Source organism: Trichosurus vulpecula, chromosome 8 (genome assembly GCF_011100635.1).
Source record: "Trichosurus vulpecula isolate mTriVul1 chromosome 8, mTriVul1.pri, whole genome shotgun sequence".
In the NCBI taxonomy this organism is placed as follows: Eukaryota; Metazoa; Chordata; class Mammalia; order Diprotodontia; family Phalangeridae; genus Trichosurus; species Trichosurus vulpecula.
Genome location: NC_050580.1, coordinates 90,501,160 through 90,645,338, shown reverse-complemented (window position 1 = coordinate 90,645,338; position 144,179 = coordinate 90,501,160). Strand labels below are relative to the sequence as shown.

At 38.7% G+C, this 144,179-nt stretch overlaps 1 protein-coding gene across 9 annotated transcripts; it reads right to left on the bottom strand.

Annotated features, from left to right (window-relative positions):
- Positions 1–26,003: 26,003 nt before the first annotated feature.
- FGFR2 (fibroblast growth factor receptor 2) lies at positions 26,004–143,096 on the bottom strand. Of its 9 annotated transcripts, none has more exons than XM_036735151.1 (18): positions 142,571–143,096; positions 136,898–137,170; positions 109,852–110,118; positions 108,146–108,220; positions 97,361–97,530; positions 87,444–87,567; positions 70,772–70,962; positions 69,403–69,550; positions 65,218–65,420; positions 49,884–50,035; positions 46,606–46,727; positions 43,337–43,447; positions 42,491–42,681; positions 34,798–34,920; positions 32,690–32,760; positions 30,860–30,997; positions 29,088–29,193; positions 26,004–26,613 (listed from the first exon to the last, which is right to left on the bottom strand). In XM_036735151.1, exons 2-18 carry the CDS (start codon positions 137,061–137,063, stop codon positions 26,449–26,451), a joined length of 2,523 nt encoding a protein of 840 aa, XP_036591046.1. In that variant the 5' UTR covers positions 137,064–137,170; positions 142,571–143,096; the 3' UTR covers positions 26,004–26,448. The 9 variants fall into 9 exon arrangements, with proteins under 9 accessions (XP_036591046.1, XP_036591048.1, XP_036591047.1 ...); XM_036735153.1 differs by having other exon boundaries at positions 65,224–65,420; XM_036735152.1 differs by lacking the exon at positions 69,403–69,550 and adding an exon at positions 67,796–67,940.
- Positions 143,097–144,179: the final 1,083 nt, after the last annotated feature.

The window sequence follows — 144,179 nt, the reverse complement described above, 5'->3', positions numbered from 1 at the left end:
ATCAAGTGACTTGCCTGTGGTTACCCGGCCAAGATGTGTCAGAGGCCAACTAGCCTTGAATTTAGCTCTTCCTCACTTCCAGAGTAGCTATCATCCCTGAGGCCATGCTACTCTTCAGTCCAGACCTAAAGGAGATTTAAAATCCTATCATGTCTTTCCCTAGGAGATATGAGACTCAGAAAATCACCCTTTCATCCAATATTTTTTTAAGGAGATGAAGTCAAGTAAGAGTGGCAAAGGGGTGGGTTACCAAAGACCTCCCTGAGGAGCTTGTGGAAAGAAGTGGAGAAAGTATCTTTCCTTCTTTGCTTTGGTGATATGAGTGGGGAATGCACAGTGTAGATTATGGACTGACCTAACTCCCTTCTCCTCTGGGCTGCCTCTGTGAGCCACTGCCTGGTGGGTGCCAGGGCTTCCCCAAAGTCCATTTCCCCTATCAGTCTGTTTCTAGCCTCCTATCACAGGCAGCTTCCCCAGGCTGAAAATTCAGGTATCCCAGATCCATGCAGAGGTAGGTAGCTGAAAGGACTGGCTTTGAGTCCCAATCACTATGTAACAATGGGTAAATCATTGAACATTTCCCAGTTCCCACATCTGTAGAGGAGGGCATGGTAATAATTCCTGAATAATTCCTACCCCTTGTTGCTTGTGCTTCATTCTTGAAGAGGACCAATGACATCAGGAAGGCGATGTCTTGACTTGCAAGAGAATTGGATTTAAGTAAGGCAGGGCTATCCAAAGCCTCACTCTCTCCTCCCGAGTCATCTGGGTTCAGTGGCAAGATATAGATCCGGATGAGCGGAGAAGGCCCCTGATGCAGTGAGAAACCTTGACATCACCTACCTCTTAGGCAGTTGTAAAGTAAAGAAAGTATTTTGCAAAAGCCCATGGTGCCATATAAACGCGAGCTGTTGCAATCATCTACCCTTCCTCTTGCCTCAAGGATCCAGGTTTGCCTCATTTTCCCTGCAGAGCTTCAAGATTTGATGGGGGATCAGGTAAAGGGAGATAAGTGGTGTGGATAACAAAACCAAGACACTACCCCTGGTATGAGCAGCTGCCCTGGCCTACCATGCAGCAAGAACAGACACCTTTGAAAACAGAGTGGAGCTGTTGTACTCTATCAGGCTCATTATCCCAACAGGCTCCTTCTTCCTAAGCTACCTTTCAGAATAAATGATCAACCAGGAAAAGACTGTTTTCAGGTCTGATGCTCTCTAAAATTCTCCCCTGGCCTGAAAGCTTAGGAGGAGGAAGGCTCTCAAATGAGAATCATCTCCAAGTTCAAATTTCCACCCAATCACCTCCACCCCCAAGTCTAAATGTTAATGTGCTGGGCGGGGGGCGGGTCTTATTGGAGCCAGATAATATACCCAGTAACCTTTCTGGGTCAACAGAACCAGACATTCCAGCCTCCACTGGGGAGCCAACTCCACCATCCCCTTTAAGGGAGCTCATTCATTGGTTTCTGATTCAGCTTCACAGAAATCATCACCTTTCTTTTCAGTTGTAAAAAGCCAGTGAAAATCTTCCAAGCCTTTGTGAGAAGGGGTTTCTTTTTCTTTTCTGATGTGAACCAGGATACTATACTCTGCCAACCTCAAACAGCACGACCTTAGAACCCACAAATTTGAATGAATTCTAAACTTGACCAAAACTGGCAGAAGTTGGGGATGTGGGGAGGAGGGGAGTGGAAAGGGAGAGATGAGTCAGAGATTCCACTCTCCAAAAGGGGGCCAGCCTAATATGGCATTGTATGGCCACAAGAGAAGGCTAAGGTATGCTTGGCTTCTGACAGCAGTGAGAAGCAGTATCTCTGTCCAAGCAGAAAATGTGCCCCCCCATGTCCAGGGGAGCCTTGGGCTGATCAGCCAAAGCTGGGGGTCATGGTAGAACACAAGAAAAATTTGACTGAAAGGTGATCAAATTGCAGTCATATGGCAGACCCACATGGGGTCAACCCAAGCTAACTTCTATCTCAGTAGGTCAGGCAGGACTCCACCCTTGTTCCCCAAGCTCTAGATGGTTCTTGGTTTCTCCAAAGTTTTTTATAAGCAGTGGACCTTAAGCTTGTGAAATGGCACCCAAACATGAAAATAAACATGTGAGTCAGATGGAAGCTTCACCCTGTATAACCTCCTAGAATATTAAATTTGTTTTCAACCCAAGAGTAGAGTGGGGGTGGAGAAGGAAGAACTTCAAAAGGTGGGAAACCTACTGTTGCTAATATGGTCCTGTAATTTAATGAAAACAAATAAAATTTCTCTTAAACTGTGAGTTTCTGTGAGTCAAAATAAGAAATCATAAGATCATAAACCAAAAGGACCTCAGACACCAATTAGTCTAGGAAACCGAGGCCCAAGAAGTTAAATGACTTACCCAAAGTCACACAGGTAGTAAGCATCCGAGGCAGGATTTGAACTCAGGTCCTTTCATTCTAGAGCCAGTGTTCTTGCTACTGCATCCTGCCTTCCCTAAATCTTTATAGTATGAGTTAGGACACCCAGACTTTGAAAAACACAAACACATATCCTTAGTATTCCTCATAGAGGGTACCCCATCTCCTTCCTCTTTACCAATGATGCCCTCTCTCCTCAACTCTGCCTCTTAGAGAATCCCTAGTTCTTAGCTCAGACCACCTTCTACATTAAGGCTATGCTGGTTTCCACCAAACCCCACCCCTAACTACTAGGGCCTCCCCATCACACCCAGGTTATTGGTGTCTATTCTGGACGTATCTCTGTATATGCACATGTTGTCTCTCCTAGCTAGACTGTAAACTCCTAGAAGGGCAGGGATTCTTTCTGCTGTGTTTCTGTGTCCCTAGTACCTATCACAGTGCTTGGTAATCAGTAGGTGCTTAACACATGCTAACCGATTGACTGATTGGTTAAAGTTGAAGAAACAGAGCAGATGTTAAGTGACTGGGCCTCAAATCTAGGTCTCTGTCTAATCCAACCCTATCTGACACAAATTTACTAAGCGCTTACTGTGTTACAAGACACTGAGGTTATAAAAGACAGAAAGACAAAACAAGACAAAGTCTGTGTTTGAGGATTGTATAGTCAATCTGAAGGTGCTACATACAAAGGGATAAGCATATGATGATCAGAGGGGAAAACTAAGGCGATCACAAGAGTCTTCCTGTAGCATTTGAGCTGAGCCTTGAGTCTCTATCCACTAATTCATGTTAGCCCCATGCCTACATTAAGAAGGGCTTATTATCCCAATATCATAAGCTAAGGAGACTTGGAAGCAAAGATTCTATTTCTTGCCTGTGTCAAAGTTCCACCTTGTCCAATAGGAAACAGAGGTTCTCTAGGCTTCTTTCTGTATCTTGCGGCCCCCAATTGATGCTAGGTCCGGTAAGAATTGTCCTATTTGTAGTGAAAGCAAGTGGCACTCTAAAAACAGAATGTGAATAAGTCATCCAAGGTGATTTTTGAAAATCTTTCACTTGTCACCCTCTATCATCTCTGCTTCCTGATAACTAAGCCCATTAGAAAAAAACAACTGGAATAAAGCCAGGGAAAGGGTCAAGCCAAGATGACAAATGAAACACCATCCAAATGTTCAACCATAAAGTAAAAGAACCACTCAATTCAGAAATCAAAATAGTTTTCTACTCTGTCACTTTAATACCTATTCAGAGAGTTGAGAGAAATTCCATTTAGTGAAGTGTCAGATGACATGCTATTCTGCAATATGGCCATTAATGGACTTTGTAAATTCCCGCTTAAGTGAAGGATAAGAATGAACCTATTTTAATTTCACTTCAGTATCTCAAGACCCTATGACTTTCACAGTGTGGGCATTCCCTCTAAGAGGACAGACCTTCACTATCCTGTGTCTTCATAGACTATCTTCATTAGTTTCTGTAGCTGAAAAAAATTTATTACCTGGTGGTCAGCCAATGAACAACAAACTGTACTGGTCCTTGGCTAAGAGCCATGGTTTGTCAGCAGGCCTCCCTTTGAAGCCTCTGAAGCTTGGATTGGATCCACTAGACCTCATGCTCCATGGTTGTAGCCTTTAAGAATCCATGGTCATCAACTCACCACCCCCAGAATGAAACACTAGAGCAGGACTTTAATAGAGAAACTATTTTGAATTTTTAAAAAAAATAGATGTAGTTGATGGTGACTTTGAAGCTAAAGGCTGGAAAAAGGTTAGTAAGAAAACTCCCAAACTTCAAACAAATGCCAGCCCTCCACAAACCACACATATTTTGCACTTCAAGAATGAAATGGTGGTTTAGAAGGGCCACTTGGGAGAAAAAAAAGTTCCCAGGATTAGCGTTTGGAAGACCAAGTTTTCATTGAGATCAAATCGTTCTGGCTGGGTTATAAACCCAAGGAAAGTGTTCCTAATGGAACTGCTGACTGCCCTCTAGCATACCACACAGTTTCAATAATAAAGTGACTCCTTAAGAAAATAAGGTTGTCTTTGGAGTCAGGGTCTATGTGGGAAAGACAGAGAGAGAGAGAGAGAGAGAGAGAGAGAGAGAGGAAGGAAGGAAAGAAGGAAGAAAGAAAGAAAGAAAGAAAGAAAGAAAGAAAGAAAGAAAGAAAGAAAGAAAGAAAGAAAGAAAGAAAGAAAGAAAGAAAGAGAAAGGAAAAAGAAAGATAGGAAGAAAGGAAGAGAAAGGGAGGGAGGAAAGAAGGAAGAAAGAGAAAGAAAGAGTCTCCTCCTGAAGGCTTTGCACACAAAAGAATATAACTTAATTATGGAACATGGATTCTCACTGTGTGTGGGAATCCAAGGGAAACACTAATAATTAACCATACAGTTCCATGTTATTAGATATTTAATGTAAACTCTGACTAACTGGTGAGAAAGCAGAATACTATACGATCAAACATCACCCTTTAAATAATACTTTGCTTTTATGGAATCATATGATGCCAAAAGGGAAAGAAGACAAAATGATGGTAGGAAAGTTGGGGCTGAGGGGAGGAATATTAGACATTGAAAGACCCCTGCCCACAGAGTCAGAAAACCTGTGTTCAAATCCCAGTTCTGACACTAACTCGCTAGATGGCCCTGAGCATAGCATTTGATTGGGCCTCAGTTTCCTTGTCTGTACAATCAGTGAGCACAATGTGATATAGACAGAACACTAACACTAGAATCAGAGAGTCTAGGTCTAAATCCCAACTCTGATGCTTACTTACCACCTGGGCAATCTCAGGCAAACCATTCACCTCTCCGGGCCTCACTTTCCTCATCTGTAAAATGAATAGGTTGGGTGAGGTGGTTTCTGAAGTCCTTTGCATCTGTTAATCTATGACCCTATGAAAGGGTTGAAGTAGACGTTCTCTATGCTACCACCAGTTCTAAGTCCTTCAGTGTCATAAGGAGTTTAGACCAGTGCTTTGAATACCCAAGAGACAGGACACAGTCTCATTTCTCCTGTTAGTTTACTGTGTGATTTTGGGCCAGTAATTTTGCTTCTCTAGTCTTCAGTTTCCTTGTCTCTAAAATGATGAAGTTGGACTAGGCGATTTCAAAGGCCCCTTTTCAGCAGTCAGAGCCCGAATGGTCGCGTTCCTATAACTAAGTAAAAAGGACATTGCTAAGGCATTAACCATTGGATTTGAAGCCCCAGATACTAGCCTGAATGAAGAACATTTGTTTCATTTGCTGCTCAGTCTTTGTGCAGTTTCCCATGGGGGAGTACAAAGAGGACAGGTGAACAACATATTTAGCCTCGGTGCACTGTCAGTGGAAGTGAGAAATGGGTACCACTGATGGGCCTGAAGCCTGAATAACTCACTGAACCTCCCTAAACTTCAGTTTGCCCAACTATACAATAGATTTTTTCACTACCTACTTCCTAGTATAGCCGTGAATTTTAAATAAGCTTATAGGACAGCTTTACAATATGACATAAGTGTGAATTATGATGTTGATGATGGCTCCCAAATCTATAACCTAGAATTCCCCCCTTGCACTACAGTCCTAATTTTCTAATTGTCTGCTCGAAATTTCTACCTGGAAGTCCTATGGGCACCTCAAACTTAAAATTTCCAGGACTTCATTCATCATCTTCCCCTAAGGGCCTGCTATTCTAATATTCCCAGTTCCATTGATAGCACCACGATTAAGTCATCCTTGATTTTTTCCCCCGTCTCTCACCTTTCAATTCCAGTAAGTTGGCAAGAGCTATAGATTCTAACCTGGGACTCTCTCTTTTATCCATCCCTCTTGTATCTACTCACAGCCAACCCTCTGGCTCAAGCCTTCACTTCCTACTCTCTAGTCTCTCCAACTTCTCCATTCCAGGCGTCATAGTTGCTAAAACCTCAGGACCTCCCTATGGTCCCTATGTCACAAAGACATAGTCAATACTGCTCTTAAGAGTCAGAAGACCTGGGTGTGAGCTGGGTACTCAGGGCAAATTACTTCACTTCTCATACTCTAAGTTTCTTCATCTGTAAAATGGGAATTACAACTACCTATCTCCTAGGGCTGTTTGTGAGGAAAGTGCTTTGCAGACCTTAAAATGCTACAAATATAAATTGTGTTATTATTAAATAGAAACTCCTTAATCTGGCATTTAAGGTCCTCTGCAATCTGCTCGAACCTACTTTTCCAGCCTTTTTTTACCCTCTTCTTTTTCCTTTTCTTTTCTTACTTTGCCTTCAACTAAGCCCTCCCACTATCATCCCCCCACTATTGAACCAAAAAGCCAAGCAAACAAAATGTTTGAGGGGCTGAGGATGGAGGGAAATGGTAACCTTTCAATTATCTGAAGGACTGTCATCCTGAAGGTGCTTCAGTCACATCTACTTCAGATTCAGAAAAGAAAGTTCCTACCACCAATATCCTTGGCACTGTGAAATGGTTCACCATCAGAAACTGATAAGATTTTATCAGTGGAAATGACATGAAAGAACAAGTGTCACCATCTCCTTTGCCACTGTACCCGAAGGACCATGGACCCTTTCCATCTGACTTGCAGTTGAAACCTTCCATATGAGTTGTCTTCTACATTAGAAAGTAAGCTCCATGAAGGCAGGGCCTCTCTACAAAGAACAGTGTTTAGCCATAACCCTGTGGACCATAGCACACCGATAATGTCCATGGAATTTTCTTGGCAAAGATACTGGAGTGGTTTGCCATTTACTTCTATAGGTGATTAGGGCTGGAGGAAGCATATAATTTTGCACATAGTAAGCACTTAATAAATGCTTTATTTGTGCAACCATATTAAAGAGGTATTAGATTGGTTCTATCAAGGCAATGGTGGATGCTATACACAAAGTTAGGCTCTTCATAAGGAAAGAGGCTCTTTTGTAAGGAAAAATCTTACTAACAGAGCTATCCAAAATTGAAATGGGCCACCTCAGGAGAGAGGGAGGTTTTCTTCATTAGATATCTTTAAGCAGAGACTGGATGATAATCTGTCACATATGTTTTCTAGGGATTTTTTTTTTCCAGATTTGGTTTGGCCTTTTCTGAATAGCCACTAAGTTCTCTTCCCTGAAGTTTTGTGGGTTTTTATGATTAGTTGAATGTTAGGGCAACATATTTTTTATCTTACTATCCACATAATAGCTATATGTTCATACCCTTTGACCCAGCAATACCACTTCTAGGGTGTATCCCAAAGAGATCACACAAGTGGGAAAAGGACCCATATGTACAAAAATATTTATAGTAGCTCTTTTTGTAGTAGCAAAGAATTGGAAATCAAGGGGATGCCCCTCAACTGGGGAATGGCTGAACAAGTTGTGGTATATGAATGTAATGGAATACTATTGTGCTATAAGAAATGGGGAAGATACAGATTTCATAATAACCTGGAAAAACCAACATGATATAATGCTGAGTGAGAGGAGCAGAACCAGGAGAACATTATACACAACCACAGATATATGGATTCTGTGATGACTAACCCTAATAGACTTTGCTCTTCTCAGCAACGTGCAAAGACAACTCCCAAGGACTCATGATGTAGAATGTTATCTACATTCAGAGAAAGAACCACGGAGTCTAAATGCAGATTGAGGCACATTGTATGCTCTCCTTTTTTTCCCCTTTGTTTTTTTTTTCTCCTTTGTTTTTGTTTTTTGGGTTTTTGTTTTTTTGGTTTTGTTTCTTCTTTCTCATGATTCATTCCATTGGACATAATTCTTCTTTACAACTTGACTATTGTGTAAATAAGTTCAATGCGAAGTTATATGTAGAAGATATATCGGATTCCATGCTGTCTTGAGGGGGGGTAGGGGGAAGAAAATCTGGAACTCAAAATTATGTGGAACTGAGTGTTGTAAACTAAAAACAAAAAAATCTTAATTATTAAAAAAATGAAAAAAATTTGATGCCTACTAATTATTTTTTAAATTGAATTGACTTTCTAGATGCTCTTCTTTGCTTTTTCTTAGTTTCTGCCTCTTTTCAATCCATTCTTCCTACTATTATCACATGAGTTTCCACAGATTCCACTTTCATTTATCACTCCCTAGCAGTCAGTAAGTCAGTCAATGAGCATTTACTAAGAGCCTTCCAAATGCCAGGTACTAAGATAAGTGATGAGGATGCAAAAAGAAGCAAGGAGCTCACAATCTAACCCTTTCCTCATAACCTACAGTGAAGCCCCTCATTGCATCCCATACTACATCAAGTCCAAATTCCAAAGCCTAGCTTTCAAGCGCCTCCACAATTTGGCCCCTTCTATTTTTTTTTTCCAATCTGCTTTTTTGGCTCCAAGCAGGTGGATCCCCGTCCCCCCCCCCCCATGCCTCCTGCAGGAGACATACTTATTCTTGCATCTGGGTCTTTGTTCACGTTCTCATCCCAGCCTGAAATGCCTCTCAGACTATAGTTATAATAATAACAAAATAGCTTATATTTATGTAGGTTTACTACGTGCCAAGTGTTATGTGAAGCATTTTACAATTATCTTATTTGATTCTCACCAACAGCCTAGGAGGGAGGTGTTATCATTATCTCATTACAACCCTGGGAAGTAGGTGCTATCGTTCAGTTGTGCCTGCTTCTTCTTGACCCTATTTGGGGTTTTCTTGGCAAAGATAGAGTGATTTATTATTCCCATTTTATAGATGCTAAAAGCAAGGCAAACAAAAGTTAATTGACTTGCCCAGGGTCATGCAGCTAGTAAGTGTCTGAGGCTGGATTGAACTCAAGTCTTCCTGACTCCAGGCCCAGCAATCTATGCACTGTACCACCTATAGCTATGTCTGCCCCTTCCTACCTAAGTCTTACCCATCCTCCAAGGCTCAGTGTTGCCACCAACTTCACCCTACACGGATTGCTTTCTTTTCCAAACTTCTAAAGCAATTATTATTAGTAATAATAGCTCATATTTCTGTAGTTCTTAAAGGTCTATGACGTGCCTTCTTCAGAACAACCTTGTGAGGCAGACAGTGAAAGTCTTATCGCTACTTTGTAGCTGATGAAACTACAGTTAAAGGTTTGGTCCTGGTTATACAGCTCACAATTATGGGAGTTTGAATTTGAACTTGGTTCTCTCCTGACACAAAGTTTACTGCTTTTTCCATTGTACTTTGCGTTTCATTGTTTTCTGGTATGGTTTTGCACATTAATCTTATCTTCCCAACTAGACTGTAACTTTCTTAAGAATAGAAGATGTCTTGAACTTTTGTCTGGGATAGGTGCGGGAGTGGGGAGACAATGGTTATTAACTTTTACAGCACCTGTTATAAGGTTGAGCTTGTATGTAGTAAGAGGTCAGTAAATGCATGTGACAGCTGATTATTTGGGTGATATATTGGAGGGAGGTCTATGTTATCATTTCCTTCAGATGCCTTCCCCTGACAGACATTTCTCAAATTCACTACCTTGCAAAGGACAGGCTAAAAAGTCCTGAGTGGGTACAACTTCTTTCTTTCAGCCTCTCCTAATGTTGAACGTGATTCCAAGCTCCCTTCTAGCTAAATTCAGGATTGGGTAAATTAAGCGGTCAACGTCCACTTCCAGAAAAAAGGTGTGTCCTCTCCGAATTCCCAGAATGGGATATGCCCCTTGGTTTGCCAAAGCTCTGGCCCATCTGTCTCCTTGTATTAAAGCCACATATCTCAAATGAGTTTTCTAGGAATATAGCCTCTTAAGTAAACTGTTAAATAATTATAGACCATGCAAAACAGATGGTGTTCACTGTTTATTATCAGAAGCTATATCAAACAATCTAATAAATAAGGAATGCTGACTTAAAAGGAAGGGAGAAGAAGCATCTTGATGAATCATTTGACTTTCTGCCTTTAAAAAGAAAAATCCAGGACTCTCAGAAGATGGTAGATTGAATGCAAAGGGTGCTTTGAGTGAAACCACACTATTTTACCACACAAACTCTTTTGTTTCTCCTTTCCCAACTCTTGTCAGGAAACTCTGAAACTTCTCCCTGGACAATCTGGTAGATGCAAGCAGGCTGTGTCACCAGTGTCCTAAATTTCCTTCTGCTCCCAAAACCCACTGCAGTTGGGCTAAAGATCTTAATCGGCTAGGACTCACAAGACAGGGACCATTTGGCAGCTTTTCTAGAGAATGTCTTCATTGTCCTTAAAGGTTGTGAAAGCCTTGTCTCAGATAGCACATGCACACCCCCCACACAAACCCAGCACACGTGTGTTAGAATAGGAATTAGGAATATATTTTCATGTTCCTTTTAAGGCTGCAGGTGTCATGTAAATCAGATCCGTCTTATAAGGTGTAGTTTTCAATGGGGCACCACCTACATCAGGACCTTCCTCATCTCAAGTAGCCTAGTGTAAAAGAAAATCTAGATCCTCAATCCTCACTCCCAACCACCTTACCGTTCCGTTCTCCACCCCCACCACGCTGGGTAGCAGCCAACTTCTCAACTTCCCATAAGTAGTGAGGCTCTAGTCAGTGGCTGTTTTGTCGGTTTCCTCCATTATCTCATTCCTCCTCCCCTTACCTAAACTCATTTGCTTTCATCCCTGAGAAATAAGGGATTGGTTGGAAATATAAGGCTGAAATCATACTCAGCCGTGTTTTACATCCTGCTTCCAACCATCTCCTACTGATGCTACTAATTCATGTAAAGTCTGTCATATCCCTTAGTTTGAAGGGCTGTCGATTCCTGTATTAGAGGTTTTTTTCTGCAATTTCAAATCAATGGTGCTACTTGATTGGCTCTAGCATGGACTTTAGGGCTATTTTGATTTTAGATCTTGCTTTTAAAAAGAAGAATAAATTATAATTAAGGAGCACTGTGAAATAAATTCAAAGTTCACTAGACCTAGAACAGATTTCACCACCAGGTTCTGAAAAAATGTGCAGGCACGAACATAGAGCCAATGTCAGTCATCTTTGGGGAACTGCAGAGAATGGGAAAAAGCAGATCTTGTCCCAGATTCCAAAAGGTAAATGATGTTTTTCATGATGTTTTTGTGAGTAAGATGGAAAAATATGGATATTAATACAGTCAGGTATATTTATAGGTGTTTGAATGAACAAAGTCATAGACTGTTGATTAATATATTATAGACATGATATATAACACATTAAAATAGTATATATTCTATTATGTACATATAATATAATCTATATTAAATAAAAGGGCAGATATGTGGCACATTGGATAGAGTGACGGGTCTGGAGTTAGTACGACCTGAGTTCAAATCTACCTCAGACACTAGGTGTGTGACCCTGAGCAAGTCACTTAACCCTCTTTGCCTCTATTTCCTCATCTGTAAAATAAGTTGAAGAAGGAAATGGCAAACCACTCTATTATCTCTGCTAAGAAAACTCCAAATGCGGTCATGAAGAGTTGGATACAATTGAATAACTAAACAACGATAAAATATTATATAATGGATATTTATTAATGATCAATGTTCAAGCATGCCATGGAATCCCATCCTTGGCTCTGCCCTATTTAACACTTATGACAATGGTTTGGTTGATTGGTTGTTGTCCTTCATTCTCTAAGAGGACCACAATGACATCATTGTGTCGATGTCAAGGTACAATGTAGCTGACTGTGGGTGATCAGACCAATACTAGCTCAGAATGCTCTGCCACAGGTCAGTCACAAATAGTCCATATGAACATTCGGGGGGGAGATGTCTCTAAATTTGCACATCTCCCATTTCTTTTGAGCTACGGCAATTCTGCTTCACTCAGAAGACAGTACCTTCCTTGATGCAGGCACACCAAGCTGGACAGTCCTGCGCCAGTGTCTCCCATGTCATGCAATTGATTCCAAAGTTTTTCAAGGAGACCATGAGAGTATCCTTATAACACTTCCAACTACCATGTGAGTGCCTTCTTTGAGTGACTTCTCCATAAAATAGTCTTTTAGGTAAATATTCGTTTGGCAAAAATTCAAACAATGCAGACAGCTCATCAGAGTTGTATCCTCTGTAGTGGTTTAAATGCTTGGCAGTTCAACTTGAGAAAGTACCTCAGTGTCTGGTATCTTATCTTGTCAGATGACCTTCAGAATCTTCCTATTCTTCACTTTTCTATATTCTAAATATTGCTTTAAAAACTGTTCCTCGTATTACGTGAAGACAAAACCACAGAACATTTTGCCTAGAGGAAACTTGATATGTGTGTGTGTGTGTGTATACATACATATGTATATATACATACATATATTTATTCTAACTTCCTTATGAGGAAACAGAGACCCTGAAAGAGGTCATGATTTAGGCTCTAGTTTATGGCAGAGCCAGGAGCAGAATCCAAATTCTCATCCACACGACCTCCTATCAACATATTAGTCACCCTGATGTGGACATACTCCCATTTTTCAATATCTCTCTTAATATGTGCTTTAATTAATAATTAAGAAATAGCTCTGAAAACAATTCTCAAGATATGATCTAACCAGCGCAAAGCACAGTAGGACTATCACTTCCATAGTTCTATACACTATACTTCTGTTAATTTAGCCCAGGATCTCATTAGATTTTTGGGATACCACATCACACTACTGACTCATCTCATGCTTACAGACTTCTTTTCCAAGTCTCTTTTTCCAATGAACTACTGTTGACAGGTCTCCTCTCTCCCCTGTTCCTCCCTTCCATCTTTTTTTGTGCAACAGATTTTTTAAAATCTACTTTAAGCCCTTATATTTATCCCTATTATGCTTCTGTTGGTTTGAAAATAATATTTTGAATGTCATATTTTTCTATCACCTTTATTTCCAAATATAATCTTTTCCTCCTCCCTTATTTAGTTAGCTATCCTTTGTAACAAAGAAAAAAAAGGGGGAAATAAAGCAGTTTGGCAAAACAAAAACAACAAAGCAGTTGGGTCTGGAAGTAAAAGTAATATTCTACACTCATAGTCCCCAACCTATGCTAAAAAAAGGAGTGAGGTGCATTTTCCCATGTAATGACAAGCCAAGTCAACACAATCATACAGCATTCAATTTCAGGTTTTTTTGTTCTTTTCATTTTTATTGTGGTATACATTGTTTGCCTGGTCCTGCTTACTTCATTCTTCATCAGTTCACATAGGTTTTCCCATGTTTCTCTGAATTCTTCATTTTCATCATTTGTTTAAAATTTATGTTAAAATTAGGCTCTGCTCACCTGGGGTTGGGGAGACACTGTGCCAAACTTCAGGCTTTTTTGTGCTGCTGTTTTTAGAGCTAGTTCTGGGGGTCTGCAAGTTTTCAGTGCTTCCAAGGTGTTTTATCTTGGGGGAGGTATACTCACTGCTCCCCTGGTCTGCTATCTGGCCTTTACCCTGCAGTCATAAGTATTAGTGTTCCCCTTGATGGTGGAACTATGTGAGCAGGTCTCCTCCTCTCCTGCCTCCACAAGTGTTGGTTATCCCTTCCAGATTGTCTTACACATAAATTTGATAGCTATTCCTTCTAGATCCACATTCTTTCAAGCACCATCTACCTTTTGAAAATCCAGTTACCTTTCAGATAGAGAACAAAGCTCTAGAGAATTCGAAAATAAACATTGCAAATGCAAGAACTGAACAGAGGGTCATCCCATTTCCTCTATCTTAGTGAAGATCAGAATTTGTATCTCCAATCATCTAGGACCCCAGGCCATGTTAAGAACATCAACCACCACTCTCACTTCCTATAGTAATTGTTTTTTAAAGCAGCAACATTTAATTCTCCAAGTATTACATAGGTTGGAATCAACTGAATTTTCACACTATTAAACAATAAGTATTGAAAAATTAGCTTCTCACTTGGCCTTGTTCTGAAGAAAGAATATTATGTAGCTTTGAGTTTATGGATCTTTGTGGCAAGAGGTTGTTTTGGAAGAGAGCTTCCATCATGTGACAGCAAAGAGCTCCAAAGAGGGCAGTCATGCCAAGGAAGACACATGTCTAGACAGATTACCTTGCCTACCTTCCCCAGAAGCCTGCAAACACAACCCTCGGCTTTTACCCAATCCCTCCACCCAACCACCCCCATCCCGTCTTTCAGGTCAACTATATCACTGGAAAATCACAAAATGTCAGGACCTCTCAGAGAAAGCCAAATGTATCACCCTGACAACTTCAGGGCACCCCATCATCTCAATGGCATATCAAGCTGAGCTACCTTACTCAATCCCACACCCACCCATCCCAAGGCTAACAATCTCCCTCTGCCAGTTGCACAGCCTAACATCTGTTAACTTCTCCTTTACCTTTACACCTCTGGCTGCCACTGGGTAATAGCCAGTGACTAATGAGGACCGTGCATAGCTTTGCTCTATCCAAAGCCTAATCTGAAACAACTGTAACACAACCTCCACAAGAAACAATGCAAAGATGAATTCCAGAAAGGAAACTAGCTTTTTCGAATTTTTCCTCCTGCTGTGATAATTAGATGGAAGTAAATGAATAGCCACTCTGCAGGGGGGAAGAAAAAACAAAACAAAAATATAGTGTATCAAGGCAGTGAATAATTTAAAGGGGCCTTCCAAAATCTGTACAAATCCTCCCAGTGTCCTTTTATATGGAAAACTTTATGTTGCTTGCATTAGTCATGTCAACAGGTGTCCAAGGATCTGTAAAGCATAATGTTTGGCACATAGGAGATGTGTAACAAGAAGCCTGTTAAGTTGAGTTGGCATCCTGGAGTGATAGAGCATTGGACTGGGACTTAAAGGATGGGAGTGTAAACTCTGCCTCTGCGGTTTTTTATATCCTTTCACATATGATATGATGCGGTATGATATGATACATGATATATGATATTATGTGGCATGATATGATAATGATATGATGTATATGTGGCATGATGTGGTGTTATATAGTGTGGCATGATATGTGATATATAAATATGATACATATGATATGGTATGGTACGATATGATATATATATTTATATACATACACAAATACATACTGTGATAGGCATTTTAGACTGGCTAGTGGTTACAAGATATGTCTAGATAGACATGCATATGTATACATATAGGCACATATACAGGTGTATATGCAGATATGTGTATATACATGTGTGTATATAATGTGTGTGATGCATACACATACACACATATATCATGACAGGCAGCATAGATAAACAATGAGCTGAGCCCAAAACTGTGGAGGCAGAGGAGGAGGAGCAGGAAGAGGAAGAGAATGAGGAGGAGGAGGAGGAGGGAGAGGAGGAGGAGATTGGCTTCATTCACATTAGGAGGCAGTCTCCATGCCAGAAATGCTCTCCTCCTTATCTCTGCCTCTTGGCTTCTCTGGTCTTCTCCAAATTCCACTCAAATCCCATCTTCTATAGGAAGTCTTTCCCAATCCCTCTTAATACTATTGCCGTCCCTCTGTTGCCTACTTTTCCATCCAGTTTATCTTTAGTTTATCCTGCCTTTGTCTTTGTACATAGTTGTTTGTATGTTTTCTCCTTTTAAACAGAGATCTCCTTGGGGCAAGGACTGTCTTTTGCCTTTATTTGGGTCCCTAGTTCTTAGCATAATGCCTGGTGATTTAAAAGTGTTTGTTGACTGCCTGTCTAAGCATAATGCATTGGAAAGAGGAGTGCATCTGCAGTCAAAAGACCTGGATTTAAGTCCCTGATCTGCCACTTAATGAATCAACTGGCATTTGTTAGGTGCCTAAAAGGAGAAAAGCACATTTTTAGCCATGGGGGGCACAAAGACAAAATGAAAGAGTCCCTTGTTCTTGAGGAATTTATGTTCTCTTTGGGGAGACAACATGTACACATATAAATATACCAAATCTGTGATCTCTTTGATGTAAATTTTTTTCTCTAGTAATACTGATCACACAAATAAATTGGGGGGGGGGGTGGAGCCTAGATGGCAGAGTACAGGGCAGGACCCAGATGAACTCTAACAACATTCCCCTCCAAACAACTTTAAAATAACACCTCAAATCAAATTTTGGAGTTGCGGAGCCAACAAAAGATCAGATGGAGGCCTTTTCCAGCCTAAGACCATTTAGGAGGGCTACAGGATAGTTCTCTAACACCAGGGTAAGTGTAGGCCTGGGGACATGGCAGCAGTACCACGAGGCTTCAGCTCAGAGACAGCAAGAAGGTCAGACAACTAGGAGAAGCTGGTGCTGATGGCAACTCTATTGCCCATAAGCAATTCTGGGTCACAGTTCCAGAGGGGAGAGGAGAGGGTCAGTCACAAGGGAGCAGCCTGGGTCATAGCTCTAGGGCCAAGAAAAGCTCTAGCACTTGTGGAGGCAGGAGAGGAGGAGACCTGCTCACACAGTTCCACCATCAAGGGGAACACTAATACATATGACTGCAGGGGAGTAAGGGTCCTACCTTGGTAAAGACCAGATAGCAGACCGGGGGAGCAGTGAGCATACCTCCCCCAGGACAAAACACCTTGGAAGCACTGAAAACTTGCAGACCCCCAGAACTAGCTCTAAAAACAGCAGCACAAAAAAGCCTGAAGTTTGGCACAGTGCCTCCCCAACCCCAGGTGAGCAGAACCTAATTTTAACATAAATTTCAAAGTCAAGAACTAGGCTGGAAAATGAACAAATAATAATAACAACAAAGAACTTGACCATAAAAACTACTATGATGGCAGGGAAAAGCAAGACATAAAATTAGAAGATGATAATAGTATGAAAACAGCTATGAGCAAAGACTCAAAGAAAAATGCTGATTGTACCAAAGACCAAAAAGAATTTCTGGGAGCATTAAAGAAAGAGATCAAAAAGCATGGTAGAGGAAAAACTGGGGGGGAGGGATAAGAGTGATATAATAAAATTGTGAAAAGAGAATTAATTAGTAAAAGATGCACACAAAATACTGAAAAAAATGTCACTTTAAAAAACAGAATTGGCCTAATGGTAAAAAAGAAAAAAAAACACAAAAAGTCACCAAAGAAAAAGAACTTTTTCAAAAGCAGAATAAGCCAAATGGAAAAGGAGGCACAAAAAGTCACTGAAGAAAAGAACTCCTTAAAAAGTAGAATTTGCTAAATGAAAAGAAAGGTACCAAATCTCACTGAAGAAAATAATTCCTTATAAATTAGAATTGGGCAAGTGAAAGCTAATGATTCCAAAGACATCAAGAAACAATAAAACAAAGTCAAAAGAATGAAAAAAATAGAAGAAAATGTGAAATATCTCATTGGAAAAACAACTGATCTGGTATATACAACAAGGAGAGATAATTTAAGAATTATTGGGCTACCTGAAAGCCAGGGTTAAAAAAAGGCGCCTAGACATCATATTTCAAGAAATGATAAAGGAAAACTTTCCCAATATCTTATCTTCAGAGAGTAAAATAGACATTGAAAAAATATCCACCAATCACCTCCTGAAAGGGATCCCAAAGTGAAAACTTCAAGGAAATATAGCCAAATTCCACAGCTCCCAAGTCAAGGAGAAAATATTGCAAGCAGCCGGAAAGAAATAATTCAAATGTCATGGAGCCACAGTCAGGATCACACAAGATTTAGCAGCTTCCACATTAAAGGAGTGGAGGGCTTAGAATATGATATTGCAGAGGGCAGAGGACCTAGGATTACAACCAAGAATAATCTATCCAGAAAAACTGATTATAATCCTTCGAGGAGGAAAATGTGTACTTAATGAAATAAAGGACTTCCAAGCATTCCTGATCAAAAGACCAGAGCCAAATAGAAAATGTGACATTCAAAAACAAGACTCAAGAGAAGCATAAAAAGGTAAATATGACAGAGAAATCATAAAGGACTTAATAAGGTTAAACTGCTTATATTCCCAAGAATTTTAGCATTATTAGGGCAGTTAAAAGGAGTCTGCATAGACAGTCTGCATGGGTGCAAGTTAATTATATTTGGATGATCTCCCAAAAAATAACATAGGGGTGAGAAAGAGGGATGTACCTACCGGGAGAAGGGGGAAGGGAGAAGTAGAATGGGACAAATTTTCTCACATAAAGGAAATATACAAGGAAGAGCTTTTACAGCAGAGGGGAAAATGGAAGGGAGTGGGCAATGTCTGGACTTCACTCTCATTGGGATTGGTTCAAAGAGGAAAGAATGTATATACACAATCATTTGGGCATAGAAATCTATCTTACCCAGTAAAGACAAAGCAGGAAAAGGGAATAAGTAGGGGGAGAAGGGAAAGGTGATAATAAGGGAGATAGCAGATTGAGGACATAGTGATCAGAAGCAAGAAAGACTTTTGAGGAGTAACAGGATACAAAAGAAGAGAAGAATGAATGTGAATGGGATGAGTTAACCCATAGAAAAGAAGTAGGTAACAGAGTGGATTAGAAATCAGAATCCAACAATATGTTGTGTATAAGAGATGCACTTGGGACAGAAAGGAACACACAGAGTAGATATGAAGGGCTGGAGCAGAGTCTATTATACTTCAGCTGAAGTGAAGAGTATAGGAGTGGTAATCATGATCTCAGGCTGCTTTGTGACCCTGGGCTAACCACTTTTCATTGCTATCTGCCTTAGTTTCCTCATGTGTAAAATGAAAATAATAATAGCTACCTCCCAGGATTGTTTTGAGGACAAAATTAGCCAATATTTGCAATGTGCTTTGCCAACCTTAAAGCGCTATATAATGCTAGGTATCATTATTACTGTAGTCCATGTCTAACTGCCATACAGAAGCACCGGTAAAATGTTATTATTTAAAAGATGGCTTTTGTTTCTATTGGAAGAATGTTGTCTTTAAATGAGCTTTTCGATTTCTTGAAGGCAATACTACTTGCTCTCATATACATAGAAATAAATACAAGATTAACATAGAATAATTTGGGAGGGAGGGAGAATTCATTAGTAGTTGGCAGGGTTAGGAAAGATTTCATGTAGGAGGTAGTATTTGAACTGAGTTTTGAAGAAAACTAGGGATGCTAAGACTTGGGCATGAGAAGTGAGTGCATTCCAAACATGGTCAACAGTTGATACAGAATCACAGAAATGGAGCGTCACACACGAGGACCAGTAAGGACAGCTTAAGTGTTCCAAAGAGTGAAGAGGATTCATGTGTAACAAGACTGGGAAGAAAGGTTGGAATTATGTTGGGAAGGGTTTTAAATTTGAAACTGAGGAGTTTGTGATGGATCCTAGAGGCCACTGGAAACCCTTGTAGTATATTACACTGGAAAGTGACTTTTAGGAATGTCATGTTGAACACTCTATAGATGGTTTGGAGAGAGAAAAGGCTTGAGAAGATACCAATTAGAAGGTTGTTACAGTAGTCTAGATGGGTGTTTATAAGGTTCTAAACTACTGTGGTGGCCATTTAAATGAAGAGAAGGAAATTGATGCAAAAAAATATTCTTTCAAGAATCCTAAGCTGTTAGATGACATAAAAGTCCATTTTATTAACATCAATATTCCTCCAGTCTTGCTAAAAGTCTTTGAATTATGATAAAACATGATTTTGAAAGACTTAAAATTGCAAGTAACCCAAGAAGCAAAAGAAAAATGCATGGAGAGAAAATATGCTGCAACATATTACCATCAATGAACTGTCCTCACAAATTTGGGAAAAATACATTATCCAAGACATATATGACCAAAAAGAGCAAGCCATTTGTGTATCGAGAATGAGAGACTGGACTATCTTTGTAAATGCAATAGGGAATCTTGCTATTTAAAGAAATCCTATGGTGAATCCACAGCAAATAGTTGGGACCAAATAAATGTCAACTGTGAAAAAAAAATGTTTTAAAAGGATGAGATGACAGAAGAACAGACTTAGTGCTACACTTATGCCCAGAGGATGTGAAAAGAGTCAGATGAAAGGCTCCAGCATGTTGGAAAATTTGTGGAAAGATTCAAATATGAATTGCCAAGGATGAGAAAGCATGGAGAAAGTGATTGGTGAAATATCAACTTTAAACCATCAATCTCAATCTAAAAAAATCTATTAACCACTATGTACCAGGTGTGCTACTAGACAATGCAGATGCAAATACATCTTTGCAATTCAGAAGAAATCCATTTTCTGTAATGTTTCCAGGACCTGTTTATTTTTTGTTTTGTTATTTAAATCTCAAAAATTCTGAAATTCTAACTGAGACATCATAAAGGAAGGATGGGCTTTCTGTTAACACTGAGTTGTTCTATTGGAACGAAACTGGACAGTTGGAATTGAACTAAGAAGTGACTTTGAAGAAGCTCAGCAGTACTAACCAGAAAACCCAGAAGGGTAAAGCGTAATAAGGGCTCCCTCCCGAAAGGCCTCGGGTGGACGGTCAAGTCATTTCAAGGCTTCTAGGGAATGAAATGTGAGAGATGATAAACTTCTCTTTCATCTCTACTAACATCAAAAAACAAATAGCATCAAAATGCAGTCTGTATAATGAGGATTCCAATATACATACAGAAATGATAATACATCCAAGAGTTGGAAAGAATTGCTTACATATTCTGATTTTATTGAGTTAAAACTGGGAAGAGAGACAGAGATTTACTCAAGGATTATAACCAGAAAATCTCTCTTCTTGTGCTCTGTTTACATTAAGTACAATTTAGCTCACATACATCAGGATAGGTGGAACTTGATTTATCAGTTTCTGAAATCTTCCCAGGAGGCAGCTGTGAGTAAAAATAGGGTGTATCAAGAGACCTTTAGGCTCTGACACTCACTAGCTGTGTGACCTTGTGCAAGTAATTACTTTTCTGGCCCTCAGTTGTGGTCACTGGTAAAATAAGAAGATTAGCCTAAAGAAGCTCTACAATCTTTTACAAATTTTTATTTGGCAGGTATTCCACTGAGGTCCCTTCAGTGTTTTATCCACTTTGTGAGTAAGAAACCTAAAGTTAACTCTCGAACCTTTGTTCCTACCTGTTTTCTAACTCTTGCTTCCTCTCTTTCTTTTTTTAAATTTTATTTTAGACTCAAGGGCCGGAACAAAATTCAGAATAGAGAAAAGAAACAAAACATATCATGAACTTAAATATTGAAACTTAAATACAAAGTAAGAAAAAAGCATGTCATGTGCATAGCAGAATATAAGAGAGGATTCAAAATATATAACAATAAATTTTCATTTCAAGAAAGTTATTGTCCATCTTTTCTTTGCTTCCTTGTGAGTTTTCTTTTGCTCTCTGCTGTGCACTTTTTTACTTTATTCTTTTTTTCCCTTCCCCTACCTCCCAGAAGGCTACAATAAAGTTTAGATATGTTTCTCTATAGCTATAGATATGTACATACACATATACATATATACATACATATATAGACATATACTTTCCCAAATATACTCTACTCCTGATCTTTGTTTTTATTTTCATGCACATCTCTTGTTTTCTATCCCTCCTGCCTCCTCTACTTTACTTCTACCCACTACCTTGCCCTCCTATTACTTGCCTACTCCCCTCCAAGGATCCCTCCCTTATCCTCCATTCCCATAAATCTAAACACCCTTCTATACTCCCCTTTTACCTCTTCCCTCATTCTCCCCTCTAAAAATCACTCCCTTGTCCATGCCCTCAATGCCTCTACCATTTTCTTTTAAATTTAGAGGACTTTTATGCTCTTCTAAATATGTACGTATTGTTCCCTCTTAAACCCATTCCTGATGAAAGTAGGTTACCAGAACTACCAGTCCTCCTCACCCATCTAATTCCTCTCTATCCATTCTTCCTCTTGCACCTCATTTGTATAAAATGATTACTCTTTTTAGATGCTCCTAAATGGTTTTACTTTTTAAATTCATATCATAGTCAGGTTTACCCCAATCTTTCTTATGTTAGCCAATTATTAATAAGAATCTTAGACATACATTTTATATTTTACATATATAAAAGGTAAACAGTCTGTCCTTATGAATCCTTTATAATCAGTCTTTGGTATGTATTTTATATTTCTCTTGGTTCTTGTATGTCAAATCTTCTATTAAGTTCAGGATTTTTTTTAACAAAGTCTTGAAAGAAGAGTTTATCAAATATCTATTTTTTTCATTCAAGATAATACTTAGCTTTGCAGGGTATGATATTTTCGGCCAGAGCCCCAGTTCTTTTGCTCTTCAATATGTTGTGTTCCAAGACTTTAATGTCTCTGCTGCTAGGTCTTGCATAATTCTAATAGTGGCACCATCATATTTAAATTGTTTTAATCTTAATGCTTTTAATGTTTAATCCTTAAGCTGGGGGCTTTGAAATTTGACTATGATATTCCTAGGAGTTGTCCTCATAGGATCTCTTTTAAGTGGTGTTCAATGGATTTTCTCTATTTCTACTTCCCTGCCTTGTTCTAACATTTCAGGATAATTTTCTTTAATTGTTTCTTGGATTGTTGTATCAAGATTTTTTTTATCATAACTTTCAGTTACTCTGATTATTTTCATATTTTCTCTTCTTGATCTATTCTCCAAATCTGTTGTTTTTCTTGTAAGATGTTTCACTTTCTCTTCTACTTTTTCACTATTCATATTTTGTTTAATTATTTCTTGATCTCTTATAACTTCATTGGCTTCACTTTGCCCGGTTCTAATTTTCAAGGTGTCATTTTCCTCCTTAAGATTCTGGATCTCCTTTTCTAATTGGTTGATTTTCCTTTCGTAACCTTCTTGTTTTTCTTGGATTATTCTTAATTTTTTTTTTTAGTTTTTCCTCCATCTCTGTCATTTGGTTTTTTAAAGTCTTTTTTAAGATCTATAAATTCTTTTGGGGCAGGTGACCATTTGATGTTACTCTTTAGGGGTTTCTTTAGTTTAATATCCTCCTCAGAAGATGAACCCTGGTCATCTTTATTCCTGTAAGGCCATCTCTATTCCTATAATAGCTTTCTATGCTTGAATTCTTTCTCATTTGCCTGTGCATTTTTTTGTGGTAATAGCTTGATTTTTGTAATCCCCTCTAGCCCTGGGGTATGGGGATGGTGCCTCTTGCCCCAGATCTTCAGTTCTGCCCTCTAGCCTGGAACCAAAGCCAAACCTCCAACCTCCTGTAGGTGTCCACAGCCAGGGGCTTTCTGCCCCACCGTTTCTGCACTCCCTGGGCCTGCGCTGGTTCCTTCTCACCCCCGCCACTCTTCGCAGCACAGTTGGGTCTGGCGTTCCTAGTCAGCAGAGGTTCCCTCAATCTTCCTGGGCTCAAACACCCGACTCCCCTCACTATCCTGGGGTGAAAAGTTCCAGTGGCTGGGGCAGAGGCAGCCTCTCAAACCAACTAACCCCAGGATTTGTCACCTGTAGGTAAAACGGAACCTAGCCTAGATGTGTTTACTCTTTCTCAGGGACCAAACCTCAGTCCTGGGATTTTTCTTCCCATCTTCTCAAATTGTCCCAGGAAGACACCAGTTGTGCCCCTATTCTTCTTTGTCTCCACCCACACTTTGTTCGCCCTAAGATGCTTACAGCTAGTAAGGGGAAACCATCTCCTAACTCTAAATCTAGTCTTCTTCTAACTATACTGCAATTCAGCATTTCTAAAGGAAAGACTGTTCAGAAATAGTTTCATAACCTACATTTTGCATATCCTCCTGCTCCCTCCTTTCGTATGCTCATAAGTCTTTTTCAAGTAATTGAGACAAAGCAAGTTATAAATTCTTGCTTTCTTTGTTCCCTCTTCCCTCCTTCAAATAGAAAGTATCTAGTTCCTTCATAAATTCTTGATCTGGGGGCAGTTAGATGGTGCAGTGGATAGAGTGTAAGATCTGGAGTCAGGAAGACCTGAGTTCAAATTTGACCTCAGACACACTTAAAAGCTGTGTGATCTTGGGTAAGTCACTTAAGGCTGCCTTAATTTCCATATCTGTGAAAGAGGGATAATAATATCACCTTCCTCCTATGGTTATTGTAAGGATAAAGTGAGATATTCATAAAGTGCTTTGCAATCCTTAAAGTGCTAAATAAATGCTATCTATTATCGTTATCATTATTATTATACAAGCTCATTGTGAGAGCAGGGGTCATCTTATTCTTTAAACTTTTATTTTCAGGACCCAGCATAGTACCTGGAACTTAGTAGGCACTTAATGAATATTTGATTGATTGCCAGGTTCCAGTGTATAACAAAATCAGAGAAAAAAGGTTAAGAAAAACCAAAAGATAATTTTGTTTCTTACTCTCTGGTTCTGGGAAGACTCAAAAGAGAATATGAGAAAGGTTTTAAGAATCTGACTATATTGATGGATGGACACAAAAAAAGCCCCCGCATCTTTTTTATTTTATGAAGTAGCTTTTGAAGGAAATTGTACTATCCTCTGGGCATCTTTTAAATTTTTTACCTGTGAATTACAAGTTAAAATCCAACCTAGAGGATATTCATCCGGCTTTTCTCTAAGTAGCCTGGCAGCTCACAGACTGTTCAGTGGACATCTTCATCTCCTATGACCTCTGGTTCCCCAGGAGGGTTACTCTTATAGTACTTTTCTTATAGTAACAGATCACCTCCTAGTAGCTGCCTCTACCCTTCTACCTCTCCTAGGACAGCTGCCATCCTCAACATTGGGGCCAATACCGCCAAAGAGAGCAAACCATTTGGTAAGACACAAGAATTAAAAAAATATGCTGTGTGACATTTATTTTGTCATGTTAACATTAATATCTGTAGAAACATTTTATTGTCAGTACAAAAGTTAACAATTTTTTAATACTTTCTCCAATTTCTTAATACGTAAAATCAGTGTAATCTGCATTCATACCGCATGGCTATAACAAAGTGAGTGGGTGTTTTGAAAGCAAAACACAATACTTTAATACAAAATGATTAATACAGTGATCTTTCCTCTGATATCAGTACTAGGCCTGATCTTTGGGTGAGGTCCTGTTGGAGATAAGCTAAAGCAATCCCTTAAAAAGATGGTAGTATTCTTCAATCATCAGCAGAATAACTTTGCATTTTAATTTTCATTTGTAATATTTGAAGATCCTAAAAGGTTTCTTTTAAGGCCAAAGAATCTGGAACCTATTATCAGAACTCACTGAAGAGAATACTAGCTAATCTGATTAATGTGCAACTTGGGGGCAGAAGCCCAGCTGCCGAGAAAGAAGTACATTCTGCTATCGTTACAAGTCTGCTCCATCCTCTAGGAATGGATTAAGGCATCTTCTTAAGAGAATGATGGTACTCTTTGTCCTGGCAAGGACAATGAAATGTTACATAGGTTCCAATGATAGATACCAAGGATACAAAAAATATAATACCTTCTTATTAAAGGATTCTTTTTATATGGACATTTTGGGTTGGATAAGAATAATCGTCTGACACTATAGTTTAAACACAAATAAATCAAAGCTTAATTCCCCCAAATTAGTTATATAATGTAAATATTTCTTTTTTTTTCCAAAGGATCTGATAGCTAGTAAAGTCTGAGCAATATGTCAACTAGTTCTCTGTGCTGCCTGCATAGAAATGCCATTTAAATTACAAAAAAAATAAAAGATTAATTGTTTTGTACATTACCAATTAGTTAATAAATTAATGTTATACCATTTTCCCTGAAAGCAAAGTCTTTTTCCACCTCCATTGGGTGAAAATTAAGAAATTCTGTGTAGAACAGCATTTATCAAATTGCTGTTAAAAAAAAGAGACTAATTTTCTAGGTGCATTGGGACATCCATTTTTAAATCAATACAAAAAATAATTCATTGTAAATATATAATATATATATATTTATACATACTTTGAATATATTTACATACATCCAGCACTATATACTGCATTTGTGCTCTGTAAGTATGTGCTGACATATATTTTCTCCAAATATTACAAAATAAACAAGGAAGGCAGAACTTGTGTTCGCCTTAAGTCCAAAAGTCCATTGCCAGTAAATTTCCAGTTGCTGCTTCCAGCAGGCCAGAAAGTTGATGTGGTGTGCTAGTTGGTGCTGTCCACTCCCATAAACATTCATCTTTTCCTGGTGAAGGTTAAGAGCTTCAAAATGTATAAATCCTTACACGTGTCCCGACCATTTTTTCTCCAAGTATTATTTATTCCTTATTATTCATATATACAAGCCGAAACAACACATTCCTGGAGAAAACATCTCCCTGCTCATTGTAGGTAGGTTGGTGTTCAAAGTTCCCAAGTCTCCTTCTCTTTGAAGAAGTGAGAACTCACTTTTTTTTCATGTTTTAACAGTGCCATTTATGTGCTGATACTTGGGAAGGCATGGTTCATAAGGCATTGGATCTGGAGAAAACACAGAGTCATCTCCGGAAGAACAAGAGCTCCTCGTATCAGGATAACTGGGGGAATACTGTTCCAGAGGTCCACTCAGGTCCAAGTATTCCTAAAAAAGAGCAAGGAAGGCACTTAATGTTGGACTAGTGATTTCAAGTTGTGATGGAGAATAATGTCTGGGCCAGAATCAGGGGGCACAACCATGAAACGTGGAGATATTTTTAGTATATATTATTATATTACATAATAAGCAACAAATTATATTTACATTAAAATATTATAGTAATATTTTGTATACATTTGTACAGTTAATGTATATTAAAGAATTTATTCTATAGCATACTTAATATGAAATTAATTACCTTCTGGCCTGGTACATGAAGAAAATATAAATAAATCTCAAAATAAATTCATAAATGATGGACCCATAATGAATCATTAAAGAGAATATGGTATTGTGTAGGTTATATTCCTAAACTTTGATCAATGTTCTCTCACAAAATATTCTTTTGTGTAAACTATCAGACAGACTAGTGGAGTGAGAAGGGAAAAGAGACCATTGGTTTGGGCCTGCATGGCAATTCTTTTGTTAAAACAGAGCAAGTAGCTTCTCTGGTTCACTGAAAAACAACCACCAGTGTAGCCAATGAGCCAAAATCTGAGTTGCTATACCCACAAATATGCTTTGGTGGCATTACCCACATCGGGTAAGTCGTGGGGCTATCTCATGCAAATTAATGTACCACTTGACTCTGCTGGGGACGAAGCAGCTTTGGGGAACAATAACGTGGGTACAAAAGACCTCGACTTCAGCTTTATTAGGAAACTAGGCACAGAAGGTTGGCGACCATGCATTAAAAAAAAAAAAACCAACAATAATTCATCAGAATGGTTGGCAGGAAGAAAAATCCCCATCTGAAATGGTGGATGTGTCAGTTCCAACAACATCAGCATTGACCGCACAACTGGAAACAAACACACCCACCACATCAAAAGGGAACTTTTCGCTTACAATGATAAAAATGAAATTTCGTTCTAAATGGAACCATTTTTCTCTAGCATATGGTAATGATTTCCAGAAGGAAAGATACTTCAATTTTTTTAATATTCCTTTGGTCAATATGACTATCTGCTTTTTATTTTAGAATATTAAATTTTACTTTTAAAATGAATGGAACTACTTATAATGCAAATAAATAAATAAACTAAGAGTAAGGACAGTGGTTGGTTCATTCAAGTATCTCTTTAGCACTTCTCTTATTTTCCTAAAGGAACCATAACTTTTTACATCTGATGTTAAAGGGAAGTTTATCTGTAGATTCCAAGTCTAAGGATAAGAAACTTATACTAGACTCAACAATCTTGGCAGCAGAATAAAGTTCATTATTTTTTTCTTAAGACGTTCCTTCCCTTTCAACTTGCAATGGTCAGCTGTACTTATTTAAATGTAGTTGCTCCCTTTATCCCACCACAAGGCATGATCCGACCCATAAGATAAACCGGCTGCTTTGAGATTTAATACTGCCACATTTAATTATTTTTTCAAACCACTCTCAAGCTATTTTCTAAATCAGACATTAGAAAGGCTCCTTTTCCTTCTTAAAAGATCAGGTATCCAACTTTAAAAGTGATTTTTTAAAAGCTGAGGTTGAGTCCCTCCTTTTAGGAATTTTATGACTATATCCTTAATTAAATTAAGCACTTTAGATCTGGAATAGTTTATGGAGGATTCTCCTATGAAACATTTCAAACTCAACTCACAGTTTTCTCTACAGAGCAAAGATAAAGTTGAGAGGTTTATAAACTTTTTGATCAGGCCATGGTTTTTCTTTGTCCATGAGGTTTCACACTTTAGATAACTACCACCACCACCACCACCACAGTCATCTTTCTCATCCTCCATCTTATTTTCATATCTACCATGGTATGTCTACAACTGTTGGGATTTGCTGGGAGTAAATTTAGGCAGTGAGGAATGTTAAAATGCTTCTTTTGTTGGTCTAAAAAATTTTTTTAGCAAATGACATGGTTTATGGTTGGGTTTTTTTTCTTTTACAGAAGCTACTCATTCCTACCCCCAAAAGGAATTATGTGTCTTTTATTCTAATGGTGATGATCGGCAGAAAACAATTATTTCGCCAAAATCATTCAAGTTAGCTTGAAATTTGCTGTATGCTCTTCCTTTATAAAGCAGAATCCAATTTGTACATTAACTCCAGCTCCTTCCACACTTGAAATAAGTGCAAAAACTGTACATTGGTTCCCCCTCCCCCTCTCCCACCCAGAAGAGCACAAAAACATAGACAAACAAACAAATTTTGTCAATGCTGTGATGCTAAAACCAAGATGAATTCCACCCCTCAGTGTGTGACTTTGTTTTAGGTTTAATAAATCAAAACCTAAGTAAGGCAGCTCCAAGAAAAATCATGATTTGATTAAGACACATAGTTTAACTCTGTCTGACCCCAGCAGGAAAAATGATAAAACTCTACTACAAAACCAGACTGTAGAGTTTTGTAATGTAAGGAATTATATTCATTCCTCAATTCATAAATGATGAGCCACTCTTTAGAGGCAACTTACCTCATTAGTTGTAAGAGTGAGAATTCGGTCCAAGTCTTCCACCAACTGCTTAAATGTTGGTCTTTGAGAGGGTACTGCATGCCAACAATCCCGCATCATCATATACCTGAAAAACATTCAATTTCCTCAGTAAATTAACTTTTTGCTAGTATGTATGACACCAGAGCATCCTATTTTAAGAAAACTCAATCAGTATTTTCCAAACAGCTAAATTAGCAGTCGTTTATTTAATAAAATAATTCACTCGGGTTATTCTGAATAGTGATCTGAATAAAAAAATATTCTATAAAAAATCTTTAAGAACAACATTCATCACATCAAAGAAGGTACATCTATCTTTTTAAAAATTATTTATTTGAATGAATGAATGAAAAAGCATTTATGTGCCAGCACTTAATGCAGTGCTTGATACATTAGTAAGCACTTAAAAACATGTTTGTTGTCTGACTGCAGCCCCTGTGCAAAGCACTAAAGATACAAGGAGAAATTATTAACCAATTCCTTCATAGTCAAATCTTAGGGGAAGTAAAGTCATAAGGAGTAGATGATTCCACAGGAGCACTGCTATTAAGAATAATTGGTTTAACTTCATCATCTTGAGAAGACAACCCTGTATTCCACACTGATATCTAAGAAGCCACCTTCTGTAAAGATCTTGTGAATTAAGAGTCATTCCTATTAGTCTGATCATTCACCGATTCATTAATTCTTTGAGGCCTAGATTCATGGGCCTTATCATGATTATGGCTTTGGTCCTATCTATTATACTGAAAAGAATAGTAAAAGTGACATGAATATGATAAATGTCTTTATATAATATAGCTATTCATTAAAAGTCTGCCATACTCTGAAAAGGACTCAGATTAATTGTACGAAATCCTGATGAAACAGCACACAATAGAGACTATAGTCTCCTGTGCAATCACTTGGGTATTATAACATCATGTTTATTCTTAGTTAATCCTATGCCTTGGTTATTTTATGCCTCTATGTTTAGGAGACTCATTCTTTCCAAAGAGAGATCACATTGCACAGAAGGCATGCATATCACTAATGATTCACTTAGTTTGTATTTAAGCAAAGTATACATTTGAACCAGTCTAATGGCCTTGTAATTATGTTTGGTCCTCTAAAGATGGAATCCATAACTTATTTTTATCTTTGGGCTGAGCTATTGTCAATCAGATATTGATCCATTCAGCTTTTAAGAAAGCTTGTATGTATTAACCAGTGATATCAAAATCTATGAGTCTTCAATGGACTTGTGAAGGATCTGTTCTCCATCAGTGGGGTGAGCCCCTACACAACCCTGGAGCAAGGAGGTTTACCTTTGGAACCTAAGGGGACAGGAGCCTTGACTTTCTGTCTAGCACACAAGGACATCTTGGAAATATTATTCTCACTCTATTTCTGATGAAAGATGAACATGACAGAAAAATGTATTGGTGGCAACAGATAGAATACTAGAAAAAGGGAGTCCTTTGAAAGGAAACAAAGCTTGTAGCATGACTTAAAGACAACAGGTCCAACTCTGATTCCATACACCTAAGGATGATGTCTCTTTCTTTTGTATGCAAGTAATGGTTGTCAGTATAACCATCAATCTTGGGTCTGGGACTGAGCCCAGAAAGCTTCAGCAATTATTCTTTCTTATAGCATGTTTAGATAATCAAGTGGCTTATGGAACTTAAATAAATCAGGACATTCAGTTTGAATGTGATGAAATCGGTGTGCACCCCACCCCGCCCGCCAGAGTATACAATGGTCCTTACAGCTCATTGGTGCAGTTGGCTGGTTTGTCCATCCTATGGCCTTCCTTAAGCAGCTTAAAAAGTTCCTCCACTGGGATTCCTGGGTAGGGTGATCCCCCTAAAGTGAAGATCTCCCACATTAACACCCCAAATGACCAGCTGCAGAAAAAGGAGAAAGTAAAGCATGAACAGATTGGTGTAATATTTCTAAAGAAACTTAAACATGGCCCATTTTTAAAAATACATGAACACCCAGCCTTTTCTTACTTTTGAAAATCAAGTGAATAGAATTTCCTGGCAATTAATCTTCACACACTCTTTTACTTCTACAATGAGCATGGCCCAATATTTATACAGACACTGAATGATGACACACGGGTGCTCTAATGGAATTTTCCTGAGTATTCAAACCAACTTAAACAAATGAAACACTCACCAATTTGTGTGTGTGTGTGTGTGTGTGTGTGTGTGTGTGTGCGTGTGTGTGTGTGTGTGTGTGTGTGTGTGTGTGGATAGGGTTACCAGTTTGAGGGGCTAAACCCTCTTTATCTTCAAAGCCCTTTTTCGATGTTCAGCCTAATTCTTCAATCTCCCCACATGACTGACCACAAGCGTAGTTCTGTACCAGTATAGGCAGATGACAGAATGGGGACAGCTAACTAATTCTTGCAGAGAGCCCTGTGAGTTAACATTATCCCCATTTGACAGGTGGAGAATCCGAGGCACAGGGGTTACGTGACTCGCAAAGGTCACAGAGGGAGTTAGCATAGAGCCTGGATTAGAGGTTAAGAATTCAGCGCCTCCAGTCCGCTTACTCAGAGGACGACCCATCATGTCAGGAGAGTTTCACAAAAGAAAAATAAGGTATTATAAGGGAAAATGCCCTTGTTCATATTGGGAGTCTCTAAGGTTATCATTTGGCCTTTCTAGGCCTAGATCAGCACAGCTACCACTGCCTGGGGTAAATAAAGCAGAAAAACCTGAATTTCCAAGATGATTCAGAAAAAAAAAGAAGGATTTGTGATTGGAATGACCCAGCTAATTACAGCTGTGAAATCCTGGTCATTTATGCTGTCATTTTAGTATGGAGAAGTAAAGCTGGCTGATTACATTTCAGAAAAAGAAATGGTAGAGTTGATTTTAACAGAAAGCCAGGAATATTTTCCAAATTTCCAAATCTGAATTCTGTAAATCATGTGAGTGCTGACTCTATAAACACACACACACACACACACACACACACACACACACACACACACAGGCACACACTCCTCTTAGTAGAATGCTGACTTTGCCACAGAATCTTCGTTGCCATCCTCTATGGCATTTTATCAGAGATGCTAAGATTAAATACCAGGAAACCTTTCACAGAATAAATATAGGAGGTAGGGCTTTTGGAAGCCGTATAAGCTAACTCCATCTCACATAAATCTGCCTTGTTTTTAACAAGGCAGAAAAAGATTAATTAAAGAAAACTGAAGTGGAATGGGAAAAGTTTCAGGATTATTTTTTTTTTAAGGATGTTAAGCATATGCCAAGAGTCTGGCAAATTAGATAGGTGCTTTGTCGCCGCACATCCGTAAATAAGTTCAGGGGGGGAAAGCTTCCGTACTGACAGAAGGAGGTTAGCATTTTCCACCTTTCATGTGCTTTGAAGCCAGGCAGATTAGTAACAGAGCATTGGTTACCAGTCTACCATAAAATCCTTACTTTCTAAGGCTGGTTCCTCCTGTACCTTCTATTAATGTGTGAAATGCAGCAAACTCTTAAAGATGAGGAATGCTGAAGAATGTTCAATATTCTCAAACCTGAACTGAAAGAAGAAATAGAAGGGAAGGTAGCCTCACTTACACGTCACTTTGATGTGTATACACCCTATCAAAAAGAGCCTCAGGAGCCATCCATTTGACAGGGAGTCGTCCCTACAGATATTGGAGGAGAAAAAATGAGAAGTCACATTAAAAAACAGGGGTTTACCTTAATGTGCATCAACCTAGACATATCCTATTCAGTTTCTAAGAAATACATTTTGATGTTGCCCATCTGTTACGCAAAGGAGTAGAAATCACCACCGGTAAGGATTACGATGCAGATCTGGGCTTGTTAAATGTCTCAGTGCTTTTTTAGAGTCCTAGACAGATAACCTCTTAAAAAGACTCATTTCTCAATTCAAACAAGGAGAGTCATTGTGTTCATATCTTACTTTCCCTTATTATTATAACTAAGAAGCAAAAATGAACACAGAAAATTTTATGTCCTTAATCCTTCTTCTGAGGAGCCTCCCTCTTAAGGGAGGAGCAATCAAGATGGTAGCTCCAGAGCTAGAAAGGCCTCAGAGGCCATCTAGGACAACCCTCTTATTTTAAAAGGGGGGTTTAGTTACTTGCCCAACATCACACAAGTTGTAAGTATCAGAGGCAGGATTTTAACCCAGCTTCTTCTTTCTGATATATCCTTTTTGTTATTGCATGTCTGAGTCTTTCTGACCTCATTTGGAGTTTTCTTGACAAAGATACTAGTTTGCCATTTCCTTCTCCAGCTTTTTTCCAGATAAGGAAACTGAGGCAAACAGGGTTAAGTGACTTGTCCAGGGTCACACAGCTAGTAAGTGTCTGAGGCCAGATTTGAACTCAGGTTTTCCTGACTTCAGGCCTGACACTGTCTATGTGCTACCTAGCTGCCCCCAATATACCATACTGCCTCTCTAAAAGAGCTCATGTGGAAAGATCAACTATAATGAAATGCTTGTCCTTTATTTAGGTAATGGGACTAGTTCTGAGATTTCATTGAGATAGTAGAATTTTGGATGAGGAAGTTCCTTCAACCAATGCAAGGCAGCAATGTCTATGCAACCAGTATTAGCAAGTTGCTAAGTGACTTGCCCAAGGTCACATAGCCACTATGGGTCAGAAGTAGGATTTGAAACCAGATCTTTCAGGCTCCAAGGCCAGTATCCTTTTCATTATGTCACTGGTATCAAATATAAATAGAAACAGATCACTGTGACTTTGAAAACCACAAATTAGCATTACTTATGTTGAATTGCACTTTTATTTATTTTGTTAAACATTTACCAATTATATTTTAATATGCTTGAGCAGCACTGGGGAGTTTGGGGAGGCCATGGTTTGATACCTCTGCTCTAGGTCATGGCTACCTCATTAGAAGGGGGGAAGTAGGTAAAGATAAAAGGAAGAGCCGGAGAGTCCCCACCAGAGAGTCCCTTTGAAAAGCGCTGGTGCCATGGGAAATCCCTGACCTAAGTAGCAGCTGAGTGTACTGCCCTTTGCCCTGGGGAATTGAAGGCCACCAGGTAAGGGGAATGAAGAATAGTTTTGACCAAACAGGCTTATACTTGGTGATGAAAAGGTATGTGGTGAGAAATTAGTGGAATGAGTGCTCAGGAGATTGGTCAAGGATAAGAAAGGTGGTATAGTTCTTAGACTCCAAATCTCTTCCTTTGCATTGGCATCATGTTGTGTGGTATTCAAGGGGCTCTGTGTTGGTCTGGTATCATGACATACTACTCCAGTATCCACCCACAGTGGGCTCCAGAATGGAGGAAGTAAGCGACAATATGGTGCTGAATTTATCCTCAGAACATATCTGACAGCTGAATTTATTCTCGATTTCCTGTCCCTAGTGAAGGGTATTCAGCAGTGGGCATGGTCAAATGCAACAAATCTGAAGAAAGAGGGACTGTGATACAAAAATTAAGTCAAGCTAGAATTGGAAGAGATGTCACAGACCAATTGGTCCAATTTTGTTGTTTTGTACAACAAAAGGCCTAGGAAAGTTGTGACTTGCTTAAGATAGGAAGGTATTAGAACCAAGGTCCTCTGACTGCACACAGCCAATGTACCACCCTTGAAGAAAGACTTCACTAATAAGGTTCATTCCAGTTTTTAAATTCTGTAATCTATTATCTAAAAATATACTGTCCCTTGCCATCTACTTACATTTGTGGTCTTTTTATAGTAATCGATGTTGTTGATATCTCTGGCCAGGCCAAAATCTGCTATTTTCATCACATTGTTTTCAGTCACCAAAACATTTCTGGCTGCTAAGTCTCGGTGAATGCACTGAAAAGATATAACGAGAAATCATTTAAAGCAACCTACTTCACACTGGTGAGAAAGCAAGTCATGTTTTACATTACAGAAAATGGGAAGTTATTTTCTTTCCAATCAAAGATAAGTTATCACTACCTGATTTATTTTTTCAATGTTTTATTGATGTTTTCTAACATTACATCACAATCATGGGGTGGGAGGAAGAATTCAGAGAAACTCTCTCACCAAAGAAGAAATATAATTAAGCACATATACCTGATACAGTGAACATTCTGTCCTGGTTGGTCCAACTTCTCTTTTTTTTAATCAATTTTGTCTTTTATGATATCCTTTATCCTTTATTTGATTAATTAGCTATAACTGTAAAAAGTACCTCCCTTTAGTATCAATTAAAAAAAATGTGACCTATATAAAAGCCAAGTATCTATTTTGATCTTATTGCAGTACAGGGTATAAGATGATTGTCTAAATAGGAAGCTAGGTAGTGCAGTGGTTAGAGCATTGGGCTTGAAATCAGGATAACCTGAGTTCAAATTCCTCCTCAGACACTTACTAGTTGTATGATCTTGATCAAGTTTACTTAACCTTTCTTGGCTTCCATTTTCTCATCTGTAAAACAGGGATAATAATAGCACCTATCTCATGGAGTTGTTGTAAGGATCAAATGAGATAACATTTAAAATTATTTGCAAACCTTAAAGTGCTGTGTAAATGCTAGCTTCTATTAAAATCATTATTATCTAATTTATATCAACCTACTGTCCAGTTCCTTCAGCAATTCTTGTCAAAAATAAGTTTTTTCTATAATAATTTATATTCTTACATTCATTAAGTGCTGGACTACTATTTTCTTTTTTGATTGTTCTTTAATTATTATTTATTTATTTAATATTGTAGTTTTCAGCATTGATTTCCACAAGAGTTTGAACTACAAATTTTCTTCCCATTTCTACCCTCCCCCCAACTCCAAGATGGCATATATTCTGATTGACCCATTCCCCAGTCAGCCCAGTCATGCCACTCCCCCCATCCCCTTTTCCCTTATTTTCTTGTAGGGCAAGACAGATTTCTATGCCCCATTGCCTGTATATCTTATTTCCTAGTTGCATGTAAAAACTTTTTTTTGACCATCTACTTTTAAAACTTTGAGTTCCAAATTCTCTCCCCTCTTCCCTCCCCACCCACCCTTCCTAAGAAGGCAAGCAATTCCACATAGGCCACATGTGTATCATTATGCAAAACCATTCCACAATACTCATGTTGTGAAAGACTAACTATATTTTGCTCCTTCCTATTCTATCCCCCTTTATTCAATTTTCTCCCTTGACCCTGTCCCTTTTCAAAAGTGTTTGCTTTTGATTACCTCCTCCCCCTATCTGCCCTCCCTTCTATTGTCCCCCTTTTTTAAATCTCCTTCCTCATTCTTTCCTGTGGGGTAATATACCCAATTGAGTGTGTATGTTATTCCCTCCTCAGGTCAAATCCGATGAGAGCAAGATTCACTCGTTCCCTCTCACTTGCCCCCTCTTCCCTTCCAACAAACTGCTTTTTCTTGCCACTTTTATGTGAGATAATTTACCGCACTCTATCTCTCCCTTTCTCCCTCTCTCAATATATTCCTCTCTCATCCCTTAATTTGATTTTATTTTTTTAGATATCATCCCTTTGTATTCGACTCACCCTGTGCCCTCTGTCTATATATACATATATATATATATATATATATACACACATATATATATGTATATATACACACACATACATATATGTATGTATGTATGTATGTATATTCCCTTCCGCTACCCTAATACTGAGGTCTCATGAATTATACACATCATCTTTCCATGTAGGAATGTAAACAAAACAGTTCAACTGTAGTAAGTCCCTTATGACTTCTCTTTCTTGTTTACCTTTTCATGCTTCTCTTGATTTTTGTGTTTGAAAGTCAAATTTTCTATTCAGCTCTGGTCTTTTCACTGAGAAAGCTTGAAAGTCCTCTATTTTATTCAAAATCCATATTTTGCCTTGGAACATGATACTCAGTTTTGCTAGATAGGTGATTCTTGGTTTTAATCCTAGCTCCATTGACCTCCAGAATATCATATTCCAAGCCCTTCGATCCTTTAAGGTAGAAGCTGCTAGATCTTGTATTATCCTGATTATGTTTCCACAATACTCAAATTGTTTCTTTCTGGCTGCTTGCAGTATTTTCTCCTTGATCTGGGAGCTCTGGAATTTGGCAACAATATTCCTAGGAGTTTTCTTTTGGGGATCTTTTTCAGAAGGTGATTAGTGGATTCTTTCAATTCCTATTTTGCCCTGTGGCTCTAGAATATCAGCACAGTTCTCCTTGATAATTTCTTGAAAGATGATATCTAGGCTCTTTTTTTGATCGTGGCTTTCAGGTAGTCCAATAATTTTTAAATTATCTCTCCTGGATCTATTTTCCAGGTCAGTGGTTTTTCCAATGAGATATTTCACATTGTCTTCCGTTTTTTCATTCCTTTGGTTCTGTTTTAGAATATCTTGATTTCTCATAAAGTCACTAGCTTCCACTTGCTCCAATCTAATTTTTAAGGTAGTGTTTTCTTCAGTGGTCTTTTGGATCTCCTTTTCCATTTGGCTAATTCTGCCTTTCAAGGCATTCTTCTCCTCACTGGCTTTTTGGAGCTCTTTTGCCATTTGAGTTAGTCTATTTTTCAGGTGTTATTTTCGTCAGTATTTTTTGGGTCTTCTTTAGCAAGTCATTGACTTTTTTTTCATGGTTTTCACATCACTCTCATTTCTCTTCCCAATTTTTCCTCTACTTCTCTAACTTGCTTTTCCAAATCCTTTTTGAGTTCTCCCATGGCCTGAAACCAGTTCATATTTTTCTTGGCGGCTTTTGATGTAGGCTCTTTGACTTTGTTGACTTCTTCTGGCTGATGTTTTGGTCTTCTTTGTCACCAAAGAAAGATTCCAAAGTCTGAGTCTGAATCTGGATCTGCTTTTGCTGCCTGTTCATGTTCCCAGCAAACTACTTGACCCTTGGGCTTTTCATCGGGGTATGACTGCTTGTAGAGTAGAGAGTACTTTGTCCCAAGCTTGAGGGGCTGCGTTGTTGTTTTCAGAGCTATTTCTACACAGCAAGCTCTGCCATACCAGTGCTCTTCCTCCCCCAAGAACTGCCAACCTGGACCATGACTCAGATCTAAGCAGGCTCTGCACTCCCACTCTGATCTGTCACTTAATTCCTCCCACCAGGTGGGCCTGGGGCTGGAAGCAACTGCAGCTGTAGTTCTGTAAGCTTGCCTCAGAGCTGCACCACCTCCGCCACCCCCTGGGGTGGTGGCCAACGGCGAACTCCTTTCACTCCGTCCCTGTTTTTTCCCACTAACCTTCTCTGTTGTCTTTGGTATTTGTGGGTTGAGAAGTCTGATAATTGCCATGGCTCACTGATTCAGGGCACTAGGGCCTGTTCCGCTGGGCTCCTGGTCTGGTTGGTCCTAGCGTGGCCCATGCTGGGCTCTGCTCCACTCCACTCCCAGCATGGTGCAATAGACCTTACCCAGCAACCATCCAGGCTGTCCTGGGCTGGAACCCTGCTTCCCTCAGCTATTCCGTGGATTCTGCAGCTCTAGAATTTGTTCAGAGTCATTTTTATAGGTGTTTGGAGGGTCCTGGGGGAAAGCTTTAGGCAAGTCCCTGCTTTCCAGCCTCCATCTTGGCTCCACCCCCAGGACTACCATTTTCAATTGCTTCTGTTACTTGTTGAATGTGTTTCCCTGGTCTACTAAACTGTTTTGCAACCAGTACAAAATACTTTTGATTACTATCATTTTGTATGATAGAAGTCTGGTAATTCAATCCTCCTTCATTCATGTTTTTTCTCATTACTTCCCTTGAGATTCCAAAATGTTCTTCCAAATCAATAGCCATCATTTTGTCTAATTCTAGAAATTATTGACTTAAAAAGTTGATCTAATAATACTAAACCTCCAAATTCATTCACATTTTATTATCATTTTCATTACTTTGGCACAGCCTAACCACGAGCAATAAATATCTTTGCAATTACTTAAGTCTTCCTCTATTTCTATGAAGAGTAGTTTGCAGTTTTATATAAACCTTTTGTATGTCTTAGCAGATCAACTCTCAGATATTTCATGCATTCTGTTGTTATTTTGAATGAAGTTTCTCTTTTCTTCTTAATTTTCTAAAACTGACTTAATGGTTTTTTCCTTTAAAACAAAATGATTGGTATCTTTAGTTTTTACACCATCTTCATTTTCCAATAAATCCCTTTCCCCTCTGCCACTCAGAGGGCTGATTCTATAGCTTTATCAAAGTCACTTTTTTAATGTTATTTTTCCTGCTTCAAAGTGGACAGAATAGCTATTTTATGATTTTATAAATGATTTGGCACATTATTGACACCCAAAGCTAAAACACTGTCTTAGTAATGGCTGGAAATAAAAATTACTATCTAAAGTTTTATCCTAATAGTGTTAAATATTATTACAAATGGGTACCACCTTCTATATGAAGCCTTTCCTGGTTGCCACAACTGCCAGTGACCTCCTCAAACTACCTTTTATTTAACTGCTTTAAATTTATATGTACATATTCTTATTTATTTATTCTGTGTATGCTTACATATACATACACATATATAATATATATCTACACATACATACACACATGTACCTATTTTCCCTTATACAATGATAGAAGTAATTGGTTCCTTCATGGTATTTGTATTCTAAGCACCTAGCAGAGTGCCTGGCACACAGTAGGTACTTAATAAAAGCTTGTTTGTTGGTTGGTTGATTAACTAATTAAATAAAACTATTACATGCCATAGGTTATAGAACAGCCATCTCAAAGAATCCCTAATTCACTCCATGCAAGTTAAGTAAGGCTATTTTTCCATGGGCCATTCCACTAAAGAGTCTAATTTTATTATTTTTACTTTCCTAATTATTCTTCATTCTCACATACTTCTATCAGTCTTGATGTAGGCTTAGATCAGAAAGTAGGAAAACAGAAAAAAATAACTAATGACACCCATTTCTGGCTAGACAGGGAGCTAGAAGTCTGAGACATTCTTGAGAACGCTATTAGTATGTTGTCAGGTTGGGTTAAAATTGGTTAATCATTACTGGGTTGCGATGCTTATGTAAACTGAATCTCCATGCCTTGGGCCAAACTTTCACAGTTGTGTATCTTCCTACAGACGGGACATTTGTTTGCATCTGGAAAGAAGGCCATGCAGAGGAACCTGGTGCCTTACTTAACACTAACTAACCATCAGACAGGGGTTCTGTGGGCTTCTTTGCAGGCTCTGCCCGTTTGATATACCCGTTCTCTCAAACACACAAGTGAAGTGATAACTCCTTAAGCTAACAGAACATAAGTTTGATACCAAGAATCTGAAACAAAACCCCTTCCCTTCCCAGAGATTTCTATTACTCCCCTGAGAAAATCAAAGCTGTCAGCCACAAATAGTTAACAGGGGGACTTTCTTCTGTACTGAGTGAAAGCCAATAGGGTGCAAAGGGCAAAGAGCATGCTATAAACCTTCAAGGGTCAACTGGGAAGTTATACATGAAGGATGCTTAGGGTTTCATCAAAAAGAAACCCAACCACTTTGTGAAACCGGCCTAAAAACAGCATGCCTTTGGCAAATAGATCTAAGGCTGGGATATTTATTTTTTTGTTCAAAACCGGCCAACAATCATACTGCACAACTACTTTGTATACTTTTATTTCCTTTCTAGAACCTTAAAATGATCCATACTGTTGCTGACAGGAATCCCAGTTCATTCTCAGTTTAATCTTTGGGCCCCATTTGCACCAAAACAGTCCCCTGAAGTCATCATACCCTTGAACTACCTGCAGTCCCCTCTTTCCAAGGGATCCAGAATTCTTCCTTTCCATTCCAGCACAATAGTTATTGCCTAAAGTAATCATTACAATCTCTCTTTGCCACTCATTTCCACTCCTGTCCCTGGAGAGCTGATCTTTAGAGCCATAGTCCCTAAACAGTCTCAAGCTAGTATATGAGCTAGTATAACATTAATTTGTACCTTCTTTTTCATTCTCTTCTTTTATAAAACTGGTATGACTTCACAAGATGAAGAGGGAAATAGGGGAACACTTGGGAGACAGAGGGGATATGGATAGCTCAAACTCAGCAGAAGCCAGGGATCTCATGCTTTGAAGCATAATTAGCAGCAATGTCAACGCAAAAGTTTCTCTTCTCTTATTTTGAGGCAGGAGAGATGCTGGTGACAACTCACCCCAAAGCTTTCTGCATGGCCCCACCTCTCCCATTTCTTCCCTCTACTGAGCACCAAGGAAAGATGTCATCCAGTCATGATTCAAGCAGTATATTAATTCATTTAAACAAATATCTCATAAGCACTTGCTAAATGCAAACCTAGATTACTAAACAGAGTGAATAGAGATATCCACCTATAATCTTACAACTCAACCTTTGAATGAGCCAGTCAAGGAAAAGAGAGAAATACTGAAAGCTCTCTCAAGACTAAGCCATGTCCCACACAGCCCCAACACTGCTAGAGAATGTTGCTGACAATGCACAGGCAGCTAATTCACCCCTTTCTCTCCTCCTGCATTGGGGAAACTAAGGTGACCCAAAAGGGTACATGTGTTTCTATAGACAATCTGCCAAGCCTGATAGAATATATTAGAACCTGCTTCTCTGACTGGATTGGGAATGACTTAAAATGTTCATAATTTCATGGCAGCAAGTATGACTGTAATTTATTTAAGTAAGACTCTGGCAACATCTAACTTTATAGGGTCATGCAATTTCAGTTCACTTTCATAAATGGTAATGCAAATAATGATACTTAATGTTTTTTTCTTGAATTTGAATTATACTCAGAGATAGAAGTGAGTTTCCTAGAATATTTAGTACCACTAAAATCTCAGTTGTCCTCCAAGGTCCCTAAAAGCCTAAATCCAACACTTAAAGTCTGTGTTGAAAAAATTCTCTAACAAAATAATTCTCAAATACTCAAAAGAGAAACTTCCTCCACCAAAGATCAGATTGCAGACTTTGGAGATAAGTCTTAGGGAGTTGTCTGAAACTCAGAGAGGTTAAATGAATTGGCCAGGGCCACACAGCTAGTAGTGTCAAAAGCAGTATCTGAACCTTCATCTTTCTGTGTGTGAACCTGGAACTCTATCCAATATGCCAGGTTACCTCGAACAGAAGAAAAATAATCATCAGGAAGGAAATGCATTTAAGCAACATCGATCCCCCCAAGTTTTATAAAACAGCACAGTGAAGGATTCGATCAGAATTCTGTCTCTTTAAGCTAATTTTATTTCCAACAAGCTTTAGTTACTCCTAGCTATGATACTCTGGTGGTACTTTACCTTTGCAAGACAGATTTTGTTCTTAACAGTTCATTAGTATAGGCTAATATGAGTAATGCATTGAAAAATCTTCCAAGTAGTAAAAGACAAGAAAGAATCTGATACAGATAATATGGTCTTTCAATTAGCCTATATTCTTCGAAGACATTTTAGCTTGGTTTCACCAAGTACTTTAAGGCAAATAACCTACTTTTTGTGATGCTAAGTATTCCATGCCTCTTGCTAGTTGGTACGTGCAGGATACCAAGTCTTTGAAAGTCATCTGTTCTTCTGGTACCCGGTTAATGTCAAATGAATATTCCATCCCAGGTGGTCTCCGAGCTCGGAGGTATTCTCGTAGGTTTCCTTTAGAAGCATACTCAACTATCACATACAGTGGACCTGCAATATAAGAGAAAGCCATGGCTAATGTTAAAGAAAATAGTTTCTAGTCATGGTGCCCCAAAGGACTTTTCCATGGGTAAAAGATTTCCAAATTTTACTCATGTAAGGACATTATGTGCTCTTTTATTCTTCTTTTCCCTCCCTGATCTAATTCAGGGGACTATATGATTAGCAAAGACATCCATTCCAATTTCTCTATGGTCTCCAAAAATTTTCTTAACCAAAATACAGTACCATACCTTGAAGTCTATCCCTTGTTATTTGGAAATTGCACATTCAAATATGGAAACTGTCTTTTAAAATGTAGACTTCTGCAAACTGGCAGCATCATATAATCTTACTGCCTAAAATAAAACTATACCACAACCCACTCTTTTTATAGGGTGTCAAAGAATTTCAAATGTTCCAGAATTCCCTTTTGTGTCAAGGCTGTGAGACAATTTTCTTAAGATATTGAATCAATTTTAAGAACCATATTACAAATATTGAGTACATTTTAAATCATAATACAGCATAACCATTTGTTTTAAAAAAGAAATCTGATGATAAGCACAATAGTGTCAAGACCAAAATATGGCTTAGTCAAGGATTTCATATAGATATAGATACAGATAAAAATATAAATATAGATATACACAGAGCTCTCACTAACCATCCTGGGTACAGGCTCCAAGAAGATTTATGATATTTTTGTGTTTTCCAATCATCTTCATCATCTCCATCTCTGATACTAGGTCAGAAAGATCTTTCTCCGTAGCATCATCTAGGAGGGGTAGGGGAAGAAGTACAAAGAAAAACAGTGATTTAAAAGCAAAAAGTATTCATAAAAATCAATTTTAAAAAACACTGTACATCCAGCAGAGAAAGAATGTAAGTAGGAACAGAACATTTTTCAAAACATAATAAAGCTTCTTAGAACTTTAAATTGGAAAGGTTTGTCTTAAATAACAAGCTTCATAGTCAGGTCCCAGCAAGTGTAAGACATTATTAGTGATGAAAGCATTACACGCATACATTGTTTTAAGCCAATCCAGCATATAAAACCTGGGTTTTACAAAGAAAATAATTGATTTCATGAAAGGGCTTCATGTAAAGGATTCCTTTAAATAGTGAGATTCCCTAATATGCTTGAAATATAATGTGATTTACATAAAACATATGAAGTGAGGCATGTCTGGTCTACAGACAGGGAACTAAGGATTCCTTCCTCCAACCAGCATCACCGCTTTTAAAGGGACGTAACCTCCTTTGGGGTTCTAGGGCAAAGCAAGCCAAGTGGCCTCTTGGACTGGTATCTTTCTAGTCTTCGGGGAGGGGATGGGGAAGAGGGGAAGGGCCTGCTTCCTTCCAATCTCTTCCACGGCAGTTGCAAAGGGATGAAAAGTGAAGCAAAAACCAGGCATAACGTTTGGTCTCTGCAGATGCATTAGCACAAATGGCTACTGGGCTGCAGCCTCACCAAAGGTTGTTGTCAGGTGACAGCAGTCAGGTTGATCCCTGGTAATCCCGAGTTTGGGGCTCTGTAGCTTAGGAATGGATGGGACACAACACCATTATTTAAAAGACTATCCATATGCATGGGAGAGGGGTCACACTGACATTGCCCTTGATCTAACCAACTGGGCATTCTAGTGGAATCAAAAGACATTTAGAAGAAGATCTTTTTTTCTCCCTTGCATCAACTTCAAATTACACTACAAAAACAGGTTGGTCATCCATTAGTCTAATTTTATATATACAAATACAAACATATGCGTGTATATGTATACACAAATGCACACATAAATTATACATATATGCACACACAAATACACACTACATTATACACACACACACACACACACACATAAATACAGAGGTATAATGGGAGTCAGCATTACATAATGGATAGAGATCCAGCAAGACCAGGTTCTATGGCCCTGGGACATAACTTAACCTTTCAGTCCTCCAGGAAACTTTCTAAGACTACAAGCTTCAGAGAGGGTCCTAACTTTCACTTTTTACCTTCTTACATGTAAAGTAAGGCACATGTATAGACAGGAAACTGGGAATTTCTTAGTGTAACCAGAGTCACAGCCATATAGAGATGTAGTCTTTCTTTGGGAGTCTACTTTGAAATTTCAAATAGGCAACTGGTAACTAGAGCTCAAAGGGGAGATAAGGACTCTGGGAGTTGTCTACATGGAGATGTTAACTGAACCCATGGGAGTTGGCGAGATCACCAAATGAGAGACTATAAAGAAAAGAGAAGAGGACCCAGGACAGAGCCCACAGTTAGTGGGCATGACATGGATGAAGATCCAAAAAAGGAGACTGGGCAGATAAAGAGGTAGGAGGAAAAGCAAGAGAGAACAGGTTCATGAAAACCCAGATTGAGGAGAACATGCAGGAAAAGGTGACCAAAGGCCCCAAAAACTGCAGAGAAGTTATATAGGATAAAGATGTGAAAAGGCCATTATATTTAGCAATTCAGGCATCATTGGTAACTATGGAAAAAGTAGCTTCATTTGAATGATAAGACTGGAAGCCAGAATGAAGAAGGTTTAGAAGAGAATGAGGAAAGGAAGTGGAGGTATACAATATCAATAACTTTTTTCGAGAAGTTTAATTGAGAAGGGAAGGAGAGATATAAGGCAAAGGCTAGTGTAAATGGCAGGAGGAACTGGGTATTTTTTTAAGGACAGAGGAGATAAGGGTGTGTTGTAGGCAAGGAGGAAGGTAGTAGATAAGAAGAGAGTGAAGATTAAAAGAAGAACGTGGGTGTTACCAGGGGCAATCTGTAGGAAGACATAGTGGGGGAGGATGTCAGAAGCCTGTGAGATAGAAAGGAGCTCTCTGGGGATGGCCTCCATCTTTTAAGAGAAATATGAGGCCAGAAAATCCCCAGCTGAGAAGGTTAAAGACAGAGGATGCCATGGTAGACTTGAGGCGAGAAAAGAAGGTTTGGGACAAGCACTGTGGTGAATAGAATGGAGGAGGTGTAGGTGTCTTGAGAGGTTTGTCTTAGAGAGGAGCAGAAGGGTTGTCTTGCTACAAGACCCAGCTGAGATGGCATCACACAAGTGAGGAGTGGACTCAGCATGGCTTTCTCATTTCCTCCTGCTCTGCTCAGCAGCATCTGAGTAGAAGCCGAGGAGGTGGATGGTTGAAGTAATCCAGGTCACTTTCCTCTCTAATTTCTGTTCCAACAGAGTACAAGGGGAATCAGGAGTTAACTTAATGGGTGACAGTCGAGGGCCACAGATGAAAGCCTAAGGTAGGGTTGGAAGGTTAATGCAGAAATGTTCCAACTCCCATTAAGCAGCTCGGCGTTTATATTTTGGGGTAATTGTTTAAATGTCCCAGAAGGATCTACGCTACTAGCACCGGTGTTCACTTAAGTTCATTTCTGACTTTTTAGGTGATTTCCCCCGCCAGCTTCATTTTTCTTTGTTTCTAAAGCAAAACAAAACCCACAGTTAGTTGGTCCGATGTGTACCTTTCCCAACTGTGCATCCTGACATCCTCTTTAAGGCTGAGGCTTAAAAGTCTTTTGAATATGCTGAATTTGTAGACCCCTTAGACCAACTGTTCTAACAACCTTTCAATTTAGTACTAAGTTAGTAAAAAAAAGATGAAGGAAAATAAAGAATTATTGTCGCCTACATATTCTGCCATGGCTGAGGTAAAAAGCCACCAAATTCTAACAAGGCTATACTTTACTTGTGCTTTACTATATGCTTCTCAAGATAAATAGGCTGTCAGAGACACTGATTTATACTGAAAACTTCTCAACCTCTAGGTCAGCTATGTGCTCTCTGACCTCCTACTATGATAGAGTTCAGATGCTACAAAAGAAAGGTTCTTGATAGAGCTTGCCTTTCCCCTTTCCCCTCCCCCCTCCACCCCCTGCCCAAGGTTAACCCCCTTCCCTCAACTCACCTTTCAACATCTTCACTGCCACAGTAACCGCTTCCTTAGGCTTGTCTTTGTCGATTCCCACTGCTTCTGCCATTACAACTTGCCCAAAGCAACCTTCCCCAAGGGGTTTGCCCAGCGTCAGCCTAAATGTGTAAATAGGGGATTAGCACACAGCATCTGGTGAAGGAATGGAGTTAGTGAAATTCCAGAACTAAATATAAAAATCTTTCAACAGCTTGCTAAAGCACGGAGCATTTATCATATGGAACTAATGAGACATAGGGTACACACTAGGTTTAGTATTTTCTTAGTGACGTTGTAAGTACATGTCAATTACTGTGGGCAAGGCTATTAAATCGAGGATTCAAGCTCTTTATTTATTACAGAGGGTATCCTTGTTAGTGAGCTGGTCAAGTCTGATTAAGGAGTTTCACATCCTGATCCAGCTCAGTTTTAGCATTTTGAGAATGTCCTAGAAAAAGGCAAGCTATAGACATTTTTTTCAGTGTTAAGCCCCCAGCAAATCAAGGTTGATTTAAATAATGATCATTCAAACATCGAGAGACTAGAAGCTTTGTGGGCATGTGCATCTCAAATTCCACTTGCCAGCTTGTTTAAAATGCAGATCTTAAACAAATTTCAACTGTGTCTGTCTGTAACTCTGCAGCTGGGGAAAAAAAATAAAAACAAGGGACGAGGCACTGAGTGGGGAGAAGGTAATTTTGTTTTGACACAGCAATTCAGAAAAGCCTTAGTCTTCAGTGTAATAACTAAGATAGTCCAAATTGGGACCAACAAAAGTCTTAAGTTTCCAGGTTTGGAAGCTTTCTGCACTCCATGCAGATAGTTTTATATTGTCCTTAGGCCTTACCGGAAAAACAACAGAAATAGATATTCCCTAATGGAAAAGCCTTTGGATTACCTAGGAACATGGTTTTGTAAGTAGAGCATAGAATGGTAAAGAATCTAGCTACCAATAGTAAGCAGTCTTTAAGTGAAGTATACACTGGTTTGAAAAGGGTCAACATAAAGACTGAAAGGCAGTCTATGCTGAGGTCATTCTGCTTTCTCTCCAGAATTAAAATTGAATTTAACATCTTGGCAGAAAATAAACATTTGCATTGGAAAAATGGCTAATTTATGCCCTATTGCACTGTGGCTGTAACTGTAACAATCCCCTCATTGTGCAAGTGTGGGCCCCCAATCTAATAAACGGTCTCTAAGTAGCCTTCTTTCATTAGAAATCAGCTCCACCTACATTTTCCCTGAATTCTGTTTTTAAACCTCTAGTACTCAGATTTTCCATATTCAGTATAACCCTTCTGTAAGGGCAAACGAAGGCATGGATTTGAACCTCTACTATTGACTGTATTACGGATGACAGTTACAATGACAGTCTAGTGAGCCAGTATTTAACTGAATAATTATATTGTGTATATCATATCATACATGGAACTTTTAAGTTGGGAGGGACCTCAGAGACTGAACAGAAAAAGACAAAAGAGAGGTTTAACGCCTGAAGCAAGGTCACACGGGCAGTTGGTGGCATGCTTAGGACTAGGACCAAGATTTGCCTGAGCCTTTCAGAATTATTTTCATTATATCACAATATCTAGGCATTTTTAAAGAAATTGTAGTCCATAATAAGAGAACTAATAATGATTTCCTTCACTTTTTAAAATGAATAACTCATAACTGCCTTTTTTTAAACCATATTTCTAATGTTACAGTTGCTAAATGACATTTGGTTTCTACAGGTTGCTTTCAATAAAAATAATAACATATGCATATATACATATAGATGGTTATACATGCATATGTATGTATACAGTCAATCCTCAATTTTTATAGAGGTAACATTCCTAGAAAATGGCAAGAAAACCAATAACGCAAATGTTGATACAGCGAATCTATGGGAAATAGAGGGTTAAGTTGCCATGATCACCAAAAACTGTAATCTTTTGCTAGAGATAACTGAAAATACATTTTTCTGCATACAATTCTTTATAACAAAACATTAATTTGGATAATATGCACTTTTCCTAACTCAGTAACTGTGAAATAAACCATAAAATGGAGGGGAGAGGAGAGGCAACCTGGGACAGGAGGAAGTACAAGGACAGTGATGTCAGAAGAACCCTCAAGGTAAAAAAGAGAAAAGATTAACAATTAACACCTGCCATCTCTAATCTCCATTTTAGCACTGTTCCCCAGGAAAAGCACATGCCTCAAGTTGGGTCTTCCAGCTCAGAACTCAGGTCCAGCTGCTTGTGTCTGGCAGCATGGGCAGCAGGGGAGGCGGGATCCTCCACAAATCAGAGGGCAGGGATGACCACCAGCTCATTTACTCACAAATTTAGCCTCTTTCCCAATTTTTCAATTCCCTTCTCATGTACTTGGGAGGTTACTTTAGCACTTTCTGGAGTAGGTTCATGAACACTTTTATAAATACTTTCCCCCTTTTTGTGGATATAAACTCGCCCTTTTTGCCTCTCATTTTTTTTCTCTACTATGCACAGCCCCGAGTTTTCACATCATGAAAGTGAAAATGAGGTTACTAATAAAATCATGTGGTGAAAGTTAAGTGTGTGAATGTGGACGATTAGCTATATATGTATAACTATATATTACTATTGGGAGACAAATCAACTCTTCAAGGATTTCTAGGTAAGAGTTACTGAAATAACTATCTGCTTACTACATGTTGCTTTGGAAGAATTTGTTCACCTCCTAAAACCAGGAATTTCATTACAGGAAATAGTTCATTCAGCCCAGAAATAGGGTCAGTATCTTTGCTTCTTATATTTCTAACATCAGTCAAACTCTAACACCCATGAAAGACTCAAAAGAGAGATTTGTTAAATTCCCCAATCCGTCTTCTGATCTTACCATTCCATCTTGGTCTGTACTTGATTTATAATCTTGGCTATAGTGTGTCTGCAAGACTCTAAATTAGCAGGCCCATGATGTGTTCTGAAGAGGGTCAGTCTATGGTATCTGGAAACCTGAACTTGTTTATGCTATAGAGCAAGGCCGTCCAGCTTTAGGTTTTTATTGAAACAATAGACAATACATTTTGATTTGCCATTTTAGTGAGAGCTCTGCCTTAACTCGGCTTCTTTTGCTAAAGCATTTACGTAAATTTCTTTGCTTATAGGCGGGTCGCATAAACCGCACTGCAGGCTGCATGCAGTTTGGACAGCCCTGCTATAGCATATAACTGGCACAAAATTATGCTAAAAGATAGCTGTGGAAAGAAAAGCTTGTTTCATATGTGTCTTTTCAGCAGAAATACTAACTTGTCTCTTGGAAATTCCCATTTTGGGTCCTCAGGCAATTCGTATTCAGAGACCCCTGCCAACATTGGGGCATCAGCCGTCGAGGACAGTCGAGTTGTTATTCTCACCAAGGGTGTATTGGAGTTCATAGAGGAGCTGGAGTCAGCAGACACCTGTTATTGGAATACAAGATGCAAAAGAAACAGATGTAATTCTGGCCCAATATACTGAAATATGGTACTACAGGAGACACTAGCCCAGCCAGATTATAATTGTTATAAAGAAACTGAAAGACAGTCAAAGCCCCCAATTTAAGGCAGCCATGAAAACCTTTTTTTTTCTTTTTGTAGGATATAGGCCTCTTATTAATACTGTGTTTCACTAAAATTACATTACTGATACATATAGGACAGATCTTCAAGCAAACATTTTTTTACAGAAAACCTGTTCAAGCTTTACTAAAAATATTTGGCTTCCGTCTATTAATGTTTCCAGGTATATTTTGCAATTCCTCCTTTACCATCATCATTAAAGCATTCTTAACTTGGCCAAAAAATAGGCACTTTATAATTTCCACGGACTGCTTTTGATATAGTCAATCATTAATCAATGCATTTGTGTGAGAAATTAGACTCAAACTCTTGGAAAAAGTTCATTTATCTTAAAGCTCCTTCTGTGTTTTTGAAACACAAACCAAAACATCTCAGGGACATAGCCTTAGGATTTGAAATGTGAAAGATAGATGGCTGATCAGTTTTCTCTAAGTCCCTTTATTCAAGGTAATCTGAGAGCCATGTGTTGTGAGATATTCTCAGATTTATCATACCAAACGCTTCCAACCATGAAACGCAAACTTTCTTGCTTCATCCCAACATTCCTTCTTGGGACTTGATGACATAGGTGCCATTAAATAAAAATGGGTTGCCACTTGTCAACTTCTGTTTCAGAAATGAGCAGATTATACACAGGGAAGGTATGGCCACAGAACTTCAGTTTTATTTCAGTCACATAGGAGAAACTAATCCTGATTGTGATTGGGTGAATTTTATATTTATCATGCCACTTTCTGGAAGTCTGTTGGATGAGTATTGTTGTTGTTACTGGTTTTTCATGCAATATAATCAATTCTTTTCCTTGATTTGGTTGCTAGAAATAGAAATAGTGTCAAGGACTTGCTGGGTGGTCACTTCTAAACATGAATGTTCTGCTGAGAACAGTGCATGACATCAGCCAGCTTATGCGATATTGGAGCTATGACTGTGAGCCACCAGCCTTATAAACAGACACCCAAGGGCTAGAAGAAGAGATTAAACATTTACACCAGAGCTTCGCACAAATTCATCTCAGGTATGTCTCACATTAGCATTTTCCAGCTTTTTAATTATTTAGGGCTATGCTTGCAAGAGGGGAAAAAATACATCAAAGACTAACCCTACCTATACAGACATGGCTAGGAGAACATTTTTTCAACTCTGGAACCTGTACTATTCCCACAAGAGGATCAAATGTTCTTATCCATCCCCTACTACTTCCTATTCACTAAACTTTGACTCGACTCTTTGTAAAATTAGATGACCCTTAGTTGCTCATAAGAACTTGAGACAGTATAAGATCAGAAAGGAACCTAGTTTGAAGGAAAAGACAGTAGTTAAAACATTCAATTCAAAGGTTGGACTCTTTTTAACAGTACTGATTTTCTGTCATTTCAAATGCAAATTGGTAAATTTCATACATTTGTACATAATAATTATCAGGGAGAATTTTCCATCACTTTTAAGATTTTATAACTTAAGCAATATTGCTTAGGTAGTACACAAGCAACACTTTCACATTTAGACACATAGTCAAAAAAAGAAAATATTTTAACTAGAATAATTAGGTTATAGACTATTAATTACAGATTATTAGAATAACTAGATTATATCTCTGTAAGACCACTTTTTAGTTGTGAATCACTTTTCATGTTTATTTTTGTAATTAGAAGAGCCCTTACCTTATAACACAGAATTTTAGGACTGGAAGGGACTTTAGAATCTAACCTCTTTAGTTTATAGAGAGAGAAACTGAGATTTGGAGTGCCCGGTCAAGGATAATGGTTGATGGCAGAATGGAACCAAAACTTGGATTTCCTAGCTTTTAGGTCAGTGTTAGGGAATTGGTGGGGGGGGGGGGAGGTGCTGTATTTTTTTCTTTGTCATACAATGATGTTTCTTCAATGATTTTCTTAATTACTTCGAAATTGCCAATATACATAAAGTATTATTGAAAGAGGGGGCAGCTAGGTAGCACAGTGGATAGAGTGCTGGGCCTAGAGTCAGGAAGACTCCTCTTCCTGAATTCAAACTTGGCTTCAGACACTTACTAGCTGTGTGACCTGGGGCAAGTCACTTTGCCCTATTTGCCTCAGTTTCTTCATCTGTAAAATGAACTGGAGAAGGGAATGGCAAACCATTCTAGTATCTTTGCCAAGAAAACCCCAAATGGGGTCATGTAGAGTTGGACATGACTGAAATGACTCAACAACAACAAAATTATTGAAAGAGGATGACAAAAAGAATGGTTTTGCAAAAAAAAGGGTTAAAATGCCACAAAATTTTTGAGTCTAAACAGGCTACCTCACTTCCCTTTAGGGAGATGAGCTGAGGTTTCCAAGTTCCCAGCATCATAGATATAGATGTGGAAAAACACATAGGCCATCCAGTCCAACCCTGTCATTCTAGAGATGAGGAAACCAAGGCCCAGAAAAGTTTAGTGGCTTGCCCAAATCACAAAGGCAGAGAGCATCCAAGATGGGATCTGAACCTGTCTGACTTCAGAACTAGTTCTCTTTGCACTGCGTGGCTTATTCAAGAGGGCTAAAGATAAATTTTAATATCTTAATTAAAATATTTGGGGAAATGACAACTGAAAGTAGACAACTAATTTGCTTTGCCATGTAGACAAACAGATGTTTTCCTTTGTGACTAACTACTCAAAACATTTATTCCAAACTCAGATGCCTTAAGTGGAATTATAGCATGACTGTGTCACTCACAAAAATAATGCTTTAAGGATCTGTGATTTTATTGGTATGTGTACTCACTCCACTAACACAGATTGCATCCCCTCAGTTTGGAAGATGTTCTTCTGAAAGTTGCTACAGTGAAAAATTCATAAGCCCTAGGACAACCTAGTGAGGAGCCAACCACTACTACTTTAGCTAAACTAGACTTTATACAATAGATATACAAATCTGTCTCTAGGCCCACATCTGGTGACTTCCTTTTCAGGTTGGTGCAACCTGTTAAGAGTTGTTCTCCACTGGCATGAGAAACCAATACCACCTCCATGCCATTATGAGGCATCACATTAGAACACTATTATAGCATTCAATAATAAAGGTTTATTAAAATAGCTTATAATTAGAGGAGGTTTTTTGGTTGTTCAACAAAGAGTACTTTGCTATCGAAAGGGCCCTCTCCTCAAAACCACTCCAAGACAGATAATACAATTATCATCATCCTTATGTAACAGTCAAATATCTAGAAAATGCAAGAGCTAAGACTGGAACCCAGGGCTTTGGAAACTCCCAAGTCCAATGCTCTTTCCATTATGCCAATTTTCATTTCTCATAGCTCCCTTTAAAGACTTGTCCTCCCTGTATCTGTAGACCTCTGTATTAGTAGTATTTATAAATTTCTTATTTACAAAACTTAAAATACTATTTAGCCAAAAAAAATCTTCCTTAGACCAAAGAAATTAAAATTACATGACCATATCCCATTTGCCTATGTTAAGTAAAATAGCCTTTATTTCAATCATATTCTGATTAGATTGGCTAAAAAATACTTGTGCTATATGGCATTATAAGGACCTGGGTTACTCTCACTCAATATGACTATTTTCATGATCTTTCTGGCCACAGAAATCCAAGAATACCAGTCAAGAATACATGCGGCAAAATAAGCATCATTCCTCAAGCTTATTTCAAGTCATATTATCCATTAATAATACTTTCTTCATAGGGTAACATGAAACTAACAAATCTAAGCCAATCATACTCTGTTAGATCACGCTGAAAAGATGGCTGCAAATGGTGAGAGGTGAGGCCTGTGGCCAAAGAAAAGGGATAAGCTAATTTCTCCTCCAGGAGACAGGCTACAGAGCTGTTGATTAAATAAACACAATGAAATGCAGAACAGCCATCACTACCTGAAGAGAGTGTCTTGGCCGCGCTTCAGCCATGTCACTAGGACTCATTGCCATCAGCACCTCCAACCCAAAGTAACCATGTGTGACCATGAGATCATAATGAAAAATGCAGGCATATCAGAGAAGATGAGATGCAGCAGGACTGGAGGGCAGTCAGCCAATAAGCTTTTATTAAGCATTTATTTGATGGTAGCAAACACTGTGTTAAGTGCTAGGGATATGAAGAAAGACAAAAACACAGTCTCTGTCTTCAAATGGCTCACATTCTAACGGAGGAGACAACGTGTAAGTAACTAGGTACGCACAAGATATCTAAGGGAAAACCTCTGAAGGGAGGCATGAGCAAAGAGGAGACCCAAAAAAAGGCCTCCTATAGAAGGTGGGACTGGAGCTGAGCCTTGAAGGAAGCGATGGAAGGTAAGAAGGGGAGACAACGAGGTAGCAGAGATAACCCACAGAGTCAGGGGATAGGAGTATTGGCATACGTGGCCCATAGGTTATGAAGTAAAGAGTAAAGTATAAGACTAGAAAGATAGGAAGGCACAAGGCTGTGAGAGGCTTTCAACACTTTATATTTGACCCTGGAAGTAATAAGGAGCTTTTGGAGTTTATTGAGTAGAAGGCAGTGTAGCAGACATGCACTTTAGGAAAAATCATTTTGACATCTGAAAGGAAGATGGTTGGGGAGGAGAGACACTTGAGGTAGGGTGATTGGTGAGAAGGTTCTTCTAATAGCATGTGTGAGAGGTGATGAGGGCCTGTCCTAGGGTGCTGATTGTGTGAGTGGAGAGGAGATGATATAGATGAGAAAGGATACTGTGTTTCCCAAGTCCTGGAGAAGCATAACAGACACAGACACAGGAGCCTAGATCAAGAAGGAACTTCACAGGAAGTACAACTCTACCTGGCATTATTTAACGGGGAAGAGCTTTTGGTAGTTAAGCAATGAAAGAGACTAAGAAATTCATCTACTAACAGGATGTTCCTAAAGTCTGGACACATAGGCAAAAATGCGTATTTTCAAGAAATGAAATGAGTGAAATTTTCAACAACATTTTATTTAATTGGAATATTAACAAATAACATCTTCAATTCATTTGTGATGCAAAGGTTGATGCGCTTTGCAAGATTCACGTAAATTCAATGTGATAACTCCACATTGCCGTCCGTTGCCCACGTGTTCAGACTTTAGGAAAACGCTGTACTTTGTTGTTGTTGTCCAGTTATGTCTGACTCTCCATGACCCTATGGAACCAAAGCATGTGAGGCTCTTCTGTCTTCCACTATCTCCCCAAGTCTGTCCAAGCTCATGTTCGTTGCTCCCACGTCATCTACTGCTACCTAAGCCATGTTGCCATTCTTTTGTTCAAGACTGTGGAGCATGAACAATATGGCCTCCCCATCAGTCCTTCCAAATCATAAGGCCTAGGTCCCTAATTCCAAATACTAGAGATTGAAATCTTTAGCTTTGCTATGGAATACACCAATCTTTAAGGCTTTTCTCATTGTTTTGTTCTTGTACTGGCCATCTTATGTAATATTGTGCTGTGGTTATTTAAAAAAAAACCACTATGTAGTCAGTTGGGATTTCCATTAACAATTTTTGCAGCAATTATATTTTTGACATTCTGCAGTTGGAGGATTTGGCTGTAAAAGGATTGTGAAGCCTGCTAGAATTTATTAACAAGAACTCAACTCAACAAAACAAATATCTACTAAAATCCTGTTAAAGGCAAGGCAATACGCTAAGTACTGTGGATACAAAGATTTTTTTTAAAAAATGACGCAGTCCCTTCTCATAAGTAATGGGTGTGGGAGATAAGTACACAAGTAATACAAACTGGACTCTGATACGTTAAGCAGAATAAGTAAGACAAAGAATTTGAAGAGGACATGAGAAATCAAAGAAGGCTATTCTTTCTTCAATTCAATGAATTTGGAAGTGTTTTCATTGAATAGTGTTATAATACAATTATTTATTTTGGGGTGATATATTCACTTTTCATGGTTCCAATTTACCAATTTAGACACTAATGTGGCCAGATTAATGATGGTTTAGCACCCATTCTTTTTTAAAATTACTTCTTTTCTTTCTACTTCTCTTCCTCCTTCCTGTACTTTCATATTCACCTTTGGTCCATTTATTTATCTGAATGCTTTTGCCATCATTTTTCCTCTTGTTATCTGACAATGGCAAATTACATCTTAAGAGTAACAATTTACTGGAAACTTTGGCTATTTCCTAAAGATTGAATTTAGCCCCATGATCTAGAACTTAGACTAAAACAGTTATGTAGTTAGTCTGGTTAATATGCCAACATATGGCCATAGTAAGGACCATTACCTCTGACTTACTTGACTTTCACTGTTCATGATTTTTCTATACTTCTGACTTGTATTTTCTTGCTTAATGATTCAGGATATGAATTTCAATTAAAATTGATTATTTATTCCCTACTATATTACATAATCCCTATAGTGATAAATATTTACTATAAATATAAAAAAACTGAAATATATAAATGAATATATAAACTGTTTATATTGTGTGTGTACATAAATGTTAAATAATGTATATTTAGATATGTGTCTATCTATATATAGTTATATCTATCTATACCAATGTACATGTCTATATCTACATAAGATTATAGATATACATATGTACAACACAAATATGTGTGTTATATATATGTATGTATACATAAATATGTGCATATACCTATATGTGTGTGTACATCTCATCCATGAAAGTCATGCTCTAGTATTTTCTTTTTTAAAAAAATTTTGACAATTAGAAATGTTGATAATTGTCCTCGTGATGATTTCTTCTAAGGACCAGACTAACTACCACTGGAGAGGTTAGTCAAATCACAATAATGCACGTAAAGCACTCTATATACATGTAAGTATATGTAAAAGTTAAAGCACTATATGGATGTTGGCTATTATGACTATTATCATTATTACTATTATCAGGAACATCATTATTATTTCCAAAAGAGGATAGTCATCAGATGTTGAATTCTCTTGGGCATAACTCATGAATACCATACACCAATAGGTAGAGAAGCTTCAGTTTATATGACCTACATTGTTGTACCCATACTAAAGAAATCACAGGTCTTTTAAATATAGAAGTAGATGTGTATTTTACATATGGCTAGCTATATCAATAGATAAATATGTCATTGCTCCCACAAGTCATACAAGACAAAAATAATAGAGTGTTAAGGTAAAAAAGAGATCTTCTTAGTCAACCAGTCCAACCTCTCCCTTAGCAGGAAATCCCCTGAACATAGTCCTTCAATCTGTACTAGAAATCTTCCTGGGCTACGAAACTCATTGTCCCCTGAGACAGCCTATTCTGTTAGAGAATTTTCCCTTATGTATCTATAGAATCTACCCCTCTACAGTCAAAACAAGGCTGATTCTTCTTCTGCATGATATCCATCATGTCCAGGCCATGTTTTCTCTTCTCCAGGACAAACATCCCCAGTTTCTTCAGGTGGTCTTTATGTGACATGCTTCTGAGACCCCTCATCATCTTGCCAGCCCTCCTCTGGACACACCTCCACTCATTCATGTTCTTCCTAAATATGTGATTCCAAACTGGACACAGAATTACTTGTAGACATCGACTAAGGGTCAATTAAAGCAAAACTAAGAACCTTAAAGCTCTATGTAAACATCAGATATTATTGTTGTTCTCATCAGAACATCCTCATTCTGGACATCATGCCTCCGTCTAACCGGGGTGGAGGGGTGGGAACCTGTGGCCTCAAGGCCACATGTGGCCCTCTAGGTCCTCAAGTAAGCTCCTTGAGAGCAGAGACTGGTTTTTTTTTTGGTATTTGGTTGGGTTTGTTTGGGTTTTCGGGAGGAAGAGGAAGGGGGTGTTTGCCTTTGTATTCTCAATGCTTAGCCCAGAGTCTGGCACATAGTAGGTACTTGATAAATCTGTGTTGCTTTGATTTGACTCTAGTGGGGAAAAACTTGTGTGGATTTCTATCAGTATACCTACTAAAACATATTTTGAATCTATCTCTCCTACTTGTTTTTGAACGGTGTTTTTTTTAACTAGATATGCTGGTTCGGAACACTGAACAGGGAACGAGGACACCAGGGGTCTAGCGCTTGCTCTCTTAATAACTTGCTGTGTGATTGGCACGTTACTTCTCTTCTCTGAGGCTGTTTACTTACTTGTAAAATAGTACTAATAATAATATCTCACATTTCCATAGTGCTTTAAGGTTTGGAAAGCACCTAATGAAGGGACTAGACTAGGGGATTTAGAATTTCTCTTTTAATGTTCTCTGATTCTAAATTCTCTTTTTGTTCAGAGAGACAGACAGACAGAGACAGACAGAGAGAGAGACAGAGAGAGAAAGAGGAGAGACAGAAACAGAGAGAAAGAGAGAGAGAGAAAGAGAGAGAGAGAGAGAGGAAGAGGGAGAGAAATGACTACCTTTCTATTCACCTATATTTACTTTGAGGTTCACAAGGCTTGGGAAATTATTCTCATTTATAGGTTATTCCATGGAATTTCATCTTCCCTCCTTGTTTCCTAGTTCCTAGGGAGTCGTGCTCTACTTTAGTAAATCCCAATTAGATTTCCTATTTTATTCCAGAAAGATCATGATCACGTTAGATTTTCCTCTTAAATTTATCTGCAATTTTTTTTCCAATCTGAACTACCCCACTATAAAATCTTTCTGTGATAGTGTTACTCAAGCAATTTCTAAATAACCAAAGACATAGCTCTTATAAATTGTTTTCCTATCCCCTGATTTGGGCACGAATATTTTAGTATTTATTTTTATTGTTTCAAATACAGCTTCCTCACTTTCCAGAATCTCTTTACCGTGGGCCATAAATCAAGTTTTTCACAGAATACTATTCTCCTGTTCACTTTTCCTGGGAGATGAAGCAAGGTTTGGTGTTTTTGTTTTGTTTTAAAGGGTCACACCAAGTGATAGGGTTAAGTAGTGTATTAAGATTTAACAATCAGATGAAGAACAAGAATAGACAGAGCTCACACTAAATAGTAAGGACCATGGAAGGAAATGAGGACGAGCAGAATAAAATTTTCACCTTCTGTTTAAGAAGAATTTTTTTCATGGGCCTGCCCAAGAAAATCCCCCAACTTACATGAAATGAGAGCTTTCCCCCCATTCCTAATCAGGAAACAAAACAGTAGAGCTTCTTTTGATCTGGCACCAACCCCCCCCCCCCATGAATGTTTTTACTCCCTCTGGGCAGGTGGCTAAGATAAAGGCTAGAGATAAAAGTTCAGGGGTTTCCTTTGGTTCCAAAACAAAAATCAAGCAACAAACCCCAGCAAACCAACAGGTTCTCATCAGCCTGGCTTCCTTCCCCTGACCCTGTTTTGTTGGGAAAACTGCTAATCTGCGGAAATAGCCACCCAGTCCTTGCTGTGCTGACTTATAATTTCTAACCAGTTCAAAATCAGGCTGGAAGGCCAAGTCACCAAGACCTCTTTGCAGGGTTGGGGAGGGGAAAGTACATGGAGGCTGGGGGATGGGGGCAGGCAAGGGGCTCAGACTGAAGGACAGATTCCAGTTAAATGACCCATGAAAACTCTTAACTACCAAAATATTTTCTAGAACCAATGAGATTCTTCTCAGCTCAAGTTAGATTTTTTTTAACTATTTGGCTCACCCAAACAAAAGAAGGCCTCAAGATCATGTGGTGCCCAGCATGTTTCAGAAGTTAATTTTCTTAAAAGAAGTTTCGTTTTCAGCATAATACATTTGATTATTAATCAACCATCAGTCAATTAATCAACAAGCATTTATTAAAGCACATATGTACCAAGCACTGCACTAGGCACTGGAAATACATATATCATGAATGAAACAATCCCTGGGCCCTAGGCCCCCTGTTACCTAAACCTTCACTCAGACTTTATAACCTCCTCTCACTTTAATCCTTCATGTGTATTTCAGGAAAACCTTGCCCTTCACTCCTGAGGGCTCCTCAGCTTGAAATTCTCTGATAACCTGACCCCTGGGGGGAGAGAGAGAGAGACAGAGAGAGAGACAGAGAGAGAGACAGAGACAGACAGAGAGAGACAGAGACAGAGAGACAGAGACACAGAGAATCTAGAGTCTTTTGAGGGCACTGGGTATGGATTATAAAGAAAATTTATAATGTAGAGATGCAAAGAGTGAGATGTTTGAAATCTTCATCCCATTTCCATACAGGGTCTTGGCAGCCCAAAGTGAACCTGATGTCCCTACTGAAAAAGCCTGTTCAACTAATCCATCAGCACCACATGCCTCCTTAACAAACATCCTCTGTTTTCTTCTTTCAAATGATTTGTGAAAAATGCTCAGAAATCCAAGCCTTTTTTTTTCTTTAACACATAGATGTACAGAGACTACCCAACAATGACTACTGGCTGGCTGTCAGTGACAGGAGCAACCAGGCGACTTGGCTCCCTCGGTCCTCAATCTAGGAGAACCAGCAGCTGAGCTTATGAGAATTGCCAGACTGACTACCATCTCAGTTAACACAATGTGTGCCAAGGTGAAAGGAGAGGCAGCTAATGATACCCCAAAATGAGGATCTTCTCTCTCTCTCTCTCTCTCTCTCTCTCTCTCTCTCTCTCTCTCTCTCTCTCACACACACACACACACACACACACACACACACCCCTCTTCCTATAGCATCAGAACACTCTCAAAAGCAGGAGAAGATACTCAGAAGCCTGAGATTGCAAAAAAGTCCCTCCACAGAGAGTGGGAGAAATAAATATTTCCTTTTCAAAAATGCCAGAAACCGAAATGGTTGTCTTAGTTCAATAGATTCAATGCTTATAAATGAATTATAAGAAAGCAAAACTCAAGAGAGGATAACAATATGTTCTGTTGTTCTAAGCAGAGACAATCGACGTATGCTTCAGGAGGGGAGGATGGGAGAAGAGGTTCTTAATGATGAAAGTCAGTATGATCATCAATCATTAAGCTTTCAGCTGTGTCATACTGAATTAAGGATCCTATAGTCCACTTTAGGTGAATGGTTGCTATGGGTAGGCACATTAAAAGGAAACACCTTACAAGCAGCCTATCCGTTGGAGAGAGTAGGGCTTAATGTCACCTGATTAAAAACTAACCTGGAGACAGGAGCAAAGCATGCTAGGCATGCCTATGGTATTTTCTCTGTCATCAGCATATCTGCAGGCCATTCTGGTGTTTTTCATTCAGGCCACAGTCCAATAAACTTCTTTTATCTAGGTACCTGATACACATCTCCTTCTCAGGCTAAGTGGCTTTGCCTGAAAAGCTCTCTTTGTGAAGAACAATTGATGTATTATATTTTAATATATATGGTGAGCGGAGATGTGTCACCATTGCCTCTAATAAATTAACAATCTCCCAGAGGTTTTAATTTGCAGGGAGGGGATTGGTATTGCCAGGATCATCACACCAGAGTGTCCTTTAGTCTACATAAACTATTCAACCATATTTAAAGACAGCGCAATTACATTCCAAATAAAACAAGTGGGAGCATTGTGAAGGAAGAGAATGGCCCCAAATGTTCCCCACCTCCCCCTTCCATCCCTCATGAGGCAGAATGTAAGCAAAAAAGCCAAAATTGGAGTGGGGCAGTGCCACAGAGAAATAAAAAGACAACCACAAAAAAAAGAGAGGCATGGGAACCAGTAGGACAATTTCTCTGGGCCTATCAATACCCCTCCAATATATACATACAAATGTACACAAGGTAAATTCAAGAATAATATGAATAACAGAGCATAAAAGAAAAAATGGCCTGGCTGCTCCAAATCCCATAACCCCTGTTGGAAGAAACCTGTAGCTTTGAATACTACTCTCTCACAGACCCGAGACCAAATTCAGAGAGTGGCTATTTAGTAAAAATATAATTGCAGGAAAGAGCAGGAGAGATAATAGCGTTCAATCACCTGGCTCCCAAAAGATTTAATCTTCTATTTTTCACGAGCTGAGTATAATTAGTCCAATAAAGCTTCAGGAAAAGATAAGCAGCAAGAAGTGGGAGCACAGGCAGGAGTATGACAGGTGAGGAAAAGAGGGGATGGGAATCAGGGAGTAGAAGACCCAAACGTGGGCAGGAACTTATCTGCAGGGTGTGCACACGCTGAACTATATGGGGCATCTATACTGTGTACCATCTGCTTATGACAAACTCTTTTCATGTAAAACTTATCATTGATCATGTGAGCTTTGAATAGCCTGGTACCCGTGTTGGTAAGCAAAATGGGCTCCTTAGCACTTAGTTCAACCAAGTGCCCTTGAATGGTTTGGCTTTTGTTCCCTTTGAGTAATTCAGTATATTTCATTGAGTCTTACTAAGTGCTAAGCCCCAGGCCCAAACTCCTATTAGGTGTAAAACCTATGTGGGTATGGATTGGCAACTAAGGTGGGGGCCAAGGTGGGGCTAACTCCAGGGAGGGCCTAGTTTACATGTCTGGGACAGCAGAGGCTTTTAGACCATGTGGGTTTAAGTCACCTCTTTGTGACAATTCTAGGTCACGTGGGTGAGTCGCATGTGTGACTCACCCCTGATGCTGAAAAAGATATCAAAACCAGGGGTTGGCCTGCTCTTCCTTGGAGCTCCTACCTACAGCAGTGGTGGCATATGACTCTGGGCCAGCCCTTTTTCTGAGCTCCCGGGCTGAACCTAGGTGTTGGTAACTATGAATCTATATTTGGTCTGTCTGTTGATGTTTGTAATTTGCTCTGAAGTTCAGTGTGCTGGTCTCTTCCCCGGTACTAAGTGAATGATATTTGTGTGCTGAATTAATTCACCTTGCTTTCCTTAGTTAAGCAGATCAAAAGAACCCATGCTGTTGGCAGCTTTCTGGGTGCTGGCTGTGGGTGGATCTTACACCCCCACAGAAGCTGCTAGCCGGATTGTTGAAACAGTCCCCTGGGTAACTGTCATCTCCTATATACTATGGACTGAGAAATAACCAGGAACACGTGAACTATAACTACCTGAAGCTATTTCCATCCCCAAAATCAGTGCACAAGCTAGTCAGTCACTGGTTCCCGATACCAAAGAACAGTGGCGCCTTTGCCAATATCAACGAGCTAATAAGATGCTGAGCCTTCTTTTTCCTGAGCCAATTAAAATGTTGTTAATATCAAGTTATCATACTCAAAATTCTGTACTAACATTAAGAGTAAAAAAATGCCAGGATGAAACATTATTTCAAAGGGACAAGGGACTATTCAGCATGGGATTTGGGATGGTCTGGCTATACCAAAGCTAAGAACCCTCTATTTGGTAAACTTGTCCATAATCTGTCCTAATTCCTTCCACAGAAAATATTAGTGGCTTTATCATCACCAGCAAAGACTTGGGAGAAGTCAAAGATCATTATGTAGTTGACTGTCTCAGTGACTATTTTGAAAAATATATTTCTTTCCTTATAAAATTCCAAATAGTTGTATAATTTAGTCAAATTGTTTCTCAGAACTTATTTTCCCTATTCAAACTCTATTATATGGTCTAGTTCTTTATGGATAAGGAATAAGCATGAAATAAGTCTTTACTTCCATCTACCTGTGAAGGACTTTAATGATTTAAAATATGAATAGAAAGATGCTCGTGTTGGAATCAACTCTAAGCAGAACCACAGGGATAGACATTCAAAGGCCAGAAGAAAGATAAACACTCAGCATATATGGAGTTCTCTGAAAGTTAAAAACACTTTACATTCATTAGCTCGTTTCAGCCTTGATGCAACCCTGTGGGGTAGATATTAGAGTTGTCATTATCCACATTTCACAGTTCGGGAACCTGGGGCTAAGTGAGGTTAAGTGATTTGCCCATGGCCTCCTAGGTAGGATTTGAATTCAAGTCTTCCTGACTCCAAGTCCAGTACTGGGTTCACTCTACCATGCTACTTTGCAGAGAAAATTCCAAAATTAGTTGTGAGTTACCACAAGAGTATAAGAATCACCCTAGTACTCAAACCATGTATACTTTAAATGAGGAACTTTCATGTCAGAAGCCCCAAATTCTCAAATGAGTCTGGGATCTCATCAATCCACATAGATAGATATCCCCTCCAACACAAAGATAACAACCTATCCAGACCTGCCCATTTAATGGAATAAATGCAGAATAAATGTACTTCTCAATGGGTGAGGAAGGACTGGAAAGAGGGAGGGAATTTGGAACTCAATTTTTAAATGAACTTTTAAAATAAATAATAGAACTATGTTTAAAAATAAAAATAAGAGAGAAAAAAATTAAAATGAAATCAAAATATATTAGCCATGGGATGACAGAAGGTAAACAACAGTCCAGATCCAATTTGTTTCCCAAATGGAAACAAATACCTAAAAGGGGTCCACACGTGCAACCTAAAGATACATGTCCTATCCTGATCCCTATGCCTATCTATTGTAGAGTTAGACTTTAATAATAAATTTATATATACATATATACACACGTGATATACATAATAGATATATATGATCTGAGATGCTGAAGGGATTCGTTTTAAGCCGTATCCCCTTATTTGTGTACACACACACACACACACACACACACACACACTTCAGGAATTTGTTTTCAATATCATTTTTTCCACCATGTCTAGTCCAATGTTTTGGGGTTGTTGGTTTTTTTTATTCCCTATTAAAGCGCCTCTCCTTCAAGCTTTTGGCCAAAAGATTTGTTATTCAGTCGTGTCCTACTCTTTGTAACCCCATTTGAGATTTTCTTGGCAAAGATACCAGAGTGGTTTACCATTTCCTTATCCAGCTCATTTGACAGAAGAAGAAACTGAGGCAAACAGGGTTAAGTGACTTGCCTGGGGTGATATAGCCAGTAAGTATCTAAGACTGGATTTGAACTACTCTCTTCCTGACTTTAGGCCAGGCACTCTATCCACTGAGCCACCTAGCTACCTTAGAAAAGGCTTAGAATAGCCTTTATCAAGGAAGAAAGCATGGCTTTAAGCCCCACAACACAACCTTATCTGCCACTAGGTGTTATTTCTGAATACTCCCCCTCCAACCCTCCCCCCACCCCTCCACCCCCGAATCTCAGGAGCATAGACCAGAGAAAAAGAGAAGAAAAAACCCAAGTGCTGGCTGAGTAGTTTGGGAAAGAGTAAATTTCTTTAAACTCTTTATCTACTTTCTGTTACCTGTCTCCTCAAGGGGATGCGCTTGGTCAGCTTGTGCACAGCTGGTTGGCTGCTGAAGTCCGGCTTCTTGGTAGTTGTCTTCATGCGACATAACACAACCGTCACCACCATACAGGCAATTAAGAATACCCCTATGCAGTAAATGGCTATCTCCAGGTACTCTGGGGAAGCTGTAATCTCCTTTTCTCTTACAGGTGCTAGATTGCAAATCACAGAGGGGGAATAAGCAGGCCACACAGTTAGAACATGGTACTGACATGGAAAAATGCAGCTAAAGGAATCACACCCAAAAAAAGTCTGTGCTTCTTAAAATAGACAGACTTAGAGAGACTTTAACACAAATTTACAAACATTCTGGGCCACTTGAGAACTCCTGAAATTTTCCCCTTTTCTACCATTTATTCATAATGAAGATGAACACTCATGGGTTTCCCATTTCACCGAGGGAGGCCCGGGTCATCTTCCTGTATAACTGCAGTAGATGATCTCCATAAATTCAATGCCTCTGAGTTACCCTGGATGAGTTACTGGGCCATATTTTCTGAGCAATTACTGTTTCTTACATTCACAGCACCATCAAACCACCACATTGCACACACACGTACACAAAGATTCTTCTGGCATGAGAGTGTCTAATGAATTGTTAAAAATAGAAATTCTAAAATTTGAACTATGCTCATTTTTGTGTTTAAGAGGTAGACAAAAGGCTTTGGTCTTGTATGTATTTGGACAGGATCTCTCAAAAGGAAAAACTGACAGATAATTTATTCCAGATGAATACAAGTATGTATGAAGTGAATAAATATTCATCTAGTTAAACTGGCCTAAAAAAAAGTTTTGAATTCCTAAATATAATCCAGAGTATTATCCAACTGAATAAACAAATAGAGTCAATATAAAGACTGAATCTTCTGCAATACACTTTCTATAAAATCCAGGAAAACATAAAAGTCTGGAATACTTTATCAATTGCTAGCTTGGATAAACTCCATTTAATGGGGGTAGAGAGAGGGAAGATGGCATCTTGATGTCAACGCAGTCTTTCTCTTTAAAGAAAGGACATTAAAAGTTGATTCTTTATATGCATAGGCACATATGAGTTTGGTTTTTTTTTACTACTTCTTCACATAATATATATATTTATATCTATAATAGATATTTATATAATGTTTTATATAGTTATATATATTCTATATAATATTTTTTATATATTTATATTATATATATATTTAAATATAATTATATTTAAAGGTCATATTATGTCTGCTCCCTCCATTAAAAATTTGGCATTCCAGGGCAATCACTGGTCAAACTACAAGCAGAGTATTCCCAAGTAGAGTTTGTCCTATACCTCCTTCTTAGTTAATATTATACCATAGTCAAGCAGATCAGTTAAGAAAGGACATTTAATGCATTGCAGAACACAAGCACTGCATGAAAAAGCAAGCTCAAATTAGCAGTGTCTCACTGTGTAGAGGCAAATGTTTACACTATAGATTCACAATGAGAGAAAATAGATGCAACGGAATTATTTAATAAATTTTAATCAGGAAAAAAACCCAGCCTACAAGATAAGACAGAACTCTCAACAGCCAGCACATAACTCAACCATCAATTCATTTGCTGTATGTAAAATAAACATGCAGCTAGGTAACCTTTATGTAATAATAAGAAATTAATAAACTAGAAGAGTACGTCAGGAGCTAGCAAACCATAGACTGTACAGTTTTTTTCAAAAAAGAAATACCAAGGCAGGTGCAATTGAGCAAACAGTGATTATCAAGAAAGTTTGACTAGGATAGAGACGTACTTAGATTAAATATTCAGACAGGCAACAATTTTTAGGCAATAAAGCATAATTGATGTTGATTTCTCTGCAGGGTAGAAATAACATCAATCCCAAGATGGCAAGAACATGCTTTGCAGTAAAAGCAAATTAAGGATTCATTTTATTAAAACATGCACTGAGCCGATTCCCAAAGGTAGGTAACACACTGCTTCTGTACGCCCTCTGCAAAGAGGCCTTTTTCCACAGGGAACCTCAAAATATACAGGTTTTGTTTCAATGAAGAGGTTAAACAAAAAAAACCAATTCAAAGCCACTTAAAGAGATTAGGAGTTACAGGGAAATTTCCCTGAAAATGAGAAAAAATGATTTTAAATTTTTCAAAGTTATTTCTACTTCCTCCTTAAGGGAAAGAGGGGTGTGTGTGTGTGTGTGTGTGTGTGTGTGTAGAATTTAAACACTGACTTGATAGCTCACTAGATGCATAGAAAATTATTTCTTTCAGATTTCAAGTATGAAATTTACTTGATCAGAAACATGATGGTGTGTTTGCAAGAAAATCATTGAGGCAACTTTCTCATCTCCAATCAAAAAAAATATATGTATATGTGTGTACATATATATGTATATACATATGTACATATATACACATTTTTTTCCTAAAGTGTTCATCATTATGAAGGAATAAAAAGGGCCATTTCTGAGACAGAAGCCGTGTTAATTTTGTAGCAATCAACCAAGAAAAGAGGAAAAACCACTGAAAGAGAGAGAGAGAGCAGTATATACCTGGCAGAACTGTCAACCATGCAGAGTGAAAGGATATCCCAATAGAATTACCCGCCAAGCACGTATACTCCCCAGCATCCTCAAAAGTTACATTCCGAATATAGAGAACCTCAATCTCTTTGTCCGTGGTGTTAACACCGGCGGCCTAGAAAACAAGGGAAGCAAGAAAAAGTCTAGACAACATAGGGATGATTGTAGAAGGGGTTATGGAACCGCAAGGCACTGGCTGCCCCTCTGTCTTCAGTGGGGGCTTGGTCACCAGGAGATTCCGACTCGACCCCATCCACAAAGCCCGCAACCAAAAGGTGAAGATGTTTACCGAGAGATCCCAGCTCACCTCCAAGAGTAATCACCAAACAACCGTCACCAAACCTAACCTCACCACCTAAACATGCATGCAATCAAATGACATGGAAAAATCAACCCACAAAGGTTCTTTTTTTCTTTTTTTTTTTCTCATTTTTGAGCAGGGTACTTTTAGAGCAGTGTCAGTCCCCAAAGCCAGGCTTACTTGTGGTTCTCCTGACTGCAGTTCCTCATTGTGAAAAGAGAAGTTCGGATAGAGGGATGGATTTGGAGGCAGGAAGACCCGAGTTTGAAATCTACCTCAGACACTTCTTAGCGAGGTGACCCTACACAAGTCACTTAAGTTCCTGAGCTGCTCTTACCTCGTCTGTAAAATAAGGAATAATGCTGTCTATGTCACTTGCCTCTCACGGCTATTGTGAGGATTAGATGAAATGATGTATGTGTGGTGCTTTGCAAACCTTAAACTCTATATAAATACCAGTTATTGCTATTATTATTAATGGTAAAAATGACATGTATTGTGGAGTGAAATATGACAAAGTAGAGCCTCTGAGGCATCTACAGGGTTCCACAAAAAGCCTAAAAATGCATCTCTAAGTTCAGTTTCTCCTTTGAAATTTCCCACAGTTACATGACGCTGAAATCTTCTATCATCATATATATTTAAGCTAGAAGGTGATTTAAAGGTCATCTAATCCAACCTCCTCATTTTGCAGATGAGGCAAACAAGGCACACAAAGGTCAAGTGACTTGCCCAAGTAGGTTAATCCAATACTTGAAACTGTCTTGAGACTAACTAAACATACAGAAACAAATCCCAAAGGAGTAAGTCATGCATATCAAGCATCTAAGCAAATCTGTATGTATCATTTGACAAACTACAGTCATGTGATTATAAAACTGTCTCTCTAAGGTTGAGATTGCAGAGAAGTCAGTTGTGATTATTTGTCTGTGCGGAAGCCTTAGATTCAAGAACTACTCGGATGCATTTTTAAATCTCAATATGAGTGTGGTGTCAATGATGGGGAAAATGCAGCATCAATATGATTGACCAGAAATAACATCTTCCAATTGGGGGGTGATGAGAGTGGGGAGCATAATCTTTCGAAAAAATTATTTCAAACAAATTGAACATTGTGGGTATTTTTCCATGGCTGCTGGCATGATCCCAGTTGCATCACCAAAGGAGGATTATTGTAAATGTACCAAGGCCACAAGAGTTATCCTATAAGCTGCCTGCAGTCTCCCAAAGCACCAATTCTCTTCTACATCCAGCTTTCTTTAAAAAACAGTGTTACCTTGTTTATTTGGCAGAACAGTGAGCCAGGCAGACTGGTTGGCCTCCCCTATATAATTGGAGACCTTACAAATATATTCTCCAGCGTCCGCCTCAGTCACATTGTACAGAGTCAGCACTTCTGCATTGGAACTATTAATCCCCGAATGCTAGAATAGACCAATAACACAGGAGAACATTGTAACTACAGTCCAGAAAGGACTTAACTCTCTCTATGGTCCCACCACCAACAGTCCATTATCAAACTTCGTCATTTAGCCTAAACACCAATGTCCAAAAGGCTGTGGTTTTGAGAAAGAACATAATAAGGTAATTGTTAAAAGGGGAAAGGGGAAGGGGAGAGAGAGACATCTAAACAAGTCCTCGAACTGAATCGGTTTTAGATGCCAGGCGTAATGTTCCACCAGCTTTGCTCCCTCTTGGTGTTGCTGGCTGAACAATTCTCATCAGTAGAAACTTTTCTCTAAAGAATCTCCCAGTCCAAAGAAGAGATGAAAAAAAAAAGTACCTCATTCCCTTCTTTGCCAAGATGGGGGCATACGGTATCAAGCATGACATATACTGACAGATGCCATTGTTGTATCGATTACTTTCATTGAATTACCTTTTTTATTTCATTCTTTTTCAAACATGATGGCTCAACGAGCAGGAAAGGGTGATGGGATATATTTGGAAATTAATGTGTGGTCAAACAAAAGCCGTCAATAAAAATTTTTAAAACTAATCTGCCTGAAGTTCTCTTGAAAGATTATGCTTTGGAATAACAGTCAGTAGGTACAACCTGGTATTCAACAAATCAACAAACATTTGTGAAGAGCCTACTGTGTGCAAGATCGGTACCAGACATGGGAGATACCCTTGACCAGTTGATCAAACGATCTGCATTTGTACAAATGACCTACAGTGTCATGTTTCCTCCCTGTGAAGAGATCTATCTATCCATGATGATGTTGCTTCTAAAATGAGGCCTTTGCAGTAATTTGACATTATACATAAGGAATACATAAGGAATACGGTGTTCACAGAAATTTCATCTAATACAATCTAGTGCACTAATAAGAATAACATTTCTAGGCCATCATTTGGAATACCCTGGGATTAAAAGAAAGAAGATTAAAGAATAAGGAAAAACCTAGATTTTCTAAAAGATGACATATAATTAACAGGGATTTAATTCTAATTTCAAAACTCTATTAATAAACATGCGCAGTCATCAATGTTTTAATTATACTTAATTCCGAGTGGTCAAAGATCTAATGTTCTCTTAGGCTAAAGAGTAAATTAGACTACGTATCTATCTGCAAGACCGCTAAGACTATCATATTTCCAGGTAAGTGTGGTAGATATTGGCAGATTCAGAATGTTCTCACCTTCAGAACTTTAAGGTAGGGTAATCCATCCGGCCCATATTTACTGCCATTCTTTTCCACATGTTTGATCCATTGAATGTGGGGCTGGGCATCACTGTAGACTTTGCAGACAAACTCCACATCACCCCCAACCACTGTAGAAGCATTTGCTGGCAGTCCCGCTTGGAGGATGGGCCGGTGGGGAGATCGTTCTAAAAGAGGAAGAGCAAAAAGAGGGGGTGGGGTGGGGGAAGTAGGGTTAAGGGAAAGAAAGAGAAGAAAAAAAGAGAGGGAGAAAAGATGCATAAATAAGCTATGTTGCCAAAAAGCTATTAGTGAACTTGTGCCAGAGGCCTCTAAAGCCTGTTGGCTGACTCCTCAGAAATAACACCACAGACAAACGTATAACAAAAACGACACTTCAAAGGAGACCACTGGAGCAATGCACTTGTGTAAAGAATACCCATTTAGAAAATGGGTGAAAAAAAAAACCCTGTTAAAACTCAAGTTTGCAAGATCATAGGATGAGGTACACACCACCTAATGAGCCTGGGAAAGGGTTTTCTTTTGACATTTTGACAGAGAAATTGTGATTTCTTTTCTTTTAGTCCGTTTAGTCCAGGGCCAGAAATCATGAATATGCATGGCGGCAACTCATCAAATAACTCACACCCTGAATTTAAACCTAACACGCTGGACATCAGTTGAGACAAAATGAATACTAAGAATGGTATTTCCAAAGACAGTGTTACATTATATATTTATAAAGTGGAAAATAAGTTTCTAAGAAGTGTGACAACCACAATAGTCAAAATCTCAAATCCTCCTAGGTCCTTCCAATATATCCCCTCCCTCATTAATTCACTACAATTCATACTCACCATGGAATTTATTTCTGACTTCAAGGTTAAAATGCAAGGGACAAGGAGAAATCCTCCAGTGTCTTATAAGTGACACCAAAGCCAGAAGTACTGCCAGTGTTTTGTTTTTCTTGAAGGATGCCTGCCTGAGTGGCACATCAGTGACCTTACATTCCTCACTCCTTCCTCTTGTTCCAAGGGAAAGGGTCTTCCAAAAGGAAGACTAGTTTCAGAAAATTCCCTCAAAATTGAAAAATTCCTGTACAGCCCTCAATGATTCCAAATATTTTTCTTCATTTGCTTATCCTAAGGAACCAAATGACTGAGTATAGAGATGTTCACAAAATTAGATATTACACTAGACCCATCTATATTTATAGTACTGGGAACTACCAGTACAAATGTCCCACATCCCTATGTCCTGCCACTGACTGGTCTGGCAATTTATCCATTCATATACCCTATCCCAAACAAATTTTGTTGTTGTTCAGTTGTTTCAGTAGTATCTGACTCTGTGACCTCATTTGGAGTTTTCTTAGCAAAGAAACTGGACTGGTTTGCCATTTGCTTCTCTGTTTCATTTTACAGATGAGGAAGCTGAGGCAAACAGGGTGAAGTGATTTACCCAGGGTCACACAACTAGTGAGTGTCTGAAACCAGATTTGAACTCAGGAAGATAAATCCTCCTCACACCAGGCCCAGTCACAAACATGTTATTTAAATGTAAAATTGTCATCACAGAAACACACAGAACCACGCTCTCTTTCCCTCTCCACTGTAGGTACCAATATCTCTACCTTCCACCTACCTGATTAAAAAATTGGCAAAGGAAAATGAAGAAACCAAGGATGTTACGATATAGCAAGACTATCCCGATGCACTGGTTTAGAAATAGTTATTATTTAATATTAACTACTAAATATTAATATTTACTAATAGTTAAATCTTTAATGCACTGAACCTTTTCATGTTAGGAGCATCAGCAATAAACTATCATTTAACAGGATTTTTTTACAAGAGCCAAACCATGTGTAAATGAGTTTTTATTACATAAGTCTACTGTTGACCTCTAAGAACTAAAAATCAGGAGCTAATGATTACATTCAGCCATCTTTCATTTAAGGATCTCAAACCACTTTGCCAATGTGAAATGTAATTACAGAGATCTCAAAGCACCAAAAAGGTATTCGATTTGTCGAATCTCTGTTGATTCTCAGATTTAGAGTATTTGAGAAAATGTACACAGCAAAGTTTATAATCCCTTTGAAAAATCACCAAAAATATGCTTGTTTTAGATTGTAAGCTCTCAAAGAAACCATCATGACATTACTGGTCTTGCATAGCGCCCAGCACAGGCACATGCAAATGATCACTCAGTAAATGCCTGGCAAGTAGGACAATGATCCGTGCATCTTAAAACCTTGGCATCTGTGGAGAATTAAGCTCTTTCATCACTCATACATGAAGTCTTGTAGAATCCTTGGCTAGCCATCCTGCCTAGGTGGTAATGATAGAGTTAATCCTCCCTGTTTATTGCTCCTTCTGAGGTTCCCCCCCTCACCCCATGACCAAGAGTTTCAGTTGACATGAATTATGAAGATGTCCTCTGCAAGACAAAAAAATTGCCCCCTGGCTGGATACCCATACTTCTCCTTTCACAAAGTACGCTCTTTCATGCCTGTCAAATATTAAATCATTTCCGTCCCTATGGGCTCCATTCACATGTGAACCAGTGATCCAGAGCTGAAGGATGCCTGCCTATCAGGTCATTTACTCCATGCTCCTGAAAGTGTTGGGGCAGGTGGGGTGGTTGGTTTCATTTCTCTCCCTTTTTTTTTAAGCTAAGTGTTTTAAGTACAGTGAACCTAAATATTTGTTCTTGGGAGCAAAGGCGCTAGAAAAGCTTAAATATTCTGAGCCAGATCAACTGAATTTCAAATCAAGTACCCTTTCTTCAACATGCTCGTTTCCAATAAATTATTTCACAAGCAAACATTGTGAGTGTAAGAGCAAATAATGATGCTCGGTGAACAATGAGATCTTTCATACAGTCCAATATATCTGGCATGCTCCTAACATCTACTGGGAATTTAGTCACTAAAACAGTACTGACAGGTCACTACAAAGCAGCAGCCTTATTTTACTTAGAGTAAACATGCTTGGGTTGTAGCTATTAAGCTATTTCACTACTACACAGGCTATTTTTAAAAACTCAGGAATGGTTCAATATTATTTCATATGTGAATTACAGCATACCAAATATATTATCCCTTAAAGGCTTTAATTCACTTTTCAAACATTTCTCACCTTATACAAAATAATATCTAATCCTCCTCCCCCAACACACACACACACACACACACACACACACACACACACACACACACACACACACCCTTTCTCACTTTGGGTACAAAAACTGCAAGCATGATCTCTCTTTAATAGAAACCTTACACCATCTCCCCAAACTTATTACAGCTGCCTTCAGTATAAAATGAAACCTTAGAGAATGTTATTTAAAATGTTTTTTAAAAGTCAGTAGGCCTCATGTTTCATTTCTCCACATCAGGCTTTGATTTCCTTTGCAACCTTATTCTCTGCCCTTAAACAAGTCAGAGAATGAGGTCTGAAACATCTTGGAACTGGGCCTAGTATGCCAGCTTCAGCAGAGAAACGTGTTTCGTTTCTCTCAATCTACCTTCCAGTAATGTCTGTCAAACTCTTCCTCCTCTGAGAAACAGGTTCATGATTTGGATAACTAGGCTTTTTTTTTTTTAATGCCTGTTCTAGATTCTGAAGATCTGGGAAGAAAGACTCCCCTACTGCTTAATAATTCTACTGAGCAATTAAGTTGGGTTGCCTGCTCACGTGGGCCACTGGATGAGACCTTAATGAGAGCTTCCATGGCTAATTCCAGCACCTAGCACAGTGCCCTGAATTCATGGTGCCTAATAAATGTAATGATGATAATGAGTCATCACTGGTGTTAATAACATCTTGGATGAAAGGTACTATAGTAGTCAAAAAAAGGGGAGGGGGTAGATTCAAACGAATAAATCACTCAACATTTATTGAGTTCCAGGCACTGAAGATGCAAAGAAAACAAATGAAATAGTCCCTGCCCTCTAAGAACTCATATTTTATATGGATCAATTGCTCCTTGATAATAATAATAATAATAAAATAAAATAAAATAAAATAAAAAAATAAAAATAATAATAATAACAATAATCCTTGATAAAAGATTAAGTCCAGAGTGACTGCTGGTTCAACACTAGTTTTTCTACTTAATAACAAAATTGCTATTCTACATTTTTTTTAATTTTAGTTTCAACTAGCTACAAAAATAATTTACTATTAAATTTAATTTTTTTAAAGAGGGGCCTGGAAGAAAACATCCAAAATAAAAAATCAGAGATACTAGGCAATTGGCTCACCTATGACTTAAAAGTTTAAAAAAAATTGATGTTCAAAAATCAGTTGCAAGTGAACTGCATCTGGGCATGAAAACAGTGAGTGTATATACCTTTAAAATCATGACTCCTGAGTCACTCCTGGGAATTCCAAGTTAAGATCAACAATCAAGAGAACTCCAAAAGTGGTAGGCAGCTATCACTAATTGGAGGGTTGGCTGTACTACGGGAATGAAGCTCAAGTCAAACTGTAGCAGACATAGGTTGAAGATATGAAAGGCTCACTCCTGAGAATGTGGTTTTCTGGGCATTTTGTTTTAGCTGTCAGGAACTTTCATTTTAAGTGAGGGGAGAGCATCTGAAGAGAAAAGTTAAGTATTGTCACTGAATGCCATAATCAAATTTAAACAGTGCAGATGGGGAAAACCAACATTGTCTGTTTCATGCCAATGAGTAATTATTGAGAGAGAAAATACTGGAATAACAAAGAAGACATCTTTATGAACTGACCATTGGAATTGTCTCACATTCCATTCCCACTCTGTACATAATAATATGATTGCCATAATATGTTAAAAGGTCACCCAGTGTACACCACAGCAAGGTTGCTTAATGGCTTCAAGGTCAGTAAACACCATACTGCATCCCCGGGACCAGAAGAATAAGGGGGTTCTTAAATTACACCTATAAATTAATCCAGCTCTGGGTAACTAGCTTCCCAGTATACACAGGGTGCCACAGTATTTCTAAAAAGTTAAGCTGTGTTTGTTGGGAAAGAACATTTCAAAAGCTGTGTCCCTGTGACAGAGAAATACTTAGGGCCACTAATCGCATTGAGTTCCCTACATTGATTTGGAAACAGACAAGCTTAATGCTATCAATCATCCATTCATTTCAATGAGCATGTGTTACATTTCCTGCTTGATCCTGAAATTAAAATCAAAATTTAATTACAGTTCTCTCGAAATGGCAGTTTCTTAGCAACTAAAAGAAGATGGAGAGAAAAGAACATTTCAAGATCGGAGGATAAGTGAAAACAACCTGGATTTTTTTTTTAAGGCTCCACCTAGTTTTCTCTAAAGAGTAGGTGGCAGTTGTTTTTGTTGCAGAAAAAGGGCACTAACCCAGTTAGAATTAAGCCCAGCCATTAGGAGAAGGGCTAACAAAGCACTTTGAAGTTTTAAGGAGGCCAATAACCTGCTAAATACCTCATGCTAATTACAATTAGTAGAATGAGTTCATTGCCTTTTCAAGGTTCCGCCTCATGTGCTTAAAGTGGACAAGCACAGGCTTTTCAGCCTTTCTACCTAAGTGGGACATACTGGGTTCTGGACAAGAAATTTGGGAGCATGGCGGGGCGGGGGGCGGGGACAAGAAGAAGAAATAGGAACAGAAAGGAAAAAAATACGGAGGCTTCCAAAAGGTTCAAGGCACACTATGTCATTATAATAATGAGAAAATGCACCTCTCTCCCTTTCCTTCCTTGCAGAGGTGGGGCACCATGGGTATGGAACACTGCACGTACCACCCCAGAATAAATGGATATCCCACTTAGCTTTCCTGAACTGCTTTGCTGAACCCAGACTCAACCTTCTCTTTAATCCTTTTACAAGGGATGGCTCAGTGAGTTGAGGAAGAAGAGTAATATATTCAGAAATGAAGACAATGTAAAACCAAAAGATATTAATAGTTTTTTTTTTTCAAAGGAAGATCCATGGGCTACTAAACAGCCACCACCTGTATATTTATTTTGGACCAGATCATCTGGTTCTATTTTTTTTTTTTGAGGCAATCAGAGTTAAGCATCTTGCCTACAGTCACACAGCTAGTAAGTATCTGAGTCTGAATTTGAACTCAGGTCCTCCTGACTCTAGGGCAGGTGCTCTACCTTCCACCCCTTGGTTCTACATTTGAACTGTGAATTTCTACCCCAAAGGCTAGGCCATCCAAATACAACCAAAAGAAAACAGTTGTTTCTGTGGAGAAGTTTGTTCATGTGGTCCTCTGTCCTACCAGTTCTGGATTTTAATTTCTAGCTCCCTCCTTTTTTTTAATCCTTTGCTCAAATATTGTCACCTCATTTCCAAAAGCTTGATACTTTCCAACATACTCCTTAATATATACATCCTCAGCAGGGAGAGCAAAGTCTAAGAAGCCCAAGTTAAGGATTCAAGTTTGGTTGCGGGTGGGAGGGGAGAAAGGCAGAAAGGGCATGGGCTGATTTTTTTCCCCTGAAAACTAAAGCCTCCAGCCCCAAAGTAACCAAATGACTTCAAGGGGCTGCACCACATGAAATGCTAGAAGGAAAACACCACTAATCCTTTTGTGCCGGTTCAATGATGTGCAAAAGCAAAGTGACATAGTGATGGTGTCTCCAGGAGACTGGAAAGAACTAAGCAGGTATAGGCAAAGAGCCTCTCCAAATTATCGTCATAAACGATATTCTTTGGTGGGGATTAAGTAGCTTCTACCAGTTGTGTGTCTGTTTGGTTTTTCTTGTGTGAACCATGGAAGGACTACATGTTATTTATACCACAAAGGGTCAAAATGCCCCAAACCTATCATCCTTTCCCATCCTTCTTTATTTTGTTTTGATATTTTAAAAAAAAATGATATAAAATGAATGCTTGTAGAGCTCTTGATGACCTTCAAGTCTTGCCTGGTTTATACTGAATGTCACCTTTCTTTTCTTTCATTAAAAAGAAAAATCAAAAAAAAGAAAAAAGAAAAATCAATGCAAGGACCACCTGAAGTTTCATTCAGCAAAAGCAGAAAATATAGAATTCCTTGAACCTTCCCCACAGCCAAACGTTGCCGTCTAGGTTCGTTTACTAAACAAGGGTTTTACTCCTCTCTGATGCAAAGCCTTTGCCCACGTTCATTCTCCTGCTGTTGACGTCCTTCAGGTTCAACTCTGATGTAAAAGTCAGACATCACTCTGCCCACCTTCCTCTCGAGGAGGGAACCACTGGTAAACACAGCTGAGAGAGAACAAGAATGCCCTGGTAACTCAGGAGGCTACAGCTCACCATGCCACCTGCTTCTAAAATGAAACATTTTTGAGGAAAGTGGAATTATGGGGTTTGCACAGTTGTTCCATCCAAGGGAGGGAGAGGCAGAAGGCTGAAAAGCCAACATTTACTTGAATCTAAATACACCCCAAGTTACAAGATGAAAAGTTTTATTTTTTCTTTAAAACAATTTGTAAAGAAGAGGCTTAAAACCAAACCACAGAGGCGCCACCGGTCATACCCAGCATCATACAACATGAATGTTTTTTTGTATTCAATTCTCTGCTTTCAATACAAGGGAATGACTAATATTCTCAGCACAGCCTATTATTAACTGCCACCCTGTGCATTTCATCACTTTCCCCACTGCAAAAGCTACTTTGCTTAAGGAAGACTGGAATGTCTGTCACACTAATCTCTCAGATAACTTGCTTTATCCCTGATATGGCATATGCATAGGTAAAAGCTTTAAGCACATCTGAGCAAACAAGAAATGCCTCCTTTTGGTGAGAGGTGGGGGAAGGAGGAAGTAGAAAGAACAATAGAAAGCTTTTTAAGAAAATGATTGAAATTAAAAGCAGGGTAAGAACTTGCAACCCCCTTCCCACCCTCCATCATTGTGTGTGTGTGTGTTTTTCCTGAAGCCAAAACCTGAACCTGAAAACAGACTCTTCTTTTTGTTCTAAAATCACCTCACTCCCCATGAAATCTCCAAGGAAGAATTTGGAGTTTGAAACTTTAGTGTTGTCCCTGAGTCTCCTTCTTCCTTATTGCTACTATCCAGTCAGTAACTTAGTCTTTCTCTAGGAATAGCATTAGAGGTCTGAGGCTCAAGTATTTCTAACTTATTAAATAAAAAGCTTCAGGGACGGCAGAGTTAAGAATCCTGCCTTCCATCTTCAGGAACTGTGAGGAGACCAAGTCAGACTGGGGAAATTCCAGTCCTTTACAAAGTCCTGCTGATTCTATCCATCCCTTCCCTCTGTCCCCACTGCCACCAGCCTAAAAGATCCAGTCTCCCTTTACCATTCACTTGTGATATTGCGGTAATCTCACAGTAAGCTTTCCTATCTCCACTCACCATCTCTCCGTTGCTTGATGATAAACTCCATGAGGGAAGGCATCATGTTTGATCAGAATTTTCAGTCTTCCCTAGCCCACAACATCCAGCTTTCTACAACTTACGTGCATAAATGTTTAGTTAAGTGAACTGAAAGTCAAGCTGCAAGATATTCACTAGAAAATCTAAAGATGATGACTTAAGTGAGCCTTCTTTGCTGAACTTTCTGGACCTGACTGTATTGTACTGGGCCAGTCAGTCATCTCCCTTATATCCATGCTACATTTAATGATACACATAGCTGGAGTTTCTATTGACACTGTTGCTGTCAATGTTGTTTTTGTTCTTTTTTTCAGAAAATGAAGCAATTATTAAAGGAACCATATTTATCTCCTTGCCACGTCAAACTTGAGAGTGTCTCCTCAAATCATGTGTAGGGGTACTGAACTTTAAAAAAAAATTTTTTTTAAGGTAGTGGTGGGAAACCAATTCTGAGACAGCGTGCATGCCTGAATAAAAGTTATTTATCACTCCCAAAAGATCAACATATTCCTTCATGAGGCTCTGGGCTTTGGTGAGAGCTTGGGGGCCACAGTGGCAGGAGAAAAGTCTGATTTATTGATGCAGGCACATCTTTTGGATACAAAGGATTCCTACAGACTTCAGTGGCAGTGAGAAGTCTGGAGAAGTCTGACAATGAACCATGACTCACTACCGCCTTGCCCATTCTCTCTGCATTGAGAAGCACAGTATTGAGCTTCTCGTATAAGGACAACCTGGATTTAAGTCATGAGCAAGTTGAATCTTACTTGCTTGACCTGTAAAATGGGGAGAATAATATTTTCAATTCTAGTGAAAGGAAAGTATTTTATAGTGAGCACCAAAGTAGCAAATTGGACCCATTTATCGTTAAGGCTCTGCCTTGATTGGTTGTTTCTCTCTACCCCTACATAAGAGCTCAGTCGTTGAAGCTACTACCACACTGCATCCTGTCCCCTAGCATCTCTTCTGTGGCATCAAGGTAAACAAATTAGAAGACAGCCTGAAGGCTAAATCGAGTTTTCTGTGAAATACCTACCACATATTTTACAATGGTCCTGAAAAAAAAGTAATTATGTCAATAGAAACTATAAACAGTAGCATGTTTCTACCATGCCCTGTGTTCTACAGGGGGTTGGTTCAATGCCTTCATAGAAACTCTTTTGATTATAAAAGTGAGAGCATTAACCGAAACATTGAGTGTGAATGTAGCTATAGAACTTGTGACAGACAGCAGATCTTATGCTAGAAAGAGACAAGGTTTTTTTTAGACTAGAAGCCTGAAATAGAAATACCTGGTTATTCAACAAATCTGATGAGCATTTATGAAGCCCTTCACCCTCACCCCACCCCCTTTACTTGAAAATTTGAGGGTCCTATACAAAATAAATACATGGCCCATCCCATGAGACATCTACGTCCCATAGTGGATAGAGCACTGGACCTGGAGTCAGGAAGACTGAGTTCAAATCTACTCTCAGATTTGTGTGACCTTGAATAAATTCACTTCACTTTTGCCAGCCTCAGTTTTCCCATCCATAAAATTACAGACTTAATAATATCATCTACCTCCCAGGCTTGTTCTGAGGATCAAACAAAATATTATTTGTAAAGCACTTTGCAAAACCTAAAGCATCATGTAAAATTACCCATCAATCCCACGATTTTACAGTCCTGATGAGGAACTTATTCTAGATTGCCTGGTTACAACTATCACTCTTTTTTTTTCACACTATGAGACAGGAGTCCCCAACAAGTCAACCTCTACTTTATTTTTTTACCAATATATACGCTGTGACTCTCTAGTTAGTTTTTTTAATGTATTTGAAATGCTTAACTATAAAATTATTCTCTTCAACAGCTAAAATCACATAATCATGTTGATTATTAGTCAAAAGGAAAATAAAAAGCTATGCCCTGGGGCAGTGCCACGATGGATAGCAGGGCAAGAACCCACTCCTTCATCCCAAGCGACCAAGCAGGAAGGATCCAACTTCTGACAAATTCTGTATTCACCCAACCCATCGATTAACTAATAACACTGGGATTCCTTCACTTACTTAAACAAACACAATTTTGACCCCAGTCCAAAAAGAAATCCAAAGTTCCCATTTGAAAGTTATGATCTGGGGATATCCTGACTTTAGTAACTCCCCTCCATTTTCCCCCACAGAAGGACCACACTAAAGTCTTTGTTTTCCTAGGTGAGGCGGCACCAGCACACTGCCCCAAGCACTAAACAATTTGCGTAATTTCTTCTCCCTCTGAGGGTGTTGCCAAAAGTCCAGTGCCAGATGTAAAAATCTACAGTCAGGCTTATCAGTGCTCTGAATAAAAAGCTCTTCATTCTGAACCTAACAAATACCTGAGGGCAAGCATCAGTACAGATTCCTTCATGCTCTCAGGCTTTGTCCTATCATGTCCAGGGCCCTCAGCACTCAGGTAAATATGTCAAGTTCCAGCATATTTATGTCAAGGGCTAGTCAACAGCCACATACTGGTCTGCCAGCCTGCAAGTTGGGGCTGGCAGTAACGCCTCAGTGAACCTCCACCCAGCCAGAAATGAGGCACAGCCCAAGGTATCTATTAAGACGATGTCTGTCACTTAATAAATCTCTCCCCAGATGAAAATGAATTTCTAGAAAATTAAACTAATACAGGTCGCAAAAATGACTGGCCCTGACAAACCCACTGACTTCGGGTAAAGCAAGTTTTGCTTCCTTCCTTTTTTCTTTCTAGGCTTATATGGATCTCAAAGAGGAGGGGAATTCCTTGAAAAGTCACATTATCTTTAGCAAAGTGTGGTAAAGGAAGGGGGAAGAGAAGGGAAAGGAAGGGGGGAGGGTCATGGCAGGGCAGAGAAGGCAAGGGAAGGGCAGGGCAGGGAAGGGAAAGGAAGGGAAGGGAAGTGGCAGAGAACATTGGACAGAGACTCTAAAAGTTAGTGGCAGAGACTAGCAACCTAGAACCCAGGCTTCCTGACTCTCATTATAGTTTTCACTAGACTGAATAATACACTAGCTATCTGGTTAAATGAATGACCACTTCAGGATATAATTATTTCTAAGAACTTCTAAATTACTGAAGGGCAGGGAAAGGAAAGGAAAGGAAGGGAAGGGAAAGAAGGGAAGCCCTTAACTCCAAGTCAAAAGAACCTGCTGCTTGCAACTAGCCTTTGTAACAATGCACCAATTGCTTCTTGCAATAATCTATGCTGATATCAAGGCAGACAGGAGCACCTTTTTCTCATGTTTGTGAAGCAATCTCAGCCAGTTTAACAGAGCAGTCAAAATTAAAAAAAAAAAAAAGTTGTGGCGTAGTAGAAAGAACATTGGACAGAGACTCCAGAGCCCTGTGTCCTCATCCTTGTTGTCTCCTTAGCTATAGCATAAGAATGTGGGATTAGGTCTTCTAAATCCCTTGAAGTCAATGTCTGTCTTAAGAAGTCGAATCCATCTTGAATTAGCAATAGTATAAGATTATAATATAATATAACATAACATAATATAAATTCAAGTTGGAAATCACCAGCAGCAGCATGGAAAATAAAGATGTTCATAAGTGGCTATCCTATAATCCATGAATGCGAAATCAGGTTCATCTTATTGTGACCCCTTTGATTGAATCTAACAGTTGCTACAAAACTATCCTGTAAAGCTTACAGGAGCACAGAATTTTAGAGTGCAAATGGATCCCATCATCACCTGATCCATCTTGCTGATTTTTTTAAAAGATGAGGAAAATGAGCCCTAAAGAGGTTAAATGATTTGTTCAAGGTATGGCACAGTGGATAGCATGCTGACCCAGGACTCAGGAAGACCTGAGTTCAAGTCCAGCCACCAACACTTACCAGCTGTGTAGTAAGCTTGACAGGTCACCCCCTATTTGCCTCAGTTTCCTCATTTGTATAATGGGGATAATAATAGCACCTACCTCTCAGGGTTTTTATGAGTTTCAAATGAGATAATAATTGTAAAGAACATGGCACAGTGCCTGGAACATAATAAAGGACTATGTATTAGCTATAATATTAATAAATATTATTATTATTATTATTATTATAAGCACTAAGTTAGTGGCAGAGACCAGCAACCTAGAACTCAGGTTTCCTGATTCTCAGTACAGATTGGCTATCTGGTTAAAAGGATGGCCTGCCACTTCAGGATATAATTATTTCTAAGAACTTCGAAATTACCATAATTTCTGAAACCTGGAGTCTCACAATAATTTCCTCTTATAAGAAAATGGCTGAATAAAGCGATGGTGTCCATTTTTAGTGAGGCTCAAGAGAGTTTATTAAAAATAATGCCTACAAACCAATCCCTTGTTTTCAACAGTGACAGGTTGTTTAATTCCAGGACAGGAGAATATCACTTAAATTACCCAGCTTTTACAGTATATAGTGCTGATGTCAATGCTTTTCCAAGGAAGAATTTCAATAAAAAGATCTCACCCATTCTGATGGCACGTGATAACTGAGCAGCAAATCTCAGTATCATAGCAACAAAAACAAAACGTAAGGACCGTAGCTGAAAACGGGCTGTCATTTTCACTGGGATAGGGCCTTGACCCTCTGTGAAGCAGAGAGGTAGCTGAAAAAGCTGTCCCAACACGGGGATGTATTAAATTTGGGCTCTATCCACACGGGCAGAGGGGACCATCGGTAATTGGCCGTTTGAACTTGAATCCTTTTTGTTCCCACTCGCTGAGATACTCAGATGACTGCCTGCCAATTCTGAAAGTCTAGATGAGAATATTTAGCTGACTCAATCCTTATTTTATTAGCGCCTCTCAAAGCAATTACTAGGGTTTTGAGCAAAGATGAGAGTATTTCACGCCTCCATCTTTACTGAAAACGTCTTATACTCCAGTGACATTTGGCTTCTACATGTAAAGAAGGTTCAAGGTTTGGAAAATTATTTCAGTCGAGCTTTAATGGATATTCCCAACCAGCATTGTGTCATTACTGGCCCATGTTTAGCTGGGACATCTCCCAAGTTTGTGACATCATCAGACCTTTCTCTACTTTACTCCGTAGACTCACAACTCCCTCTACATTACACCACAGAATTATGCCACAGAATCACATGCTCTTTGCAACAAGACGGATTGCTGTGGATTAACTCTGAAGGGAACGACCCCCTTATTCAGCAGCCCAAGTCTAACACAAATCCTAAAACAAGAAGAAATTTCTCAGCCTATCATGAAACAGCTGCCAGAATTTTATGAAGAAAGAAGGGGGGAAAACCCTTTTGAACGTTTTACAAAATAATTCGACCTAAAACTTGGCTATGAAGTTTACACAATGGTTGAAGTGCATGGGGTAATGTTAACTGGTAACTCCCACGAATAGCCCTGATTTCAATTAACCAAGGACTGGCAGGTTCATGAGAAAGTACAATTTTGAAGAGTTGCTGTCCAATGAATATTTGGCTCCTGTGATAGAGTTCAATTCTTTAAAATAGTTAGTTATTACAAACCACCTATGAACTTAATTTACATGAGAAATAAACACTTGATTTTCACACCCAGCATATGTTAGTAGAATCCAAAGTGCTTTAATTCCCAAATTTTCTAATTATTTATTTATTTTCCTTCAATCTTCATGCCAAAATAAGTTCTAAGTCATTTGCCCTGGGGTAGCCTAATTAAATGCTGGTTGTTCCTCTTTCAGTCTGTCAAAATTAAACATCAGTAAGCCAAGTGCTACACAGATCTCAGAGGGGGAAAAAACCTGTGTCTCAGAAATCTATTCCCTTATCAACACCTAAGTGGTCAAAATCATGTGAAAACATGTGACATTTCACATTACGTCTCAGAGCAGCCAAAAAGAAAAAAACTAACTGTAACTAATGGGGGCTAACTCTAGCCCACCCTACCCCCCTTTTTTTAACTGATGCAAACCACAGATAGGACTTGCACATGATGAATCTGAAATATGTATATGTGTTGGTTGGTATGTGTTGGGGTGTGGATGGGAGGTCAGAATACACCTGAAGAACATTTGCATTACCCACTCTACAAACATAAGCCACATCTGTCTGACTATAGAAACCAACACTATACCCTATAATTTCACCAAACAAATGGTAAGAGTAGGCTCCCAGGCCTTGGCCATTGGAAGGGATTTTCTAGTGCATCTAAAGCTGTGACAATGGGGTCAAATCATTCTTTCAGTTTAGTTTTCCAATTAGTCTCTGATCACAAGGTCCCAGTGTTGTATGAGGTGGGCTTTCCAAATAGCAGGGACTGTACTTTGGATTATTTACTATGGGATCACTCCATGGGTTAGTTAGGTTTAGTAAATATTTATCAATAACCTACTGCTAAACACAGTTAAAAAACCAAAATCCTCAATTAAGCACAACCCACTAGCCAGAACCCAAAATCAGTCAGACATTCTTCTTTCTCTGAAGCAAACAGAAGACAAGCTGCTATCTTAATTTTAATTGTCAAACAACCACCAAATCCTAAAATGTGTCCTTGTTATTGATGGAAGCCCAAACTCCTATACCTTCTACCTCTGGTGATTAGAAGAACGCTTATGGGTTATTCAAGATGGAACCGACCGCTTCTCAAGATAGAAACTTGTAGTCACATATTTTAGAATCAATTTGATTTTCATAATTTTCAACAACAGCTGAAGCAAAGTAATTTGTTTACTCTTCATTTAACCTACAAGGTCTCTTTATCAGAATTATTCCACAAGGATTTTAGTTAATGAGAGGCAGATGGACTGGGAGTCACAAGTACCTATATTTGTGCCCCACCTCTGACACTCAATAGCTATGCAATTATATGCAAGTTAGTCAATCTCTCTGAATCTCAGTTTTCTCATATGTAACTTGGGGATAATAATTCCCATAGTCCCTACCTCGCAGGATAGTCATGAAGTTCATATGGGATAATGCACATGGAGGGCTTTGCAAATTTTAAAATGCAATATAAATATCCATTATTATAATTACCAAAGTTTTGGGGAACCATACTATGGGCTATAGTACCAACATATAAAAAGTGGTTCTTCATTTCAAGCAAATTACTAGTGTCAGTAGTTGGGGAAGAGAAATGCAAATATTTAGTAAAGCAACCTAAGAATTGAATAGCATTGAATATTGCATCCTTCACAAAATCTAAGATCATTTGCATACTAACATGGCCTAGAATTCCATACCTCAATCTTCCAGACTATTTCTAACAAGTTTGGAGTTCTCCTACAAGATGAGGCAATTGCCTCCATTCATGGAAAGCAATGTTAACTATCAGAGTAGGCTTTGTGCAGTGAGATGGGCAGTAACCAGGAATCAAGAGCTCTATGTGTGAGTTGCAGTTCTGTCACTCCTTAGCCAAGTCATTCACCTTCTGGGACAAGGGTTTCCTCATCCATAGAATGAAGAAGTTGAACAAGATTTTGTGTAAAGGGTTCCTTCCAGTTCTAAATGAGCAATCCCTATCTGTTCCCTTCTGATGGTAGGTAAGATTACCAACCATTTTCTAAAATAACTTTAGTCCTCGAGCTAGTGAAGGGAATTTCAGTGGCAGCCTCATCCATCAGCTGTTACCACAGTATCTTCCCCTTACTCAAATACAGGTGATATGTCCTTGTGTGGTATTTTTTTATTCCCTAACAGTGTACTGTACCCTTTACTTCTGTATTATTCCTGACATCCAGTAACATTTATCTAGTTAATATCAGTTTCTGAACTGTCAGTACCTTTTACTCTACACTCACCTTACACTAGATGACATATGGGAACTAAGAATAGCCCATGTGGCACATAAAACCTGACTAATCTGGGAATAGGGAATTGTCTAAAAATCGAAGTATTCTTCTCAAATAAGATGCTATATTTGGAAGCGGTAAAAACTAATCATCTCTCTTTAAGCCATATATAAAACTAGGCATCCTTTATACTTTTAAATTAGCCATACTAAATAAAATGAAAGGCTCCATATACACTAAAATATTTACGTCAGCACTTTTTTGTGGTAGCCAAGACCTGGCAACAAAATAGATGTCTATTGATTGGGGGGATGTCTAAACAAATTGTGGTAAATGAATGTAATGGGATGTTGCTGTGCTAAAAGAAATAATGAACATGATCAACACTGAGAAGCATGGGAAGATTTCTATGAACGGATGCAAAGTAAAATAGGCAGAGGCAAGAAGGATCGCAACAATGTAAATGGAAAGAACAACAACCATAAAAACAACTGAAAATGAATCTTGAAAGATAATAAATAGCTTGGCCTCAAAGAAGAGATAAAAGAATGATGTACAATTATCCATTCAGGTGGTCTTGTACTTACCAACAACATCAAGATGGTATGTGTGGTTGATGGATCCATATTCATTTTCAACTACACATGTATAATTCCCTTTGTCAGATGGAACCACACTCTCCATGATAAGACTCCAGTGCTGGTTTCGTACCTAGAATAATGACAATAAAAGTTATTAAAATTCTGAGTATTGCACATTATATACCAAGAAGGAAGGCAGGAAGAAAAGAGATATGGAGAATTTCAAATGCTATGTTTACTTTCAAATCAATTGTGCAGAAATTGTGGCAGCTAAAGGATAATCATTAGCAGGAATAACAAGTGTTCACTGGGAACTGACATGACTTTATTCTATCGTTCTATAATTCAATGACTCAGAGCCACAAAAGGGGTAGGTATTTTAACTCATGTAAAAGTTTCATGATTAAGCCAAAGGGCATGTGTCTAGGGTGCCAAGAACAGATACTTGGCAGATTTGCAATGCAGAATGGTAAAATGGGCCCATAGGTTATACACCAGATAACTATGGTATGATAGAGCCTGACCATAATAGACATGGACCAAATTCTCTAGCCTAATCTTGCATTAACGTGATCAATAAATGTGGGTTGCTACTGCTATTGTTATCATTATTAGTCCCTCTCATGTATTTTACACCCAATTTTCATTAACTTTTAATTTCTAGCCTCTGGCGGCAGTGGGGCATTTTCTCATGTATTCCCTCTTTTTAGAATGCTCATCACCAGATTTTGGCATATCTTTCCAGTCCCATCTCAAATGCCATCTTCTTCATGATGACTTCTCCATGTCCCCTAAGCTTAAAGGGATCTGCTCCTTCTCTAAATTTCCTTAGCATCTAAGGCCCCCCTTACTGGACTTTCTCATTATGGTTCTCACATTATACTTATCACTTATCTGTGTGAATGCCTATAAATGCCAAGAGGTTTAGGACTACAAGATCCAGAGAGCAAGGGAAGGACATAGCATGGAGCTTTGCACATAGTAGGCATTTAATAAATAATTGCTGAATGAATAAAATAATAAATTAATAAACACTCTGACTCTATTACCCTTATTATATAATTGGGATCTAAATGACAGCTCCCTTCAGGTCTAGATACCTTGGACTTAGGCCCCAGATTATGCTAAACAGTTCTTAGCTTTGCTGCAGGATCTCTTCAGGGATTGTCCTTATAGGTCCTGAGGTCACCAACAATCGTACATTAACAAATCACTGTTGACCTTCCTATTAACCATCTCCAACTTCCAACTGGTTTCTTTAAGATTGTATAAAACAAAAACAAAAAAAAAAATAAAAAAAAATAAAAAAAAAAAAAGATTGTATAAAACCCATTTGGGGAGTGAGCTTTACCCTACTTTCTAATGGAATATAATGAATTAAATTCATCAAATATTTTTAGATATCTGTTTTGTGCAAGAGATATCTTGAACTCCAAATATGAGGAAACTAAGCCCTCAGATATCTTAAGGTTCAAAACCATCTGCTTATATGATCCCTAAGACATTAAACAGACAAGAAGCTTAAGTTAAAGTAAATTACGAGAATTTCTATTCAAAATTTAAGTTGAAATACCTGTAGGAATATTCATTGTCCATAGCTGGGCTGTGCCAATATAATAAAAATATTCTCAAAGTTAATTTGTAGGTTTAATTATATACCAATCAATTAGTAAAGATGTGCTTCATAAAGCTAGGTAAAAATAATCATAAAATTCATTTAGAATAACAAAAGCTTTAGATTATCACACAAAATTGTGAAGAAAAGTAGGAATGAGGTGGGGATATCACATCCAGGCCCCAAACTCCTTTACAAAGCAGCAGTCATTAAAGGCATTTGGTACTGGTTAAAAAAAAAAGAAAAGTGAATCAATGGAACAGAGTAGACAAAGGAGAAATGGAAACAATGGAACTCAAAAAATTGAAAATACATATTACTTAGGAAAAAACTCCCTATTGATAAGAGCTGGACAATCTGGAAAGCAGTCTGAGAGAAATTAGGCCTAGACCAATCCCTTACCCTGTATTCCATAAAAAAAGTAAAAATGTACACCTGACCATACCATAAAAAAATAAAAAGAAATATACCTTTTACAGCTTTGGGTAAGAGATGCACAGTAACAAAAAACCACTGAGAAGCATAGAAGGACATCTATGAACTGATGCAAAGTAAAATATGCAGAGACAAGAAGGACTGAAACAACAATGATAAAAACAATCAAAAATGAATCTTGGAAGATGATAAAGAACAAGTTTGGCTTCAAAGAAGACACAGAAGAAGCTGTCTCCTTCTGTGAGGGAGGCTGTGGGGGAGAAGAGGGTCACCCATGTTGAACATTACATGCAAAGTCAAATTTTACTGATGTATCAATAGATTTTGCTAAAAAAAATTCTTTTTAAAAAAATTTTTTGCTATAAAGTACAGTTCTCTGGGAAAGGGGAGCAAGAGAGATATAGCTCTAAAGGGTTTCAGAGACCAGAGTCAGAATTCTCCTCTCTGAAAGGGGCTCCCCCTTCTCCCTCCAGAGTCAATTGCACGGGGCATAGTTCAGTGATGAAGCCATAGGTGCTACGTCACCAAATCGTGTAATCCATCATTTAGCCATGCTGTAAATATTCAGTTCTTTGAGCCCTCACTCAAATGTCACTCCCCTAAGCCTTTAATCATCCCTAGTGCCCTTCCCTGGACTCCATCCAAACTGTCAATGTCTTTCTTGCGCTTAGATCCAAATTTGGCATCATGTATTCCAAATGGAGTTGAACCCAAACTGCTAAGGGAGGGAATATTATTTTCCTCAACCCGAGACACTGAACCTTGGCATATACAGCTTAGTAGATCATTGCCTTTTTTTAACATCAGAGCATATGGTAAGCTTGCGTGTAGCCTGCTATCCATTATTACATCAAGCTCTCCCTGGGTGTGATTGCATTCCACACGAGTCCCTCCCTCCTAGAACACACACACACACACACACACACACACACACACAGTTTATTTCCTAGAGTAGCACTGTGACAAGTAATAAGTTAACATTCATAATTTTCTTTTAAGATGATGGGTACATTTACAAAACCTGGATATTTACATGTTTCACAGGTAATCAATACCACCCCAATGCGGTGCCGGGGATGCGTTTTCTCCTTTCAGTGACCCAATTTTTGATTCCTTGACCTATCACCAGTATAGATTTAAGTAAGCTATGGAATTTCCCAAATGGATCCTCTTGTAAGTCCCAAACAATAATTATTATTCCTGTCAACAAACTATCACACTGGTCATTCCTTAAGGGCCCCAGAGAATGGAGCTCTTATTAACACGTGCAAATAGAAAAACAAAGGTATTTAAAAATCAACAACATCTAAAACCACACTGCTCCAGTTGTGTGAACTCTTTCAACTTGAAGACAAAATATGTGGCCTAAGCAGGTTTTTCTAAATTCTTCTTCTTCTTTTTTAGATCCAAATTCCTTATGAAAGATAAGTAAGATACATTTTAAAACACCTCTGCATTTTAAAGCATTCTACAGGGAGGGGTTGCTGTTGGGGAAGCCTTCTGGCAGTAACTTCTTTGCTACAGGCCTTCACAACAGGCAGGCAGACTCCAGCAGGCCCAGAATCTACAGAAGTCCCCACTTGGTCCTCCCTACCCCCCTCCAAGCCTTAGGGCATGTTATCTTTATTCTTCATCAGCCAGAGGAACTGGACTGAGAAGCACAGGAATTTAAAGAGTGCTCTCAGAAGCATGTTTGCAATGTTTTCATACTGAAATTGAAAGGGCGAAAATTATTTTTGTCTTCTTAACCAAACACAAATACAAAAGTCGACAAACAAACTATACCTTTTCAACTAAAATACAAAACCTAAGACAGAAGCAGGCTTTCCTCTGCTAAGTTCCCTATGGCTGTTTCTCTTGGTCACACCAATGGGCTCTCCGGAGAAAAATAAGGTATATGCTTGAGCTGAGTTGGTATGAAAGGACCTGGCAGTCACTTAACCAGCTCTGTTAGGAGAGTTAAACTCTGTGATAAATCAGTTCACCTCCCCTGGCCTCAGTTTTTTCATCTATAAAATGAGGAGTTTGGATTCAAAGTCTCTTTCAGTTTTAGATCTCTGATTCTATCTATGATCCTGTGAGGGGGCTGGACTGGATGGTATCTCAGATTGGAGTCCCTCTATACAACTACAGTCCTGTGACAGAAAAGCACCTGGATGAAAAGTCCATGATTTAGTCTACACAACATGAAATATTTTCATGCTTCCAAATATCCAGATGCTTGGCAGTATATATGGACAAAAACATTCAGATGACTATCACTTTTCATCTAGAGGTTTTCTAATTATGTTAGAAGTAACTTACTGTGTCTTAGGCTTGCTTATTTCCTCTCTTCCTCCCTCTGGTTTTTTGAGTCAGAGGCTAATCTGCAGTTAGCATAAAACTTGAGGATTCTATAATTTTCTTTCTAACAGTCAGAATGGCAGAAACCAAGATATAATTCAACCCCTATCAGCGCTAGAACAAATGAAGTATTCTTGAACTGACACTACTCCATAATACTTCATTCATAAATAAGCCATTTTGTAGAAGGTTCAAGTTAAAACCCCTACAAATGCTATAGAACAGAAATTACTCCCTTTTTGAATGTGTTTAAACAACCTGAACTCATAGTGTATAAAGAGGGCTGGGACAAGGCAGCTTATCAAAATGTAGATGTGGAAACAAATGCAGGTTAATGCTTAAACAGTAAGACTGATAGTAGCTGGTTTGCTTTTTAGGAGGTATGTACAGAGAGCTTGGCTCTGGGGATCCCTGATGCTCACTACTGGCGGAAACTCCTCATTCCATTTGGAAAACAACCCTCTCGTTGTTTCAAGAGGGACTAGGTAAGGAACTGTGGATCAGAAAACTACACAATACAGCAGCCCTCTCTATAGAAAGCTGCCTTCCTTAGGCTTCAACTCTTTTCTTTCTCAAAAGCCTCTCTGTCTGCAAAAAGTGTGTGGCATTAACTTCTGAAAACAGGCATAGACTTACACCTACACAAAATTGTACCATGTTAAACAAATGAGTGGAATTTATTTTTCTATTAATTGGTTCACACCTTGATTTTTATTTAAGGTTGAGAAACTATCCTAAAATTTTTCAGCTCGGCTCCCAGTTAATCTTAGGATTACTTGGGATCTAAAGGCACTGGTGGGGGAGGGGAGGGGGGAAGAGAGAGCAGGGAGCAAAAAGTTTGTCAAGGCTTATCACCAGTGTTAATAGTGTTGTTGTCTGAAAGGGTAAAATCAGAGTGGGAAAAGCAAAGAAGTCTTTTTAACTTCTCTTGTTCCTTGTTCCCAGACAGCGAGATGTATGATGATAACTGAAAGATGGAAAAAGCTAAAGAGAGCGTAGCATGTTAATATGGGTCCTGATGATTTTTTCCCTTATAACTCTAGATTTATTATGCATTTTTGAATTCAGAACGAAATTTGCATTAAAAAGGTTTTAGAATAGTATTTCAATAACCTCAAAAATGCAGTTCAGATTAATCTGCCCACAAGGCAATAAATAGGGTTTAACTGTGATTAATAGGAAAAGATGGCATAATGGCTGGATTTTCCTCTCTTGTGCTTGAAATAAATAGGGGAAAAAATTGTTTCCGGCTGTTTTATACTATTAAGGAATACCTCAAGTATTTTAACAAAGCATTTTTTCAACCCTGGTTTGGGGGCAGAACTAATATATAAGCCTTACAGTTTACCTATATATAAAGCCTTATTTATAGGTCGTAACAGGTTGTATGTGTGTGTGTGTGTGTGTGTGTGTATATGTATTTAAGCATAATGAAAAGTTGTATGAGAATCCTTTTCTCCCCTTTGTCTTAGGCATTACCTAGCAAGACATTGGAAAATAAGGAAGTTTAGTAACTCAGCCAATTTCTTGATTTTCTGCTGTGATATTACATCAATCAGTCATTCATTGTTTTTTTTTTTTACAGAAACCTAGAATCAAAGAATATGAGAGCTGAAAGAAACATCAGAGGTTGTGTAGTCCAAACCATATCTGAATAAGAATCTACCCTAAAATATCACAGAAAAGAAGTCATCCAGTCTGCCCTCAGATTGAGAATCTAACCACTAGAGTTATCTCAAAAAATAAGGTTTTATATTTGAGATTTAAAATTTGCCCAGTTTTGAATGCAATTATTCATGTGATTGAAATCATCCACTGTTAGAGCTGAAAAAGTTAGAGATTAGAGAAGTCCAGAACTTCTTAACCATTTTTGTCTCATGGATCCTTTTAGCTGGAGAAACCTATGGACTCCTCAGAATAATGATTTCTTTAAAAATTCATAATTCAAGGAAATGCTAAGTTTCAATTAAAGGTTAATGAAAATAAGGATGGAATTTTTTTCCCCTACAAGTTCAGGGACCTCCCAGGCTAAAGACACAGATCTAGTCCAATGCTCTCATTTTACAAATGAGGAAACTGAGACCCTAAGAGATGAAATTTCCTCTATGTTACACAGTGTTGTCTAGGATTAACTAAAACATCCATGGATAGCATGGATAGCAACCACACTACTGCAAACCACCCACAGTTACACCTATAGTCACATCTTTGCTGGTAGAACACATAGTTTTAGATAATTTCTCTTAATCATGAGTAGGTCTGTTTCGTTAGTCAACACAACTGAACTGAAAAGTACGTATGTATGCAACCACTAGGTATTTTGAGTAAAATGAGGTTCTTACCATATTTCTGAACTTGATTTTGTTGGGGGTTTGGTTTTTTTGTTGTTGTTGGTTTTTTCCCTTAGCTGGCCTCATTTTTCTAACATCTCAAAAGAAGTTGTAAATCGATGGACGGTGGCCAAGTTACCCCACTCATAAAAAGGTGGAAGGTGCTAGGCACAGCTGTGCTCCTAGTACTCAACCAGAGTTTATGAAGTAAGCAAATTTATAAAGAAACACTCACGGAAACAACCAATGTTTCTTATGGAAACTTTCTAGAAGTTGCTTTCTGCAAATTTACATTTTGGAAAACTTGACACTTTCCTTCCTCATTAAGAGAAAATGGAAAAGAAAGAGTGACTGTGTGAGGAGACTGGGAAGGGAGCAGTTTATATATTACATGATTTTTTCTTGTTGTTCTGTGCTGACATTCAGCCTGCTGATTCAAAAGAGCCCCCAAAAATGAAAAATCCTAAATTTTTATGAGTGTGACCTCAGGCAAGTCACTTAACCACTATAAGCCTCAGTTTCCCTGTCTGTAAAATGAAGAAGTTGCCCTAAGACCTTGTTCAGTTCAGATCCTAAGTAAATTTTTCCTTAGAGGACATTTCTGGAAGTACATATATTTAAAAGTCAATTTGGATTATCAAAAAAATAAAAATAAAAAGATACCAATAAACAAGCAAAAACAGAGCTAGGTCTAGAGTAAGGCAGTTACCGAGGACACAATTCACAAGAAGAGAGAACAAGTCTCTTTTCATTTTTACCTTTCGTCAAATAACCTATTTTTAATTCTGCTCTCCAAGGTGCATAGGTATTTTGCTCCAGGTAAGTCAAATCACATGTGACGCAAGGAAGGCTCAAGGCTCCCTGTGGACAGTAAACAAACTATGCCTGGGGTCTATGGATGCCTTGTCCTGGCCCTCACTGGGAGCTCTATCAGAAAAAGGACAGCTAAGGAAACAGAAGCCAGAAGAAGGTGTATCTACAAAGTAGATGTTTTCTATAAAGGTCTCAATGAATAAGAAAGAACCTTCTCCCCTATCAAGCAACTTAAGTATTACCTTTATGGCTATCTCTATTGCTTTAACTACATTTGTTACTGAGTTTAATAAACTATTAGGAAGAATTACACTTTAAATAATACAGTTTTCTCAGAAGATGGGAACATTCTTTCCCTGTCACTTTACCTATGGTCCAGAAGCTCTGGACCTTCAGGAACTTCTAATGTCAGGTATCTGAACATAATTCCACTTGGCCTACAAGACCCAGACAAACACCATCCCCTGTACAAAACATCCTATGGTTCCCTCTAGTTAGAAACAATCTCCCCTCCCTAGACCCATGGCACTTTTCTTAGCTTTTGTACTCCATTTTGTGACTGTGTCTTATTACCTCTATTAGACTACAAGTTCTTCAGAAACAGGAACCATGTTTTATTCTTCTTGGAATCCTCCTTAGAGCCTAGCACAGAATTTTGCACATAGTAGGGATAGGGACTAGATCTGTGATTTCTTTGGTATAAGGAACTCCTAAGTGAGGAAACTCACTTTACTAATACAGGTTGGCACCTTCTTGGCAACTTACAGTCTTAGGGCTTCATAGAGCATTCTAGGGTCACACAACCAATATGTGTCCAAAGATAGACTTGAACTCAAGTCTTCCAGACCTCAAGATCAGCTCTCTTTATACTATATGGAAATACTTGTTTTATGCCATAAATTTTTAAAAAATGATTTTTTAAATACCCACTGAATCAAAATTCCCCAATGTTTGCCATTACTCCCTTCTTAATGACCTTTGGATTCTCCTGGAACAAATATATTTACCCTCTAAAAACATCAGCTACATCCATGGATGCCCACTCTTGCCTCTATGTATTCAAATTTAACTTACCCACTGCTTTTAAGCAAAAGAAACTCTCAGAAACAACAGCTAAAGAAAAAATGAAAAAGAAGTCCACAGGCAGCTGACATCACCATCATGATCCCGAAATAAAAACTTTGTTGGAATCATAGTGGTGGCATCCTTCTCCATCCTATCTGTGCCAATGTCTACACAAAATTATCTTCTGCAAAGTCTTTTGGGGCAAATCAACCACTACTATCTGGCACCTAGGAACAGACCCTGATTAGCACACTTACAGTTCAAATGCACTGTGAACATTTCAAATTGGCCCATTGTATCCATCAGAAAACACCTCAGATGAGAGGATCACCAAATTTTAATCACCCCAATCAAGTCACAGGATCAAACTTTACCTTACTCTTTATTGGATTTCATAAGAATCTCTGAAGATGGAAGACAAGTGTATTAATTCTGACTTCTCTGACATACTTCCTAATAAGTTGGAAAAACTTCAGATTCAAATCCTTCCTCCTAACTCATCTACTATTCACAGTACAGGGACTGTTCTTGTATTTCTCAAATTCTGCTCCATGTTTTGGGTTTTATAGACTATAAACTGCACAGAAAATAGGCTCTCAACTTTTGACCTTTCTTTTACTAAACTCCTCATAAGGAACAATGTAAATGGTGACTGCATAGTCCAGGCTATAAACAAGTAAAATCTCCATTTATTTTTTCCAAGAATTTCTGAAAGATGAATAAATCATTTTAAAATTTTGACATTTTACCTAGGATTTAAAGTCTAGGGAGCTTTCACAAAAATTGGTGATTTTTGTTGTTATTTCTTTTAAAGTCAGAACTACTACTTTGTTAAGGCAACATGGTGAAGATGAAACTATGCTGGACTTGGAGCCAGGGAGAGTTAGGTTCAAATCCTACCTCTGACCTTAGTCACTAGTAAGGGTATGACCTTGGCCAAGTCACTTAACTCCTTAGCTTCCTCATCTGCACAACATGGATAACAATATTTGCAGTTCCTTCCTTGTCTGACTGCTGTGTACAGCAAATGAGATACGTAGCACGTTTTGCAAATTTTACAGCACTGTGTGTCATCAATTACATTATTCTCTTTGGGGAGAATAAACTAGCAACTTTTTTGAGTCACAATCTCCCTGTTCTAACCCATTTCAATGCTTTATGTACCCCCAAAAGGGTCCTGAACTTAGTCTGAAATTTTAATCAAAACAATAAAACTATAACCATTATTTCAATAATAATGAAAAATGATAGAGGTCATACTCATAGATACATACTCTGTTACCTGTACAAAAGCTCAAATAAAAAAACCAAAGATTAATTACCTTATATCCACCAATTCGATGCTCTTGCTTGAATTCTTTTCCATTCTTTAACCATCTCATACTTGGTACTGGATTCCCTCCAGCAGGACAACGAAATTTCACTGTATTAGCTGCTGGGACAGCATGTAATCGTTTTTCCATCTTCTCTGTATGGGTCCAATATGGTGCTCCTGTTTCCAAAGATAATCAAAAAAAAAGATACTTCATCAACTATACTGAAATCTCTCCAGTATAAAGAAAAGATGCAACTCACCTATAAATGGCTTAATATTTATGAAACCTTTATAAAATGAAAAACAAGTGTGTGTTATTTACCTTAGGAAAGGATTTTCAAAAGTCTACTCAACACAACAAAAGAGAATCATCTCTAGGTAAGCATTTGATTAAGCATCAAAAAAAAAAAACTTGTTTTCAAGCTTTATTTTTGCTTTTATTGCCAGAAAGACATTTTGAGTTCCAGTATCAATCAATCAAACAAGCATCAGGTGGGGGCTCTATGCTACGTGCAATGGATACAAAGGAAAAACAAAAATAGTTCCTGCCCTCAAAGAGCTTATATTCTAATGGAGAAGATAACACGTACCTAAGCAGATATTTTCAAGATACACAGAGAATAGATACAATGAGGAAAAGGTAGTAGTAGGTAGGAACTAGGAAATGAATGAACACATCAAGGGAGAAGGCAATAGTAGCTAGGGGAACTAGGAAAGGCTTCTTAGAGAAGACAGCTTTTGAGCAAAGACTTGAAGTAAGCCAGGGAGTCTAAAAGACATAAGAATATTTTATATGACATCTGATTCATGTATGGTGACACAACATACATAATTGCAACCGAGATCTCTGGAGTTATTTTCTATAACACCACCTACGAAATAGAAAATCAAGAGGGGATCAATTCATTCTACTTTCTGCTAAAGCCATTCCCTAAGGAACAGATGATCATCCAGCAAATTATTTCTGAAATACCCTCAAAAACAGTAACAGCTTTTTGATTAGACAAACTTGGATATTTTTTCAATAAAAATAAAGGCATTTTAAGTCCTCTGTTTCTATAATAAGAGACAGATTAAAAGTAGAGGGTTTTATTCTAACACCACTAAGTGCCCCCACCCCCATACCCACCATCACCAAGTGGTTTTCACAGTTTTATCCGGAGGAGCTGCACAATAATGCAAGAATTGGCCAATGCCACACTTTCTGCTTTTAATATTATCTTGTGCTTCTCTTTAATTTTCATATTGTTACTTAACTTTTTAATCTGTTCATTTCTTGTCTCATGAATAGATATAGGTTCCTTGAAAGTAGGGGCTAAGACATACTTCCCTGTACCCCACAGACCCTTACCTTGTTTTCTGCTCTCTTCTTATGTCCCCTTCCTCCCACATTCATATTAGCAAACCAATAAACGTTTGTTACTGCTACTGAGAAAAACATGAGTGATGCACAGTGCACATGACTCCGATTAGTAAGTGGGAGTCAGCTGAAGTCTGATATTAAATACACAGGGCCTTGCACAAGGTCATTGATGGAGGCAGGTGAAGAACTCCTCTCTAAATTATATCTTGTTCTATATGGATGGTTGGTTGTGCCATGATTACCTGAGCTTTCTTGCCATTCGTCTTCCTCAAGATTAGGAAACTGGAATCTTCAACATTCAGAATACCCCTACTTCATCACAGCTCTTGAAATATGATATAAATGTGAAGCTTTTGCGTAGGTTATTTATTTATATAGGTTATATATTTTCTTTTTATCTGTTGATGTCTATACATTTGTGAACACTATGTGTATCTTACCAGTTGTCTATTTGGCTTTATGTACGGCTGAACTGATTTTTTTTTCCCATTGAAAGCCCTTTGACTATGGGTTTCAGATGTCCTCTTGCTACTGCATATCTCAAGGGCTGATCAAAGGGTACCTAATTACTATTTATCACAAGGGCCCAGGGGCCTCAAGAGGACAATGAAGCAATTCCATTGATCTGTCATTTTAGGAACCTCATTTATTTTCTATTTATAAATCCTTCTTCATCTCTTGACCAATAAAGGCATCAATATTTGGAAGAGAAGCTGTTGCAAGTATGAAATGGATAATTTTTACGAGTTTTCCAGGCTGGAAGAATGAATTGTCTCGGTGCTATCATTTATGTACATACAGAATCCTATTCCTAGAATTAGTAAAATTCACACAGGAGTTCTCTCACTTGACTTCAGTTACTATGGAGCTGGGTTTGCTTACTAAGAACATGCTTAAGTAGCACCCTGAACAAAATGTTCTGGAATCTTCAGTGAGAATGGCTAAATGTAGGATTTAACGAAGGGGACCAAGAGCAATAATCTACTTCCTAGTCATCATGCAAAGTATGTTCTCATTGTGTAAATCGATTGAGCACGATCACTATAAATTGTGTTCTGATCATACTGGCAAGGGACGTCTACGTAGACCCTAGCAATGCGTACCTTTGTGTTGGCACCCAAGGGATGATTTAAGGACCAGGTCGAAAGAATTCCTTTGGAACTCCTGGCAGAAAGCCATTGCCCTAGAGTAAAATTTCAAATACCATCTAAACTGTACCCATAAAATCTGTTCATGCAAAACAGACATTTATATGTATCCATTGCATATGTGTAACATACTCCACTTACAACCTTAGAGGCAGTAATATTTCTCGGGATTGGGGGTAGGGGGGAGAGAACAGAACAAAATATGATCAAGGAAATAGAAACAGTAATCAAAATGTTAACCTCCCCCCACAACTGGGAATTGATGACTCAATTTAAAGTGACAGCAAGCTATAGCATTTGAGTTTCCCTAGGATGATAGACTGAGCATAGGAAGGGGCCTTACAAGGTAAGCTAGACCAACACCCTTATTTTACAGAGGGGAAAGTTGGACTCACAGAGGTCCAAAGACTTCCACCCCAAACTCACACAGGTAAAATAGCAGGCCTGGGAAATACGTTTTAGTAGAAAGAGCAGAACCCTACAGCCCAGGACCACAGCAACCACATCTAGAGACATTAACTATAAACTCTTCCTTTTCCTTGCCAAATTCAAACCCCACGTCTTTCCTTCCACACATGACTCTAAAGCACCATGGAAACAGGGAAACTCAAACCCTGAATTCTTGGTGATGTGAGCGCCTCACCAATTCACAGTGGCAGAACCACAGGCCCTGTGTTCATTCATTTACACAGATTTAGGCCCACAACAGTCAGATTCTGACCCACTGCACAGCGATTCCCTTAAACACAATCCTCCCACCAGGAACATGCAAATGTATAAAAACTGTGTGTTTTTCTCATGAGGTTTTCCCTTGGATGTCAAAGCTCAATGGCTTTTTAGAAGTAAGATATCGAGAGAAAGGAAGCATTTGATTATTTTGCAATGCCTTCTTCCTGAAATAAATCAGATTAATGTGGAATTTTTAGTACTTGAAGGGTCCAGAAAAATAATTGTATGTTAAGCTTAGCCCTGGTTTCCTTTCCTTCATTAGCAGCCTAATGCTCTACTATAAACTCTTTCATTCTTCAAATATTTATAGCAATTCTTGTAGTCAGTCCACACAAAAATCCAGGGGGCCCCCATCGAATTAAAGTACAGCTGGGAAGAAGCAGAACAGATTCCTTAACTAGCTCCTTGTTCTAACTAAAGAAAATGGTTCACAACTAAGTCATGGGCATGGTGTAGTTAAGGGGCTTTTTTTACTTTACTAAAAAGCAACTTGGTTTAAAAGTCGATGAATTATAAAAGCATCAATTATTTTCAATGATAGGTTAAAAAAAACTTTTCACATAGTAGGTTCTCAATATTGATTGATTGATAACCCTATTTAAAATGAAAATAGACCAAGAAAATGGTAGTTTGTTTGAAACGAATCATATAAGCATTTTTCACAGTACTGCTTCCCCCAGGTTAACAGTACTTTAGTGAGGAAAAGGTATTCTGAATTCATTTAATGGGAGGAAGTATAGTATACACTTACATCAATGAACTATAATTTCATCAGTGTAGAAATCCCCTCCTCCAATACAGATCACACCCAGTCAATAAGGTAACTTAGTAAGTAATTTTTTTAAGGTTCTTCAGAGAGGTTAAACATCTTGCCGGTGAGCTTATCAGTGTCAGAGGCAACTCCAAGTCTGGAATTCTCTCCACCATACCACACCACCTCCCCATACACTTGATAGGAATAAGGCCAGGATTCGTAATTTCATTAACATAAGGAACACAAAGACAAGGCAGGTAGGCACACCATCTGTGACTCGTCACACAGTCAATGTGTATCAAAGGTGAAACTTCTGAACTTGGGGCTTCCTGGCTCCAAAGCTATTCCTATCTTCACTAAGCCATGCTGCCTCTCATAAGATATGAAATTAAAAATGAATGACAATAAGGCATCTGGTAGATCAAAATCATGGTCTCTTAACCATTAAAATAATAATGAACAAGTTAAAGAAATAATATATATAAAAGCAATTAACGTCCTTATGTTTAGTAAGGCAGTTCATTGATACTTTTTGCATCAATGGGGACATGTGACATTAAGTGTTTGTTTTTACATTCCATAGTAAAAATCCTCCTAAAACTCAGCTTCTTAAATGCACATATTTGGATACACCATAGGCCAAAACAGCCCTTGAAATGTAACAATTATATATAATAAAAACCTGACATTACATGGTTGGCCCATGATGCAAGAGTTGGTTCAGTCATCCAGCACCAGTATTATATATGTTTTTTTCCTGACCTATAAAGTAAAACATGCACTTACACATAATAAGTGTATAGGCCACTGTGGCTGCGTCTACAGTATACTCTTACACCTTCTTGGGCAATCCTGCATTATAGTATTTATATTCTACCCTAAGGACACTCAGGTTGTCTAGTAGACTCAACAGAAAGGGGGAAGGGGAAAAGCCTAGTAGTTTACAGCCAAAATCAGAGAATGTTAAGGCTGGGAAGGGCCAAAGGGATTTTCTATTCCAACACCCATGTTTTACAGATGAAGTCCAGAAGGGCTAAAGTGAGATCCCACAAGTCTAGTTAGTTATAGACCTGGGACTAGGAAAATAACTAATGGGGGCAGCAGGATGGAAAGGACAGACCACTGAATGTGGGCAAATACCCCAGCTCTGCTAACTGAGGGGGCTTGGGCAAGTCACTGAACCTCAAATTCCAGTACAAAGCACGATGCCTGGGACATAGCAGGGGCTTAATAAAAACCTGTTGATTGATTGATTGGTTTCTACTATAAAACAGGGAGGTCAGACTAAATGATGTTTAATGTCTCTTCCAGCTTGAAATTCTATGCTCTCCTGACTCTCTGCCCAATGCTCTTCCAACATTCCACACTGCCCTTTGAACTCTCCCAGGGTAATTAAGTCAAAACTTACAGATTTATGTCTGCTATAAGTTGGTGCGGGCCAACTCTTTTTCTTCAGTTGATGCAAGACAAAAACAAAAACAAAAAGCCACAAATCTCTGCTTTTGGATCAAGTTCTCAAACTCCCAGTAATATTACCAATGCTTCTGTGTTTGGCAAAATCCATAATGAAACCATTTTTCAATTGCACTAATCAGTACATGAAAACCCTTTTGTACTTAAAGAAAACTCATTCTTTGTGAGTTAGTCACACACTTTTAAGATACACCAGTTATCTTTTATGTATCACCATACAGTAAGAGCAGGAGGAAGCAAGCACACAGCACGGCATAAATATCTTGCTGACCAGGGAGGCACATGATTAAAGATGCATTAAAACTAATCAGCCAAGTTTTGTCCCTGTGAAGTATAGTAAACCAACTTGCCCACTAATTCCCCCTAGGGACTTATCAATGTCTGCCTCCACAGGGGAAAAAATCTACAAATTATCTCTGCTGTGTGATTAGTGAAGAAGACTACAAAATGAAAACTAACCCCTATTTGTTTACTTTAACTGCATCAGTGGGCTTTCTCATGAAACAGCAGAGTAAAATTTTAATTATGCAACAAATTTCAAATAAATAATAGTGTACCATAGTTTTAAAAGAAAACCTCATCAAGAAGTTCACAGTTATGAATCTGAGCATATTTTCCTACCAAGTCAATATTCCAATTGGAAAAAAAAAAGTTGTCTGAATAATCAATTAATTAACCAATGAAATTCAACTGGGATCTCGGTATAGATTTTGGATCTATCTTATTCGTGAACAAAAACAAAAACAAACCTTTTTCCTGGTCTTTGTTGATTGGTGGTAGCTACAGTGACCTAGAAGTAAGTTAAAAGTGAAAAACTGATGTGTTCCCTTGCCCTCAGTGGTACCCTAAAAAGCTCAAACAACTGGCATTTCAGTACTTGCAGCATCATTCCTTGGTAGTTAGGCAGACAACTTTAGTTTCTGTCAATTATGTCCTCAAAAACTAAGCCTGGGGCCCTTTGGAAATACTAATCGCTTAAACAAAAACTGGAAGTAATAAAAAAAATCACTTTCAGATAACTATGTGAAACAAACAAGGAAGAATGTCTCCTTGTTTGCTGATGGGTAACCTATTAAGACACCTAGCTCATGATAAAAGAAGAACATGTCTTTTTTTAGGAGTCATCCTCTCAAAAACTACAAAATGAACCCTGAACTTTCCAATCTTAAACTAGATATATTTCAGAAATCAGTAAATGAAGTTGCAAGTTTGAGTCCAAAAGAATCTGTTCCACTAAAAAGCATATACAGTAATCATGATTTCCTGGCAGGAAAGATGGTGATGACATCACAGGGTTATTCAGTAAGAGAGAGAAGAAAGAGAGAGAGAGAGAGAGAGAGAGAGAGCGCTAGTTAACATACGAAGTCATAAACTATTGAATGGCTAGAAAAAGACCTAAGAATGCCCTCAACATTTGTGGCTACAACACTGATTTAAAAATAAATTGGGCAATCAATGCAACCTGTTCCATATTATGAACACAAATCTGAACATTGTTATTTCTGCAGAGAGGATAGACTTGCTGTCTTTGCTCCATCAGTCATAAACATCTCCTCTGTTCAATTATAGTTTTCTGTAAGGATTGTTTAAATCATTCAAGACTATTGAACTTGTATACATAATCAAAATCCCATCAAGAATTTGACCTTTGTTATGGAACAGAGGAGTTTCCATTAAAAGTACTACTCCAATGTCTCATCATGGCCCACAGATGATGCTTGGCTCTTAAGGACCATGCCCAAGAAATATAAGTTGCAACAGGTCCTCCGAAACAAGAAAGGCTTCACAGATAGATCCAGTGGTGGACTGTAGGTTTATCACTCAAGGTCCAGCCTAAATTTATGAAGGTTCAGCACCACACAGCCTAGTGATAAACTTTTTGCCATGATAGTTCTGAGAGAAATTCCCTAATCCTCTAAGCCCACACCAACAAAATCATAGATCCCTGAAGAGATAAACAAGGCAGTGGAGTCTAATTCAATGACTGAGATCTTTTATTATTAAGGAATTGTCTTAATTAGCAAACCGTTCCAAAGCTGATTGTATAAATGTCTCATCGTGAAGTAGAGATGATTCAGGATCCTCGAAGGCCATGCCAACTTAACTCAAACTCTGAAAGGTCCTTTGAAAGCAGGAAGCCCTCAAGGACAAGCCTGGAAAATCCAAGGACGGGACTAGTTACCAAGCTCATCACCAGGTCCACTAGAAAGAGATGAATTTTTTGGCCACAGGACCTCAGAAAGATCATAGACACTCTACTAAAGCCCCTACAACCTAGTAGAGATTTGTAGAGGGAGGGAACCTGCAGCCTCCAGGCCACATCTGGTCCTCTAGGTCCTCAAGTTCGGCCCTATGACTGAATCCAAACTGGCCTCCAGGCCTCAGGTTCCCCTCCCCTGGCCCACATCATTGAAATCAACCCTCACAAGTCATAAACTTTTTTACATCAGGAACTATTTCATTTTTTTCCTTTGTCTCTCCAGTACCCAGTAAGTACTTAACAAATGTTTATTGACTGATCTGTGAGATTTTTGAATAAGTATTTGGTAAGTGTGCTTTTTAAAGTTTTTGATGACATCTGTAAAAATTATTTTAATAACAAACTCTTTTCTTCAATAATGATATTGTTATCACCACATTTGGACTCTGACATCATAATCCTTGATGAGCAAGTGTGCTTTTTAAAAGATGTATTATTCTCTCTGAAAGAAACTGAGACTTCGAAATAAAATTCTACTAGGCAGTCATTTCTTATACCCAGTTGCCTTCTCTAATAATTAAACTAGATTATACTCGATGGACTTCTCTAACAATTAAACATCAAAACGACTTTAAATGGCCCTAATGCGATAATAAGAGGGGGAAAAATTACACAACATTCAAGCCTGAAGGTTATCTACTCTGAGTTTCAATTCATCCTCCAAAAAGGGAGGCCTATGATTCCTATATCAATCCCAAATCTTTACCATGAACAACAATTTCACTGGCTCATTTCATATGTGCAGGAAAGGGGAGAACAAAACAAAACCGGATGTATTTTCAAACAATCCAAAAATTTTCAAGAAGTCAGTTTGTCGGCATGGGTGTATCCTAGTGATCAAAAATGCAAGGAATCATGCCTTTTCTGTGGTTTTCCTGATTAATCGGACAATGCAGTGGCCACTTAAGGTGCTGAAAATCTGTTCTAATGGCAACATCCTTTTGACAGTCTTGTCAATTATCCTTGCTATCACATTCCTTTGTCAGTGTCGCCTACAGCTGCTCAACCTCAAACACTTCAGGCTGCACCTGTGAATCAGGCTGGGTTAATCACACTAGCAGATGGCAGGGGCCAAACAGTCAGCTAAAAACTTATATCATCTTAAATAGCACCTTGGGCACAGAACATGAGTAGTTATGTATACCAGTGTCTCACTTACAGCTACCTAAAGCCAGTGCCCACCAACTAAACAAGTCCATTTCACTTACATGTCCAGCAGTAACTTTCAATAACACCCTGCCCACAGGGGAAAACATAGTTCAATACATACTGTGATGTAGGCCATTCTATTTAACAGAATTCTCTACTGAGTAGGTCTTTTAGCATCAACCATATAAGGATAATTGATGGTCATAATGATGACCTTAAGTAACTCTAAAAAATACTGACATCTCGTAAACTGATCAAAGGTTGGCTCCATGCCTTCGACATAGTGTTAATGTTAATTGTACTTAATTATAGCCTAATTGGTTTTTTAAAAAAACCTTATCATCCTGAATAACATATGTAAAAATGTCCTATCAAGCTAAGTGTGATTAATCAGAACTCCCTGTCCCCTATGTAACAAAGAGTTTCTTGTACTTTATTTTGATTTTAAGAATCTAGCATGCTAATAAGTGTAAAGGTTTCAATGAGTTCTGATTTAATGTTATGCTTTTTGCCTTTATAAAAAAAAGTAGACAGAACAATTATCTTTTGTGATTTTCTGTATCTTTTGTAAAACTGTAGTGGAAGGTACTCTTGATTGTATTGTACATTATATTTCTCCAGGTCCCTTACATAAAGAGCCACCCCAAAAATTCCATGAAGTTAATTCTAGAGAAAAGTTTATATTTACAGAAGAATAAAGCTTTGTTTTGCCAAAATAAAAAAAAAATCACATTCTCTTTTTATCTTAATTACATAAAAGTTTAGACTCAAACTTGGTCTACTTTTGAAAATCAACCTATCTTGAGTGCCTGGTTAACATCCTACTCCTTCTGATTTCTTTAGATGGTCTCTATCTCTCTTATGTTTTTATCCTTGACCACCTCATTTTGTATTGTGCTTAACCTTAAACTATCTTGTAAGAAAATGGAGTAAAACTACTAAAAAAAACCCAAATAATTAAATTATTATGCTACTAGTATTTCTAAAATGTTATGTCTAAAGTAAGCAAGGAAAAGCCTAGCAATCAGTCAAGTTTTTAAAATATGTTCATGTTGCCATGAAAAATCAAATTTTACCTATTTATCCCCCCCAGAAGTTGACCTATTGATATATGCTTTTAAACAATATTTTTTCTTAACAGAAACTTGTTAGTAACCCTATGTGTTCATTCTAGCTTTTCAAAAACACTTGCCTGTAATGCAGTACCATACACTATCATAATTCTGAATCATAATAAGATGAAGTAAAGACTGTGGTATACTGCAGCACTTCTTAAACTGTTGGTTGCAATCCCATATGTGGTCACGAGTGGAAAAAGCTTAAGAAGCCCTGGATGGGGAACAGACCTAGAAGTAAGAAAATCCTGGGCTCTAGTGCTGCCCCTGACATGTACTGACTGTGTGACCCTGTGTGAGTAATTTAACCTTCAGTGCCCCAGGCAACCATCTAAAACTTTAAAGGTATACAGTAAGTGCTGATACACCCATTGGTAGAGGCAGAGGAAGTTGATTCATCATTAGCTCCCTATACCAACGAAATACAAGTCAAGTCAAGTTAAAAAAAAAAAAACCAATAACAACAAAAGTCAACTACAGCTCAATATTTTTATGTCTTCTTTTGCTTTCTTTCTTAGTGAGGCTTCAAATACACAAAGTCATAGAAAGGAAGGAATCAGAGAGCAGAAAGACGAAGGGTTTCCATAGGAAGGAAAGCAGCTACTCACACCAAAAGAAAGGACAAATGAGAGAGAAAGGTAGACAGTATACTTAGTTTATTTTCAAGTTTGAAAGTCAAGAAAACAGACATACAGTGGGGAAAGGACACTGTGGATGTTAACAGTTGGCGTTAAGAAAGGTTAGATTCATGCTTTTCCCATGTGACTCTACAGTCACCTCCAGAGGTTTGTTCTTACTTACTCATGTTATTGTTATCATTCACAAAATCCTCAGAGCCTTCATTGTCATCTTCATCATCTCCTGAGGCAATCGCATCTGTAGTCAAAAGAACATGTTTACCTGTACATTTTTGTAGAGTCACATGTCATGATTTTCTACATTTTAGGTCCTTGAGGGTCAAAAGAAACATAACCCCCCAAAAATCTAATAATGAGAGGATGATCGGGGGTTTAAATTTTCTATTTGTATATTATTTAGTCCATATTATGACCTTTGATTTCCTCTAATTTTATTCAATTCAGAAACTTGCATCATCTATAAAATGAGGATATTAATATTTGTATTAACTATAGCATAGATTTGTTTGGAGGAAAGAACTTTGGTGAACTTAAAGTTCTATAGAAATATAAATTATTATTTTAATAGATTAATAAAAAGATTTTATGAATGAAATAGTATTAAAAATATGATGGTGAATTTATGAATAGTATAAAATTGAAGCATTTTTTCTAATATGACTTTTAGAGGGTTGCTCTCTTAGCAAAGTACTAAGGTAATAGTCCCTAAGAAATACTACTCCATTTGCAACCCTCGGACCACTTAACAATAAGAAAACAATATTTACAATGAGTTTACTTGAAAATTCTCACTTTAAGTATCCAGAGACTTTTGTGCTTCTCTTACGCACATATATTCTATTCTGTATTAAGTTATTTGCAAATATCTTATCTCCCACATTAAATTATAAAATCTTTGAGGATAGGGTCTTATTCATCTTACTATATTTCTCTCTTAGTCCAGCAAAGTCCTTTATCCATAGTAGATGTTTTTGAATGTTTGTTCAGTTGAATGGAACTGAACTAGATTTTGAGGAAGAAAGCCATATAGAAGCCAGGAATCTCTAAAGTAGCTATGTTTCTAAACTATAAAACCAAGAATGGCAATTACCTAAAATACATGTATGTGTGTCTCTCTGTGTGTATATAAATGCACATGTGTATATATACATATGTATGTATATATATACATTATATATACATATATCTACACACATGTATGTGTGTGTATATATATATACCTATACTCATTAATATACACGTATTTCCTCAAGACCATCCACTTTCAGATGAATGCCATTACATATGTGTCCATGTATGTATAGGTATATGTGTGTACACCTATATAGACACATTAAATATATGTGTACATATACATAGTGGTATATATGTATATATAGTGCACATATGTGTGTGTGTATATACATATGCCTATATACATACATACATATAATGGCATTCATGTGAAAATGGATGGTCTTGAGGTGTGTGAACCTTATGGTTTTTAAAGAATTTCCTCTTTGGAAAAAGCTGCACGTAGAAGCTTAGATATTTCATGCATAATGCCCATTATCTAGCCTTCTTTGAGTATGGAAATGTTTGTGCTGCTAGTGATTTTTATAATAAAAAATTCTTAATTTTTTTTTTAAATGTTCTCCAATTCTATTCAATTCTCCCAACACTGACTAGGAGCCTTCTATGTTGAAGACACTATGCTTATCACACCAAATACTTCAAAGCAGCATTAACAAAAATCTGTCCAGCTGTGTACATGGCTTCCAATTACCAAAGATCTCACTGAGATCTGACTTTGCTCCTTCTACAATGGAATTTTACAGCAAAGTTGCTTCTGTGTGTTTTTTTTAAAATATCATCTAGGGGTCAACTCACCTGTAACATTGACCATGAAGTACAAGGTTTCACTGTCTACAGTCCTAGCAGCTGTGCAAGCATAGAGGCCGGAATCTCTAGGAATGGCACCTTTAATCTGCAAGTATTCCCCAAAAAGAACTGTCCTATTGTTGGGCCCCAATTGTACCCCATCCTTAGTCCAACTGATCATGATGGCGTCTTTCAACGGGCAGCGCAATTCAAGGGGCTCTCCTGGCAGAACAGCATGTACATCTGGCTGAGAGATTTGGTATTTGGTTGGCGGCTCTGCAAAAGTAGGAGAAAGGAGATAGAAAGAAGAAGGAGGGAAAGGAGAGAATTTCCAACAAAGGTCAGTGGAGGCCCATTTCATCCCAAGAGTTGTGATTATTGTCTTGCAAATTCCCGCTGGCTGTCAATCAGCCTGCCTCTCCCAGCATCCCACAGGAGTCAAAGTTAGAAAATAGTCTATCACATAGTAGATTTAATATTTAAAGTGTGAACCCAAAGAAAGAACCCAGCAGAAGCAGGTCTGGCTACAGTTCCCTCATGTCATGGTGATAGCCTTTAAAAAAAAAGTTAATAAAGAGACAGTGGATGAACATTATAGTTGGTATGTAATTCAAAGGTCACTAACACATTCTATGGTACCTGAGAAAAGGTAATTGGAAGCTATCACTAAGAACTTTCAATTCTACAAACTGAAATTCTTATACTTGTTGACTGATAATCAGCTAAGGAAGGGTTGGATTTGAAATCAGAAAATCTCGATTCAAATTCAGACTCTGCCAGATAGACGGCTAGTGGACAAAGTCCTGAACCTGGAGTCACAAAGACCTGAATTCAAAAGCAGCCTCAGACCTCAAAAGGCAGATCACTTAACCTTTGTTTGCCTTGGTTTTCTCATCTATAAAACAGGGATGATACTAGCTCCCAGGGATGATGTGAGGATAAAATGAGGTCATCTTTGTATGGAGCTTTGCAAACTCTTTATGCCAGTTATGGTGGCATGTGACCTTGAGAAAGTCAGTTAATTTCCCTGGGCCTTGGTTTTCTCTTATAAATGTAAGGGGCTGAGCAATCTCATCTCCCTTCTAGCTCTAAATCCATGAACTTATCAATAATGATGAGCCTAACCTGGGAAAAAGCAATGGGAAAGCATATTTTCTGCTGTGAGCTTTGACAAGTGCCCAGTGTGAATACCGTGAATTGTGCCACGTATCCCGTGACAGGAAAATAAAAAACAATCACAGCTTTGAGAATGGATGCAAATTTGTGCAGGCATCACAAGGCGATTGCTGTTTCCAAGTCCTCAATGAAAGCACAACACTATTTCAAAAGATTCAAATACACTCTCATCGTGGAGTCAGTTTCATTCCTAAAGGAATACAGCTGGTTCATGCGTGTCTCTTTATAAATCACCACCATCATCACACACTTACTGACCTCTTCACACATGTGTGTACACTGTGTTAGGTTAGAGGGATGCATAATGTATGTGTGGTACAACGAGAAGACCTAGATTTGAAGTCAGAGGAACTCATTTAGCTCTTGGCTCAGTTACTTCCTACCCATGTGACATTGGGCACATAGCAAATTCTCAGAGTCATAGTTTCCTCATTTGTCAAATAAGATGGTTGGACTAGATGACGTTGAAGATCCCCTTCTAACTCCTGATCCTACGAAAACCTTCGTCTTCAGAGGGGTTTATAACTAAATTGTGGAGAGAGAAAACATAGTTTGAAAGAGAAGTAACATAGGATTACATCCCCTATGTCAAATGAAACTTGAGTTTCTGAATGATCCATTCATCTAGACATCTCCCAAACTTGGGGGGGGGGGAGGGAGAGTGTACTCCAGAAGGTTGCTTATAAATAAGATATTAAGGTTATATTACCTCAGCACCTACTTAAAGAATTCATTTAACTCATAATATAGCTGAAGTAGAATGCTAATAGTAATAGCCTAGCTCTACGTCCTTCCTGAGATCATGGTTCTAAAGGGTGCAGCTGTGAGGGAAAAAAAGAATAGTGTTTTTCTCCTTTTCTGGGCCCTGAAATAATTGAAATCTATCTTTGTCCCCCTTCTGAACCTCCATCTCAGTACCCTTCTCCTCCTACCCTTCTAGAGCTTCTTGCCCTAAGATGAGAGTGTACAGGATGTTAATTCCCTTATTTTAATTTGATTTAATTCCACAAACATTTATGAAGAACCTACTGTGTGCTAAGCATAATAGGCCTGGCTTTTGAAACATTCTTTACACTCATTTCTCCACTACCTAGGTCACCATTTCTTTGTTATCTGTCTCCTTCCTAACACATTTCAAACCTTCTCAGATCCAATCTCTACGTCGTACACTGTCAATTCCTTAATCTTTTCATACTGACATGGAAGCTGGGGGAAAAAAAGTAGAATCTATATATGGGAACTAATGACTATGAGGTTCAATGGACATGTTCAGCAGGCAAAGCTTAGTAAGCTGTGATGGGAATGAAAGTGTATTTCAAGGACCTTGACTGGATTAGAGCTCAGAAATACTAGAAATTTCTATGTCTTTCCTCTAGGTAGGGAGGGAATCGAAAAACAGGTCATGCTAGAATGAAAACCAGTACAGCAAGGCAGACTCAGAAAAGTTCTACTGGAAGAAAGCAACCAGGCAAGTGTTAGGAGAAAAAGTCTGAGGACCGACACAAAAGGTAAACAACACAGTCCAGTCCTATGGCTTCAGAAGCATTTTAATGGACTCAACTGTAGACTCTGACAACCACAGAACCCAAGGACTGTTGTTGACGGTTCTGTGAAACTTATTCCAATGAAAGCAGAAATCATTCCACAATAATGTAATAAGTATAGAGACACCTCCATGCAAGCCCTGCTCCGACGCTTCGCTGTGATATGGGGCAAACAAGTACAGGTTCTGACAGGTCCTGCAAAACCAGAAAGACTTCGAATAAGGTACCAACAATAATCTATATGTCTGTCATCTGCAGACCCACTGAGTTGAGTCAAGTTCAGAGAGGGTGGTGACGTTTAAAGTCACAGCAATTCTTGAAGACTTTCTAGTAAGTCACAGAGGAGCTGTGATCTCCATTACTGGAGGGAGAAACAACTATAATTAAATCAGAGGCATCTAAATAACACCAAATGCAAAAAAAAAAAAAACCAGTTCTAGAAAAAAAAGGGAAAGGAACCATACAACTTGAGCACTTGAAGCTACAGAGATCAAGATCTTTCTTCTCCGGACACACAAGTAAGGAAGAGCACACCATCCCTAAGGATTTAGTAGAAAGCTCTGAGATTTAAAAAAAAAATTGAAGAATGCCCAGTTGCGATACAGAATGAGTTTTGTTCTCAAAAGACGGTAACTGTTGATGAAGGCTTTGTCCTTCTTTAATGAACTTAACTCTTACTAGAAAGAACTCCACAGCTATACCTCAAGAATTTACGGAAACTGGTAATGCCATACATGTGAAGATAAAGGGCCAATATTACCCAAAAAGTGCCCTAAACTGTCCCCTCTGGAGGGTACAAGAATGAAAATCCTCATCCCTGAGAGCAAGCTCTGTTTCTTTCACATGACAATTAGAATTATCTTTCAATCAACCAATAAGAAATTACTAAGTACTAGGCAGTGGGCTGGGTGTTGGTAACACAAAGACAAAAATGAAACTGTGTCTACCCTCAATATTCTATCAAGAGTAGAAAGTATAAAGTAGGTGCTTAATAAATGCTTATCGATTAATTAAAACTACCTGAGTTACTAGCTTGATCGTGTAAATATAAAGTAGGTGCTTAATAAATGCTTATTTATTGATTAGAACTAGCTAGATGGCAAGTCTGATTTTTCAGTAACAAAAGTTTAGTTTTTACATAACCCTATAATGTACAGATGATTAAGATTACCATGTCCTTGAGAGTAATGCTTATTTATTATAATATGTAAGTAAATTTGATACAACCAAAGGGCAAAGCTACAATTCTCCTTCTGTACATAATATTAAACTATAAAGTATCTCCAAGATAATAAAATAACTACTCCCAAATTAATACCTCATGACTTCGAAGTCCATGAAATGAAGACTCTATTAATAAATGTTTAAAGGCTGTTACCACCCCATATGAAGAATTCTAAGAAATGCCTTCACTTCAGGTCAGTAACCCTCTGGCCCTCAATATCCCTAACAATGGTATTGATAACATTCAGAGTCAACAGCAGGGTTTATAGCACAGGTGGAGACGGAAATAAAAAAGGAGTAAAGGAAGTAGAATGGGGGTGGGGTGGGGGAGGGAGCAGGGTAGACAAGGAAGAAAGGAAAGGAAAATGGAGATGAGATATAAAGGGAAGAAAAAGGAGAAAGACATGTTTATTTTAGGGACTGGTCAGAGTGCCAATGACAACCGTCCCAGATGCCAGTCAAGTGGCCCATCGCCACAAGCTGCCTCCCCACACAGAAAGCACATCAAAGACCTCTCTGGTCAGACTGCCAACGCTGCACCAGGAGAGATTGAGATGGAATCTAAACATCTGGCTTTTTGGAAGAGACTTTCTCAGCGCTGCTCCTACCCTGCAGACAGGTTGGTTTTTTGTTTTTTTTTTTTTTGGTTTTTGTCCTGGGGTTCATCATCCCTCTATTTCTCTTAAACATTTAAGTGGCTTCTGAGATCTTCATCCACATTCCCTGCAACAATTCGGACCCTTGAGTCTTCTGTCATTACTGTTACCTTTCATCTTTTACTTTAGAGACCAGCATAGTTCCTACTTCCCTGAAAATATTAACATGGTCTCTGTGATACCCGTAAGTTTCTTCCCTGACTCAGAACATGTTTTTCTGACATAAACTAGACCAGACCATTGCTTCTGAGTCCACCAGGCTTCAGGCCTCTCTTTGCAAAATATGACAGCTTACATAGGGCAAAGTGTTCCCTGTGAAACTTCAACAATACCTTTTATAGTAATATTAACATTTCCTGGATTTATTTTTTCTGCTGCTATAGTATACTTTTAACCTTTCAAAAGTAGAAAAAGTCTACAAGGAGTCTACAATCTAACAATGCCTCCCTCATTTATTCATGCCAACACATAATGGGTGGATTGATACATGAGACAGGTGTTATATTATGTACCAAATGTTATTTCAGAGGCCTCCCACAGATGGAAAATATGTCTGCACAAAATAGAAATAAAAATTCAAAAACCAAGAGAGCTGGAACAAACATTTCAGTATTTGACATTCTTTTTCAATGTTACCTGAAATTGCTGAATAAGTAAAGTGACAAATTTGACTTTATGGGGACAGGTGACATTTTTTTCCTAATTGATTCCAGTACTCTGCCTTGATGTAGTAAGATTTAGCTGTGTGGATTTATAACAGTATCAACTCAGCTAAAACCTCCAGACATCTTTAAAAAAAAACAGAATCGGGAAGTATTAGTAATGTGGGTAATATTTTTGTTAAAATTATATTTGCTGGTCAATAAAAACAGATTGAAGACTGACTTTTGTGGCAGGTCACAATGTCCTCATATCTACATACAGAGCATTCATTCTCCTTTCCCCTGAAACATTTCCCATTTCTTCATTATAGAACAGACTGTCCAACAATGGAAGAGAAGTCAGAAATCACTGAGTCCAGCTACCTCTTTTAACAGATGATGGAAGTAAAGTTCAATGAAGTTCCCTAAGTTCTGGGAGGTCACACAGTAAGTCACTAATAGAGTCAAGATGAAAACTCAGGTCTCATGATTCCAACTTGGGGGCCCTTTTCATTACCCCATTTCCACCCTACTACGCTTTCACACCACAAATAAAACAGACTAATATTGTATTTGCCCTAAACCCCTGAATAAGCAAACAAGTTGAAATAAAACCCTCCAATATGATTTCTACTCTCACTTCTAAGTCTGGAAGAGAAAAGCTATGGTTTTCATACATATCCAGGGAATTCTTCACTAATACTATATCAGGGGGATGTCTCGAGACAATTGAAATGGCTAAAGAGCATTTGGAAACAGTAGGCTATTTCAGGTAACACTGTGTTGCCAGACTAGACTATAGCAGCACTTCAGACTGTCACTTTTTATAATGTTTGCCCATAAACTTTTCCAATGTGGTTTTTGAAATAGTGCCCAAAAGCCAACAGAGAACAGATGGGAAACCAAAGTATTGTCCTGTCCAATCGTTTCACGGAGAACGGACTACAGATTTTAACTGTTAAAAAAAAAAAGTTTCTGCCAACGTGAAAACAGCATTACATTCCAAAATGAAGCCCATTCCAGCACTTTCCCCAGGAAGGCATGCTTTATACTTCTAAAAGTTACAGCCAAGAAATGCATCACCTCTTCAGGTGGAGGTAGGAATGTCATATCGGAATCCATTACATAACAGAGTAGTCGCACACCAAACTCGACCCTCTGTAATCTGCCTGCTCTCCCACCAAAAAAAAAAAAAGCAAATGCAGCAACTCTCTGTTCAGATTCTTGAGGTAGAAGAGAAAATGCCACCATACCCCATGCACACATGTGGCAGGTCCTGTGTGTTCTGCTGCTATAAAACCTAGTTAGCTACGGGATGAGATGTCTCCCTACTGGCAACAGTTTCAGGTTCCCATGGGAACTTTTAAGCATTCTGGACAAGATCAGCACAGGTTCCTGGGACTTTTCTCTGTGCACTCTTGGATGAGTTACACCAGACATGCAGCTACCTTGAACAAGGGGAATAAATATCTGGAAATACCCAATGTCTTAATGAAATAATCGGGAATTTTATGTTAGATGTCAAGCTAAATGCATGACCTTCAAAAATATGGCAGGGGGAGCTGATTTTGCTTATTTCTGTTTTTGACTGTATTCTTAATCTTCCCCATTGTATCCCTACTATGATCTTCTCTGACTCCTTTCAATAGTTGGGTGGCAGAGGAGAATTTTCCACTGACAAATATTCAGTTTTTAGTATAAACTGAAATAAAAGAGGACAATGCATTTTCACAATGTTTCTATACCACAAATTCCTGAAATCATTTACAAGCATACACTGACATTCCATAGACAGAGATAGTCACCTGGAGTGGAACAAAGCAGGTTTTTGGCAGTGTTAGACCATTTAGAAATGCAAAGCACACAGGCAGCTTCCAACTGGTACAACAGACTCTTGGTCTTGGAATAAGAACATGGCAGTTCAAAGAGCCCCTTTTGTCTTTGTCTCCCCAGCACCTAGTGTCTGAGCCACAGTAGGCATCTAACAAATGGTTGATTGATTGGTTGATTCAATATCATTCCTAAGGAATAGCATTAAAAGCAAACATTCTGCTGCCTTACACCATACAAAATGACACAGGATAAAAAGCTATTCCAGCTGCAGTTACGCAATTTCTACTCAAAAATCCTCAAAAGCCTATAAAAGTTCCCCCTTGACAACATGTGACTTGTCATGCAATAGAAATCCAAACATCAGTCACAGAACTGGAGAGTAGGAAGGGCCCTCAGAGACCATCTGGCCTAACCCATAAATGAAAGAGCCCCTAGTATAACAGACCTGATGACAAGAGGTTGGCCAGACTGTACATGAAGACCTTGAAGGGGGAAGGGAAAAGGTGACCCACAACCACTTGGACCATCCATTGTACTTTGGGCCAGCTCTAAGTTTTAGAAAGTTTTGATTTATTCTTTTCCCCATCAAGCCTAAATTTGTTTCCGTAACTTCCACTTCTGGTTGCTCTAGAGGCCAACAGAACAAATCCAACGCATGACCATCCTCATGTCCCCCAGAGTCTTCTCTGTGCCAAACATCCACAGTTGCTTCAACCAAAGAGTTCTTTTGAATAAGAATCCTTTTGAGAAGCAGCATGTTATAGTAGAACTGCTAGGCTTGGACCTAGGTTCAAATCCCAGCTCCACCATTTTCCCCAGCTGTGTTACTTTTGGCAAGTCACCACATTTCCAAGCCTGTCTCCTTATGTTTAAAGAAAAAAAGGTATAATAATATTTGTACTAATTACCTTACCAGGGTTCTTATAAACATGAGCTGTTATTATAACTACACACTGTGCTCAAACAACACTGACATAGATACACAAAAACATGGGAGTGAATAATTCCTCAACTCCACAATTAGAGTCAACTGATCGATGTCACAAAGAGAAATCAAATCAAAGGAGGTAAGAAATCTAACAGGCTGAGAGACTCTTTTTCAATTTGTTATTTGTAGTATCTTATAAACACAACCTGAGACTTTAAAGGATCCCAGCATCATAATCCCTCAGAGTTGGAAAGAATTCTAGAGATAACACAGTCCAAAATCCTCCAGAATAGGAATCCCTACTCCATCTGTGAAAATTGGTCATTTGGTCCATTGCACTTTGGGACAACTCCGTCCTTTGGGAGGGTTTTCTTCACATTAGGTTGAAATAATTAAGGTAGACCTTGATGATCTCTTTTGTTTCAGCAAAGCAACATGTGCCTTGAGTTACTAAAAAAAAAGGCCATTTTAGACATTTTCAGAGTGTTATTTGAGTTACTGTCCACTGATAGCACCTAGTTGGTACAGCGGATGGAATCTTAGTCAGGAAGATCTGAGTTCAAATTCTGCCTCAGACACTCTCTAGCTGTGACCCTGGGTAAGTTATTTACTGACTGTCTACCTCAGTTTCTTCATCTGTATAATAGGGATAATAATAGCAACTACCTCACAGAGTTGTTATGAGAATCAAATGAGGTAAAATATGTTAAAGTGATTCACAAAATTCAAAGTGGTTTATAAATGTTATTTTTATTTTTTATGAATAACAAAATAGTGAACAACACTCTCTAGCTGAAGATGACATATATGTAAACATACATATGTGATACATATATGGATATATACATTTGTATTATGTATGTAGAAATGCATGGATGGATGGATGGATGGATGGATGGATGGATGGATGGATGGATGGATGAATGGATAGAGAGAAATGTTGTTGCCCAAGAGAAATGCAAAATGCATTTATTGGAAATTATAATTTATAAAGGTATCCTTTATGCCTAAAAATTATAAATTTTAAAGCTATCCTTATGCTGTCCCTCACACTTTGGCCTCAACTCCCTTTTTTATCTTTTCATCTGGAAAACTGGAAGAATTCACTATTCATCAATATTCATCAAAAGGGACACAGCAAATAGGAAAAGATTTATCCCAAGTTGTGGTGGTCCAGAAAAACTCTCAGATTGTTTGCGCTTCAGCTGTTTTGCATCAGGTTGCCTCTGCAAACATACGGACATTCATACCTCCCTCTCCTCTTTTCTGGAATATTTTATACCTAAAAACTTCCAAACCCCATGCCAATAGTCTATCCAATGCCTGACATCTCTGCCTGTGACACCAGAAATGGGAAGCCAGTCTCGCACAACTGAGTGAACCTTACTCCACTTCCTTATAAAATCCACAGTTCCAGCTGCATTATTGAGTTAGAGAGAAGGCGAGGTAGCCAATAATCTAAGTATCTCACTCATCAATTCACCTAAAAGAAGTGATCAAAGCCTGTCTGAACCTAAGGGTGCCAAGTGTGAGGGTAATCTCTGTAGGACCATTCCTAAGTCTTTCTCAGGATCCCTTCCCTCATTTCTCCTGTGACATAAAAAAAAATTCCAATACCTTTGAGACTTGAGAATCCCCTCACCTGAGACCTAGAAGTATTCTGTGCCTAAACACCTCTTCCTCTTTCCCTGTTGCCCTTCAGCCCTACCCTTGAGTGTCTTAAATCAGGTCTGGAGCCTCCTCCTCTATGTTAGCACATGCTAATAACAGCTTGTTGCTTTAAATATTTACTGGCCTGTCTAACTCTTGTGAAAACCTCCCTAAGTCCCAAGACTACTGCAACAGACCAGGACAATAATCCTAAAATACCAGCATTTTAGGGCCAAGCCTAGCCTTCACTCACAAGCAAAATTTCCATTCAACCAATATGATGCAGGCATTGTTACACGGATATTCATACAAAATCCGTAGGTATTGGCAGCTTTGCTTGAGTAAGAAGTTCAAAATTGAACTCTGTTCAAAAAACATTAACCCAAGAGACAGACCATTAGATTATACTGGCCAGGAAGTAGAAACTCGTACAACAAGTTATGTCAAATCAGCCAGAATTCATCTTCCTCCAGTGTACAATGAGGAGTTTTGTGTACACAGCACGGTGTGATCCATGTGTTACACTGTAAACCTAGTCATTTAGAGCCTCCTTCAGGAAAATATACTTGCCAGTAATATCAGAGGAAGTTAGTATTTCTTACCGTCTTAAGACATGGTGACATTTTCCTAAACTTCAGGGCGCTTAAGGTCATTTTTAGGGGAAATGTGATGCCAATACACTGATATTGTTACACGAGAAAAGAGGTCTGATTTTGAAGTCTCAAAGACCTGGGTTTGTATCCTGGCTCTACTACTTACTGTGGGGAATACACACAGACACACACAGACACACACACATGTATATATGCATACATATATGCATATATATAATCTACATATACACAAACATATGTATATACACACATACAGACACACACACACCTTTCTGGGCCTCAGTTTCTTCATCTTTGAAATCAAGTTAGATGAGTTCTGAGATTCCTGCTAGCTCTAAATCTATGATCCCATGACCCTTAGTAATCAAGACAGGGGCAGCGTATTACATACCAGGGCTCAAAAATAGGATGAATTCACATAACTTGGACTATCCTCTATTGAGACAATCTATGCATACAGTAGTTGCTGTGAAGGTATCGCCATATTAAAACAAATACTTGCCCTTCGTGTGTCTCTTTAGAGAAGGCACACAACATTTTCACAAACACTGCCTCCTTTGATCCTAACAACTTTGCGAAGTAGCTAAGTGAGGTACTAACACCTCCATTTTACAGATGAAGGGACTGAATTCAGTTCAGGCAGAAAGGTCAAAGCCATTGCCTTTGGTTATAAAGGTGGTAAGTGGAAGAGCCTGAACTGGAATCGAGGTGTTGGGGCTCCACATGAGTGGCCGTGGTCACAGCACCACATCACACCGCCCCACAAAGAAATTCGCCAGGGTTTTCCAATGGTATCAAATCGCAAAAAACCATATTCCTGTAAGTCCTCGACAGGCAGCACATTTTGATAAGTATCCAAATTAGACATGGAGGTTTTTTTTGCAGACTTCAGCAATCCAGCAAAATTCTGTGTTGGGAAGAATAAATACCTTTCCCCCCTTTTTTGGATCAGGCCTGTGATTTCATTGGCATGGAGAACACCATCCATTAATGCAGATCAGGACCTGCTCTACAACTAACAGAGTTTGGAAAGGGGGTTAAGCCACTTGCCTAGGGTCACACAGACAAAACAGGTCACAAGTGACATTTGAATCTGGATCTTCTAGACTTTGAGGCCAACTCTTTGCCCACTCTATGGGTCTTAAAAAAAAAGACCTGGTGCCCTATGGAAGAGTGAGCCCTAGAGGTGACAGTAGAAACAATCTAAGCTCAAATTCTGGTTTCATCATTTATTATGCTCAACCCCATCCCCTTTCAATTTCCATTTATTTGTTTTTCCTCTTTAGAATGTAAGCTCCTCAGGGGCAGCATCCGTCTAACTTTCTGCTTGTATTTGTATTCCCAGCACATGCAGTGTGAGTAAGCAGTGCTTTTTGATGACTTACTCACCAGAGCTTTGTGACCTTGGACAAATCCAAAACTCTGAATTCCATCTGTAGCAGGGGAAAGAAATACTTACACTGCCTAACTTGCAGGATTGTTGTGAGCGTCAAATAGCAAAAAATATGTAAAGTGCTTAACGACTGCAAAGAAGCATATAATTATAAGCAATCATCATAATTACTTCTAAAGAATACTGAACTTAAAACTTAGAAGACCTGCTTCAAAACCTGCCTAGAACACTAGCTATGTGACCGAAGGCAATTCATAAGCCTCTATAAGCCTCATTTTTCTCATCTGTTATATGGGGGTAATGATACACTACCTCACTCAAATGGTTGTGAGGAAGGTGCTTTGTATACTTTAAAGCATTATAGAAATGTGGGCTATTTTTATAGGGCTACATAAATTCTCTCTCCTAGAAGATGCATAGTAATAATAGTAATCAAAGAAACATTAAAATGTATCTTCCTGACCCACTATTATGTACTTTCTTCTTTAATAATTCACCAAAATTCATAAATCATACAGTAAAAACAAATTACTATTTTTGAGAGTGATATAAAGGAAATAAAAAACATGGCTTCCGACATATTCGTTTCATAAATTCTAAACTTTTTCCCATCAGATTCTTCCTGAATTCTTCCCAGTGTTGTTTTGAGGATCAAATGAGATGACAATACCTCACACAGAGTAGGTACTTTATAAATCCTTATTACCTCCCCCACTCTTTCTGGAAGCATTATAAACATGGATAGAATAGCTTTTGACTCCCATTCTAAGGCTCCATCCAGTAGTTCAGGGGTGTTATTAACCTGGGGTACATGAACTTTTTAAAAAGCATTTTGATAACTGTATTTCAATATAATTGCTCTCCTCTGTTGTCCTATGTGCTTCATTTTATACATTTAAAAATAATACATTGAGAAGTTCATAAGGCTCACCAATCTGCCAAAGGAGTCCAGGACCCAAAAAAGTTAAGAACCCCATAAAAGATAAATTCTAACTTTCAACCACGTGCTGAAGTCCCTCAAGGAACTCATCACTCACTGAAGCTTCCTCCCTCTTCCTCATCTGTGCATAACTGACTACTAAGGTCTCTCTCTCATCTGTCTTTTCTCACCTGTCCTCCTCCTCAAATAATCCCATCCATTTGACCACCCTTGGGTCCCCAGTGTTCAGTTGACACCACTACAGGCTATTCTATCCCTGTGTGGGGATGAGCAGGGCTGAGAGAAGGAGAAGTTTCTCTAACTGTTATTCATTACACTCTACTCTCTGGTGACCTGCTTCCAAGATGTACACTTCTTTCACCTTAATTATGCTCCAATGCATCCTAAGAGAATTTTTCCCTACTGTGCTAAGAATAGTCTAGTCACCTTTTTCCAAATCACAATAAGGAAGCAGAGAAGATGCTTCTCGCTTATCACCCTATCCTCTTCATTTACACCAGGCCCTCGCTAAAATAACCCTTCTCAGTGAGTTGTCTGTCTATACCATGGATCTGTCTCAAAAAGATCCCCTTGGATGGAGTCTAAGATAGCAAGGCCTCTTTCTGAATTTAGCTGAAGGGCATAAAGTATTCCATCAGTCAGTCAACAACAAGCATTTATTAAACTCCTGCTATGTTCCAGGCATTATACTGAGCACTGGATAAAATTAGCTTTATATCGCACTTTAAGGTTTGCAAAGCTCTTTCTAGATTGAGAAACCTCAACTTACCCTCACAACGACCCTGTGAAGTAGATGCCACTGTCACCCCCATTTTACAGATGAAGAAACTGAGGTTGAGAGAGGTCCAAAGTCACATAGTTAGTATCTGAGGCAAAAATCAGTCATAGGTCTTTCAGACTCTACATTCATTGCAAGAAAAATTATCAAAGAAATTACTAGATATTGGGATGCTAGCTACATCACAAGTCTTCTTTCTGAATGACTGTGTCTTGTTTTTCGATGGTTATTGTTAGATATGTTTCACAGGGGATGCTGATGGCACTTCCAGTTAATCCATTCACCTCATCCTCTATGACAGGAAAAGAATTTTGTAAACTGGCAAGTGTTTTACAAATAGGAACTATGATGAGACAGACAGACAGACAGATAGATAGATAAACAGACAGATATTCAACTGGACCTATGATTTTATCAGCATCCCCTCCTAAGGAGGAACTTCCAATGTAAATTAGTAAGTTAGCTACAACTTAAGGGTCTTAGAGTTTTCTGGGACCCTGAAGGGTCAAATGACTTGCCTTTAAGTATGTATCATATATGTATATACATATGTATCTATCTACATATAAATTTGTGTATATATGTGTGCAGGGAGATAGATAATAGATGTATGTATGGATGGATGGATGGATGGATGGATGGATGGATGGAAGATAGATAGGTGGATAGGTGGATAGATGCCTGGGGCAATGAGAGGTTAATGATTTGCCAACAGTCATAAAGCTCCTTGCATGGGTCTTTCTTCTGTACAGACTTTGTGATTTCACTGGCATAGAAGAATGCCCTGAAGGAAAAGACCACGTGAGATCTTTAATTGTCTTAGCAAAGTTGCCTGGGGTTACCGAGAGGGTAAGTGATTTGCCCAGGATCCGGTTGCTAATTCCATGAGAGGCCCTAAACCTTGTTTTCCAAAGGCAGCATAGCATGGTGGATCCTCTGAGTGAGGACCACTTGGGTTCAAGTCAGGCCTCTGAGTGTACTGGCTGTGACCCTGGGACAGTCACCCTCTCAGTGCCCCCAGACAGCTTGCTAAGAGGACTAAAGATTTGGGGTGTTAAGACCAGTTTCCTCCAAGAGCATTCCTTGGCCACTCAAATCACAGGCCGGGATATAGAGAGGCACATACTAGCTTTAAGATCGTGGGCAAATCTCTCTTAACCTCCCAGTGTCCCTGGACAATTTTCTAATACTCTAATTTACATGGCCAGTTGTCACTCTGCAAGGGTGGGCAAAATTCCCTAATTCTAAGCTCCTTACAATGATGAAACCACACCTAGATCAGAAACTAAAACCCTATGAAAACTTGCACATACGTAACATGGGCATTATGAATATGATCGGTATGTCCCTGTACTAAAGATGAACAGGAATCCCACGGTTTTTAAAAGATTAAGGAAGTCCTGAGGTATCACTCCCTCTTACTTCTTTCACTAGATATCTTTTGGGGGTCTTATTCAGCAAGTTTATATAAAGAGCTTGGGCCTTTCTCTCAGCACGACCTCAGCTCCAACACTCATTTTGATGTTACAGATGCATCTTTGTGTCCTGGGACGGGTCCCAAGGAGCAGCATCTCAGCAATTTGCAAATGGAGGGTGAGCAGCTGGATGCCTGAAAACAGATGGCCTTACTCATTTGAATGGGTTTGATCTTGTCTAGTGTTCAAAGCTAAGCAAGTTTGGGCTTGGTTAGCACTTGAATGGTTTGTTTGAGGCCTGGTGCTTCTCTAGGACACAGATCACTAAACTGGATGATCTGCAGTAAGCAGTTAGATTTGAATGACCTATATTTGATGTTTTCCTAAAGCTGCCTTCCATTGTGATAGGGAAGAGGGGGGTCTGTTACTTGGGAGGGAGAGATCATAGGCTGGTTTTTATACATTAGAAGGTGAGTAATAGAGGTAGTTTGGGGCCATTCTTTTACAAAAAAAAAAGAAACTCCCTTCTCTCCCCTGCCCCACATAGGAATCCTATGGTAGAGAATTTAAACCCAAATTAATTCAAGAAATTCCAAATTAAGATACCCACTATGACATTTAACCTTTCTTCCAAGGACACTCCTCTAAATACTACAGAAGTAGGAGCTGATAAAAGATAATCCTAAATAAACAAGGCCTTTGATGAGTCTATGGCTGTATTTAGAGTCCTTTTTCCCAAAACCCTCACTAACTTCTGGGAAGGGGCAACTTGGTATCATAATATCACTTTCTACCTCTACTTACCTTTGCCTCCCATTACAGGGGTTTCCTATGCATTTGACTGTTTTGGTTTTGGTTTGGTTTTTTTGTTTTGGTTTGGTTTTTTTTGCGGTACTGGGGCACAGTCAAAGCAGATAACTTCAGAGTTAGAACACCTAGTTCAAGTGTTGCCTCTGCCACTGACTAACTGGGTGACCATGATTGAGTAGCTTATCCTATTTGAGTATCAGTTTCCCCTTCCCTAAAATGAGAAAAGAATCCTTACACTACCTGCTTCACTGGATTGCTGTAAGGAAGGCATTTTGTGAATTTTAAGGGGCTATCTAAATGTGGGTTATAAACTCAATATTCAGGAGGTTATTGCCTCATTTATGGATTTGTGCTCATGTTGACTGTTTCTTTGACAGCTGGCACCCTCCATAAATCTACCAAATATAGGCAGTGATAAGGAAGAATTTGGTAAGGGGGAAAACTGAAATTAACTATAAACTACAATGGGAAACTGAGATTACCTGAACATCTTATTTCTCCATACTATCCTATCCTTTAATTTCACAGAGCATTAAGTATTCAAATTCCTTCTCACTGAAGTTTCTTTCCTAATATCTACCACCTTTCAATCAACAAATCAATTATACTACTATTTACTAGGTATTCAGGCCTCTTCTCTACAACCAACTGTCAAACCCAATAGTACTCAAAAAAGTCAATACGACTTTCTAATTTTGTAGTTTAGAACAGTGGTGTCAAACAAATAGAAATGAGGCCATCGAAACTGTACCTAAGGATCCCTGTGGGCTGCACATTGGCTTAGAAAACCAACTGTATGTATATACGTATGCATGTGTGTGTATATTCATTCTATTGTGTTTTTATTTACTTTGTTAAGCATTTCTCAATTATATTTTAATCTGGTTCTCACCCTACTTGGGAATAGCAGTGTATGGGTACCACATGTATGATACCTCTGGTTTTAGAGGAAGCAAGACTGATATTCCTTCTTAAAAAGTACCTAGAAACCCATTTAGTTCTATAGAAAAAAAGAAACTTTATGCTACAAGATTAAAATGCTACTCTTCAGAAAAGACTCAGAGATCTCCAAATTAGCTAGCAATGGCTCCCACTGAGCAACTAATATACTAAAAAGAAAGGAATGGTTGATGACCACTTCAAAAGTTTTTAAGAGCCTTTTTAAAAGAGATACTGCCATGGTCCTCCTTTCTCTAAAAGATTACTTACTACCTATGAGATAAAAGCAATGGTCATTACCTTTTCTTCCCCCGTATGTTTCTATGGATATATACATATATGTGAATATATAGAATTATGTAGACATATATGCAGTCCCTTTACAAAGTATTTTTTTTTTATTTTTTGGTCTAGACTTTTGATTTCACTGGTGAAATCAAACTCTTGATCTGGAAACACTGGCCACCCATGAAACTTATCTGGGACTTACAGAGGGTTAAGGAGTTTCCTGGGGCACTGAGAGGTAAGGTCCAATGGTCATGCATAGAGTGTGAATCAGAGGAAGGATTTGAATCCACTTCTTTTCAAGGCCGGCTGTTTTCCCTCCTCTTTTCCCTTTTCCTTAGGACACTCTCTAACTCACTTACCAAAGACTTTTTTTTCCCAGTCTACGTGTTATTTCTGCCTCTCATTATTAGAATTTTTTTCCATTTTCTTTCTATCTCCCTGCTTCTCTCAGTGACAATTAGAACCAGCATATATTTCTTTGTGTCTATGTCTTTCATTGTTATTTAGTTGTCTATACCATGTGATAAATAGGGAAGTCCTTCCTTACTCCTCCCTATATTATGTCTGCTAAACTTGCTATGGGATGTTCTTATCCACTCTAACCTTAAAAATCAGAAATGCTTCTGAAGCAAATATGAGAGAAAAATCCTACTTTAATTGCAATTAAATGGCTCTATGCTCTTTCTGTGGTAAAAAAAAAAAAACTGAAAAGAAAATAGGTGCCCATCAATTGGAAAATGGCTGAATAGGTTATGGTATATGTAATGCAATGGCATATTATTGAGCCCTAAGAAACAATGAACATGACAAATTCAGAGAAACATGGGAAGACTTGTATGAACAGATGCAAAGTAAGCAGAGCCAGAAGAATAATATATATGATATATCACCAAAAATAACAAAAAGAAATTCAGTCTTGAAAAATAACAGAACCCTAATCAATGCAGACACCAGTCTTGAACTCTCAACTATGACAGAGAAGTGATGAGCTACAGATACAGAAAGACCAATGTATTGGTTTCTTTTCTTTAAGTGTATTTCTTTGTTACAAAGGAGTGTTTAATGACGGGTGGGGAAAGGAGTCATTGGGAAGTGAACAAGGCATTAGAAAATCCATAAAACATTTACTTAAAAATAACAATTAATTGGCTCCAAACCCAGACAAACCTTTTCACCTAGTAATCCCACTATCAGAATATATTCCAAGGAAATGTAGAAAGATGTACACCGAAAACCTGGAAACAACTTCAATGTCCAACAACTATGCCATGGCTAAATATATTTTGTGGTAAAACCACAATATAAAGAATAACAAATGCAAAGAATATACTAAACTATAGAAAGATGTATATGAAATTGTGCATGATGTTAAATTTAGCCTAAAAGTTTCCGTATTGGAAATCAGAAGACTTGGGTTCAAATGCTTTGCTCTACTCACTATCTTCTGAGTGACTCTAGGCAAGATGCTTAAACACTGAGAGTCACAGTTGCCTCATCTTTAAAATGAGATTAAACTAAATGACCTCCAAGGTCTCTCACTGCTCTAAATATACGGTGCTCTGGACTAGAAGAATTGTATATAAAGTAACAACCCTAATCAACACATACACATGTTTTGTCTAAACATAAGTTGTTCCTGAATAGAATATATGAGAGAAAGAGAGAGAGAGAGAGAGAGAGAGAGAGAGAGAGAGAGAGAGAGTGTTGCACAGAATGAGACCAGGGTAGACCCTTATCTTTTTAGTTCAAGGACTAAATAAATGACAGACACTAGATAAAATCTAGGGAAGGACCTGAGAATCCCCGAGAGATGCTCCAGATCCAAATCAAGAAACTTCCAGAAAATCCAGCACAAACTTTTTTGACAGGGCAGAGCATCACACTTACCTCAAAGAAGAGCATTACATCATCAACCCTGACTTTCACTGTATATCCAACCAAGAAGGTAGGCAACACAATTAACTCTCTCAGGGTGCCATGCACAAGCTGTCCAGATCTAATATTCACCATCACCACCTACTCCCTAATCCAGTAACACCCAAGCCCACTGCTTCCACTGGCTAGAACAATTGCAGAACTGTGTGGTAGTCATAGCCCAGAAGTAACCATGAGTGAATATGTGATTGATTACCACAACATGTTACCAAAAGTTCAAAACCCAACTTCAGGGCAAAAGCAAGTAAAGCATGTTACACTTCCCACAAATTTTGTAACTTTTTCCCCCATAATTTTCCACAGGCCCTAATGACAGTCCCTTGGAAGCCTGAAACTGAAAAGCCTTTTCTTGCCAAAATATATTTTTCTTAATGACGTGTGTGCCCTGGTTTGTTATTGCATGGCTGCAAAAGCTGACTTTTTTAACAGAAAAAACATTGAAACCTTTAGACTGAAAACAGCAAGATGTGCACATTTCTAAACCTCACAAACTTTGCAAAGGGACCCAAGATGGTAGAAAGTATAGGTCAAAGCCTGTAGGCACAGTGCCCTATACATAGCAGACACTTAATAACCACTTATGGAAATGAACCAAGCTTTGAAACAATTCTGGTATTCAAAACTAAATGTAAATGTGTCCTATTAGGGGATATTTTCTTTTAGGCTATGTTGGGCATTAGGTTATTTTATCAAAGATTCTTTTAAAATACCCATTGTGACTTATTTTTGGACATAAAGTCATAAAATACCAAGTGCCATTTAAGACCATAATTTTTTTTAATTATACCCAAGAAAAAGGGTCATTGATGCAAGAGTCTAGGTAAAGACTGTAAGCTATATGTGTTTTTCAGATTTTACTGATTTGAAACTTGAAACATTTATAGCATCTAGTATAGATTCAATTGTGCAAGTACCATGTGTCAACCAAGAATGTAATATTCATTTTGCTGAAAATCTGGAAGACTTCGAAGGATGGGAAGAATGCCACTACTAAGAAAGAAATACTCCCTTGGGAGTATCCCATTGTCAACTTCCAATTTAAAGCAGAAGGGTTTTCAAAGGGTCTAAATTCTTAACTTGCCAACTCCAAGGATCTTTATAATCATTTTGTAAACACACACACACACATACACACAAACACACACAAAGTTGGCTTTTTCTTTGAATTTCTAGATATTTCTAAAAACAATTAGAATTAGTCATGTATGGAAAAATTCAACAGTAGACTATTATGTGTAAGAAATTAATCCATATGTAATATAGATGGAGAGTGAGGGCCAGAAAATATTCATGAAAATTTATGCAGTATTTGTTTTTGCAGTTATATTATGGGTCTGAGTTGAGCTTTTTTAAGGGAAGGTGCTACATAAATCATACAAATATGTATGCCCTATAACCTCATTCCTGAGCCTATCAGCATTTTCATTATAAGCTATTTTTCAATTTCCTCATAAAAAGTGTCACCATGAGCTGAAATTCTATATATATGATCTCGGTTCAGAAATAACTTGGGATTTACTACTCTCTAATTGTGCAAGAGGTAAATAGAGCTGCGACAATTTGACATTGATTCAGAAGGACCAAAAAGAAAGAAAAGACAATATTAATACACACAGGATGGGCCAATTAATCTCGATTGTGGAACAATTGTTTACCATTTTCCAAAGTGGAATAAATGGCAACTTTTGATGACTAAGTTTTAAAACCTGCTAAGACACAAGTTTTTTCCTCTACCCCAAAATACAATTTTTTCACTTTATGCATACTTAACTTGATCATAAAGGCTAAAAGGACAGCACTAATCTACTTTCTCAAAACCCTGATGAGTTATTAAATAAATAATTTAAGAGCTGGGAGATTGCATGAGGATAATAATGTGCTGCTTCATCCTGTCTGAGTCTTCCCTTTTGATGGCTGCCATTTTGCATTTTCTCTGTGGCTGGACAATCTTTGAAAAAAAAAGAGACCAATTTAAATACACTAATATTTCTCTGACCTTGGGCAAGTCACTTTTCTGGGACCCAGTTTCCTTATCTACAAAATGCAGTGGGAAGGGAGATGGACTAGATGGGCTCTAAAGCCTCTTCTAGATCGAAAACTATAATTATCAACCATGTTCTTCCTAAGCACTGGCAACTATAGTTGAGAAGGGTAGGAAGTGGAAATATTTTGAAACTTGTATTTTCATAAAACTCATACGTAGGCATTCTCGTGATAGTCCCTAGATTAAAACAGCTACCACCCCCAAAACACCGCAGAATCACCAAACAGGTAACACTGATGCCTCTTATGGAATCCTACTACTTGCTAACGGCTTGGAAATGTGTGGCTACATGACCTCCTCTCTTCATCCCTCACCTGCTATCAAAAGATGCTATAGTATCCTGATCCTATCCCTTATATCAGCAAGATGGAGAAATTGGCCTCAGATTCCATAAGAGATTTGAAATTAAGAGCAACAAGGCCACACCAGGGCTGGTAGAAACTTGTGCTGGCTTCCCAGTTGTTCCAAAAGGAGTATCAGTTGGCAAGCAATAGGAAGAAGTCATCACCCCTACAGAAAGGAAAGATAGAGACCACCAGATCTTGCGGTAATTATCGCTCAGCTAACCAAAATGGAACTCAAGATCATCTTGTGTCAAAAGTCCTGCACGTGAACTATTCCTTAAATTAGGAACTTTGCTTCCAGGTCTTGTATACATTCCTCACAAAGATGCCCCATGATTAGTCTGAAGAACAGAAAACACTTCCACCTCTCAAACCGATCATTCAGCACCTCACTCTCTTCTTGCCCAGCAGAACACCAGAGGCATGGTAGGGAGTCAGATATATAGAGGACAAATCCTGTGGCTATATGTTTGGCAAACTCAAGTGTTTAAATGGAGCAACAATGAAAAAGAAGGAGGCAGGGGAAAGGTTGCCTCTAAATCTCAAGAGGCTAAAAAGAATGCCAAATATAGGGTGAAAATTCACCTTTTGAAACAAAGACCCAGCATACTTATATGTCACTGTATGAAACTCAAAAGGTCAGTAGCACTTGGGTGAGGAAATGGAAACATAAATCTGAGAATGGGGTGGGGGTGGTGGGAGGGAAGAAGCCATTCTTGAACCTTCAGCTAAACTCAGTCATCTATGAGGATGCAAATAGCTAGCTCAAAGAAAGCAGACAGACCATAGACTTGGTTTTATGCACCCCAAATTTAAATTTCCCAGGTCCTCAATTAAAAAATTAGTAAGACAGCTTGGAGAGAACCTTACAATGGTGTCCTACCAGTATTAAGGATGGCTAGTAGCTTCTTCACCAAGGTCCTTACAAAGTAAATATGAAAAAAAAACCACGTCTCTAAGCTGAATGGCCATTCCCTGCATTTTATTTGGAAATGTGAACTGCAAATAAAATCTTTCCTGATGAAATGGAGCTGCCAGTTTTCTCATGTCCTTTTAACTACTCATTATGTCTGACCCTGGCATCTATTTACCCTGGGCTGCAAAGGCATTGAGATTCTGACTTCCAGCAGGGTTGTAAAAGCATCAAATCCGTCATAGAAAGTTCAAGGTGACAGAGCCTAGAAATTATCCAGTCGGACCCCTTCCATTTTACAGACCCTCAGAAATTAAGGACTCCCTCTACTTGTCTGAGGAGATTAGGATAATCAGACCACTGACTTAAGTTGTGAGAGGATTGAGAGGCATTAGGTATGGAGTAGTGACAGGTCAATGGACTTAGACTCAGATCTGGATTCAAATCCATACTATGTTCCATCCTAGAGGTATGACCTTGCACAAGTCACTTCATTTCCTGGAGTCTTAGTTGTCTTATCTGTAAAATGAGGGCCTAGGAATTAAGGTCAAAAAGATGAGGGGGTAGCAACTAACATGGTAATCCTACCCAAACCAGAGAAATTAAATTATTCTGTTTTGCCAGACTTGTTTCCAAGATGTGGTATTAAACACAGGTCTGTGTATGAGTTGTGAAATATTTTACATACTAATAACGAATGTGTACTTCTTTGTGTGTTCAGCTTCATAAGCCTGTATTTAGTTTAACTGGGCAAGAACAAGTCTTTGTCAGTAGACTCTCAAGTTACAGTCAAATCTTACATACCAACACTAATGGAGAAGAGTAAAGATACAGATCACATAAAACAATAAATAATTTTAAATGATTTTTTTATCTTAAGGATGAGTATTTTTATTTTTTAAACCTATGTTCAAATATGAGTGTCTGATACTTCAGGAATTGACAAGGCCTCCTGGCATAGTGCAAAATATGAAAGACGTCAGGTTGAAATTCTGCCTTTGATTGATGCCCCAGACTCTTGCTGTGAGTGGCCAGGCACAAGTCATTTACCCTCTAAGAGTCTCAGTTTCCCCTTCAGTAAAAAGGGGCAGGTCACACTAGATGAGCTCTAACATCCCTTTCATCTCTACATCTCTGACCCTATCATCCTAAGATCTATAACATAAGTACAATAATGTTTGCATTACCCACTTTATTAGGTTGTTATGAGGACAGTGCTTAGGATGGGACTCAAATGTTAGCTAGTATCATTACAGTACTTGAGATAACACAAAGAAGCCATACTCTGGAGACCTGTCTTGGCATCCTGCACTCTTCTGAAACTTCAGCCTAATGAAGGCATCACCACCTTGTACAACCCAACTCAAGTTAAGCAGTTACCCTCTTGAGTTAGTGTCTTTTTTCAGGTTCATACTTTCTCCTGGGTGGGAAAGTAATTAAGTGTTTTGGTTTAAAAAGGGACTTTTATTCCAGCTCCAGCTGGGCTAGAATAAACAAAGATCCTGTTAATGTCAACAATGACTTAATTAAGCAAAGTAGGTGACAAGGTCAATACCAACTTGAAAGCTAGATCTGCCTCCTCCCAGGGGGAATATCAAGAGTTGACTGTACTTTAAATAATCAGAATATTAATCAACATTCTACTGGAGCCAATAACTTTGCACTTGGTTCATGAAGACAATAAATTCTCCTTCCGAAGGTAAGTTGTATTTTTTGACAAAATTAAAGCCTTCTGGAGGTCTGTCATTAATAAACTATTTTTATGAGACCTGGGTATAGATACTGCTTGTTTTTGTACTTAAAAAGGGGAGGGGGAATAGTGTCAAGACACTGGGATAGAATTACACTATAGAGTGAAATGATAGAGTAAAGGGTCATTCATCTCTCTGTATGGTTAGAATGACCTTTCACAAACAGGAGGACCCTTTTAGAAATTTTTCCATCTGGACATTTTTTCCTCTAGTCTAATTCCCATAAAACATTATTAAACTGAACTTCTAGTTAATTAACCACCAAGACTCTCCAAAGATAGAATTTCCTATGAAAAAAAAAAGCTAGAAAGTGTGTTGGCCAGACTACTAAATATAGTCAGAGGGCCTGGGTTCAAATTCTGACACTGCTTTCTATATGACTTTAGGCTGAGTAATAATTATCTGAGCCTCCTTATTCCTCTTCTGAAAAATGATAACATTGGCCCCGTGAAGTCCTTTCTAGCTATAAATGCTGTGATAGCTATAGGTTTGACTTGCTACTTACTAAAACTAACCACAGTTCACCAAAACAAGCACTTTATCTCAATTTTAAGTAGAAAGCCTCATACAAGAAACCAAACCTTTTAACACCTTGCTCTAACCATGTCTCAACGATTACATGGCAGGGAAGTTAAAAGCAGATCATAAGAAAGCAGCCAACCAGCTAGTAAATCCAGTTGTTAAGACTAATGAGTATTCATTTTTAAACTATATCCTTGTATGTAATTAGATTCTCTAAGTAACAATTTCTGACCAAAACACTCTTTCAAAGAAAAATCAAGCCCTACTAGATTATGATAGTGTAGAAACACCTGTGTTAATACTATGGACATATGGCTAGTATACATATGGCTGATTGAAAAATAAAGCACTGCTCAGTTAATATCCAAAACTCCTCAGTAGGACACCAATGGCACGTACTTCCACCACATCTACCAATAGTCTACAAAACTGGAAATGGGTGTTATGTGCTTGTTAAGATCCAATATTTGACCAAAATACCCAGCATCACATAATTTTTTTAAACTGGGTAGAGCCTTAAAAGATCATTTAGCCCAACTTTGTTGACAGATAAAGAAACCGAAGCCAAGAGAGGATAGTATTTGCCCAATGGCAGGCAAATACCTAGTGGTAAAACCAGAAGTAGCACCCAACTCTCTCATGATCTCCCACACATTGATTGACTAGGAATTTTACCCAAAGAACCATCCTGGAGAACTGTTTCTCTCCACACACACATACACCTTGCTCTACTTTTCCACTCTATGTAAGTCCAAAGACTTAGGTTCAAATTCCAGCACTACCATTTACTGTCTGGATAACTCTGAGCAGGACAATTAACTTCTTTGGGCCTCAGTTTCCTCACCTGAAAAATGAGTAAGATGACCTCTAAGGTTCAACTCCAACTCTAAATCTATGATCCTAAGATCCTATGACCCTTCTCATATAATTAATAGGATTTTAAATCTCCCATGACCATATAATGTTGAAATAAATTCTCTACCACACTGTAACAAAAGCAATATAAATTCAGATGAAAAAAGCCACTTTCTTTATTAAAAAAATACACAATTTACTGAAGTTACTTTTTTTTCTTTAAATCTCAGTACCCAACTTGTGTTATGACATATACTCAAGGTGAAACTAGCAATTAGGAAAACATCCATTTTAACTCATGGCAAGATGAACTTTTAAAAATACAGGCACATCCATCAGAAATCAAGGACTTTTCTGAAAATGACTTCAAATAAATATTTTTACAGTATACTTCATTTCATAAAATGAAGTTTCTGTTGTATTACATATGGAACAAGAATAACAAGAAGTAAATCTGTAACTTTTCTGATCTTATTTGCAAACCCACACCAATCTCCCTTCTCTGGGCTATGAAAGCCTTTATTATGCCATCAGACCTATTAATTATAAAGTCTTCATTCCCTTTCCTTAACAAAAGTTCAGCATTCTGACTTGCGCAATCACTTCAGGTTAACAGTGTCTCAGTGCAGGAAAAGATTTGACCTTGTTCTTCAATAACTGTCACACATTTCTGGTGTTCCTTTTGAAATCCTTGTGTCTCCTGATGTAAGAATTCAAATCCTTCCCCTCCTCTCCACCCCCATCACAAACCACCACCATTTGTTTTTCTAACTAAAGCTAAAGATGTTTGTGCTGCCTTCACTGCTCCAGCCTGTCCTCCGTGTAATCACATCCCTGATCATTTAACCCTCTAACTCTGACGCTTTCCCATAATAGCTGACCTGAAGCTGGGGATCACTCATGATGAGGCGTGCTCCTAAAAGGCAATGAGGCACCAGGTGGGCAATCAACAAACAGGTTCATTAAGTGGTGATGAGAGTCTGGCTTTTCCTTTTTTATTCTCAGATTACCACTTGAAAAATAACTCGGCTACCGATATTCTTTCGTGATGACAGATTTCAGTCTTACGCTGACTAAAAGACTTGGCTAATGTGATTTCCGAAGAGACTACCAGAGGACCCAATTCTGTATATCTAAATATATTCAACCTCAGCACTAAGGCTTATTGTTCTACCTTGTTTTAAAATGAAATTTTGAAAGTTGAGACAGTTCTGGTAAATGTATGAGAATAGGGGGCAATTTACTTCAGGACTAGTCAAAAACCAATGCCAAGCTTTTGTGATCTAGACTCAGGAAAATCACACTGACTTAAAATTCAAAAAGACTGCTATATATCTAACTTCTCCATTCTGAACTTCAGAAGGACAAGGTATTCCAAAGATTTTTTTAAATGCCAATAATGCAGGGGTTTGGTGATTTCCCTGGACAGTTCCCTTTGTTAGGAAGCAGTAACTCTTTGTACTTTATTCAGGTATATCTCAAGCTGAACTGCTGCAGCAGTGTATGTATATAGTGAATGCAGCATTCATCCTTCACAGCTTTCCAAGGAACTAGGAGGAATAGCTAAGAGTAAACTGTTTGTTGGTTTCTCCATTCAGAACACAGAGCTGCAGAACACCAGAAATTGTGAAGATGCGTCACCCTGCTTGTGTCTCCCCAGTAAACATCTCCCCTATTCTAAAGCTGCTCCCCACTCCAATCATAAACCTGAAGACCATTCCAATATTCTCAATGGATTTTCAGTTATGATATACAGGCAGCAGTTAATCACATAAAATAAAATTTCAAAGATGCATGACATTTCCACAGAAAGAAAAATGGAACAAAACTTGGGATCCAAGAAGTGTAAGGAAATAACTTACCTTCAGGTTCTAAGGTGGTATCCTCAACCAAATTGAATGATGGTCTGGCCAGGGAAAAGGTTGCCATGGTGACCAAGACCAGGCATATGAATCGACCCCAGCTGACCATCTTCACTGTGCCAATCCCGGGTCCTTTTCCATAGTTCCATGTGGACATTAATCCCATCTGAACACCTCTATACAAGCATGGACCACGAGCAATCCCTTCAGCCTCCAAAGGGCTCAGAAATGTGGCTGCTATTGTGGCTGCTGCTGCTGCTGCTACTGCTGCTTCTGCAGAAGGAAAGAGATTTGGTGTGTCAATGAAATCATCCTGAATGCCAACTGAAAATCTTACCTTAAACCCAGAGTGGGAGGGTTTCTCCAAAATGAAGAATGCGAGTTACCATTCACTATCTATGAATTATTCCCATCATCACCACAGATTCCCCCGTATTTTTAGAATCCAGTTCCAAAAAAGATTGGGGTTTATGCCAATTATTTAAAAGTTAAGATTATTTCTCCAAAAAAATCTGAAATAAAAAAGCATCTATGGGTGCCCTAGAAGAGAAGAAACAACCAGAGAGGTATTTCAGTTATTCAGTGTATATTCTTTTTATCACTTGGAAATTTGGATCCCTCTCCATCACTCCTCTCTTCCCTAGAGCAAGAGAAACAATCCTGACCTTAGTTTCAAGGGCAGTTCAAGCAGCAGCTACAAAAGAAAGTTAAAAATACTCCAGCTGGCATAATAGGACTTGTTAACTACTCTTCCTTCAACTTTGTGCTTGGTAACAATGGGAATGTGAAGAGCATTGGTTACAGACACTCATTTCTGCTGGGCAAGCAACCAGCCTAGAAGAACAGAATGCCCTTCACTTTGTACCAAGGAAAAGGGAAAGGTAACGCAGCAGCATAAAAACCAATGTTTGGAAGCCTCAGAGAAAACAATTTCTACCAGTTTCCCACTGGTCACAAATTAGTTTCAAATGCAGATGTTTCACTCACTCTTTCTTCAAACTGGCCACTTAGTTAAAAGAATGAGAGAACCAACCAGCCTGAATCCTCTACCACCATGAGTCAATCAATGCCCACTACCACAAATAGCATTAGTTCACATTTATTTAATGTTTTGGGGTTTGCAAAGTACTTTCATTCCTTATTTCATTTGATCCTCATCACCAACCCTGTGAGGTAGGTGCTATTATTATCATAGAATCATAGATTGAGAGCTGGAAGAGAACTCAGAGTCCATTGATTCCAACTGCCTCATTTTGCAGATGAAGAAACTGAGGCACATAGAGGTTAAGCAACTTGACCAAGGTCAATCAGATAAAGTTGTCCAAGGTCACTCAGATAGTGTCTCAGAGATAATCTTTGAACTCAGGTCTCCTGATGCCCAATCTAGTTCCCCATCTGCTTCTCACTGAAAATAGCCTAAGTCAGGAGAAATCACCTTTGACCTGGATGAAACAGATTAGCAGACCAACATAATCTAAATACATAAGGAACAGAGAAGTCAAGCACGGGAAGTAAACAAACAGAAAACCCTAAATCATTTCTATATCTCTGAGACAGGGATGCTGATTTAGGATTTAGCCAACAACCCAAGGTTAGCAACTATTTGCTGAAACTTCAAAAGTGACAGTTGTAAAGATGAACTCAACTTATTATTTTGTTATCTCCTCAGTCCTCTATTAACCCTTCTCCTGCAGGATCTTTAGGGAAGAGTAAAATATTAACAAATTACTTTTCATTTTAGCAATCTTCTCAGGTATTCAACCTGGAGACAGACTATACCACATAGGAGAAAGAACATAGCACTGGACTGGCTTGACCTCTATGCACTTGTTTCTTCATCTGTAAAATGAGGCAGTTGAACTCAATGGACTTTACAATCTCTTCCAGCCCTAAATCTATGATTCTATGACAATAACAGCACTGACCTTACAGGCTGGGTGATGAGTGAGAGAACTGATTTCCAATAAGCTTCTGCGAGAGTTAGAGCAAGTCATTAAAGTTACTGGGCCTCAGTTTTCTTCATGAGTAAAATGTGCAGAATCATGCCTGCCCTACCTACCTCTCAGGGTTGTCATAAAGAACAAATGTACAAGAAAGTGCTTTGTAAGCTATAAAGTGTCATGTAAACATAAGGGAACATTATTGTTATTCTACAAAGGGAGAAGTTTACAGCCTTAGAGAACCTGACTCCCAAAAGGAGAGTGGGTAGAACTAATCACAACTTCAGATTTCACAGACTGTGAACCTCTTGGAATATATATTATGCACTTTTTTCTGCCTTCTCTGAATGATGACCCTCAAAATAAGGTTTCAAAACTACAGAGCTTTTCCCCAAATTTCTAATCAACTTGATGGTCCAGTTGTGAAATTATATTTCAACATTGCATGAGCTTTCACATAACATCCCAAGTTGCTCCCACTGACCTTAACTAAAAATATTGCCACTTTAAAGATAATTGCCAGAAATAGTTTTAAGGAGGATGCAACACTATTTGCAGCAGGGGAAATCAAAAGAACCACAGGTCTAAGGAGGGGGCTCTTTCTACGTTAATTATAGACTCTGCTCCCCTAAAAAACATATATACATACATATATGTGTATATAACACATGTATAGATGCATGCATATATCAGTGTTTTATATAGAGATAAGCAGATATATACATGTAAAGCCATACAGATATATGAATACAGAACCCTGTTTTCAATTCAGTCCCATTTTTTAAAATTTTCTTTTTTTTAAATCCCTGGTGTTTTCTGTGGTATAATTTTCAGAGTCCTCAGATTATAATTGCATCTATCTCTAAAGCATCTACACTCATCTAAAGTGGAAGATGAATGAACCTGTTTACTGCTGACCACAAATATTCTCAAAGTGGATTAAAAAAAAAAAAACTTCCTTATCCTTCTGGATTATGCTGTTTACAATGTTCTGACCATCTTCCACTACAAACAAGAGAATCCTGGCAAAACTCTTTCAGAACTCCAATCAAAAGTCGATTTCTTTCATGCAGCTATCTGGACAGAAGACCTTCTAAGATAACAAAATGTGTCTAGCATCCCTCAGACCTAACAGCATCCTAGAAACAGAAACCTGAAGCTCAGGTCCTTGGATGCCATCATCTTCTGTGACCAATCCTGTACCTAGACGATTCCAGATTAAACACTCATCAAAGAAACACTCCCTCATTTTAGGGTGGCCAAGGCCTATGACAACATTCAATGAAATCAAGTTCTTTCCTAGTGTTCCCCGCCAGAGTTTCCAACGTATGGCAAGACCTCCTACACTGGATAATTATGTACCTCTATTTCAATGTTTGGAACACAGCCCCAGCATGCTTCTGGCCTCCACAATCCCAGCTTCCTGACTACAATACCATAATCCCTCCTGGAGTCTCAGACTCAGTGAAAGCCGCACGTAGTGTTTATTTTTCCCCTTGAAAGGGAACTCTGTCTCTCGACTCAGCCTGTACGTGGGGAGGTGCTGTCAGCCTCCAATGATTGATCGTTCTCCTGGCCACCCCTCATCAAGTCAATTTTCACCTCGTCACATACCTGCCCAAATTACTTTGCCAAACAGACAGGCAGGAGAAAGCAGCTTGGGATACAGGAGAGCTGGCCCTAGTTCATCCAAGCCACATCTGAACTTTAAAAAACGAAGAACTTTAAAAGAAAAAAAACACACCCTACGCATAAACAAATAGTAGTGAAAGACTGGTTAGCTTTAAATGTTCTTGTTTTTTCTGTGTCATCGTTGATTTAATTGTGTTCAGTTCTCCTGGGAGAGATTTCTCCTTTGTAGATAGTACGTCAAGAAAATCAACAGAAGCTAACGTAGGGATGTACCCAGTCGGGAGACCCAAAACGGACAGACTTCCTTCACCTCCTAAGGAAAAACCTCAAGATACAAGCCATTCAGCTTCTCCTAAGGGATTACCAGGGAGCCGGGCGCTAACAAAGTGCAGCACCTAATGTGAAAATAAAATTCCTCCACACATTTAAATCTCAAAACAAAAAAGTCCCAGACTTGGTACTACGGTCCCTACATGTTAATTCTGGAAAGAGTAATGAGAATTTGTAGGCAGCCCGGGTCTTTTTTTTTTCCTCTCCCAATTTCATTGTTTGATTTCTTTCATTTGCCTGCCTGGAATATCCTGTTTTTCTCCAAATCTTTCACCACTAAAGGGGTGGGGGAAATCTGCATATTAATTGACATTCCAGAGAGGGCTGGAGGGGCTACTGATTGCTTTCTATTCAAACTAAACAGGCTTTTCAGATGAAAATGAGTAAAGGCTAGTAGAAGATTTACAGGGATTTGGTACAAAGCAGACAATGGGGTTTTAAATGTTGATAGCTTTTCACACCAAACACATAATGGGTCACTGTGTGAAAAGATAGCTTTTGCTTTAAATATACATTTTATTCATTTGAGAAAGGGAAATTTATGGGCTTCCCCCAAAAAGAAAAGTTTATAGGAAAACACCGGGAGGGTCTCTGAAGGCTCCCGCCCACCTTGGGCTCTGGGGCTCTAAGTTACGTTTGTATCTAATTTTCCCAGAGCGTCTTAACTCGCTGCTGCTGCTCCCCATAAGCACCCCAGGCTTTTTGCGAGTGTGCTCAGACTCCATGTGCAGGGTGAGCGCGTCTCTCTCAGGGAAGGGAATTAACACACAAGTTTTCACGTTTGCCACTTCAACGCACTCTCCTCTCCTCCTTTGCGCTAACGCAAGCCAGGGAAAGCAAGAATAAATGAGTTGAGCCCTCCAGTCGGTTCCCATCTCTGAAGAGGGAAAGAGTCCATCCCAATAAGCCTAGCTCGCGTTCGGTCCTCCCCATCGCCCTCTCTGCAGACGTAGTCCAAGGGAGTGGTGCTGAGGTTTCCCGGGAAATCCGGACAGCCCTAAGGGAAAGTCTACGAATCCCCTCCACCTCAAGCGAGAGACACATTCTCGGGCATTTGGACTAATGCAGATGAAAAGAATTAGCTGGATAATAATTGGGGATGTGGGGCGGGGAGGGGGCGGAGGGAGTAAGCGATCCCTTCAGCCGGGGCACAAACACTGGGAGGGAGGGGGGGAGCTCATCTCGATTGATCCTGGATGGAGATCTCACGTGCCGGAGCCACTGAACTAAAAGGATCCAGCGTTGCGAAAGCGCCGCCTCTCCCCTGGACCAGCGCTCCCGCCAGTAAGCCCTTTTTGGGGGGAGGAGTGGGGAGGAAGAGGTGTCTGGGTGCATCCTCGCTGCCTTTCCAGCCTCCGCGCAGCGTCGCTCCCTAAGTCAGAATCTAAAGCGCGGCGCCAGCAGGAAGGGAGAATTGGGGGAGAAGCCAGACTGCAGTTTTGACAGGGGAGGCTTGGGGAGGAGGGAAAGAGGGGAGCTTCAAGAAGGAGAGAGGGCTGGACGATGAGCTACTCGGCTCCTGACAACTACATCTAGTCACCCAACCCCGAGTCAGAACCGTCTCAGCCTGCCCCGACTCCTAGCAAGTAAGCACAGAAGCAAAAAAAAAAAAAAAAAAAGGCAGTGGGGAATCAGCCTCCCGTAGGGCTCCCCACCCCCAGCCCCACAACCAGAGTTCTTCTCCGGGCCGCCGCCGCGTCTCTCCCTCCGGCTTCCACACTTCCCATTTGTGTCGGTTCGGGTCTGACTTGTGCAGCCCCAGGACAATTACCTTGAATGGCAAAGCTCCGAGAAAATGCGATGTGCCTTTCTGCCCCAGCAGCAGGCGCGTATGTACAGGATGAATCAAAGTGACGAACCCCGGGTCTCTTTGGGGGAAAACTCAAGGGGGAAAAAGTAACCAGAAGAAAACAATTGTCCCTCAGTTATTCCCGGTTCGAGGTACTCAAAACTTGGATGCAAAACCCAGGTTATGGAAGAGTGCAAACATGACTCCTGTGATCCGCGGGCAGGCTTCAGATTGAAGAAGGAAAAAAAAGAAAAAGAAAGAAATCAACCCTTAAGTTTCATCAACAAAACTTTTTTTCCACTTCTGAACAGTTAAAGCTTGTCCGACACCTCCAGCCTTGGAAGAGCAAAGAGTAGTTTCCAGCCGAAAACATCGCTCTCTAAAAAGAGTCGTCCCGGATCCAGGCAGACTTCACGCAGAATTCCCCGTTGGAATCTTGAAAGCTTTGTCAAGTCTAAGATCGCTTTTTCTCCGGCACATACACACGGACACACATACACACACTCCCTTCTCTCTCTCTCTTTCTCTCACTCTCTCCTCTCCTCTCCTCCCTTCTCCTCATCAGGTCACTCCCCGCCTCTGTTGAAACCTGAGCCATTTCCTGGACAGCTCTACTCCGCTCTTCCAATCAGAATCCTCGCCTGCAAATGTTTAACTGTGTGTTCTCCGAGGGGATGCTCGAAGAACGCCGAAGCCCCGGGGTTGGACTCAGCATTCCCTTTGACAACGCCTCCAAGTGGTACAAATTCACTCACAGGCTAGCAAAAGAGAGCCTGGATAAAATCTGGACAGAAAATAAAACAGTATCTTGTATTCCTAATGACTGGCTAAAGTCCCTTCTCTTCCCATACCCCACCCCCAGCACCTCAAATGAATTCTAGCGTTTGGCAGTTAGGGTTAGAGGTTTGTTTTGCTTTTAAAGTCAGCACATGATGGTGATTCTGACGTGAACACTATATGGATTTTTTGTAAATGCCCTTAATGGTTTCCTATGTTATTGGGGGGGGGGGGTGGAATTAGTGCAACTGAAAAAGTGATAGGCTATAAAGAGGGAGAATTTTTTTTCCAAGAACTGCATTTTTAATCTTGTAAGAAATAAGAAATGGCCTGGAATCAGTTAAAAGAAATAACTTCTAACAATAAAATTATCTCCTCTCCTTTACCTCCTCTCATTCTAATCCCCAAGATTAGCTAAGAAAGCAAAATTTTAATTAAGTTCCCTGTTCAGGCCATGACACTAACTAACTACGTGAACTTAGGCAAGTCAAATGACTTGGGCTAAGAGGCTGGACTTAGAATGGTCTCTGATCACCCTCCCAGCTCTAACTTTCTGTGATTCATTCATTTTGCTCTTCACTGGCTCATTTGGCTGAATTCATCAGCACCCTGTGCAAATGGGGTACTTCACTTTTACTTACTTGAGGGAAGGAGGAAGATTCTGTTTCTTCCCCAATTCCCATCCAATTTATTTACTATGTTTTGCTTCAAAAACCTATTTTTAGAGAAAATACTTTTGAACTGCTTCAAATATTTCACAAGCTTAAAAAAATTGTACAATATGCATCGTTCATTAGAAACTATAGACTTCAAA

Coding starts and splice junctions, on each gene's coding strand:
- FGFR2 (XM_036735151.1), bottom strand. CDS start 137,063: ATGGGATTAATGTCCACATGGAACTATGGAAAAGGACCCGGGATTGGC. Junction 108,221..109,851: donor CTTCATGGTCAATGTTACAG/GTGAGTTGACCC, acceptor TTTTGACTACAG/ATGCGATTGCCTCAGGAGAT. Junction 42,682..43,336: donor TGGAGCCTGTACCCAGGATG/GTTAGTGAGAGC, acceptor CTTATATTGCAG/GTCCACTGTATGTGATAGTT.